This window comes from Liolophura sinensis, chromosome 5, assembly GCF_032854445.1.
Source record: "Liolophura sinensis isolate JHLJ2023 chromosome 5, CUHK_Ljap_v2, whole genome shotgun sequence".
NCBI lineage: Eukaryota > Metazoa > Mollusca > Polyplacophora > Chitonida > Chitonidae > Liolophura > Liolophura sinensis.
In genome coordinates this window covers 8,556,326-8,700,504 of record NC_088299.1, presented here as the reverse complement: position 1 = coordinate 8,700,504, position 144,179 = coordinate 8,556,326, and the positions used below count along the sequence as shown (strand labels likewise).

The 144,179-nt window shown below is 37.8% G+C and overlaps 5 protein-coding genes across 6 annotated transcripts in view; 3 read left to right on the top strand and 2 right to left on the bottom strand.

Annotated features, from left to right (window-relative positions):
- Nucleotides 1-21,764, top strand: part of LOC135465554 (katanin p80 WD40 repeat-containing subunit B1-like) — a 24,212-nt gene extending 2,448 nt beyond the window's left edge. Inside the window, 18 exon segments of the mRNA XM_064742796.1 lie at nucleotides 795-895; nucleotides 1,272-1,397; nucleotides 3,227-3,342; nucleotides 3,699-3,770; nucleotides 4,204-4,354; nucleotides 4,709-4,762; nucleotides 5,113-5,189; nucleotides 5,962-6,021; nucleotides 6,557-6,684; nucleotides 10,436-10,447; nucleotides 10,911-10,952; nucleotides 15,449-15,831; nucleotides 16,386-16,550; nucleotides 18,038-18,114; nucleotides 19,256-19,330; nucleotides 20,596-20,704; nucleotides 20,706-20,713; nucleotides 21,339-21,764. Coding sequence (XP_064598866.1) covers nucleotides 795-895; nucleotides 1,272-1,397; nucleotides 3,227-3,342; nucleotides 3,699-3,770; nucleotides 4,204-4,354; nucleotides 4,709-4,762; nucleotides 5,113-5,189; nucleotides 5,962-6,021; nucleotides 6,557-6,684; nucleotides 10,436-10,447; nucleotides 10,911-10,952; nucleotides 15,449-15,831; nucleotides 16,386-16,550; nucleotides 18,038-18,114; nucleotides 19,256-19,330; nucleotides 20,596-20,704; nucleotides 20,706-20,713; nucleotides 21,339-21,471 — 1,889 coding nt within the window. The 3' untranslated portion in view covers nucleotides 21,472-21,764.
- Nucleotides 21,765-38,193: 16,429 nt separating this feature from the next.
- On the bottom strand, nucleotides 38,194-100,959 carry LOC135465707 (core-binding factor subunit beta-like). The gene is made up of 6 exons (XM_064743022.1): nucleotides 100,812-100,959; nucleotides 100,540-100,626; nucleotides 98,543-98,662; nucleotides 79,072-79,188; nucleotides 71,288-71,407; nucleotides 38,194-38,512 (listed from the first exon to the last, which is right to left on the bottom strand). The coding sequence occupies exons 1-6, from the start codon at nucleotides 100,947-100,949 to the stop codon at nucleotides 38,456-38,458; spliced, it is 639 nt and encodes a 212-aa protein (XP_064599092.1). The 5' UTR covers nucleotides 100,950-100,959; the 3' UTR covers nucleotides 38,194-38,455.
- A 5,882-nt stretch (nucleotides 100,960-106,841) lies between these two features.
- LOC135465702 (phagosome assembly factor 1-like) lies at nucleotides 106,842-128,386 on the top strand. The gene is made up of 13 exons (XM_064743015.1): nucleotides 106,842-107,016; nucleotides 109,315-109,397; nucleotides 109,765-109,848; nucleotides 110,472-110,515; nucleotides 114,925-115,004; nucleotides 115,797-115,876; nucleotides 116,402-116,505; nucleotides 116,843-116,955; nucleotides 117,865-117,941; nucleotides 121,899-122,039; nucleotides 122,789-122,871; nucleotides 123,454-123,691; nucleotides 124,574-128,386. The coding sequence occupies exons 1-13, from the start codon at nucleotides 106,953-106,955 to the stop codon at nucleotides 124,661-124,663; spliced, it is 1,281 nt and encodes a 426-aa protein (XP_064599085.1). The 5' UTR covers nucleotides 106,842-106,952; the 3' UTR covers nucleotides 124,664-128,386.
- A 4,496-nt stretch (nucleotides 128,387-132,882) lies between these two features.
- LOC135466052 (L-proline trans-4-hydroxylase-like) lies at nucleotides 132,883-140,944 on the bottom strand. The gene is made up of 6 exons (XM_064743462.1): nucleotides 140,895-140,944; nucleotides 137,676-137,868; nucleotides 136,738-136,829; nucleotides 135,804-135,894; nucleotides 134,209-134,490; nucleotides 132,883-133,067 (listed from the first exon to the last, which is right to left on the bottom strand). The coding sequence occupies exons 1-6, from the start codon at nucleotides 140,942-140,944 to the stop codon at nucleotides 132,957-132,959; spliced, it is 819 nt and encodes a 272-aa protein (XP_064599532.1). The 3' UTR covers nucleotides 132,883-132,956.
- Nucleotides 140,945-142,117: 1,173 nt separating this feature from the next.
- LOC135465834 (L-proline trans-4-hydroxylase-like) overlaps nucleotides 142,118-144,179 on the top strand; it is a 5,849-nt gene continuing 3,787 nt past the window's right edge. The window contains exons 1-2 of one of the 2 annotated variants that reach the window (XM_064743189.1): nucleotides 142,118-142,551; nucleotides 143,576-143,768. In XM_064743189.1, coding sequence (XP_064599259.1) covers nucleotides 142,502-142,551; nucleotides 143,576-143,768 — 243 coding nt within the window. In that variant the 5' untranslated portion in view covers nucleotides 142,118-142,501. The remainder of the gene's footprint in view (nucleotides 142,552-143,575; nucleotides 143,769-144,179) is intronic. The other variant, XM_064743188.1, reaches the window with a different exon arrangement.

Sequence of the window (144,179 nt, the reverse complement as noted above, 5' to 3'; positions counted from 1 at the left end):
TTCTTCCCACCATAACGCTGACTGCCTTGTTTAAGTCAAATATTCTTGAGTATGGCATAAAACACCAATCAAATAAACAATTTACTTTAGGGTTATGAGGTATTAATGTCTCTATAAAGTTACAGTATACCTCTGTGTTTAAAAGTGTACTACAGAATGATCATTAAGCAGACAAAAATGTGTTAATTTTGTAATGTTTGTCTTTCTGTCACACAGAGATACAAGGTGCTGGTTCAGTGGCATTGCAATTTCTGGTTTCACTTCGGTCAGTGATTGTAATATGCAGTTGTCAGCTCTTAGGGTCTTTTAGGTTGCGGCCATAGGTTTCCCCCGGGCTCTGCCCTGTTCCCCCCACCATAATACTGGCTGTTGCATATATGTGAAATATTCTTGAGTACGGCGTAAAACACCATTTTGGGTTGCCTCACATGAAGTGTGTTGGAGGTCTTTTGCCCTCCATCTGATATTATGGCAAAAACTAATTAAAGAGATTCTCTAGGCATAAAATTCATCATGTATAAATATTTCTTCTGAAATTTGGGACACCTGGTCTGCTCATTTTAGCCAACATATATGTAATTCTAGCAGGAATATTAAGTTTCTTTTCTTTCACATGATAAGACCATCTAATGAACAACATACTCATACGTTTACTTTTCTAATAAGGCTGGTAAAGAAATGTAGTATTCCACTTTCAAGAATACTAAGATCTGTCCTAGATTTCAGTGGAATTAGGGTATTCTTGAGTACGACACAATTTATTAATCAGTGAATCATATTTTTGTGAATTGCAGTTATGCGTACGCTGACGGGTCACAAGTCTGGAATCCGGTGTTTAGATTTCCATCCTTACGGTGACTACACTGCATCAGGTTCTTTAGATAGCAATGTTAAGGTGAGTTGGCTGAAATGGAAACCATCGAAGACGGACCATTAACCAACAATACTCTTTAATGTCTCTTTAAATAAATGATTCAGCTAGGGCTGATTCCGCACTTTAACATTTCTGAAAGGTGCCCAATTTCAACTGCTAAATTCATTTGAAAAAAGCAATAAAATCACATTTTAGATTTTGACTTTTAATTCAAAACCTGCGTTACAATAGAACCCAGTACTTTGAGGCACTTGTGCTACTGAATGAACAATAGAAGTATAAATTACAGTTTTTAGACTTAATTTAAACTTTTGAAGAATGCTCTCTCCCTTGAATGACAACCACATCTGTGCATAACAGATTGGTGGTGATTTCGTATGTGTTTTGTACGTTTCAGTTATGGGATATCAAAAGGAAAGGCTGCATATATACGTACAAAGGCCACATGAACAGAGTGAACTGTGTTAGATTTAGCCCTGATGGTAGGTGGATTGCTTCAGCAGGTGAAGATGGTGTTGTTAAGGTGAGTACAAGCTGTAATTTTACGATAATACCTAAGATTTCATCCATCACGAAGTTGGTAATTTTCTAAGCGCTCTTTTGATCTAAGTTGTTTCCAGGGTAGGATGTTATCCTACGTGGAAAATTTATGTTTCAAGACCAAAAGTAATATTTCATGACATTTATCTGCCTCTAATAATGAACTTTTATAATTTCTCAGCTCGTACCACAACTGTAGTCACAGCACTGTATAATAGTTATCCACTCATACCACAACTATAGTCACAGCACTGTAGGATAGTTATCCACTCGTACCACAACGGTACCACAGCACTGTATAATAGTTATCCACTCTTACCACAACAGTAGTCACAGCACTGTATAATAGTTATCCACTCGTACCACAACAGTAGTCACAGCACTGTATAATAGTTCTCCACTCATACCACAACTGTAGTCACAGCACTGTGTAATAGTTATCCACTCATACCACACCAGTAGTCACAGCACTGTATAATAGTTAAGCACTTGTAGCACAACAGTAGTCACAGCACTGTATAATATTTATCCACTCATACCACAACTATAGTCACAGCACTGTATAATAGTTATCCACTCGTACCACAAGAGTAGTCACAGCACTATACTAATAGTTATCCACTCACACCACAACTATAGTCACAGCACTGTGGGATAGTTATCCACTCGTACCACAACGGTACTCACAGCACTGTATAATAGTTAAGCACTTGTAGCACAACAGTAGTCACAGCACTTTATAATATTTATCCACTCATACCACAACTATAGTCACAGCACTGTATAATAGTTATCCACTCGTACCACAACGGTAGTCACAGCACTGTATAATAGTTATCCACTCATACCACAACGGTAGTCACAGCACTGTATAATAGTTCTCCACTCGTACCACAACTGTAGTCACAGCACTGTAAGATAGTTATCCACTCGTACCACGATGGTAGTCACAGCACTGTATAATAGTTGTCCACTCGTACCACAACGGTAGTCACAGCACTGTAGGATAGTTATCCACTTGTACCACAACAGTAGTCACAGCACTGTATGATAGTTATCCACTCATACCACAACTATAGTCACAGCACTGTATGATAGTTATCCATTCGTACCACAACTGTAGTCACAGCACTGTATAATAGTTCTCCACTCGTACCACAACTGTAGTAACAGCACTGTAGGATAGTTGTCCACTTGTACCACAACAGTAGTCACAGCACTGTATAATAGTTCTCCACTCGTACCACAACAGTAGTCACAGCACTGTATAATCAGTTCTCCACTCGTACCACAGAGGGATGAACCTTTGCACCAGTGCCAGAGCAAACCTTGGACATTTGCCAATCTTATGCCATTCTGGTTAGGATTATCATACATCCAAGGACAATTTGGAGATGCGCACACACACTCATTTGGAAGAACAAGCAGAAGAAAATGGGAAGCCACAGTTTCAGCTTAGCAAAACATTTTTGCTATAGGTCAAACTTGCTAAGTTTTGTGAAACCATGCCAAGGGTGTCTATGATGTTTTAACAGCCTAACATCTTTGGCTGAATCGTCGTCATATGACAAAAAATTGTGAAGTACGATGTTAAACCCCATGCACTTACTCACTCTTTGGCTGATATTATGCTGAAGAATAGCTGGTAGTATTTATACTACATGTACTTGCAGGTGCTTATGGTAGTTCCGATATCTTCGAATAAAGACACGCACGCATGATCTTGAGGCTCAAAATCTAACATTAATTGTTTAAAATTGCACTGGGAAACCAACTTATATGCTTTATATGTAACTGTCTTGACTATTACAGCTATGGGACTTGACAGCGGGTAAAATACTGACAGATCTGAAACTTCACGAAGGCCCGGTGAACGTGGTAGAGTTTCATCCTAATGAACTCTTACTGGCTTCAGGCAGCTCTGATAGGTAAGAAACACCCAATCATTTGTCAGTGTTTATGGTTGTGTTTCAAGTTTTGGTAGGAGATTTTCAGCATTAGATTGCTTTTGTTTGTGCTTGGTGGCCTTAAGTGGCAATAAGTGGAGATTTGTGCTCTTTGGTGTAATCTTACATGGAGTTGGTATGGGACCAGTTGCCTTCCACCAATGTGACCTGTCAAATGTTGACTTGTAAAACTAAAGTTTGGTTTATACTTGGCACTTTGCTTTCTTCCACCCATAATGTACTGCAAGTGAAGAAATTCTGCAAGTATGGCTCTTGAGTAAATAAGGATCAAACAAACAAGAACAATTGATCAATTCACTGTCATGTTCTGTTTTCAGAACAATAAAGTTTTGGGATCTGGAAACATTCCAAATGGTCAGTTCAACTGATGGAGACTGTACACCCATCAGGTAAGATCTTGGCACAACAAATACCAGAGTAATGAAAGTAAGTTGTCTAGCTAACATTGTTAAGGTTCACCAGTAACGTTAAGGTTTCTTCAGATTGCTAAATAGCCTAATCATTGTACACTTCTGCATGGTTTATACCTGTAACACAATACCTCAGCTATACCAGAATTAAACTTCTTGTCAATTTTACTAGAAACACAAAGCAGTGAACATTCAACTTTGTTTTCATTTGTAATACTTAAATAGTAGATGGGGCCTCCATGGCCTAGTTGGTAGGATGCTAGCTCAGCACAGTAAATCAGGGTCCTATCAGATGTTTGCTCCAACCATAATTCTGACCACCATGGTATAAGTTTAATATTCTTAAGTACATTGTTAAACACTAATCAGATAAATAAACTGATTTGTCTGCATTTTTTTTTTTTTTTTCTAGAACTATTTATTTCCATCCAGAGGGGGTATGTTTGTACAGTGGGGCCACAAACATGTTGAAGGTTCACAGCTGGGAACCAGCCATGTGTCATGACTCTCAGGCCATGGGCTGGGGCGATGTCAGTGATATAGCCATGGCACAGGACCAAGTGGTAAGCAGTGTCTGATGAGTGTTGTGATGTCTGTAGGATATTGACACTTCTGATGACTGGGAACCAGCCATGTGTCAAGGCTCTCAGGCCATGGGCTGGGGCGATGTCAGTGATATAGCTATGGCACAGGACCAATTGGTAAGCTGTATCGTGGTGTCAACTCAGTTTCATTGAGCACCTTGAGTACTCTGGTAGAGAAAAAGGTTTTGATAAGTTATCATTGATCCAAGTAGTTTAGAAGTTTATAGTAATCAAATCTAGGTCAATCTGTATTGTGTTGTAGACACTTTACACAGAAATTGTACTTCAAAATGCCATGTTTATGTTATTGTGTTGTTGTTTTTTTCTTTGCAGATTGGAGCCTCTTTTTTTGGGTCCAACATTTCCACATATGTTGTAGATGCACAGGTAATGATTCAAAAAAAAAAAGGAGGAAAGAGTTGGCTAAAGCAGTGAGGCCTATGTGTGTTCATGTAGAGAAGGGAAAAGGAGAGAGGAGGGTTTCTATTTGCACTCCTGTTATATGTTCATGTAAACTTTCAAAAATATCAAATAAATTGTTTTATTATTTTTTGTGCAGACATGTGTTCATTGGAAGATTATAAATTTGTCCTCCATGGTGTACATAGCTGTATAACTCACATCTCTATTGTGGTATGTTAAGCACTGATCCGGTGTAAAAAATAAAAAAGAAGGCTTTGTCTAGCACAATAGATGCATCCGAAACTTTCTAACATGTAGTGATGTGTTCCTTTCAGAGGTTACAGCCACTAGGAGGGATTCCTGTTCCACAGAGAGATGCCAGTAAACCAAATGACAACCTGAGTTCTTTGAGGTAACTGAACGCCGGTAGATCTTAGGGTGATATTTTCATAAAAATTTGCTGGTAGGTCATGCTATGAGTGTAGGCTAGATGGTTAAACAATGGCCTGTGCCTGTTCCACTGCTGTGACGAGTCAATTCCAAACCGAGCTGACTAGTGTATTGTAATACGTTAGCAGTTTGTTCACAAAACATCTTCACAAAGACAAAATTGAAAAGCAAACAGTAGGCCCCAATTTCATTAGGAGGGAATGACCTCGCTATTGCTCTGCACAGTCTGCCTAGATGAGGTAATCGCTTGCCTACTGTTATGCACATTTTAGAGACGGAGAAAAAAGACTAACATGAAGTACATGTCAAATGAAAGACCATTTAACACTGTCTAGGACAATTTGATTTAATTTTTTTTTTTAAAAGAGTTTTTTCAGTTGAGTTAAATGCATTTTTCTTTCTGACCATATTGTGACCAATGTCACACCAGGTTTGCACCATTAAAGACACAGATTTGTGGACTTTTTAAAATTTATATGCACATTCAGCTACAAAAGCATTCTCCGAATGAACTTTAAAACAAGTAAACATGGTCCTTACATCACTGATGCCTGCTGGTTCTCAACAGACCACCAGAGAGTCAAGTTTGTCAAATGCATTTTGCTCAGTTGTGAAACTTTTTTTCTTGGTGTTCAACAGCATGTGTTAAATTCTATCCACTGGTAGTGTTTTTTTTAAAAAAAACTCATGAAACCAATGAAAAATCTAGTAACTTAGTATGTTTTGTTTTACAGTAGCCACAGAAGGAGTTTCCATGCCGACCGTCCACCAACTCAGTCGTCCAGACAAAGCAGGTGTGCTGTTTAATAAGATATTTCCCACTGTGTGAATCAAAATGTACATCACCAGGATTCTGCAGTAGTACTTCCCAAGACAAATGAAAATAGAACAAACTCTGTTTTGTATGATTTGTAGAACTGAACTGAGATTTGTGAAGTGTTCAACTCTTTCAGATTTGGTCGAATTCTGCATGGTCGTGGGGTTCCTTAGGACTTTGTCCGGTTTCCTCCCACCATAATGCTGGTGGCTGTCATATGTAATATTCTTAAACAGCAGAAATCTCCAATCAACAAAAGAGATAAACTCTGAAAGTTAGTACTACAGATACATGTAGCACTGTGTGAATAGGGCTAGATTGATGAAGCTTAGCCTTGTTAAGCATTCCAAATTCTTGAGATATTTGCTGGGACTGGTACTCAAGCTGACTCTTGTGGTTTCATGTTATCACCAGCAATAGGTTTCTGGTAAATGCACTTACATATATTAAGGTGATCGGTTACGGTTTTAATTGAAATCACAGTATTTATTAAAACTACACACGGTTTTCAGCATTCCCAAAGAAAATGTTGAGGAGCCTTTTCAACAACCTGACGAAGTTCCCGATGATCAACAGTCGGTAGCTGACATTAAAAACCCTGATGATTACCAAGAGCATTTTCATCAGAACTCCAGAATGGGTGAGAACCTCAGGGTTTTGTTTGGCTCAGCTTGAATGTTGTATATGTACAATGTGGTCCTCCACTCTTTGCATGATGTGGGGTTTGTAGTGTGCTTTGAGCCTGCTAGAGAATGGGAAGTGGCTAGATGTTGTGCAGGAATGAAAATTTTAAAAGTGAGTCCTTGCTTCTAGATTTAAACTGTATTTGCTTAACCTTTCAACTCTGCATTGGTGGTACTTGTGCGGACTAGCTGCATAATTGATTTAGTTATAAAGTACTTAATTTGGGAACCAAGAAGAGTCATTTTAATATTGATACAAACTGGATGTGGAAAAAAGGTTAAGAAAATAAGGTGTGGATAAGTCTTACATGTGTAGAGTATTAAAGGAAGTAAAACAGAGTCCTGTACTTCACTTTAAGTTTGGCCTGTAAAAATGCACTTTCAGAAACACATGAAGGCCTTACAGTGATACTAGATGATACCAACTCTCAAAGTTTTCTGATAAGCAATTGATCCCCCCCCCCCCCCCCGCCACAATCCTCACCTCCATAATTAGCTTTACGTCGATGAAACAGTCATAATGCTACAAAATGTGTCACTTGAAATACTTTAGGTGAAATACAGTACATGGAAAGACAGCTGTTTTGAATAACTTAACGTTATTGCTTGAAAGTGAGAACAGACAGTACATTTCTGTATGCATACTAAATATTGGAAACTTCTATACACTGAGCTTGCCATTGTTTATGCTTTGATCTGTAAACTGGTGATTGGGTGGGCAAATGTTACAGGACTCGAGGGCATGTTAGTGTATTGTAGCATTGGTATGAAGTTGCATCTCCTCTAGGTATATAATAGAAGGAAGACTGGGTAAGGTTGATGCACTGGAGTTTCAGACCCATTGCATGCTAATCCGTCATGCATGTATCTTGTTACATTGAATTTAAACCAATTCTTCAGAATGTTGTCAAAGTCCAGTAGGAAAATTTAACCAGCAATGAATTTTATGTACAGCTAAAAGTAAATAGAAACAGGTCTTATATATGTCTTTGCTCCCATATACCACAGACTAACTATTTGTATATAAATTTTATGTTAGCTGATATCAGTGTGATCTAAATCTGATGCATAAATGAGCAGTACAAGAAGTCCGTTACCAAGAAGTATGCAACTTCCCTATAGCTAGTCTTTACACTTTACTTCCATCTCTGACACATTATGTGACGTATCTGCCCAGCCATGTACTTTTTTTTTTCCTCTCTATTGTGCAGTGATCGTTTGAGAAACGGCTGATACATGGCGGGATCCAAACGCAGGTTATGTTGAAATAGGCTTCAAAAAAATTACGACTACGGAGAGTGTTTTAAAGGACAACAATGTCTTTGATAGTAATTGTTTTAGAGTTGCTTGGAAACATAAAAATAATCAATGGGTTTATAACTGCGTAGCAACAATGATTATCAAAATCGTAGTTTTTAAATACAGAGTTTCTGTTTCATAGTGTGGCCAGTCCTTGTAGAAGCCGTTTACAATTAGATTTCCCATGATTCAGTTCACAATTTTTACCCAAGAGGTTGGCATATTTCTACACTAGGTGGCCAGAGCTTCTACAGATGACAATAGAGAAGTAACATACTTCTAGGTAATGGAAATCTGGTAGTACAAATTGTTATTAGGAAAATGTTTCCCACAAGAACATTATACGGACAATCTTCGATTGAAGGGCAAGCAAACCATTTGTAAGATTTAAATTTCACATATTTCAGTCAAGTTTTCTAGTCTCAGCAAAGAGAATTTATCTCAGTGGTAGACTGTTGTATGTAGGAATATAAAATTTCCTTGTGTTAAGGTTTAGTTACACACATTAAGGTGTTTCATAGTTTCACAATTTTTTTGGTGAGGGCTGGCAAATCTCAAGTGAATACTGGGGATAAAAATTAGGTAGGACTTTGTCATGTTCATGGGCCTAACAAAATTGATTTTTTGTAACTTTACTTTGTGTTGTAAAGTGGGCTGAGTTCTAACAATGCAGTCTGAATTCATGAGGGAAGTCAAGATACATGGATCTTGTATCCATGATTGTCAGTCATGTATGTCAGACAGTTAGATGTATATAAACTAAACGGATTGCCTACACATTCAGACATAACTTTTTTTAAAATGTAAAATCTGAAGTGTTTGAAAGTTTATGAGATTGTAACCGTCTGATGAACAAAGATATCCACAGATTCCCTTAATACCAAAATTTCAGACTGTGAGAACATTGTTCCTTTTCGTATTTATCCCATATTTAGGGCTCGACAAGTCGCTCCATTATGTTACATATATCAAGTTTTAGTTAGGACTGTTGCGCATTTAGGATATATGTTTTAAGTGTTAGGCTTAGAAATGTCATTTTGGAGTCCCCGTGGCTCATTTGGTTAGTTGGATGTCATAATCAGGTACTGATTTGTGAGCATATATTTTTAAAATATTTCTGTGAGCCAAGTGGAATAATTTGAAGAATAGAAATCATTCCTTTGACTCTCCTGACAGCAGGTATCAGTTCAACCACCCAAGGCTGTTAGCAGTTAAGGCAACCAGTGTGAAGGAATTTAGGCAACCACACTGATTAACTGTGACAAAGGGATGTGTAGAATTTCTTGTAAGGTTTACTATTTTTGAATCTTTGCAATTTATTCTTGTGCATTTGGACACTAACAAAGTAAACTGCAATACACCCCCTAGATACCTGGCGTTAAGGGGAGGTAAACCCTTCCTAAGGGAAGTAACCAATGTATTACAAAAGTGTGGAATATTTATGTGTAGGTATTCACTACACTTGTGTAGATTTAAAGTTTACCTGTTGGGAAAATAAGGCAACTGTTGAATCAGAATTTACAGCTTCAAGTTACTTCACCAAATGTAAAAAGATCTTTTCAATCTCTTTTTAAATGATCATTGATGTCTTATGATTCAAAATTAGGGTGCTTGTTAAAGGTATTCCAGAACTTCTAACACTCTCCTGGGATTTGGAATACGGTTTTTGGTTTTGAATGTCATTTTTGTGTGTTGTTACATGTACAGCTACAGATATGTATGGCCTTGACTTTCCTGCGGTGTTATTATATCCAAGACCCTCAGAATCGAGAATTAATCTGCTCCATTTCTAACTTGTGGTTGTGGCTGTGATGTTATGTCAGAACTAAACGGTCTCTCTTTGCTTTACCACTATTCTCAGCTGTTTCACTCCTGGCTCTTTTTCAAGGTTGGACACAGGGTCTTGTATGCACAGCTCCAGTATCTTCCTGAATAACACTTCCTAAATATTGAATAAACCAAATTTTACACAAGAAATAGTCAAATGAAGTTTTTGCGCTTTCAAGCCAATTAAGTTAAAGAATCCCTTGAAATGTGAGGGTTACAAATTTTCAAGCTTCATTTGGCATATTTCCTTTTAAGAATACATACTTTTTTCACGTCATTTGATTAATTCGTTTTTAAAAAGTCAAACAATGGACCATACAAAATTCCCAAAATCCAGTGCTAGCTCTTGGAAAATGGTGATGTTTTCCCCTGTAAATATAATGTAAATGCCATGGGCGTCTGGGCAGAGCAGTGCTTCTTTATGTGCCGTTCTCCGTACTCTGTGGCTATTTAAATATAACTCTTGTTGCAGTTGTTGTTGAACAAGGTTAAATAGTTAGACCAAGTGTTAGAAATCTCACCTGTTAAACAATCAGTGTTTTTTAACCACTTTCTTCACATCTTTCTCTTCTTTTCTTTCAGCTCGAAAACCAGGTAAACACTGTTCAGTATCTCTGTTGTTCATACATATCAAGCAAACTTCAAATATGTTTTTTGCTGATGTCAGCTGATCTCTGGGAAGCATGATTTGTATTGAAATTCCATTGGTCTCCCCTTGAGTCTTATTTTGAAACCCAGCAACCATGTTTTAAGAAACGTTGAAACTAGATTCGTAAGGTAATATTTTGTTTTTATGTTGTTGTGTCTAGTGGTTTTTTAGTGTCAGTTTTGTGTTGCACCATGCGTAGTGAAGGGTTAATTTCTGTTTAGTTTGTAACTGACAGAGAATGGTGTAGTTTCGTCTTTATGCTAGATGGTTTTGCCTGTCTGGTCTGGCATTACATGTACATAACCTATTACATTATGATTATTTATCTGTGGTGACCGTTGGTAGATGAGAGCCTCATCTAAAGCGTGCCATTGAATCGTTGGTTTACCCTGGTATTCTTCTTTTCAGTTCGTAGGAAAACCAAAACTCGCCAGAGTTTTTCTCGCAATGGTAAAGCTAAAACCTGTGGCCTATACTTATCTACTGGCCTGATCACTTCAAGGGTGCTCGGTGTCCTCTGACCTCTCTGGTATTCATACTCTTTAGGGGCCATTCGTAAATGACAGACTGTATTCTGTAATGGATGGGTGGTCCCTTCAAATACTGTTACCATCTAGTGGAAAGAGCCTATTAAACGATATAATAATTACTAGACTTGGCTGGATAATTGTCATTAGACTTGTAAAATACCAGACAGTCTGGTGCACCTGGATGGCAGTGAAAGGCCTTGTAATGCAGTAAGTTTACTGAAATACTGTAAAACATCTGTGGGACTTGGAAACTCATTACACGATGTTTTCATTATTGTTAAAAGCATTTTGCGCAGGACTGATTTGGCAGTACATTAAAGGAGAAGAAAACATAAAAATGTAGCCAAAATTAGATGAAAGAGCGTCAAAACTTATTTGCAAATATGTTCTTTAATATTTTTTTTAATTTTATTTTCAAGAGAAAATGCTACTTGAAAATGTATTTGTATGGTCAGCATGTGTATGGTATTCAGCATGGTATTCGGGACCAACTTTTGGTATTTATCGTTGTTGCATAATAATGTTTTAAATAAGGATGTGATGTGTGTCTCATAAATTTATTTGAATGTAAATTTGTTTTTTATATCGAAACATACGCATTTAACCTAAATTATGATAATATTTATGAACATATTGAAAATATAAATATGATCCAAATTGAGGTTTAATACATTTGTTAGCTGAAAAGAACAAATTCCAGAGCAAAAATATCTATTAAACCTGTGTTACATCCTCATTTATGACATTACACAAAGACTATAAATACCAAAAGGTGGTCCCAATTACCCACCATACAAAAATTATTCTCAGGTGTCTTTTTCTCCACAAGGAAAAATTGGAAAAAATATTGAAGACCACATTTAGGATTAAGTTTTCGCATTCTTTCATCTGAATATGTCATTTTTATATTTTCTCCACCTTTGATCTAAAATCATTGGCGTTGTTGCCCTTGAATGCTGTTTGTGAAACTACATGTGTTCTGAACCATTTCCTGCTCTTTTGGACTGTATTGAACCTTAGTGAATCCGACCAAAAGCTAAACTACGTGTACCTCACTGGATACCTGGTATTTTACGATGCCTGTCTTAAAAAAAATCACATGGACATATATAATGTGTATCAAGTATACATGTACAAGGCTTGTTGTAATTAAACTGCCAGCTTTGCTCATATCTGATATAACAGTGTTATCTTCCTATGATAGGGTTATCTTTCCTTGCCAAGCTATTCTCACATGCTAGAACCGTATAGTTATGAACGAGAATGTGCAATCAGTAGTGAGTAGACAGGTGGAGACAGGTATTACACAGGTGAAGACAGTATTCAGATTCTATGTCTGGGGTCTCTGATGGATAAATAAACGACGTGATCTGGGGAAAGCTGTTGCATGACAAGGGAGTCGGGGCGTGTCTTCTGTGATTTTCAAGCTGTTGGGTCATGTCGGTAAAGGTCATTTTTGAGCAAGTTACATGGATGTGAGAAACATGAAAATAGCATGAAAGACTGCTGAGTGAGAGTTGACTTCCACTTCTGCCTGATTTGTGCATGTTTTTTTTTTGGGGGGGGGGGGGGGTGGGGAGGGAGACAACTTATACTTGTGGACATTTTGCCCACTGGAGGTGTGGACATGAGGAATTGATTGTCATAGTATTTGAGGGATGGCATTGTGACTTTCATGATATGGATTCGTGCTAAGAATGTATTCATGCATATATTTGTGCAGTTTCACATGGAGTTTATACATTTGCAGAATATGAAATACCTGAAGTGTGTTGTAATTTGAAGTTTTTTTTTTGCTCTCTGTTTTTTTTGCATGTACGTTGTCAAATTATATGAACCCTTTTGAAAAACATAGTCCTTATAGCTCAGGAGGACAAGGTGTTGGTTTTATCCTAGCCTTGGGTAGGGAGTTTTCAAAGTTCCTCCCTGTCAGTGCGGTCTTGGTGACATTTTAGGTTGTCATAAGGCTTGTTGGAGATTACCTTACTCCTATATGGCACATTTATTAAAGGCCATCAAATATCATTTTTGGTGCTGAAACATACATTTTCCCAGCAGGGTATCATAATGCCTTCCAAATGAGCGTTAAAGCACTTTTCTAGAATCATTAGTATTCTTGGAATACAGTAAATTGAGCGAGTTAGTCATGGACGAAATCTTAAGTCATTTAGGGTATGTTACATGGGTTAAAACATTACATCTTATGTACACTAACTAAAATGGCAATAAGCTTGTATAACTTGTGTGATGGCTAATCACAGCACAGCATTTCTGAATTCTTGTGTGAGGATTTATCCACCATTTCCCTGTTTCTTTATAATTTACAAAACAGAATGGTGAGGATTTTACAAAGAAAACTTTCAAAATGTGATGTTAATAGGATGTAAATTGCAGCTTTCCAACATTCACTGATACTCATGTGGTATATTATTAATATTGCTATCAATACTCTTGTACTGCTTAAAACAACAATAAAATCGAGTCATGTATTTATATTTATAAGATGGGTTTTGTGCAGAGAGTATGTTGTGGAGATGCAGTATGGACGTCTTTTAGCTGGAGTGTTAGTGTGAATGGTGACAAGTAACAAGAGGGCTATCTTCTGCTATAATTTCAGCCATGTCCCCACCCAAGCGGGTGGACCCATTCCCTGCCCCTCCTGATGATGGTAAGACTAGGTGGCTAACTCGCACTAGTGCTCGCTGGTTTGATTGTTCCCTTTTTGTTTTTCTGTGTTTGTTTTATATTGACCCCCACATTTGTCACGTGAATGTTTAAAAATGATTGTGTAGAAGCATTGATCACGTCATGTATGGCTGAAATTTGTGTGCTAATTCATCGGTTGTATGTGTAGCTTGGCTCTCAATCACAGCTTCACATTCATTGCCTGCTTATTAGCATCGCATGTGCAGTTGCATTCTGACTGGAGGTTGAATCGCATGTTTCAGTCTGTCATGTTTACGATAACAGTATTTCCGAACTCAAAATTTCATGGAAGAGAAAATCCAAATCATGTAATGCAATTCATTCAGTTTGTAAAAGTAAAGTAGCTGTTTATCTTTCAATTTACAGTTGGTTTAAAGTTGTTGATTTAAAGCTAAATTTCAGTTGGTTAGCGTGCTAGCGCAGCATAATGACCCAGGAGCCAATGCGGTCGCTGTGAGTTAAAGTCCAGCACATGCTGCCTTACTCTCCAGCGGTACATTGGAAGGTCTGCCAGCAACCTGCGGATTGTCGTGGGTTTCCCCGGGGCTCTGTTCGGTTTCCTCCCACAATAATGCTGGCTGCCGTTGTATTGGTGAAATGTTCTTGAGCACGGCGTAAAACAACAATTAAATAAATAAATAAAAGTTACAGTATCCTGAAAATGACAAAAAGTAACAGCTCTGCTGCCTTTTTTTTTTTCTCTTCTTTTGGTTGACATTGATAAATTGAAATTTCACCCCAAGCAAGCTTCTTAGGATGAGACATAATTTGACAGCTTTGACATTTTTATATTCCTGTTCTTGTAAGTATGACAGGTCTGAGTGCTGAGCTCGACATACCTGCTGGACTTGTTGTCAAGCTTTGTGTACTAGTCTAATACTGCTCTGTTTAACTATTCTCTTGCTTTCATGCTTTAGTGTCATGCTTTTAAAACTTGCCTGCGAAACTTAATACGAGTGCTGATTGAATTCACTTATTACACTATGTCATGTACACGTATGCTCATTTTCCCCCTGAGACATGGCTGGGAAATGAAGTATAGTATTTCTGTTATGTCCTGTCAGAAATTAATTGATAGTTCTGTCGTATTGTAGCTGTTAATTTGCCTTACAGTTTGTTTTGTGTTTATTTCTTTCCTGTATTTAATAGTCCTCTTTGTTTTCTGTACTTTTGGTTGTTTTGACCATATTTGACTTCTTTTTCATTTACAAAGACCTTATCTTTTTTGTTGATGCTTCATTCCCAGTTGAATGTGTAAAACCTGTATATTTCTTTTATTTTACTGAATGGTTACTTTTTCTGCAAGACTGACTGATTTCAAAGAGAATTTTTACCTCTCAATTTGTACCTCAGCTGATTAAAGCTTGTGGAAGTGTTTTTTAATTTAATGATAAATATGTAATAAGTTAAAGGTTTATTTGCATGATGCAAATTTTTTCTTAATTTTGTTCTTTTTTTGTGTTTTTTTTTTTTTTACTTTCTTATTTTGGCTTCAGCATTTTGGATTGTATATATAGTGTTATGAGTTTCTGTTTCATGGAATTTATTTGAAGTTGTTTTGAAGACATGAATACTAAGAAACCAACTTGCCTCTAATATTTCAGTTTCAGATATCACAAATAAGTGCTGATAGGTAGACGGCTCTGGACTGATTATGTACGGGTGTATTGGTTTCTTGAATCTATTATTTATGTTTTTATTTTTGGTTAGAAACAGAACCAGTGAAGCTCCGACAGGGACCTGCAAGGGTACTGGTAAAGCGCTCTCCACCTCCAACACGTAGGAACCCTCCAGTTCAACGATCGCCACCACCAGTGCGCCGCTCCCCACCCCTTGTCCGCCGCTCCCCACCTCCTGCCCGCACTTCACCTCCATCAGTGCGGAGATCCTCGCCCCCAGCTGTAACGTCTCCAACAAAGCCTAGCTATCAGCCGCCCCAAGAGGATCGAGTGCCTGTTGCTGATGTGCCCTCCCAGCCAGCGCCGAGTGAGGCCCCAGGGGGCAGGGCTGTGCAGAAAGCTTCCAGAAGCGTGACCCCATCTCGCAGAGAAGCCCAGAAATTGGACCCTGTGGCTGCGGAGGACTTCCTACCAGTAAGCTAGGGACAAGCGGGTCAATTTCCCAGGCTTCTCCCATTTATAATGATGTCTTTGAACATTATTAAAGTGATGGTTTAGTAGCATTTACAAAGTTGTGAATATCAGGTGATAATCAATATGATGGAGAGCACACAAAGGGGCTTGCCTTTCAGTCAACAAGGTGCACAGGGTGCAGGTTCAAACCCAGGACTTGAACATGGAATTTGTAGATATCCATTTTCACTGACAATAAGCAATCATTGGTGTTCCTGTGGCCTTATGCACAGTTTAACGTTTGCAGAACACCACCTAATTGTGTTCCATCGAAGGTTGGTGATTTACTTCAAACACCCCGGTTTTCTCCGCCCGTATAACTGACATACAATGTCGTAAAAATGAAAATTCTTTGTATGTCAATCAAAAAGAATCAAATGAACAAACCAACTGAGTAAAATAAGTAAAATAAAATGGGCAGTACATCCTGGCTATCTGCACATTGCATGGGATGAGACGTGTGTTGGGTGAAATCCTAAGGAATAACATGATAAAATGTTTGATTGTGATTACAGAAACAGCCTGACCTGTCAGCTGCTGGATTTGAAACCTCTGCCGTCACCGAGTCAGAACTATTGGGTACCCTCATCAAGGGCCACACAGCCATGATGACTGTCATGGCCAACCGGAGTAGGAATTTGCAGATAGTCCGTGCCATGTGGACCTCTGGCAATACAAAGGTAAGCTCTAAGGAAGGAAATGTGAAAGATGGTAAAGAATTAATCTCTACCAGACAAACCTCACACCTGCATCTGAAACAGGTAAATGCAATAAACTGTTGAATTTTTAGTTTCATGGACCGAGAAATTTCCATCCTGAATAATGACATTCAGTCAACTGTAGTGACCACTCCATGTAATCATTTCTCCACTCATACCACGGCTGTAGTCACAGCACTGTATAATCAGGTCTCCACTCATACCACAGCTGTAGTCACAGCACTGTATAATCAGTTCTCCCCTTGTACCACAACTGTAGTCATAGCAATGTATAATCGGTTCTCGCCTCATACAACAGCTGTAGTCACAGCACTGTATAATCGTTTCTCCACTCATACCACAACTGTAGTCACAGCACTGTATACTCAGTTCTCCACTCATACCACAGCTGTAGTCACAGCACTGTATAATCAGTTCTCCACTCATACAATAGCTGTAGTCACTGCACTGTATACTCAGTTCTCCACTCATACCACAACTGTAGTCACAGCACTGTATAATCAGTTTTCCACTTGTACAACAACTGTAGTCACTGCACTGTATAATCAGTTCTCCACTCGTACCACAGAGGGATGAACCTTTGCACCAGTGCCAGAGCAATCCTTGGACATTTGCCAATCTTATGCCATTCTGGTTAGGATTATCATACATCCAAGGACAGTTTTCCAAGAAATATAAAAGACACATGCACCAAAGAAACTAGCAGAACTGTCATGATATCATGCATGATAAGCATGTCTGTACCACATCGGATGACCAGTCGGACAGTGAAGCACCCTCCAGACAGGTGTCTGGCAGCTTGAACATGTTACTACACATTCCCAGGAACTTCCACTGACCAATGGCTTTTCACATATTAATTGGTTAGAATTACCTTATTTCTTCTAAAATTTGGGACACCTGATCTGCTCATTTTAGCCAATATGTATGTAATTCTACCAGGAATATTAAGTTTCTTTTCTTTCACATGATTAGACCATCTAATGAACAATATACTCATATCTTTACTTTTCCAAAAAGGCTGGTAAAGAAATGTACCATTTTACTTTCAACACTACTAATATCCGTCCCAAATTTCAGAAGAATTAGGGTAAATTGGCATGATCATTGAAATGAAGCTTCAGTCAAATCAGCCAGGGAAGGATGTTCACTGTATGGCTTGGCACAGAAAGGCTAGAGCAAGGAAACAGGACTGGTTAGCTTGGTGTCCGTGGCTGGGTCATGTCCGGTGTCTTCAGGGTGATGCTTCAGTGGTGGCATGGACTTGCCACAGCATTTTTACACTGACAAATGACGCAGAAACCCAAGCATACATAGATATATACATGTTAATGACAACTAGTATCTTCATCTGTTTGAGCTTTTGTATATGTCTAGAAAGCTCTACCTCAGTGTATGTAACTTGAAGAATTCATTGACAACTGTGCATGTTCTGTTTTCCCCTGCAGACGGCAGTAGATTCAGCCTTAAGCATGAATGACCCAGCTGTGGTGGTTGATGTGCTGAATGTGCTCAATAATAAAACGTAAGTAACTCTCGGATGGGGCGGACATTGCAGGTTCAGTGAACATGTATCTGTGTACACTGGAGCTGCTGTTTAATTTGATTTATGTTTTACACCTTACACAAGAATATTTCACTTATATGACAGAAGCCAGCGTTATGGTGGGAAGAGTTCGGGGATAGACTGAGGGGAAACCCATGATCATCCACAGGTTGCTGACAGAATTTTCCCATGTACAAATGGAGAGGAAGATTTAAATTCAAAGTGGCTGCATGGGTGAGAGGCTCCTGGGTCATTGTGCAGCAATAGCATGCTACCCACTAGACCACAGAGGCCCTGAGCTGCACTTTGAATCAGCTGTGGTTTTGAATAGTGTCAGACAGCCAGTTTAGAGGCTTGATCCTTCAAAATTTTATTCTTGAAGGAAAGTAGATACATACATGTACCTGGTGATTTTTAAGCTGCTGGTCTTAGACCATTGAGATTAAGATGGCAGAAATACACTTAATGCATTTCGAAGATCGGGAAATAAGTTGTTTTCAGTGCTACGTGTCTTGTGTGCAGTGTTGTTGTCGCACCAGTACAATCAGTTCCTCGCTGTCAGTCTTAGCAAGGAGACTTATTCCTGGTGCCAGATCATAGACTTGGACATTTGCCAATTTCCTGTTGTTGTGATGGAAATTATCATACGTCCAAGAACATGGACATCATGCTGTGTTGAACAGAATATGATCGCTTGTGATTTTCTCAGCAAAACCATCGATTTTAAATTTCACTTGTTAAGCTGTCTTTGGACTGTGTCTTAAGTTAAACGTAAACTTGGTGTCCAGACCCCTGAAATGTGGTTACATTTGCTTTGTCCACAAGAGCATTAAATTGAAATTGGTGAACAGCTAGCAGCTTTTGAAAAAATGTACAATATTTTGTAAACTCTTCGTGTTGAAATAGATTTCTTACACTTTTAGAAAAATTAAGAAACATTGTTCATGTCAAGCGGTGATCGGAGAAACTTTTTTTCACAATTCTGCGGACAGTATTTAGTTGGACGAGAGCCAATATTGACTCTGTAGCCTGAATGTTGTCACCCCTAAGTGTCTATAAAAGCAATCTTGGAAGGGACAAGACTTGTTTGACCAGTCAGATTTGTTTTATGTAATTTCAGATCATTGTGGACTTTAGATCTGTGTTCCAGTTTATTGCCTCACCTGAGTGATCTGGTGGGGAGTAAATATGACAGGTGAGTAGCAAATTATGTTTTCTAAGCCAGAAAACTATGAAAATGTCACTGCTTACCACATCCCATTTGATCTAGCGACAGTTCGAGGGAAGTATCTGTGGATGTCTTTTATAGGTGATCTTTAAACTTGTTTAGGATGATTGAGGTTTAAGTCAAATTCCAGAGTGTTTGGTGTAACGATAGAATGGTTATTAATGGAGAAACCAGTCTTGGACCAGTATACAACCAGCTGTGCACTTAATTTCCTGTCCTACATGCATACAGCCAGGGCTCACATTAGTTTTGCCTGCTAGTTTTACCAGTCATAAATTTTTAGAAGGCCAAATTGCAGGTGACTTTTTTTTAATAATTGATAGTGATGACTTTAATAGAACACCTGTAATAAAATGTTCCTCAGACATATGGGAATCTAAACTAGAAATCAGGACATATCTCGTGCTTGGCCCATAATTTTATTTGTTTATTATTATTTTTTTTTTTTTTTTTGTTTTGTTTTTTAGCATGCCAGTTTTAAGTTGGCCTGCTACACCAAATTTTCGAACTGCTTTTCACCATTTGCAGACTGCCGTTTTGAGCCCTGACAATGTGTGAACAAACTGCATCTGTAGAGCTGTTCTCTGGTTCTGTGGCACATACTGTCACACTGACTTCCTGTTACAGTCATACTGTATGTGGATGTACCTTAAGTGTAGGACTGGAAGAGTTTTGAGTTTTGTCACCCGAGTTGTTAGCTGAACACAAAATGTATGATTAGTGATGCATTTGATTGTTGATGAAGGTGATGCGTACACCAAGCATTACCTTCTCTGTCAGATGCTATAGAAAGATTTTGGGTCTTTGGCAGCGCAGGCATAATTTACAACCTGTATTGTCACTCAACCCAAAGACAAATGTGTTCCTCTGGCAGGATAAGTATGATGAAACCTTTGTGTGGTCGTCCAGTTGTGCAAAGAAAAACTGGAATAGTATGTACACCAAGTTTTAGCTTCTTCAGCTTTATGATCACTGATGTGGAGTCATACCCGTAGTATTTATTTATAGTATTTATTTGAAAGATTATAAAAGCAGGCTTTTATTCAATCATTTATCACAATTGTTTTCTCAATCACCATGATTTTGTATTTTCACTGTTGTTCCCAAGGTCACAGTTGTTTTCATCTCCACAATTTCTTTCATCATCACCATTGTTTTTCAACATCATTGTTAAAATGTTTTCAATATCACCATTGTTTTTAACTTCACCTCATTCATCACCATTGTTTTAGTTATGTGGAAACAGCCCTAACATCAGTCAAGTTGATTCTGCGTAACATGGGCCCAGTGATAAAGGCTAACATGGTCACCCCTCCCAGCATAGGGGTGGACATCTCCAGGGGAAGAGAGGTATGAATAGGTGTCACAGGAAAATTGCAACAATTTTTTTTACACAAACTTCAAAACTATCATATTTATATATCTCCATGTAAAATCTCATGATTAGAGAACTTTTTCAGTCCAAAGATTTCTTTTGGGTTCATAGGAAATCCCAGTATAATTTGTTGATAGTGCAGTAAGAAAAAGGAGCTAATTGAAACAGTAACAAACTTGTGAAGCTGAGCAGAACATTGGGAACTGGACTGCTTGGGAACTAAGGAACGCTTGTCGGGTCATCTTTATTTATTCCAAAAAAAAAAATTTGTCACTCGAGCATGTATAATAGTGAGCCAGTAAAGTTCATTGGTATGACAGTTTAGCGATTCCTAGGTGAAGATCATCATATTTCTACACATGTTTATATAGTTACCAATGTAGGTAACGAAAAGAAAATGACAAATAAAGTAACAATAATGAGAAGGAACATTGTGCCATTGGGCCCAGATCTACTTTCTGTGTTGGGAAGTAACATTAAAGTTCAAAAGTTTTTTCTAATTTCGCCTGCTGTGTCATTTTAAGAGCATTGCCAGTTATCTTCTCCTTTTAAACTTATTTCATTACACTTGTCATCCTGTTTTCTTCTATTTCCTTGCAGACATCGCAAATGTAACAGCTGTTATACCCACCTGTCGTCTGTCAGAGGAACGCTGGAGAAGAGGCCGAACTTACAGGGCAAACTGGGCAACCTGTACAGGGAAGTACAGATACTGATATCCACACTGGAGTAGTGATGCTCTTAACACAGGGGAACCCATCTGCTCTTCATTGGCCAGTGTTTTTCTGTTTGTTTCATCACGATTGCTTACAATCAAGAGAATAAAAGCCACCAAGGGAAGTAACCCAACAGGACGGTGATGGCATCCTCATTAGGAGTTAGGGGCCTTGGCAGCTTTGATGATTGTTACATTGAACTGCATTGTTCCAGGCATTGCAGTTTGCACATCATATCACGGCCCTCAGAACAGGACAGAACAGAACACCAGTTTGCAGAAGCAGATTCAGTGTTCAAAAAGAAGCTGTCCTTATCTTTATCTTGCCGTGTCTAAGGTCTACCTTTGGTTACTTCGCCATGTACGAAACGTGATCCTGCGAACAAGTTTTATTTTCTGTGTGTTGACGATTCTGCCTTCATTGAACAAGACTTGGTGATCATTCCAGTTTGAAAGGAATGATTTGTTTTAGCATTTTTCCCCCCCTCCGATGATGTTGCAGCAAGACATCAAAAAAGTTTATCACAAACAAAACAAATATTTGAAAATGTTCATGTTCCAATTTTTCTAGACCTAACTATGAGACAGTGGACCTGCTGTGTTAACATGTGATATTTCAGACATTGTACTGTAGCAACCAGACTCTGTGGACAATGTGATGAACAGTACTTTGCTGCTGTAGACTACAAGACTATTTTTCACTATGCAGTCAGTGTATATTTTGTATTCGTGTGGTGTTGGATTGCAGTGCTCTATTTATTGCCTCGGTGCTTTTGTCTGCTGCTATTTCCCCTTATACCATTGATTCAACACTGGACACCTGAAAGCGGACAAATTACCCTGCATGGAAAAGCAATTGCCAAATAATCTGTTCAGTCTGTAAATGTTTGTTTATTAGCCCAGGAATTTTTTTTTTCAATGTACTGTATAAGAGAAGCAGACCTGTTGAGAAGATAACCAGTCAAATGTTTGTTGATTTACTTATATACATGAAGTTAGTATATCACAGCCTTTAGGTGATTTAACATACCAGACTCACAAAACATGAGCTCACTCATCCCCACCCCCACAGGAAACTGGACAGTAATTTTCCCAGTGAAAAGCAAACTGTAAGCAGGGTCCAAGTAGTTTTTATACTTTTAGGGGAGAAATTATTGGACGCCTGTGTTGAAATAAGAATATTTTTCTGGCCAAATACCCCTAAATTAATTTAAGCCTTCAAATCCCTCGTTTATTTTGAACTCAAAGTCACTAAATGTATTTAAGGAGGTGTCTGCTAGAATACTATTATGGTTATTAGAAACCTGTAGGGTAAATGGCTTCTGTGACTTGCTGAAATGCTTCAGCCCCTGGGAAGTACATTGTAAGATCTTGTTGAGAGCAAACTAATGATATAATTTATGATTTCTCCTTCTTCTATGCATGTGAATATGAATTCTAAACTTGTTTTAGTTCCTAAAGACTTTTGCATTATTCAAAAATGCTTTCGTGAAACCTCTTCAGATGAGACTTTTGAACATTTTCTTACTGAAAAGTTAAATTCCTCTTGTTGGAGTTAATTGTTACTCCTACCCAGCTTGTGTGCTGACATAGCGTTGTATTTAATTTTTCTAAAACATGTAAAAAAATTTTCACTCGTATTTCAGTGAAATGGAAAGTCGTAGTGCTAAGATCTATTTTGTAAGGATAAGTTATTTCCCTATTTTCAAACAATTTGAAGTTTTCAACTGCAGAGTTGTTGTTGTTGAGATTTCCGGTGTGTCCTATACTCTTGACATGAAATAATAAGAAAAGAGCATAACCTATCATATGGTACTTGGAAAACTATATGGTAGATAATACATATATGTAGATATGTAACTGTTACATGATGGCTTATTTCGTAATATAATATAACAGCATATGTGGTAGCCCACTCACTGAATAAAACTATACAAAGGTATACCGTAGGTTGCTAATCTACTAAATGTGTACAAAATGTGTAGCATTACGTAAGTGTGATAGTTCATAATGGCAATATGCAGTGTGAAGAAGGACAAAGAGTGATGTGTTCATTAGATTTATCAAAGATTATAAACTGTACCATGGTGAACAGTCCAAAAAGTGCTCTCAAAGTTTCAAAACAGATGTAGTAGTGTGTCCCTTTCAAATGGAATTTGACTGCCAACATTTTTAAGCATTACCTTGAATGCTAGTTCATTCATTCAGATACTTCTGGTAAGAAAAGTGTGCTGTGATTATCTGTGTCTGTAGTGTACGTTGAACCCAATAAGCAAGTTATGCGCAGTTTTTTTAAAGAAAAAAAGAAGTTCAAAGCATTTGGATTTGAAACTGAAGTAAAATTTGTCATGTTACACAAATTAAATGTAATTCTGTTATACATTCCAAAGGTGATGATTTTTGGGGTGGTTTTTTTTGGCTGGGGATTTCATTATTGCTTGAAAAATGAAATTTCTGAGAGACTGACTTTATGATGCTAACCTGTCAAATTTGTCTAGTTGACCATATTTTTGAAGTGAAAAGATGGAGGAAATTTTGATCTGAAATTCATTTCATTTTAAAATGAATATCAGTAAAATCAAATATCTGAATTTTACCCTAGGGAAACTAGGATGAAAATTCAAGCAAATAAACCATATCATTGGAATGTTCTTTTGAGGATATGCCCCTCTATGAAGGGAATAAAATTTATTGCCAAAATAGGGAAAAATAGCATATAATTTGAAACCAGATTTTTGAAAATATTTAGTATTTGTATGCAGAGAAATTTCAGTATAACTGACTTTTATAAATTACTTGTTTTTACCCCACATCACGTACAGAATATATCTTCTCATTATCCATCTGATTTTGTTAGATCTTCGAGAGCAGACTTTACCCTGCGGTACAGATAAATTACAGGACGGTAGATATACAACATGCTTGTCAGTACACCCATACTGTAGTTCTTAAACCTTTTCGCATGTTTGCAAATTGTTTATACAAGCATATTCTGAGGGCATTATTCTGTGTAGACTGACAAAATTATACTTTCTGTAAAGCTCCGAAATTGGTCAATCCAACCAATGTAGTTTTGTCTCCAAAATCAAGTCAAAAATGTGCATAAATTGCTTAGAAAGTTCTTTCATGTGTGAAAAGGTTGAGGAGTTGGATAGTGCCCAAGTTCAGCTATTCATTGTTGTGAGCAGCTTGGGAGTTAGGTGAGAGGAAAATAACAGTGTTTAATGTTAATATATGTAAAATGTGTGTAATCCATCTGACTGTACAAGCATTGATGTATACCTTGCATATCTAACTGATGTAATATTTGTGTGAAGTGGTTGTTCTGTGTTTTGCATAAAGCTAGAGCTTTGAAGAAAACTGCCATTAAAGGGAGGTAACTCTAATTGTCAAGTTGATACTTTACTTCACAGCCTCATATTGGGAACGCTAAATATTTCAGCAAATTCTGTGTAGTAGTTGGACATTTGTCCTCATTGGAACAAATGAAGGTTGCAATCTTGTTTAACTCAGTAAATGTTTCACATACTAGTAGTGTAAACTCCTGATATATGGATTTTGAAATACCATGATATTCTCATTTTGTTAGACAACTGTCACTCATAATTCCATAATTCAGTGATACAGGACAAATTAAGAATTTTATGCAGGTTTTGGCAATTTCCTAACATCCTCTTACCCAGTGGTATTCTAACCAATATTACCCAGTCTTAGAGGCTTGGTATTGTTCAAAGTTTTTGATCTTTTTGACTGCATTAATTCATTTAAGGCCGATACTCTTTTCATTTATGTCCAAGACATTGCATTTTGGCATTTAATAATATCATAAACATATCAAAAACTACATGATCAGCTCATTAGTGAGTTGAAAGCGTTAGTCCATAATTATTTTTCACATCCTGATTAACGAGGCTATTTAACAGTAAATAAAACATTCTAATATATTGGTACTCCCCTGTCAATCATATCTTATCTATCTCTTTTTTTTTTTTTTGGTTTCAGTGGTCGATTGTTATTTTCCAAAGACATATTTTCTCCCCTATTTTTGTACTAGTAATAAAATGAATTAATGGTCATATGTCTTTTGTATTTGATGATAGTACGTTATTTTAAAGGCTTTTCAACCAAATTAGTTATTTCATCCGTGTTAAATGCCCTCGTCAAAAATTTTCCCGTTTTTATGAGCTAAGGAAGCCACAGAATCACGGCAAAGCTGACAAACTTCCTGACAGAAGGCAACAGCCAAACTGGCTAAAGCGGGATTAGATCATTCAATTTCAATGGGACCATTAGCAGGTGACGTGACCATCTACCCTTACTGCCATAGATTGGGGAGCGGGAAGTGGTCTGGTGATTAGGGTGCTTGCCTTTCAGTCTCTGGGACACGAGGTGTGGATTCAAGTCTGGCCTTGGATAGGAAATTGGTAGATTTTCTAGCTGTCACTGTTGGTGAGGATTGGGTGACAATAATCAGTAGACAAAGCTTGTTTATGTCAAATTTACATGAACACCAGTAAATCCTTGATTGATGACATGATCTTGTCTTTAAGTTTCAGTGACTCTTCAGCTTAGTGGGTCATGGCCCAGTGATGAAGGCACTTACCTTTCCATCACCTAGCCACACAAGATCTGTTCAAATACATTCTCCCAAAGGGAATTTTTAAGCATCGCCTGCTTCCATTGCCCTTGAATGGGCTAGATGGGAAATAGCAGTGGACGGTACTATTTTACATGAAACTCGCTGGAGACCATTTGTCTACCAAGCAGCAATATGGTATAGGTTCCACGTGGAAAAGTTGGCTGGTATAAGTTTCCGAGTTGTGGTGTCGGTATACATATATTCACTCCATATTGGTAGAAGGCAAGTGCATAGACTTTGCCAAGGTATTCTCTCCTTGACATACCATTCGAATTTATCGTAGACTATACGAGAATATACCTTGTTCAACAAGGTCCGAACAAGAAATGCAGTATTTAAGATTAAGTACGGGCGTTGCTTTTGTACTTAACTGTAACGTTCACGTATAGGCCTACTTCTAGATCCTATGAAACATGCTGGTGACATTTAAATGAAAAGTTCCGTTCAAATTTGCTTTCATTTTTAGGCTAAGTGAATTGTTTAACAGCAACTCTTTTTCGTCGGAGGTTGGTTTAGCTGCAACGAGCATGCAGCTCTTAATAAAAGTCGCTAAGTCGGTCGTTCAAATTTTAACATCCTGCCTTTTAACATAAGGGTCGCTCACTTGACGACATGGAGTTTTGCTTGACGTCTCAGCTATCGCGATTTTGAGCATTTTACTGAACCAACAGAAATTTATGGAAGCCTGAAAGATGAGAGCCACACACCTATCGTGATAAATGACTAAGGACATGGTTGAAGTATCAAACTAGTAAAACATTTGTGACCGAAATCAGGAACGCTTTAGTCGTTGTTTCACTTTTCCATTATAATGGTTACAATAAATCAAGCCGAAGTGCTTAAAAATCTGCATTTTTATGAAGCTGGAAAGAAATGAAAATCTCCAGAAGTCTTACTTCCTCAGTTAACGTCGATGTCACAAAATGTGATTCTGCGAAGACGATAAAATGGTGTGGCTATGTATCTTGTCTTGGCTTCGGTGTTTTGACACGGCTGAGACTCAAACCTGGTTTCTTGGCCTAAATCGGAACCTCCGGCTTATATATGCACGTTCCAAGAAATCTTAATCATTATTGACTGATTGGTTGGTGTTAAACGCCGTATGCCCAAACTTCTTAATTTTTCAAAATGATACAAATGCTGCCCTATATAGTTCAAAGATTTGCTAGGACATTGTCATATTGACGGGATAAACCAATACATTTACGGTATAGTTTTGTTTTCCCCACTAATACGATAACCAGTCCTCAGAAATTCACAGGGAGTGAACTTATCAGACTAATCCTTAACACCGTTACACAAAATCTGACATAATCTTGTCAGGTCGGAATCACTCGTTTGTTTGTGTGTGATTTTTTTGGGGGGGGTGGGGGGGGAGGGTGGAGGGGGCTTCATTTATCTTTGTTTTATTCATTATATTATTTGTAGGTTTTTGGGCGCATCGCTTGGAACCTGGAAATAGAACAGGTGTACCGTTTTTCACTGAGAACCCCGCATATATATAAGTATACGATAAAATCTTAGTTATTCCCGTAGTGTACACAACCACACGGAAAATCAGAATGGTGATTTAACTGTTTTCATGTACATAAGGTTTATGTATAACTAATGTTCAAGATTTACATAGTGTATAAGGTTTAGGTGTAACGGATTAATGTGGGGGTAAGAGACAGAGTGCCCGAAACATATCAACCTTTGGCAAGTTTAGACTGCTTGTCAGAAACTGTACAAAAATGAAATCTTCACAACTTAACAAAAAGCGCATGTAGACTTAGACAATTGGATACAACCATTAAAATTAACAGTTATAATGGGTGCAAACCAATTCTACATACAGGAAGACTTGCATTTAGAGGATGTGGTCCAAAAAAGAAATTTTGAAAGCAAAACGTCAGTTTTTCTCCTAGACCATTATTAACCAACAAAGGCCTATACTAAGTTAGTATAATAAAATCTGACACCTTCTGCACCCCACCCATCCTTCAATGGAGACTTGGGTCCAAGCTGTATAGACCTGAGCTATGAAATTATCAAGCTGGGCGAAATAAATAAAAACGGGGTACAACCAGAGGTCATCAATGTCATGCTGGTAGCTTCGTAACTTTTTTTAAACTAGAAAGCTCACTGACGTAACGACTAGGGTCGAACATCCAGTGAGAGTGCGACTCGAACTGGCGAACTCTGGTGAAATCGTTGTGTTCTAAAACCAGTACAGTATATAAAGCCTTTCGGTATAGATGGCGACATTTATTTATTTGATTGGTGTTTCTCAAGAATGTGTTAACTTCGTTTTGGGAATTGGCCTTGCAATTATTGACCCGGAACGTCCTTATTAAATGGGTGACGGCTGGTATACGAATGTCTGCTTCGACGCACAGATTCACTTATTCGACGACGGCCATGCGGCATTATGGTGGGAGGAAACCGGACCGCTTGCTTCAAGACCTTCCCAAATACGGCTGAAGAGGAAGCCAGCATGAGCTGGACTCACAGTTACCGCATTGGTGAAAGGCCTCTGGGTTAAGGTGGCTATATGTTTCGTTTTTTTTTTTTTTTTTTTTTTGTATAGTCTGACGTATGCATGCCCATTTATATCAGAGCACAGAAAAATGACAGCATGAAAGACATACAGCATAGAGAGTAAAACCAGATCAACGACGACTGTGTGATAGTTGGCAAATGGTCATACATACGGGTGAGATACGGTCTCTTGTCAATGTTCCTCACTCAGGTTTTTTTTTATTATAACTATTCATGTAAATGCTTAGATAACAGCAAATTCCATGGCCCCTAACATAAGGACTTAAACAGAATTAGGTACAAAAAATGCAGTGCTGTTAGTTGAAATTCATTACATGATATTGGTCAAGAATTACTCAAAATGGATTAACATGTTGCTTTCTAATATTTCCGTTTAATTAAATCATCTTCACAAAAGGTAATTTATTCCACCTATGTATTTTTTTCTCTATCCGGGTCTGGACAACTTATCCAGCAAAGTCCACCATTGTAATTAAGACTGACTGGTTATGTAATGTTCCTGATTTTTAAAGTAAATTTGACCAAAAACCTGAAATATGTCGTTCTATTGTGATGTATTTTATATGTATTCATTGTCGTCAAAATCTGTTTGTCAGGCAATCGTTGTGTATACATATATATGAATAGAATTGTTTCTTATTTCTTTCGGGCTATATAAGGCCTTTGTATTATTCATAACTTAACGCATGGTGGCTAAGTTCGGCATTAACTTCCGCCATGCAGTAAGACATTGCATCCACTGAGCATTCGAAGAACCAATTACCATATCGTTTATTAGAGCACTAATCCTCTCCATAACGTGGCCAGCCGTCGGACAAAACAAACAATGTCCTCACGAATAAATGTATACATCTATCTAGCCAATATTGGGTACAATTTTCGCAAGACTTGCTGCCTGTTTTGTATTTTACCAAAACACCGGTTAATCTTATGAAAACATTTCCATAATACAGCCCGTATTTTGAATCGCTTGGGATTTCCAGACAGAACCGGGCGGTAGTAAGGGCTATATTGTGGTCCCATCCCCTCCCGTTCCATTCTTAGCTCTGGTTTATCCGACGGAACTCTCAGAATGGAAACCAATCGGTCGGAAAGAAACGACATATATACCAGGGTATAGGGAATCTGTCACAAGGAGCGCTTCGTTTTCTGGCAGGCAAGAAAAGAAAGAAAAACGAAAAATTTCCGGGTTACTGGCTCGCTTGGGAAATTGGTTTTGTTCTAGAGACTGAAAATGTTGATATTGCATGGGTGACTTCACTCAGGGGTTTGCATCCAGAGTTCGTCTCAGAGAATTAACAATCGTCTTTGGTGTGGTGAGATCAATATCTGAGACAATCTGTGGGAGAATATTTGACAGCCTTATCAAAACTGTTATTAAACTGGGGTCGGATAATCCTTTACCTCCACTAGCCAAGGAAAATAAAACCCCGGGAATACTCTTGTTATCTGGATTTGCTATTTTTGTTGTGGCAATGAAATTATCCGATCAGCCAATATGATAAGATATAATACCTCAAACCCCCAGCACTACCCCACAACCTTCATCCCTGACCCCCCAGAAATTATTTTCCACAATTTCTGGGTGGCATCGTTTCTATATATCATCATGTTCCATGGAACATACGGACATGCTCACACAAAGCATTCTTTCCAATATCCCACCCGTATTTACTCGTCTTAAGTCGCTCCCAGAAAGTGCCGGTCTGTCTTTGGGTAAAGCAATTAATCCTACCAAAGCGGGATTAACCAAGGCTTTACCCGTGGACGAGCACAGGTAATTTAAACCGTTGTTTTAAAACACAGGCTTTAATCTTTTTAAAGTGTCTCTTATCGATCGTCTACCCAGAAACCAGCTTATTCCCCAGGAATTTTAACTGAGGAAAATTAACCTCTTTCAAGGTCGCACGAATTGTTTCCCGTCCAATTAAATGCGTCCAAACATCTGGATTTCTTTCCGTGTTGTATAATATTTCACCTGATGTAAAAAGAGCTAGAAATAAAGTCATTTTATCACAGCTTTTGTCTCATTTAGCCTAACCGTCTCATTTAGCTTAAATGATGAAGACAAACGAAGTTTTCAGCTATATAGCTAAATAAGAGTCATCTTCCACGCTTGACGTTAGCATTAATTGGATAGTGCAACGACTGTTTGATCTGTATCAGTATAAAAGCTCGGGTGGGGTAGTTTACTTGCCTTCGGTAAGTCGTCTCAGTGAAGCAGCACTATATAAAATAGCGGAGGAAATCCGTCCTGCAACAAGGAGGTATATTACACGCACATGCACTCTAAGAACTCCTTCGTTGTCATATCACTGAAAAAAAGTTCGACGTTAAACTCTGCGCGCGCTCTGTCTGTCTCTCTCTCTTTTAGAGGCCTCCGTACTTTAAATAGGCATACATTGAAAACATATGTACGGTTCATTTCAATCTTGTTAAGTTTTTGTGGAGCATACACCAGACGATGCTCTTACGATTCCATCAAATAAGAATACTTCATTAACATTTTCTTGAGTGAATATTCTTGAGTACGGCATAAAACACCAATCAAATAAATAAATAAATAAAAATTTCTTGAGTGTGGCGTTCAACATCAAGAAATCAAATAAATAAATAAAATAAATTAAGGCAACCTCAACGATGGTATCTACATGAAAGTGAAATGGCTTTGTGAGAAGAGATTTTGGACCTGTTTAAGGCAAGCTGAAAAAAAGACAACAAATAACTAAAGGGTCACTTATATTATGAAAGTTTATTTTGTCCCCTTAAGCATGGATATATGACAGTTGACAATCTTATGAATACAAGGGATGATGGACTCTTCATACGACATGTTCATTAGCATTATTAGCCAACATCGTCGGTCAGCGTGCCGGTGTAGTTACTACACTCGTACCTTTAATGTGTGAGACAACGTCCACGCACATATATTAATGATGCAGCTAGTAAATCATGGTACACCACAAAGGAATCAACATTGATGTCTTTTAATCTTTACCCAAAATCTGATTTTATTCGATACCTGTTTTTCAGTCTTACTCTTTAAGTTCTAGCCTCACGTAACGTTACGTGCACTTAACTTCCATGGCGGCCAATACTGTAGGCATTATGTCGCCAAGGTAATTACATGAGCGTAGCGCTATACGTCCGCTTTGCGAAACGAGGCCATACGAGGAAACTATCAAAAGAAACCTTGTAATACAATTTTCTAACCAGCCCCTTTAATCACAAACAACTAAATGCACAAAATGAACTAAGCAACGCACATTTTGTCGCAGAAGTAAACAATGAGCCTGTTTTCCTTGACATCTGATTATAGTTGTTGAAATCTTCGAAATAGGGAAGCTCACATGGTCAAAACGCCCGCTTCCTAAGATGACTACTTCTCCGTTAATCCTTTCTTTTTATTTTTGTTTTCTCTTTGTAAAGCAATTAATCAGTCAACAAAAAACTGCACCATAGGCGAAAAAAGGAACAAGTTTTGGAGGAGCATCGTCCAGTCCAGTTCCCATTTCAATGACATTGGCTGATTACGGGTACAAATTACAAAATAACACAAGGGCATAATGGGTTTTGTAAGCTGAACAAAAACTTCATCCCATTGCTGTTGCCATCGTCTTGTAAAGCAAAGAGCTACTCCGAATGGAGGGTACACCAATACTGCGCAATCTCTGTCGTTAAGCTTTTCTATTTGACTTTCCAATTGCCACAAGTGATAAAAGCAACTGGAAAGCATCTCATGTTATTCTGCACACATAAACAGTGAAAAGAATCTCAATGTATAAACACAGACTTCAATCTATATATACCAGTGGACAGTCAATAAAATTTTATATAGCAATATACATAATAATTTTAAAAATTATTATTATACCATTTTTGTATTCATCATCAGTGCAAGATTTCTGTTTCGCATAATTATGTAATGTTTATATTTATTAGTATATCATTTCACATACATGTTCTCAGCAGTGGATATATATATATATATTAGGATATAAGTGAAGTCATTAATGTAGAAACAAAAGTTAAAAGCCAATAAAAGGTACAGCAAATTATAACATACAAACGTAAATTTGTACTTAAACACAAGGTAAAATTAATGACTAGAAAATAATATACATGTAATCATGTAAACAGAAATGACAAAAAAATATCAATTATGAAACGAATGACAGCACTGTAACGACCAGAAATACACAAAAATGACCAAATTAAAGTACATTGATAGGCATTTTACCGCAACTAAGGCTCTTGGCCCATTTTAATATGCAAGGCCAGAAAACGCCATTATATTACTATTGGGTCGGGAATACGTGTAATTCACTTGGATTTACAAATGTTCAAACTAATTCAGACAAGCTTTCCTTTGCAAAATAATTCCCAGAACTGGGGAGTTTCGAGTTCGAACTCTTATCGTTGCAGGTAGAGAAAGTCCAAACATATCATGTGACCTGTCAAAAATGTTAGGCAACTATTTTTGATCTCATTCACTGTAAAAAGTGTCGTAAAAAAGTAATTTAGAGTAGACGAATGAAAGGGAAAATTGAAAATCTGAACGTTTTGAGAACTGGAGTTCTTAAAGGAAAGAGGTGCCATTTAAGCCTCTGAAACAAATGTGAGATCAGTGATCAGTAAATCAATTTCAACAAGTTGCCTAACATTTTTCACCATTCAGATGGCACAGTAGGACTTGTTTTACCTTTGGCCATAAAAGAGTTCTAACTCGAAACTCCCCAATTTGTCTTGCACCTGCTACAAAAGCAGAAGAGTTCTAAACCAAGATGAGATAACAACCCTTCTTAAAACGGCCAGTATGCATATAATACATATGTTTAAAAGCTAGACAGGACATCAATCGCAATCTGCACCTGAACAGGGGGCTGTTTCTCAAGGGGGTCGTAAGGTTACGCTGGCCTAATCACCATGACGTCACATACTGACGGCATACGTCGTTTTGGAATTTGCGACCGACGTAACGTTACGACACCTTTGAAAAATAGCACCAGGGCCTGTGCACTTTGTTATGTGTGACTGCGATTTATTAAATATTCTCCGCCCCCTAAAACACAGTTCAAAAGCGCATAATACCATATTCACATATAAATATGATCATTTAAAACATTATGTCAGATGAGCAGATTAATTCAACATAAAAAAGATATGTAAAGCTTTTCACATTTGTCGAAGTGCATATGAGAATAACCGGGTTTCTGCGGCCTGTTCATCTGAGCCTTCATGTAAGTTGACATGATCTTCATCTTTGCAACACAGCCATACAACCAAAGTGATTATTAACTTCTGTAGTTGTTGAGGGTCAACACAAATGAACTGTTGTTAGAAAATGGCAAAGTATATACTCTCGGTAACAAAATGGGTTTCACAATTAATTATAAAATTATACTGAATAACTGGATATTCACCCAAAAGATAGGGAAAAATCACATCAGAAAATGTAAAAAAAGAAAAAAAAAGAAAAAAAAAAAGAATATACATACATATATATATACCCACATACATGTACTTGATCCAGGAAAAATAGACCAAGGTTTGGTGTTTGCATTGAAGTGCACTGCACATTTCTATAGGCATATGGTAGCGTATCTTAACATACAAATACCTATTCCACTGCCCATTAGTATAACCAAAACCATGAAAAAAAATTCAAAGGGAATGTAGATAATGATAAAGAGTAATGAAAGGCTCATTCAACTTGAATCCATCAATTTTTACATTCCAACAACCCTATAACTTGCACATTACATAACATAATACTTTGGTCCAATTTCTGACCAAGACATTTTTTTAAAGGTTTTAGAACATGAATAAAAAAATAAATAAAAAAAATCCTACTTTTTTCATTACCACATCTATATCAATTTAAGACAAAGAATTTAACAGCAGATCACAAAAATTACCAAGACAATACACCATAAACCTTTTTATGCCATAAACGCTTTATGCACAACAAAGGCCTTTAAAAGAAATCAAAACATACATTGACTTGTGTAAGTCACTGGATATTTCTGAAATGTAATTAGCAGCTGGTTGACCTCCTTATTTAGAATATGTAGTTTGATCTAAGATGAAATTCAGCACTTTTTTGACTTGATGCAATTTTTATTTAAGTTAATTAAAGTGGTCTTGCAAGGGGTTGGGGTTAGTAGGTATGGACCGGTTTGTGGGTTGAGGGGAGAGTTGTTGAGGGAGGAGGGAGAGGTTGGGGGGTGGGGAGATGGCATATGGGTTAGGGTATGGGGGTAGGGTATGGGGGTAGGGGGAGGGGGGTTGTGTCGGGTATGGCTAGTCGGGGTATGAGTATGGGTTTTTTGGGGTTTTTTGCTGCAGAACAGTGGAATGATTTTAAAGTCTTCACATCTCTGCTTAAGGGTTTACAGCAGGCTTCAGAATTGTGGTATGAGATTCAAAACTACACTCCATGAAAACAAAAATTGAAAAAAAAAAAACAAAACCAATGGATAAAAGACATGCCTGAACCGGGTAAAGGGGAGCTATGTAAGGAGACACATGTATGGATAGAGGTATAAATGGGGAAATAGAGTGTGGGGATATGGAGGCAGATATGGAGATTTATGGAGATGATATGAAGATATGGATGGGTATATGGATACAGACATGGGGACATGGAGTGAGATATGGCTTTGGACATAGTGGGGGATAGGGAATATGGGAGGACATAAAGCTTGGGACACAGCCATAGTGGGGATATGGTATATGGAATATGGAGTGAGATATGGCTTTGGACATAGTGGGGGATAGGGAATATGGAAGGACATAAAGCTTGGGACACAGCCATAGTGGGGATATGGGATATGGAATATGGAGTGAGATATGGCTTTGGACATAGTGGGGGATAGGGAATATGGAAGGACATAAACCTTGGGACATAGCCATAGTGGGGAATATGGAATATGGATTGATATATGGCTTTGGACATAGAGATATGGAGAGGTTATGGAAGGAGATATGAATGAGGATTTGGAGACCTGGATGGGGATATGGCTGGGGACATAGAGATATGGAGGGGAATATGGGATATGGAAGGAGATATCGGGTGAGGATTTGGAGACATAGATGAGATATGGCTGAGGACATAGAGATATGGAGGGGAATATGGGATATGGAAGGAGACATGGGTGAGAATTTGGAGACATGGATGGAGATATGGCTGGGGACATTGAGATATGAAGGGGGATATGGGATATGGAAGGAGATATGGGTGAGGATTTGGCGGCATGGAAGGAGATATGGGTGAGGATTTGGCGGCATGGAAGGAGATATATGAGGGATATGGAGAATTGGAAATGCTTAGGATTATAAAAGTATATAGACAAAATTTATTCTTACAAGTGTAGAATAGTGATGCTAACTTTCTGTGGAAGCTATTTTAGAATTGTTGGCTCACTCTGTGAGAGTTATTAAGAATCGGAAACTAACTTTATGGGATTACATGTGCATGTCACAGTATCTAGAGTATTTTGTTCAGGCCATGAACTTTTGCTTTGAGAAAGTGTTATATGCTACCAGAAAATGTTCACGCAATTAAACATGCGTACTGTATGTATCATGTACTTGGGTGAAAACCATAACTGTGGCATAAGGATGCCAAATTAGTGCCTAAGATATTGCTTGCTTAACTTCTGGTCTATTCACTTTCACTTTCTCATAAAAAGTTTCTGGAATATTCACTACTGGTATTCTGTGGAGTTTAAAAACATCTGACCTCAGTGCAGAACAAGATTCAGTCTCTTTCGAAAAAAAAAATAGAATATGATATTTAACACTATCAGCGTGCTTTTGAGGAGTTATCCTAAGGAGATCTAATGTCTTGATAATGTTTCAACCAAAGACAAGTAATTTTCAGGATTTCAAGAACTAGGATGAAACGTACTAAACTACCCATTGACAATGAAACAAGTTTGAAAAGCTTTGAAGAATGAAAATATACAGTTATTTATATCGCACAAAACTGACATTTCCTGTAATTTTGTACCCATGTGCTTGCAGCATGTTTGGTCATAATCATTGCTATATGTAAGGTATTTTAACGAACATTTCTATCAAATACAAACATATAAATCCATGATGGCTGTTACTCTACTTTTGCAAATGCAACAAAAAACACTTGACAATGAAACTTTGCAACCCAACACTTCAAATGTTTGAACTGCCCATCCCTAATCTACAAATATGAACGTTAAAATCTTTATGATTGCTTATGCTCCAAACAAAACAAAAATATAGAATATGACTAATAAAAACAAATTTCTGATACTTTGCATTCCAACTGCTCACCTGAAAATTTTTATTAAACAGTGTGCTCATAAAATTCTAATACCCAGAATTTTATTTCGGATGCACCATACAATAAAAAAAAAAAATACAGCCATTAAAAAAAAAAATGAAAGAAAAACGACTAAAGAAAAACAGCTCTACTTTTCATTTGATAATTATTATAATACTTGCATGTTCCCAGTATAACTCACCATGGCTGTGCCTTTAATGATTCACTGATTCAATGATTGCTTTCTTTAATGCTTTTTTGCTCAGTTTAGGACTGTTACCACGTTTTGATTTGACTTTCACCCTCTGAACTGAATATTGTGCTTTGCAGGAATACAGATATCTGAAATAAAATTTCCAAAGCACTGATAAAGCTCTGTTATTTTACGAGCTGTTAGAGTGTAAGCTATTAAACCTTTAAACGAAGTGTTTCTTGGGCTTAATACCTTGCTTCGTAATCTTCAAAACCTCCTAATAACATAACGAGGATTTCCAAAATGGCCTCATCACTGCTGGTGTTATTTTTTCTTTTTAAAATACAAACTTTTTTAACACTCGGATAAACCTTACACTTTGAGAAAAAGGTAAGAAAGTGGGCGAATACCCTCCCCCCCCAACGCCCCCCCCCCCAAAAAACCCCGCCATTATTGTGGAATCATGGGAAATTATGATAAATGGCCTAAAATTTTTCCTCAGAAAGTGCAAATTTATGAAATGTCATCATGTATTATTACTGATGTTGAAACTTACTTTCTTCCAGTTGGATATCACCCTCATATCCAAAAAAACCAACTGATCTCAGAATTAGGAAAAAATGAGCAACTTAGTCATGGAAAAAGTTTTATGTCATTTACCGTATCTTTTAGACAAAAAAAATGTTTAAACTTGTGACAAGGTTAAGAGCATAGAACAATGTTCTAAAATCTTTTCATCCCTAATACTGGTTTACTCTACACTTTATCATTATTGAACAAATGACCAAAAGGAATTAAATCTCTTAACACTACATCTGTTAAAACATGACCGCCATCATCATTTAGACAGTATTGTAACGAGACAACACAGTGATGTGTGTAGTGATGTATATACCAACAACACATGTACGTTGTACATGTGAACAATGAGACCGATACACAAGTCAATTCTTGCAAATATACAATTACAAGTTGTCATTGATTTTTTGCTAAAAAAATTAATAACTCCCGTAAAAAAATATCCACTTTTTCTTCTATATAATTTTTTTTTTTTTTTTTTTTGGAATATTTTTTTTTCTTCATAATTCTGATACTTAACCACTGATCACGATTTGGATTGACAATCTTGACTACCTTCACGATAAATAAATAGCTACTTTCTCTCTTAATATAACACTCTCTCTATGTAATATAGGACTCGCATCTTTTCCGGCAACATAAATCTACTATGTCGTTTTAACAAAATAATTTAAGCTCCTGTGAGGAGTCTGATATTTTACATTATTTACAATTTATGATAATTCCTCTTAGTCAAGGACCGCCATCATTCACTACTTCCGCTTGTTTCACTTGGGCTCTGTTCAGTTCCTCGGCGTCTCGCCTGGAAAATACAATGAGTGAAAACAAACTTAATCTACGTCCAGAAAAAACAAGTCAAAATGACAGCAAATTCAGACATATAAGGTAAATTACCTATAATTTTGGCCAAAAAGGGACAAATAAAGGACGAGTATTACATTTGGTGAACAGCCTTATATAAACTGCATGCCACCCAGGCCCAGAGTACAGTGAAAATCCACGAATGTTTGCCTTGTACAATTTTTCAGTCATATGACGACCAAGGAATCCTTAGAGTGCATGCAATGTGCCTCCTTGTTGCAGGATGGATTTCCACTGCTCTTTTATCTAGTGCAGCTTCACTGTGATGCCCTACTGAAGGCAAGTAAGCCATACTGCCCAAGCCATTATACTGATACAGGTCAACCAGTCGATTTGCTATCCCCTTCATACTGAACGCCAAGTAAGAAGTTACAACTTCCTCTTTTAAGGTCTTAGTTGTGACTCAACCCAGGATTGACCTTGGATCTACCGCTCCCGAAGTGGACTCTCTATTTATTTATTTATTTGATTGGTGTTTTACGCTGTACTCAAGAACACTTCACTTATACGACGGCGGCCAGCATTATGGTGGGTGGAAACCGAGCAGAGCCCGGGGGAAACCCACGACCGTCCGCAGGTTGCTAGGAGACCTTCCCACTTATGATGTGGACTCTCTACCAACTGTGCTATTGGGGCTGGTGGTGAAATGAAGACACTGAGGATATTGCACAGTGAAGGTCGAATACCATGAATATTTTTGGAGTGAAGGTGGAAATGATAACCAATACGACACAAATCTATTTATTACTTATATTTTGACAATATTGTGATTTTGTCAGATTTGTGTATATAGTGTTACGTTGCACATGGTGTCTTGTATGTCTAGGAATGTTAAAGTTGACTGAGCTTGTATCATGACGTCATCCCACTGAGCAGGGATTGAAACACTATAAAACATGTTTTCTTTTTTCCACGTCATGGCGTCTGGGTGTGAAATACCCAAATGTAATAACAAAAGTGATATCTAACTGAGTGAAATATCACTTTCATCAGTGATGAAATAATAAAACCTTCTATATTTAAACCACTCATCAGCATAACCCATCGGCATTCATAGTCGACAATTCACATAAAATTCTGATTTGTTTGAAGGAATACACGTAAAACCTTCAACAGATGTATATGCGGATATACAATACATGCAGTCATTCTATTTCATCATGTGCATTTCAAATTCTTAAGAAGTTTTATATTCAGATCTTTCATGTGATAATTTCATTATGAGTGACTTGATCCTTTGAACACAGGTACGTTGGTTCACAATGTGTTTATTTATTTTTTGGGGGGCGTAAATGTTATAAATACTCAAATAATTTTCTCTGTAATAAATTATTTATTGCAAAATTATGCCGTAATTCCTGAAATGACACTATCAAACCATAAATTTTATCTTGAAAAGGGATCTCCTGAATTGCACTTACATAATGTTGAAATATGTTGTAGCTTCACATTTATATGCAGAAGGTGCACAAAATTGTCACAACACAAAGGAGTGCATGTTCACATGTGTTTGGGTTATAGTTAATTACGTGATATTGGGCAATAAAAGCTGAATTGTTTGAAGGGGTGGAATGTAACATACGCAGTATTTCACGATTCAATGAATTACTACAAATGTGGGATAGGTATATAGAGGTCATAACGTTATAAGAGATTACAATGGGAAAGATACCGTATATAACTTAAGATTTCATTTATTTGACTGGTGTTTTACGCCATGCTCAAGAACAATTCACTTTTACGATGGTGGCCAGCATTATGGTGGGAGCAAGGAACCGGGCAGATCCCAGGAGAAACCCAAATAACTTAATAAATTATACCAGTACTTCCACTGTTACACATGAAATCATGACATTTACATCCATATGACTTGACTACATGTGTCAGTTCCTCTTCAAATGATAGCTACCGATAATATAGCCAAAACAGTATTTTCATACTGAAATAGTTATTTCAATAAAAGAAGAAGATGTAAATGAAGATGCCTTGGCATACAGGTTATTATAATATGTTCTTATCTGGACAAAACTGAAATTCCTACAATTTAAAATGCCTTTTTTAACTTTCATTTTAATTGTGGCTTATGTCAAGAGGTTTATCAGGTACTTGCCAAAGGTGGTTTGCTCTGTGAACTCTGATCTCATCTATGCATAAACCTAACCACTGTCATATATAGGCAATACAAATAGCTTATATATACAGGCCCACCTCTTTGTATTATAGTTAGGCAGATTTGAATGCTAATTATGCACGCAAACTATTTCAACATAGGGGCCCTCTGTGGCCAAGAGGGATAGCAAACCAGCGCAGCGCAATGATCTACGAACCTTCCACCAATGTGGTTGCTGTGAGTTCAAGCCCAGCTGATGCTAGATTCTGCTCCTGCTGTACGCGGGAAGGTTTGCCAGCAACCTGCGGATGGTCGTGGGTTTACCCTGGGATTTGCCCGGTTTCCTCCCACCATAATGCTGGTCGCTGTCGTATAAGTGAAATATTCTTAAGTACGGCATAAAACAGCAGTGAAATAAAATAAATAAGTATTTCAACACAGCTGGAGCACAGCAGTAAACACCAATCAAACTATTTCAATATGAAGTTCAGACTATACAAGCTTGCATGTGCAACATGTACCAGTAAAGACTTTACAAGAAGTTAAAAAAATTTTAAGATTCTAGATTGAATTATGATGTTGAAATATGTCTAAATAAACACTGTAAAAGCTTGTGAAACAGTTACAGAATTACAAGGTAAGCCACTTGATGGAATTATTAGGTAGTTTATACAGTCACAGATGAGTGAGTACAGAGCAAATGTGTGGGCAGAGAGTGCTCCCTTTCTCTCTCAGCTGACTGTGACAATTCTACCCACATCCTGAAGGCACGCTCTGTAGTCTCATTGTCAGGGAATTTAGGCCATGTGGGTGAGGCTTTGCTCCCTGCAGTGAGTTAAGTCACAGGCAAGGTGCCACTTTATCCCTACAACTCTATACTTGAAATTATGATATTTGCACACAGCTGTGGGGTAAGACAAGGTGTCTCACTATCACTACAACTCTATAACTGAAATTATGATTTCTGCACCCAGCAGTGGAGTAGGTTAAGGTGCCATTTTACCCCTACAACTCTATACATGAAATTATGATATTTGCACACAGCTGTGGGGTAAGACAAGGTGTCTCACTATCACTACAACTCTATAACTGAAATTATGATATCTGCATCCAGCAGTGGAGTAGGTTAAGGTGCCATTTTACCCCTACAACTCTATACATGAAATTATGATATTTGCACACAGCTGTGGGGTAAGACAAGGTGTCTCACTATCACTACAACTCTATAACTGAAATTATGATATCTGCATCCAGCAGTGGAGTAGGTTAAGGTGCCATTTTACCCCTACAACTCTATACATGAAATTATGATATTTGCACACAGCTGTGGGGTAAGACAAGGTGTCTCACTATCACTACAACTCTATAACTGAAATTATGATTTCTGCACCCAGCAGTGGAGTAGGTTAAGGTGCCATTTTACCCCTACAACTCTATACCTGAAATTATGATATTTGCACACAGCTGTGGGGTAAGACAAGGTGTCTCACTATCACTACAACTGTATAACTAAAATTATGATATCTGCATCCAGCAGTGGAGTAGGTTAAGGTGCCATTTTACCCCTACAACTCTATACATAAAATTACGATATTTGCACGCAGATGTGGGCTAAGACAAGGTGTCTCACTATCACCACTACTCTATACCTGAAATTATGATATTTGCACCAAGCAGTGGGGTAAGACAAGGTGTCTGACTATCCATACAACTCAATAAAGCACTTAAAGCTGCTGACAGGTTTATGACCACTATGCAAAAAGATAACATAGTGATAAACAGGGCAGTCTAATTCCTCACAACCTCTACAGTTATATGTACCTGTAAAATTGTTATCTCTACAAAGTGTTCCAAACATTTTCATCATGAAATATTGTTTCATTTGACCGCGTGCATGAGTTTCTTGTAGAATTTAACTAGTAATACAAATAAAAAGAAAAATATTAAAATTTATTTGATTTGTGTTTTATGCCGTAGGCGTACTCAAGAATATTTCACTTATACGACCGCAGCCTGCATTATGGTGGGAGGAAATGACCATTCGCAGGTTGTTGGCAGACCTTCCCATGTACAGCTATAGAGGAAGTCAGCATGAGCTGGACTTGAACTCACAGCGACTGCATTGGTGAGAGGCTCTTGGGTCATTGAAAAGTATTAATAAAAAAATGTTGATTGCTAATGAGAATGCTTAAGACAGTTTATTTATATCAGCTCATGAACAGTGGAACAGATATTGCTATCAATTTCAAAGTTAATTTCCTATCTTACTGTGTTAATGTACAACATACAACTGTTCAACCTTAACACCTTAATCCACTAATCTCCTTGTGGGTGTGCCAGTATTCAGCTAGGTTGAGGGGGTGAGGCCAGACAAAACCCTGCTGGTGTGGAGCCTCTGATCAATCACAAACTACCATCTTTGTCCTAAATATTTGCATTCAAAAATGCATTTTCAGAGGCAAACAAAGGTCTTACAAAAGACTTTTTATTGCTAAAACTCATATTTCCTAGTAGAATATGATCCTACCAAACAAATTATAAAACATCTTTCTATGATGAAAAAAAAATCAGAAGGATTTGAAAAACTCCCATGATCAAAATCTTAGGTCAAATACAGTACTGCCACTCCCACTCAAACCACTCAACACACTGTTGTGGTCAGTTGTGGTCAGCTCAGATAGCATGTTAATTGTGACCACAAGTGACCATTAAATAGCCTGTCCACCCACACCTGTTACATAACATGTTACTCTAGTACAATTACTCATTCTGGCCTAACCTTGGCAAAATGGTCAGTCTGAAGTGACCTTGGCTAAAGGGGTCATTCAGTGCAAGACATCTTAACTTTAAAAACCAACCTGAAAGATTTTTTTCAAGCTGTGGTATGCAAAAAGGCAACAAGAAAAACTTAATAAAAGATTTTAATGTGACAGCATTCATTGTGATATATATATTCCTTCCCTGACTGGCTCAATATCAGCTTTCTTTTTATTGTAAACATATTTTGTTTTTCTATCTTTGCACCATTTAAAGGTTGAGCTGAGTTCTATCATTTAACCCTAAAAACACATTTCAGCATAAATGCAGAATTCAAAATAACAGATGCAGGCACTTTTCATAAAATGGCTGAATTTTTTTTAACCCAAAGAATAAATTACACATGTAAATTTATCTTAAAATGATCTTTCCCATCATTACCTACAAAGAATAAAAATTAATTTGCAGCCAGTAAAAAGCATCACGGGCCCAAAAAACCCAACAAACTTAGAATGTGTTTTATGAGGTGAGAGAAATATTAAAACCACTGTTTCACATCAATTTAACAAGTCAAGTCATATATCATTCATCCCAAATTATAAAAGGAGGCTGTAAAGTAGCAGCACCACTCCTAATGGTGATTTTTAACTTGCAGCTATTCTTTGTCAGTAGACAACATGGCGTGATTCCCCCGATGAATGCAGTGGCAAAATCAGTGAGAAATCACTTTCCTCACAACAGTTTTATCAGCCTTGCAAGCACGTTTGAAGACATGTTTATTTTATTCTTCCATAAAACCTGCTGCCCTACCCACCCTTAACTCACACCCAGGACTGTTTAATATACCTGGCGATTAAACAAAGGCTAGCTGAGCAGAGCACAGGGCTAAATACTGCTACCCCCTGGCTTCTCCTGTATGTTTGCACGCGCAGGAGCCCTCTTAGCAAAACGCCCGCATGTGCTGTCTTCACTTTATCCTGAGTGTCTATCTCTTTCATCCGTGGACTTAGCATCAATAAACTGGCTGGTCTCAACAGCTCTTCTATTCTTCCAAAAGCTGTGCCGTTTCAATGAAATGCTCTTGTATATGCTGTCAGTTACTTACATATAATTACTGTCAATGATTTCCGAGCCTGGTGCGAAAAACGATCAAGAAAGAGAAGGCGAGCTAGTTTAAGATGGGCCATATTAAAAGAATATCTTCCGACCGACTGACCGGGCGTGTGTTAAGGGCTCTTTGGCCGCACCCCGGGATTCTGTCTCGACAAATAACTGTCATTATCTGGGCCAGCATGCCCACTGGCTGCAGACAAGGGGTAATAACAGTCAGGCTGAATAGCAAGCTGGGTGTCGGTGATCCGGTACGCGCGCGCGCTGATCTGACAACTTTTCTTCTCCAACTGCCCAGTCGTCACCAAAGACAACCAGCTAAGTTTATTATCCACCTGCTAGTTAAGAGTCAGCTAAGTTGGGATGAATTTTATGGGCCAATTAAACAGAGAATGGACTGAGCATTGCTCTCACCCCTATCCTATCCTCATCTGGATCTTTTTTCTTTTCTTTTTTTCTATACAGCATTTTTCAAGAACTTGTCGACTGGACATCCCACTTCTGCCACCAATTTATTTGACTCTTATCTCAAGACACTGACAGAATCAACCCTACTCCATCCCATCCTGCCTTCCCAGTCCTGTAATTAGCAGCCCTATGCACAGCTTCTTAATTACTTCTCACATGTGAAAGTGGCAGAAAAAGAAATTGATGGACTCTCAGAAAGTTACAAATTTACGCCCCTTTCTCGACTTGAATTGGTGAAAGTGGAAACTTCCAAATTTGACAATTTTCTTAGTTAAAAATATTGATTTTAATATGTTATATCTTACTTTTGAGCATAAAATATTTTTTAACTCTAACTTTTGACAAAAAATCCTTCCTAATTGCTATATATTTTATTTTCAACTGGTGCTTTCTTTGATGCTATTTTGCTAATTACAATCTTGGTCGGTTCAAAACAATTTCAGCATATATGCCTTTACTTTTGAAATATCTTTAATCATAAAAACGGCAAATTAGGGTACATTCTCCTGAGAAAAAAAATTTATGCTTTAAATGTTCCGCTTGTGGTTTGGTCAAAATGGGAATTAAATAGCTCCAAATAAGAGTACATTTCTGACCTAACTAGACATTTCTTCAAAGAATGTTATGTTTTGATCCAACTAACATGGACAGAAATTACAGTATTTTAACAAAACAAAAGGGGTAAATCTGATATTTGACACATGACACACAATCTGTATTTTCTTTTGCATTAATTTTTGAATGCAGACCATTAAAATGTCAGCATATCATGATTAACTGCCAAATTTACAGTTCAGTTCAACAATACTTTTTTTCAGGAAGACCTTTATTATAATACTGCCAAAAACAGGCACACAAAATATTTCATAACAGTTAATGTTTCTCGTCTGCCCTTTTCAAACATCTCAATGAAAGGATTAGAGTCAACTGAATGATAAAGTGATTTATTTTCTAATTACCTAAATTAAATCCCTGACTGGGAAACAGATCTGAGTACAAGCATAACTATAGAGATCTAACCAATAGCAAAAAGATGTAGTTGGGAAAATAACATATGGGAAGAGATAGCAAAGTCATAAATTTCTGCAAATATGTGTGCTTTGTCAAAGCATTATCTCATTTCACAGATTTGTATAACAGAGTAATGGAGGTTTATGTGGCGTGGCCTCAAGGGCAGTACCCCCCCACACCCAGGGCAGTGTAGAGGTTAAGGGAACCTGAGGAGGTACCACCAGGTGCCTGGGCTTGACCAGACCATTGTCCAGTCCATTGTCCTGTTCACTCCCACCTTGCGGCCCAGTGACACAATAAAAAAAAAAATCCTACCATCTAGAGTTTTTGACTTGGAGGCTTGGAACCAAAGCTCAAAGAAAGTGGGGATGACCTCTGTTAAATGTGAAAGGTCAAAGCGCTCTGCATCCTTTTAATTGGTGCAAAGATGCCAAAGGCAGCGTCCAACTTGGTAACGAGTCAAGAAGAGGTCAGAAGAAAGTCATGCATAAATAAAATTTATGTTGTGCTGTTCAGAGAGAATGGAGAAGAGAAGAAAGGAAATTAGAATTCAATCTCTTGTCATTGTTACCAATGCACATGCAAAGACAAATCCATCCCAAACCATGCATGCATTTTCTGTTAATAATTTTGAATTGCTAAACATCCTACGGCTGACATGGGCTGCATACCATTTCATTTGTTTGTACTTCTTTTTAACAAGAAGGCAAGATATCTGAATATTTCATAATTAGTAGAATGATTTTCATATTCAATTTAATACAGATGATTTCTGAAAAGCCCTTGTGTTTACTTCAAGGGCTGGCTTTACTTGAGATATCTACATTGCTGGATAAGACAAAGCATTAGCTCTTCAAGACAGTCACTTACGTGTTTACCTGTTTAGAGGGTTTTTTTCGCTCTAGAAATAACACTAATTAAAACTAGTACCTGGTAATTTTAATCTAAATTAAACACTAAATTATACATCCTCAAAAATGAAAGAAACAGTAAATATTTGAAATCGATAATTAATCCTAAAATTTGAAATTATACACCAAATCCCTTGCCTCAAATTCTATGTCAATTAAACCAAGGTAAACATTACTGTGAAATATACTTACCATTTTGGTTTTCATCATGCAATTATGTATACCATCTACCTGTTAAGATTTCTACTGAAAAATGGTTAAACGTCATGAAGCTAACTTCTGCTTTCGAATGGTTATTTGAATTCAGTATTAAGTGCACATTAATACAAAATAAATGTCACTTTATGCTCAAAACCACCCCACTTCATGATTCAGGCTTGATAAATTCTTATCTATTGAAAACTCTTGCTAGTAGCCAATGAATTTTGTGGTTAACAAACACCCATAGAGAAGAGGCCCCACAGAAGCGAACGAATGATGCCAGGAATTTCCGGCCTCTTATATCAATTGAAACCAAAAACTACAACCCCTATCATCTCTTTTTGTATGCTGTACAACATTTAACACTCATCCTTCAAGAGCAGACAATAGTGAAGTATTTAGCCACAGCGTCAGTCTTTGAAACCTTCCAATGCAGCTGGACAACAAAGGCATGCCATACAAACAGACAGCATTGTAAGTTGTTAACTGTGTTGTATGACTGTTGAATTACCAGGCCAACAGCTTCAGTTAACTTAGTAGTCAGTCAAAGACCATGAATCTGACCTCTGACCCTAAAGTCAAATGATGGATGTTAAGTCGCCACTGATTGGTTGATGAACAACATGACCTGAAGTAAGGACATTTGTGAATAGTTGATCAAGTCACTAGCTAAAGTAAGCAGATGATACTGTAAATTCAAGTCATCTAACTAAATTTGTATTTTTTGATCGACTTAAACGTGTACCCTACCCTGATTCTTCAACCTTTTCAATTACCTCTGCAACCAATATTTCGAAACATCCTGAGAGAGTTATGGGGGTGTGGAGAACTAATTTGCACTGTTTTATGAAGCTGTCATCTTTAGTGGGACACATGAACCATTTTAGCATCATTCTGATAACAACTGTATGCGCAAATTTCACTGAGAAATAGTCGTTCAACTTAGTTGTTGAAAAAGTTGAAGATTTACAGTGTATAATGTCTTCTTTAACGTCATATTCTTTCTTTTACCATGGATGAAAAATCAAAATATTACAACATTTTGAAATAAGAAAAATTTCAGTTATATATTTAATATGTACATTCATTTTATTTCTTTGAATGTTGTTTAAATCCATAATCATGAAATTTTCACTTATGCAATGGCAGTTAGTTTCATGGTTTAATTAATGTGTAGGAAGCCAAGATAAAGTCATTCTCTCACGACAACAATGTAATTTTTTGCAAGAAAACAATAACCTATTACCGAGAATTTAAGAATACAGATTGGTTTCTTGTGAATATGTATATATCATTTATATATAGATTAAAAGTCAAGAACTCCTTCACTGATACAAGTATTATTTCACATGAAATATCACTTTTGATATTACATTTTGGTATTTCACATCCAGGTGCCATGATGTTGAAAAAGAAATATGTATAAAAACAACAAAGTATCTGGAACTTTTGTTTTCCATAATCCCGGGAGCTTAACTCTCACTGACAATGCCAAAACAACTTCACTTATATGCATTCTAGTGAATTTAGGTACACATAGGTATATTTGAAATGATTTGAAATGGATTTCAAATTTCAAGTGGAAAAGCCTACATGTATATGGTTAAATGTTATCTCCTATGAACCAGCACTTTTCAACCCTATGTCATATGTGGGCAAAAACAGAAAAAGACAAAGCTCTGCAAACAAAACCACTGAGCATGTCAAAACTTGCAAAACACAAGATTCAAATGCTCACAAATGCAAACGGAAACCTAATTTAACTTTGGATCAGGTAGAAGGTTGCAATGGACAAAGTAGCAAGATTAAACATGGATACTGATTCAACCTTTGGGACAATGAATATGAAATTCAGTGGGATTGTAACTGCAAACAGTTTTTTTCTTCACAGACTCATGGCTTTATTTGGGTGCTGACAATAAGACGTGTGCCAGTGTTGGTTGTGGTGTGTACACAGGAAGGAATGGGCACGCTTCAGCCCTGCCCCATGGGCTGGGTGCTCTAGTCTCCTGACTCTGACACTAAACTTCTCCCATTGTCCACAATGTCCGGCAGGATTAAAGTGTTCGACCTTTGAACGTCAGTATAATCACTGTTGTCATGTGGCTCCAACGAACGCTGTTCCCTTTGCCGGACACAGGCACGAATTGCCCAACGACCACTGTTTTTATTAAATTTTTTATTGTAGCTGATTGCTGGGATGGGGTGATGGGGGTCAGACCAGAAGGCAGATGGACACAAAGATTGGAGCGGGGACGTATTCTAGTTGTCTGACCACAACTTTGTCATGGGGCAGAGTTGTCCAAGCAAAGGGTTTTGTAGCCCGACAAATGCACTGTAACCCCTCTGTCCAGAGCTTCAACAGAATGGGTTTACGAGTTCACAGACAGGCGAATGGGAGGGCAGTAAGGACTGGCGTGTTGATCAACAAACCCTCAAAACAATTGCACCAAAACCCTTTACACCTGGACTCCCGCAGATTTTTTTTCTCGCCCTTCAAGAAAACAAGCTGAAAAGAAAGTGAAGACCCTTGACATCAGGGTCATCTAATGTGTCCCCCTTTAGGGCAACAGGCTCAAGAGCGCCCAAATCCCAAAAGAGTGGCACGCTTATCTGGACAGTCCTTCCTTAATCAATACATGCACAGTCAAAAATAATGGCTAATTTTAGTGAAGTGGGTACCGATTGCTCGCGTGGGGGGTTGGGGGAGGAGGGTAAGGATATGGAGGCATGGGTAAAGGTCATCTCTGGGGGTGGGGGTGCCCCTAGGGCTAGGGTGGGTAACGCACAGACCTATGCCCCCACCTCATGACTTAAATTTCTAACAAAATACTTTATGGAGACATTGGGCTTCAGAAAAGGTGGAAGTCTATGATGTGACCCCTTTACATTCTGACAACACGATTTGGTTTATGACACGTCTTAGGTTGGTGATACCACTGAACTCAGAAGCTATTTGTGGCCTTACACATGTATATTTCACACATCCCTCACAAAGCACACTACAGTCTTCAAAAAATGACCTTTCCACAAATATTTTGCACAAGTTTTGTACCATAATGCATTCATGTTATCAAGGCCAACTTTAATACAAGCTCAGTTTTCCCAGATCATGATATGCTTGTTTACTTGAAAATAACTTGATCTATTTATATACCAGTATTAGCATTTTGTTCCACTTTCAATTTCTATGGAATTAGCCATCTCAAGTTTAAAAAGAAAAAAAAAAAAAGGAAAGTGTGTAAAAAATTGAAATGAGTAAATGTATTCCAAGCACATGGTTATACACAAGGTTGTCTTTTCAAGTTGTGTAAAAATGGTCAAGTTCAGAGACATATATTACACTAGACTATGTCTTAAATATTACTTGTAGGGGGAGAGGAGCTCATGTTTCAGGAATCTGAACTGATTTGATTTGTGTCCTTACGCCGTACTCAAGAAAATTTTACTTATACGACGGCAGCCAACATTATGATGGGAGGAAATGAAACTGAGCCTTGGGAATACCCACGACCATCTGCAAGAGTTTCCTTCATATAAAATACCACTTCCTTAATTCTGACCTTCACAGAAATGGTCTAATCTCCATTCTTTTTCTGGAAAAGGACAGTGAGGGGGGAGGGGGGGGGGAGTTAGTGGGAGCTGGTCGCACAAAGGGCCACAGGCTGACGGTGAAATTTCAGCACAAACAGTGATTGAGGGTGATACATGTACATGGTTAGCTGAATGCCAGGCAGATCACATTACAACAAGCTGACATACACTCCAGGCATCTACGTGATTGGCAGAAAAGATCTATGTATTTAAGTTTACGGCATAAACATATCCAAAGAGAAACAAAATATCTGCACATTCCACATCCAATTTCTGATGACAATATGCATTAATCAAGCTAAAGTAACAAGAGACCTTATCTTTTGTTGTGAGAGGTGATAAGCCTTTCTGAGTGATATATGTTTTGTGCGACATGATATCCAATATTTGCACTGCAATGTACAAGGTATAAACATACCACATTTTAAAATACTGTTTGGAGAAACCAATTTTATTTTGTGTTTTAAGGGCAAGCTGACACTTAAAAAATCCAAAAATTGATTGATAATAAAACTGAAAATCCACCTTTTTATTTTGTCTGACCCTTTATTTTGATTTTCTGTTATTTTTTAGGCTTTTCGATCACATATTAAATATGCTTTTAACAGGATAATTTTTGGGGCAGTCAACACTTTATAAAAAATTAAGTGATTTTTCAGTTTTATTTTTATACCTTACTCTGACATTGAGAAAAAATTAATTCTGCCCGCAAAACAAAAATTTGAATTCGTTTGGCCTTCCAATGTTTAAATTTAAAGAAAAGTCGTAATGAAATCAATTCACAGCCCATCACTGAATTAAATTATTTCCTTGTGGTTTAACGCCATTCCAGTTAACTTTCAGAAATTTTCATTGGTACATTTCAAGTTTATTGCCTGTCTATCATCGAAAGAAAAAAAACACACATATACACGGTGTGTAGAAATGTTGCCAACCCTTAAGTTTTTTTGATACGAAACTAATCAAGCTTCACAAAAAACTCTTCATTGTGCATAAAAGATGAATGAATCAATCAGAATCAAGCAAAATGTGTCATTTTAAAATTACTAAACTTGAAAATACAGTATGCAAATCTTAATTCTTATTATTACTCATCATTACATATCCTATTTCTTTCAAAAATGATTATTTAAGTTTATGACTGCAAATGTAGCTCTAGAGCCTGGGCAGATAAAAATCATCGCTCAGTCCACTGGTATATACGCAGTTAACAAAGACCTGAGTTTCTGACTAGGTAGAAAAACGGGTCAAGGTTTGTAGTCTGACTGGAAGCTAGATTTATAGGCTGAGTAGACACCCGATGAGCATTGAGTCAACTCCTCCGCCTCAGAAGTACATGTAGTGGCTGACAAGCCCTATCTGAGAAACTCATTCAGCTTTTACACTACTACACTGCACTAAGTGACCTAAGTTATCTGGATCAGGGACTGTGAACTGTGGGGGTGGTACTGTAAGCGCCTTAAAAAAAACACACACACACACACACAACCTTTGAAAAGTTGTATCCTCAAAAAAAGTAAGTGAATATTCTACAGCACAAAATACAAATGAAAAAAAAAATTCTAAAACTTATTCACAGAAATAATAAAAAACACACCTTGACAAACTGGATTTAAGAAAAAAAATTACATTTCAATTAAAAAAAAATTCTCTTTCAAACTTTTCATATTAGCATTCCAAAATTGATTACATTTTGACCACAAAATACTTTTTGAAAAGTTTCAGTTTTGAGTGAAAAAAAACCCCCTGATGTTGAGGTTAAAGTTTGGAGTTTGTGGTTAGACGTGTTAGGTTACTGATAATAAAATACTTGCAGAGTTTGGTTGAAAAAACGGCAATGGATTTCTCTCCAATGACTAAACCTGGATACACAGCTGTTTTACGTAGACTTTACTGCTAAGAGTCAGTCACCGATTAGTCACACAAACCTATCTAAATGATCAAAAACATATGTGACTTATATCCTCATTCCTGAAGCTTGAATGTTAAAATGTTGAAAGACGGGAATTAAGTCGTAAGCCATAATTTAAGAACAAAAGAATTATTATTTGCGCAGGTGTCAGTATTATTTTATAGTTTGGGCTACTTGAATGTACGCCACGACATAAGAACAAAAGGTACTGTCAAGCCATTTTTGATTGATGCAAGAAAATTATTGAAAAACACAATATAATTGGAATAGTTACATAATGGTTTATGTCTTGAAGATCAATGTGCAAAACTATAAATTCAAGTATTGTCATATATGTATTTGCATTTGTAAAACTTTTACTGGATTACATGATTTTGATGAAAATATTATGGAAAATTAGTTTTGTGAAAGTGTCTCTCATTCAAAACCCCCAAAAGCAACTTTGATAAATTAAACTGCAAGACAGTGTCATAATGTGTGAAGTAGAAAATACCGGCCTCATAACAGCACATTACACAATGCATTTGTTGATCGACAGGTTTGGATTTTGCTAATTGGAGTTAAAAGCAAATTTCAAATTATCATGATAAAATGGAAAGGCAAAAGATTTAAGGTATTTACCATAAATGCAAATAATGTTATGTAGGTTAAACAAACTGCATCCATGAAGTCCGCAAAGAAATGTGGACTTAATTAGAGCACCAGGCAATTATAGAGCTTCAAAGAAGCACTTGCACTATTTCTTGGGGCTCTTTGTAATTGAATATCAGATGCACTATATGTTATAGTGTGCACTACCTAGCTGTCCCATTCATACAGTCATATTTATGCAACATCACATTTATACAGGGTCATATTTATGCAACATCACATTTATACAGGGTCATATTTATGCAGAATCACATTTACACAGTCATATTTATGCAAAATCACATTTATACACAGTCGTATTTATGCAATATCACATTTATAAGAAAATGTTAAGCACCCCACAGAGGAATCCTTTCTACCCGGCTGAAACCAAATGTGGGATGTAGATTTAAACCGTGCACTAGCTGTAAACTATATGGTTTCATTTTTTCTGAACACCCAGCCCTCCATGATGTCACACACCACTGACAGAACTGCTAGCAGAAAATGCATCTTAAAAAGCGACGTCCCCAAGTCAACACTTTTTTATCATTTTACATTTAGACATGTTACGAGTGCATTGTATCTGGTTACATCACTGTTCACTTTGTGGTCAGGGCATACCTTTTTCTTATACCGCCCATGTCAAATTTATCCTTGCTGACTCAGCAATTCTTTAACTGAACCACATACATTAAAGAGGTCAAGCTTTAAAAGCTGATTCAGAATCAGGAGAATTGGAGTGTGGTGCATCGTGTGAGACCTTCCCTGATGCATAGTAACAAGTAGCCTGCGCACAAGCACTTTTAAACAGCAAGGTTTGTAACTCAAACCGACCAACCAAAACCCAGTATAAACAGAATAGACCAACCAAAAGCTTTTGGAACCACCATAATTCAACCACCAGAAGTTCTTCCCCATAGATATCCCAGAAGAGGTTTGACAAGTCTGGTTCACTACCCAGAGGGCAGTTGGTGAAAAGGGTGACCATCCCTCTTGGTCTATGGACAGGATGTGGTTTTGAGGAATGTGATAACTGATCCATTTCAGGCATAATGAACCTCATAGGTTTATCTGTATATCAGACAGACTGACAAACAGCCTGGACACACACACAGTCTAACAGGTCATTGGCACAATCATCAAAGGTATAGAGCGCTGCTGCCGTTTGCCTCATTTGTAACTCAATAACAAAATACCCAGACTCTCTGGCATTTCCCATACAATAATGAGATGTAGTACACAGCCTAAAAATTTCAAAAAAAAAAATCTTGAAGTATATATGTATGAATTATATATGTTTATAATATATATGAGAACAACACATTTAAATAAATTTTTAAGCTTGTTATAATTCCAGGGGGCCACTTTCACAAAACTTCATGTCATTTTTCGAAACTTTTTTTGGTCAAAGGACTTGTTTTCTTGAAAGCACACAGATGCTTAACATTTTCTTCTTTTAATATAATATATACTTTTTTCATGTTCTCTTTTTTATTATTTCAGTTTATTTCATGGAGATTTTGAATGTAGAGATCTATTCATTTCTTAATACTTTCTTTCTTCAAATGAAACACGAATAACAACTTGAGCAAACTACCCAAACAGATTACTGTATTGATAAAAATGCAACTTTATGATACAGTGCCACAATGTTTGTAAATGTTACAAATAGCAGAATCTGAAATCCTGAAGAGTTCAGAAATTTTTTAATTATTTACAGTAATAAAGCCAACTGATAAATGAACCACATCAATCAGTGGCAAATGAAGCACCTGTCAAAAACCTGGGGAACGAAGATCTTTATCATTGTTCAGGTGAGCCATGCTGAATAATAAACACAATCAACATGCAGATCAAAGAACTATTGTTCAAGATTACCTCATTAGAATATCCTTTAGTACGGATCTTCTGTAGCTATAATCCCTCCTTAAGCATACAGTACATGTACAGTTACATTTTGCAATTTGATTACATTCTATATATAGTTCTACTTCTTTCAAAATACCTCGTGTTAAATGTAAAAAGTCAATTTTTTTTAAAACAAGCTGTTATTTGTGAATTTATACAATATTGCAAATATTGTTTTCAAATTAGGCACATCATCCACTCCACATAACCTGTTGTGAATTATGTCCCAAGAAATGCAAACGACCAAGAAATGCAACGACCAAGAAATGCAACGACCAAGAAATGCAAATGACCAAGAAATGCAACGACCAAGAAATGCAAACGACCAAGAAATGCAAACGACCAAGAAATGCAACGACCAAGAAATGCAAACGACCAAGAAATGCAATGAACAAGAAATGCAATGACCAAGGAATGCCACGACCAAGAAATACAACTTTGGAACATGATTGAGACATACCTACAAAAATGTTCGTTAAATGCATGGCTTTTGTTAGGAGATAAAATGTCAAAAATCTGAACCCGAAAGAATGACAAAAAAGATGAACCAATTCTAAAGTAAACGAATACTTCCATACTGTACTAAAATTACTCAAAATTTTATTCATCAAAGGTATGATAACCACGCTAGAAGCATCGATTTTGTTATAGAATGACATGATCTAGCCATATTTCACATCTACATAGGCTGGGTTAATTAGAAATGACCTTAAGCCAAATGAGTTTGGGTTTGAGTATGATTAAAGAAGCTTCTGTGAGCTGGATCAATTTTGGTTGCATCCAGCTCAGGTAATGCTATCCAAAGTTTGTTATCTCACCTGGCGGCATTCATTCAGGTGAAATATTTAACAGGTTTTTGATTAGATGAGCTAGCGGGGTGCCACTTACAGCACAGTTATGGTCAACAAAAGACAATTCTGCTGTAAAACGACCACATTCGTCACTCTGGCAGAAACAAAGTCATAAACTCAGCTGATCTGGGAAGGCATGAGAACATTTCAATTGCAGTAAATAACCAACAGTTTCATGGAATTTCTAATTGACTGATTAGTGGTTGAAAAATTCCATGAAAAATTTGAATTTTTACAGAGTTCTGTCCCAAAGGAAGAACATGTGATGAAAAGAAACAATGTAAATCTAAGATCTACAATCTACATTATTGTTTTGTGATCCTTTTGTCTGGCTCTAGGGGATGCAAATCAAAATCATAATACATAGCAGAACGACAAAACAGAGAAAAAGAGGGAGGGGACTGCATATGTTCACGCTCACTTTACAAGAATAACAATCCCAAACGAGATAGAATGCCCCCAAGAGGGAGCAAGGTCTTCATTATTGATGATACACAATTTAATTACTTTGGGACTGCTCCGTGATACAAACAAGATACTTGAGATTAAATTACCGTAGATTACCGGATGATTTGTGACCCTAACTCTGGACATTTAATTCACCATTAAAACAGATAATGCCATCTATTGAAGGCTTCGAGATAAAGTGGGCTTATTAGAGTTTCAGTTAAAAAACAGTAAATTGTGGTGGGAGTAGATTTATGAACTTGCAATACCATCTGTGCATGTGAGAATGAAAAAATAACAAAAGAGTTAAGATCTGAGTTTAAATGAAACATTTTTGATTTTCTTCCAAAAAAAAAAAAATAACATGACACTAATTAAAACTGAAAATAAATGTAGATGCATCAAAATTTTATGTGTTTCCAAAAATCAGCGACAATGTATGTTTCATAAGAGGTGCATGACATTTCACCTATCACTGATTGGTCATAACTGATGAAGTGTGTGAGTTAGGGATGCACAGGTGACTCACATTAAAGATTTAGACGTTGAATTGGAGGCTAAAGAGAATTTGGGAAACACTGATTTGACATTTTCCCACTTCTGTTCTCCAATGTGTTGATGTTACGATGTATATTTATGTGTTATATATAGTTTGATACTCAGCTACTAATGTATCAGGGAAAACCAATACACTACACAACATGTGTGATTTCACTACCTCGGTGATGTTCCTGCTGTAGCAATCATCTGAAATTTGTCACTTTGTTCCCGTAATCGAACGGCTACAATGTGGAAACCTGCAATTCTCACATGCATTTTTAATTTAACCATCCTAGAACTCCATGCCCAGAGGAAATGTATATTAGCTTTACTACACTGCACTGAATTGGGGTCAACAAGACTCGAGGAGGACCATGCATGGTTTACAAGGTTGGATATGGTTCATAAGTTCCATGATAATTTCTCCCCTTTTTCCCCCGTTAATATACCCAAGGCTACTGTTTTTTCTCCTCGATACTTGACACAGACCTTGTTATTATTTTCTTTTTCCCCATCTTGTCTGATCAACCTCATGTTTTCCCACTGGAGCTGTAAAACTTCCAATGCTCAACTTAATTGGCATAGACGCCATGAAATATTGATTAAGTTGCCACAATTAAGCAGTAATAAAATCTGGCCAATTTGATACCAATTAACGGGAATGGTTTTGCCTGTGTCGAGGACGGCTTATTGAATAATAGATCCGCAAAGCATCTAGAAACCGACACTGTGGGGCTCGTGTCAATCTCACAAACTGGATCCCAACGCTCAGAAAATCTCTCTAATCAGTGACATTCTTATTTGAGAAACTTTGACTGAGGTCACCGTGTTCATAAATATTTTTATTATTTTTTTTCACATTTTTGCCCCAATTACATTTGAGTTTGGTTAATTATCCCACTGTGCTACTTTTGAACATAGCAATAAGTATTCATTTTCACACCTGTCTTTTTCCACATTTTTTTTTTGTCAGTTAAAAAATTTAACTGCAATTATAACGCCTCTTTAGTCCTTCTTTTCCAATATTAACTTAACAAATTGTCAACATATACTTACATTTCATTTTCTTAAATACAACATGTACAACAAAAAAAGGAGTATTTTGGTCATGGCGATTTTGCTAAAGGACTGAAGAGCATTGTATCCATGAGTCCCAAGAACAGTGACGGCTGAGCTTTCGGGGCACCTGTCAAGCCAGAGATGGCCAGCGGCAACCCCTACAATGATGGATTTTCAATATAAGTCTTCACAGAACAATGCTAAATGGTAAAGGACCCTTTAAGTAAACAGATAATGGGTTATGAAGTGGAAAAGATAATATTATGAGTAAATATATACTCAGCGAGGATTGCCGCTGGCTGTGTTTGAATGGCCATCCATATGATGAGGGGTGGAGCCGGGCAGCATGTGGAAGGTTTCATATAGGCACAGGTCGCGTCAATACAAGTTTACTCAGTTATAATGGAGACAAAATGTATTACGGAACAAGGATAAGCGAGAAATAATGACACGGTTTGAACACACCCAGCAAATTCTGGGAAGGAATATAAAAGAAGCTGCGTCCTTACAAGTAGCGAAAATAAAACATATAAAGAAGGCAAGAACAACAAAAAATCTGTGTCCGAGTTCTGTCAAAGCTGTGTAAGCATAGAGGAACAAAATGACTAAGAAAGGAAATGAGTTTTATGGTCAGTTAACAGGTGAAAATTGCAGAGTTCATGGCAGGTCTCTGAATAGTGAATGGTCCTGTTAGGATTTTATGTGGACCGAGTGGTGGGGGGGGAGGGTCATGGCTATGGGCACGGCATTCTTTGCAAGGCCTATGCGTGATGCCGTGTTGTCCAAGCAGTTTTTCTCGTCTGAGAGATCTCCTGAGGGAGCGATAGTCGTGAGACTTAAGCCTATTAAACAGAGCATACAGCATAACAATGGCCAACAGCTTTTTCAATGTCCGCTTTTCTTAGTGACAACACACGAACGATAATCGAAATCTCCAATATGACACGAGCTCCACTGGGCAAACGACAAAGACCTTGGCTGAGAACATCGTAGAAGAAAAGGCACGACAGAATACATTAGCGAAAGAACCCTTCCACAGGAAATATTCAAGTATCAGTATCTATCCAATTTATGTTCCTCAATCTGTTACAGCCAGAGAAATGCACATCAATCCTTCCATTCTTATCAGCTTACAAATTTATCTTGCTTAACAATAACAGACAAGTAAATCTCTGACAATATTTTTCAATTGATTCATATGTTTGTTAAGTCCACACTCATACTGAATACAAGATTAAAATTGTTTTACATTTGATTGTTCAGCTTTTGTAAAAAGTATCATACTTTTAAATACAATTACCATCATTTGGTCACGTCAGAAAGTGAAAAACATAAAAAATGCTGACCAATAAAGAGTCTTCATAACTCAGATGTCAGCATGTAAATTTGGGAATCAAACTGCATATTAATTATGAAACTATGTTTTCATATACAGAAATGAAATCAGACATGTATGGACTCAAAGCTGCCCCCCCCCCCCCACCCACAAAAAAAAAGGATACTGTTATAATTACAAATATGGACGGGATAATCCTGGATAACCATTACCTGTTACAGTTTAACAGAATTAACATATCCTTGTGGTGCAAACGTCCAAGTATATTAAATCTATATCCGATGAAGTTATTTTGCTGTATATATCAATATGTGCCCAGGGGTGCATTGTGCTTTGACTGTTGATGTTTGAGTCAAATAAAGCCCATGCTGCTCTCTCTCGACATTGTGTTTTCCCTGTCCCCCCTGGGGCGTACACTTTGCCCAGACAAGGGGCAGGGCAGTGACTGCAGGATAAGACAGTCAGCTTCCTGGGCAGGCTGCCTTAATACCTGTAACTGGATAGCTTCGGGACATCATAACAGGAATCATATTTGAGGGGTCGTTGAATACGACCAGTTTCCGACTGAATGGCTTCACAATTGCTGCAGCACGCTCGTAAGTTAAACGCTAGGTAGGTTCCGAAAGAAAAGCTTTTCTTATCCTTAATTACAAGGGTTCACAGCTCAGTGGCTTGTACAGCCTGCACAAAGGCGGCGTTATGACTTAAGTGCCTCAAAGAATCACTTTTGTGAATACATGAGAGGAAAAAATCAATCCTCAAGATCTTTAACATGGACTTCTCATAGACTTTATACACTTCCCAGTGCTCACAAAGAACACCAACTCTCAACCAGCTAAAGACTGATAATTAAGGGATAATCACACTAGAACCCAAAACTGACAAACCAAATGAAATATATAGGACAATGTATGAAAAACTTATATGTAACCATAGGAACATATGACAGGTTTTTTTTTTTTTTGAACAGGAACATTGAGAGATTTGTTTGTTTATCACATGTACTGTGGCAGTAGAACAAAACATTAAAGGCAAAAATTACTGGATAGAAAATGCCTTAATAAAAGCTGCTCTCAAAAAGTGTTTTTTTTTAAATTTTTTATTCTTAAAATACCCACAATTTTAAAAAAAATTTAAATGGTCAACACATATGTAAATGTATAAAAAAGGACATTCCCAATTCTAAATTTATTAAAACCAAAGACTGATCATCAGAGATCATTTTTCAAAGTGAAGTTCACAAAAACCAACTGTTTGACGACAACAAAGAAGAGAAAGCAATCCTAGTCATGTGATGTGACAATAGCTAAACCATGTGTGCCTCTCCCAGACCCACAGACCTTACCCCAGCATCCCACGTCTACTTGTTTACAGCGCTTAGTACGCGATTCAAGCGCGCATTCTAATTCAGCATGGACTGTGTACAATGGTCCGTCAGGTTTTGCGAAGAATACAGTCATGGTAATAAATTCTCTGTCACACCACAAAGGAAATTAGGTGACAAAAATGAAAACAGGAGAGAATGGTTTGGCTAAGTGACAGTGACCCTGGTGAAGAGAGGGTCAGCTTAGCTGTGGAGACAGACAGACGTTCCGACCATAGGTATTGTTGGCCGCTGGAGTGGCCACGCACCATCGGCAAAGACACCCTGGACATGCTATAAATCACAATAGTTGTTGAGGGATTGGGACTAACCCTTCCATCTCTGAGGTCATCTGACCTCTGACCTTCAGGTAGCCAGGTGAGAGCGCTTACAATGCCTTGTCCATCTCACACCTCTGACAATTCTGTCGTAAAAGTCTCCATGGCAGGAGGAGAGAAGCCAGAATGAGAAAAACGCTCGCGTGAACAAAAGCCAGCGATCTGAAGAGGGTTCGAACAGCCGCATTAATGCTGTTTGTTCCTCAGCGATCCACAAAGAAAGACAGTAAAAACTGCTTGTGGCCATCATGTTCCGCTGGGGCTGCAATACTGCCTGCCTTTCTTCCACAATTAAATGCTCGCGTGCGGGTCCCAATGCTGAGTATATGAAGAAAGGCTATTTGCAGTGAACGATAAACAAGCAGGGTCTTTAAATACCCACTTCACGCGCACTAAGCTTGACTGGACACTGGCCATCGGGACAATGGCTGTTTTAGGGTAGCCCTTGGCTGTTCTCCTGCGTTCAATTGAAGTTTTATTGACTTTAGGCTCTGTCTCTGCTTAGAAGCTCCTGAAAGTGCAGCACCTGTGAGCTTGTCATGAAGTCAGCCAAGCGTGACAGACAAATAGCTAAATACCACAAGTGACAATTTTTCACCCTTTTTCCAACAAAGCTGCACTCGAAACCATCTACACCAATGCAGTTGATTACAATACAACATTCTCTCCTTTCTCTATATCAGTATAAAGTTCATTCTAACCCTTTTTATTGACCTTCAAATGTTTTGTGTGGACCTGCATGTCGCTAAAGTCACACATTTTCATCAAGGTACTTGTAAATTTTGGCGCAAATGGCATATGCAGGACCTATTCACGAAACTACAGTAATAAACTGCCTACACCAAAAAGAAAAAAGTACGTTTTCAATCAATAAAATCAGCAAATATTAAATTTGGAGCATATGTTTCAGGAAAACTGTACTTAAAAACCTGTCGTTCATTAACAGGAATTGGAAATCACACAGTATCAACAATAAGCAACAATAAAAAATCTAATATTGATGAGAGATTTCTCACGGGACAGGTTTTGAGGTGTGACATCCTGCTATTGGGCATCCACGGACCAAGTCAGGTGAGAGATTCTGAACTACCGAGGAGGACTGGAAAGAAGCCAATGATGCGGAAACAAGCCGACTGTTGGTCGTTTTTCGGCACACTTCACCACTCTACTCCAACAGTGAGATACATATAAATGTGAACTGTTCTAAGCGGTGTAAGCATGCGTAATGGGTATCAGTTATAACTGTGAAATTAGCCGCCCCCCCCCCCCCCCGCCCCCCCCCCTGAAAGGCAGATGTCTATGGATGACTGCCCAGCACAGTGACCCGCTATCCCCACATCATCTGACATATCCTTTCATGAGGGGAACGTGGCACAGTTTTGATGGAGTGATCATTTCCTGAACGCTGACAGACCGCTCCGTCAACTCATCGTAATCACAGCACTGTTTGTCCTCGGATCGGGACTGAATAAAATCTCTGCCTGCGGTCGGCTCTTTTGTAATTGTTACAGAAAACTTGCACATATGTTAATGATTCATTAAGAGGTCAGACAGTTGGTTAAGGCGTGCAATACTGTGGTGACAATAATAAAAAGCTGTGGTTAACCACAGTTTGACTCCACTTCAACAAAGCTGCATTCCGCAGACACACGGCCAGACTTTTTTTTTTTTAAATTTTTGCACGAAACTTGCATGAATTTTATCAGGTTAATTTTAACGAGTTAAAAAAAATGAACATCTCTGTCTTTCCTACATCAATTTAATAAAAAAAAGGGTAAAAATTTGAACAGCGGTATTGATATGACACAGCTGAATAACAGCATGTATGTCAATGCACACTGCGGTTGTGTAAAATTACCATGTCACATGCTTTTATTTTTTTTACTATGTGACAGTTAAACTTAGAACTAAAATAATAAAGTCAGCATCTTCTCTGATGCCCCCCCCCCCTGCCCCCCCCCCCCCAAAAAAAGAAAAGAAAATGAATCTTTCTCCAATACCAGGTTAATGTCTCTCTTACAAATTAATCATTTCCTAACCAGTACACACGCACTTAAATGGCATGTCAGGCCGACACAGATATAGAAGTGAAAATTTGTTATGTAAGCTAGAGATCACCTACGGCTATTAATATTACATACATGTACAAGTAAATGCTGCCTTTGTCCATCTACAAATATACACCTGTCAATCATAGATCTATAACATTGTTATTAATGGCATCACTTCTGATAAAGTGGAGGTGTATATGAGTGGAAACAGGTTAAGGTAAGAACAGTACAATGAATAAATTTTTTGTTTCAAATTCAGACTTTTTGTTTTTACTCCAACATTTAATAAGATGATCAAGTTCAAAAAAACTCCATCATGTCATTTCAACACAGGAGTATAAGCTTTTCAGGATGCTCAATCAGTCTCCATTATATCACCTACATGAGTTCATTACATCCTATTCACTCATTTGCGGTGAGTGTGGTTAAAAAGAAGTGCAATTATGCACTTTTTATTAGTTAATAATAACACGATGCAACCTACAGATTTAATCACTGACGTGATGCATCCTGCTAAGCTTTTTGTTTCTTTGCTACTTTGTTCATTACATGACAAAATTCAAGATTCCCGTGACTGGGCAGTTACTTGATTGGCTGAAAGCCAACAGATGGCCTTGAATCAGCTAAATGTAACAAAGTGCCTGTTCCAATACTTCCGGAGGTTTTCCCCCTGAGCCAGGGGTGTGACCCCTTCATTACAATCTCATCTCATTTCTGGTTTTGTTTTGAAACAATGAATAATTGATAAAACAATATTCATAAGATTAATTCAATCACAACAGTTCACCTCAGCACGAGCAGTGAACAATTCACTCTTGGCCAAGAAAATAAACACCACTTTAAGGAAAGAACTTATTTATCTTTTCCTAAGTAAAATGTCAAGTCGACATGATTTATTTACTCTTTTCTATTTGCTCTTTTTATTACTCCTAAACTCCTATTGGTTTTAACACTGATACAGATAAGTTTCAATTTTTCCATACATCACTAAATTATTTTACCCGGAAACGTATGTTGGCCATTCATGGTTGTTGATTTTTAAACGTCTAAGTGAAATTAATAAGGCCATACTTAGAAAATTTTGGTTGGGGATCAAAAAAATCCTATCAATTCCATCAACATATGCATGAACTTAGGAAAATTGTACCTGTACCCCTTACAAGAACTAATGTGAATCCTTGGATTAGTTTTGCATTGCACTGATCAATTACTCCTTCCCTATTCTTAATATCCCATACCTCCAATTCATGTTGAGAGGCAGTGCCAGTGTATTCATAAAGGGAAAGAGTTATTAGTACTAAATGGTTTATTTAATAATAAATAAAAACAACTAACGAATGACGGATTTACTCTTTGGGTTTAACCAGGATTTGAACTCAAGATCTACACCTGAAATCAAGCAGGCTAGCTAGCTATAGTGTATTAAAGCACAGAGAGGCTGCACCTGTTACACAAGCCTTATACATCACTTTGGAAAATTTAGCTTACTTTGTGATATCCAATGAAAAAAAAAAAAAAAAAAAAAAATTCGGCATGGCTTCGCAGCATTATAAGGTCACCATGTCAAGGTTATGAAGTTCAGATAAAAGTCCTACAACTCATACAATTTTCATACAATTACAACAATGCTATTCATACAATTAAACCTAACATCAATAGTTAAGTATAAGGTTAAACCCCACTCACTCACTCACTCACCTAACATCAGTATGGTTTTGCTTCACATTTGTGTCCATGACACCATACAGCAAGTGATCTCTGCAGAAGATCTCAAGGACATAAAGGTTATAATTATCGTACTGTATTATCACATGTACTTGTACAGGATATCTCCTCTTTATTAGGACCCATTTATAGCATGCAGATACCTAGATATATTGGTTTCCGGTGATGCTGAGTCGCAAACCCTATACATTGTATATGATAAATGATATTAAGTAGGTCTCTTTAATACTGACCTATTCTGGTTTCTCTCCACTATGCAACACAATACCTCATTTTCTCACTTTGGTCACGAGAGAAACCTTTGGATCGTCAATTTTTATAATATCTTTGTTCACAACGCACTATTTAGTCCTACACAATCTAGCAACATGCTAGTGTGTGTAGACAGACTACATGTATCATTTCAAATGGTAAAAAGAATCCTAGAAGCACATTGTTCAGTATAGAGAACAAAATTAGGGTAATTCTGCCAAATTAATTAAAGAAATGGCATCACAACAAAACAGAAAAACATTTATGGTAAGAAGTAACCCATTCCATGGTGCCCTCTGCTAGAACCTTTTATCAAGCTACAATCAGGAATCCTTTATGACAAAACAGTATGCCATAGTTTGGAACCTTTTATTGGCCACCGTATAGGAATCTTTCATCAATCTATAATATTGAAGGAAACCCTTCATCAGGCTGTAATAGGGAAGATTCCCCATAGAAAACATTTCATCAGGACACAATTGGGCGCCCTTCCTTGGGCTGAAAATAGGAAGATAACTGGGAGGCCTTCAACAGGTAACTATTGAGAGCCCTTCATCCGGCCACAACTGGGAAGCCTTCAGCAGGTAACTATTGAGAACCGTTCATCAGGCCACAACTGAGAACCCTTCTTAGTCCACAACTCGGAACCCTTTACAAGGCCACAAGTGGGAACCCTTCATAAGGTCACAACTGCAAACCCTTCATCAGTCCACTACTGGGAAGACTTCATCAGGCAACCATCGAGAACCCTTCATCAGGCCACAACTGAGAAGCCTTCATCAGGTAACTATTGAGAACCCTTCACCAGGCCACAACTGGGAACCCTTTCTTAGTCCACAACTGGGAACCCTTTACAAGGCTAACAAGTGGAAACCTTCATAAGGTCACAACTGCGAACCCTTCCTCAGTCCACTACTGGGAAGACTTCATCAGGCAACTATCGAGAACCCTTCATCAGGCCACAACTGAGAAGCCTTCATCAGGTAACTATTGAGAGCCCTTCACCAGGCCACAACTGGGAACCCTTTCTTAGTCCACAACTGGAAACCCTTTACAAGGCCACAAGTGGAAACCCTTCATAAGGTCACAACTGTGAACCCTTCCTCAGTCCACTATTGAGAAGCCTTCATCAGGTAACTATTGAGAACCCTTCATCAGGCCACAACTGGGAACTTCCATCAGGCAGCAACAGTATACCTTGCAAGGAAGCTTGATCATTTACACAATAAGGAATCTTAAAGAAACTTCATCATATTACAACTGTAACCCTCCATCAGGCCACAAAGAAATGCCTTCATGATGCTACAACTGGAAGCCTTCATCTGGCCACGAATGGAAACCCTTCATCAGGCCACAAGTGGGACACCTTCACATGATACCTTACATGGAAACCATCATCATTCACAAAGTAGTAGAGAACCTCACAGGGAACCCTTCATTAAGCAGCGAACAGGGAACCCTATAGAGAGCCTTCATCATTCACAAAGCAATAGAGAACCTTACAGGGATGACTTCATCAGGCAGTAATAGAGGTTTCCTGAAGTGAAGCCTTCATCAGGCAGCAATAGGGACTATTGAAGGGAAGCCTTCATCATGCAGCAATCGAGACCCTTAAAGGGAAGCCTTCATCAGGCAACAATAGGGACCACTGAAGGGAAGCTTTCATCAGGCAGCAATAGGGAGCTCTTCAAAATGTCACAATTATGATTGGGAGTGCTTCATCAAGTTGTCATGCTAGTACATTTTCTGTAAATGCTCTGAACTTGTTTAGTAGCATGTTATTGTGCATTTTAATACACATGTAGTGTAAATGAATTTTGGCCTGAAGTGAGACAATAATGACAATTCAATTCTGGCATTGAATGACAACTTTCAGGCTGGAAACAGAATAATATATATGTTTTTTGACCCCAGGATATGCATGACTGTGCCAACATGCAACAGAGCAAGTTTGTGCAAACATGCACTTGCACACAAATACTGAAAACAATGCCCTAACTGATTTGAAACATAAAGGCAACATTGTATACTTAAATCCATCACCATTCAGAAAGCAGTGTGTATGCTAAAGGTTTGTTTTTTCTTTCACACAACAGTAGGAATCTCCTTGATAAGCACTTGTTGATTTGATTTGAATGTCTGATTGAAAAGTTATTGAGTGAAACAAATAGCACAATAGGATCAGCGGATTACAACAAATTCCTACTGTGATGTGAATAAGCCTTTATTGTAAGCCAACACTGCCTCACATGCAAAAGTCAACCCAATACTGCCTTGCAATCTCAGTTACTCCCCCACAGTCACTTTACATAGTGGCTAAAGCCGGGCGTTGACCGACCTTGCGACTGAGCAACTGGGTTCTGAGCACATCGGAGCATGCAACTGGTGACTTGGCTGTTGCTTGGAGTAGAACACATTCTACTATTCTGCCACACGAAGCATCCAGATGCCTCCAGTAGTGTCCACCTATGCGTGCTTGTTCACAGTTTGCCCACAGTTGGTCATTGTGATGTATCACATGCAGCACGTCATGTGATTTGGTCAGACATCTAGACGTTACATGTTACAGTTTTGTTCAAACTACAGTCAGTTTAATCAGTCCCACATGACTAGAATCCATGCATCTTTAACAATGCTAATAAACACAAGATAATTCCTCAGGCATAATATCCACATGATAAACAACCCAAATTCCTCAACCTTTTCGCACATGAAAGATCAACTGCAAATTCATACACATTTTTAATTTGATTTTGGAGGCAAAGCTATATTGGTTGGATTGGCCAATTTCAGGGCTTCACAAAAAGTATAATTTATCAGTCTACACACAATTATGCCTTCGGAATATGTCTGAATAAACACCTTGTAAACAAGCGAAAAGGTTGAAGAATTAGAATACGGTCCTTATTATAACTGTAAACTGTCTGCTCAGTTCTACATATCAGCATTGATCTTAAGAATTAACTTTATATAATTATTTGAAGACATTAACAATACTTTTAACAACAGCTTAGACTAAATTTCATAGTCATGCTTCAGGACTAAATTAATCTGTTTCGTTGCGCAGATTCACTTACTGTTTTCCTTTAAACATGTTCTTTCAATTTAACAATCAATTAAGGCACTATTCAAAGAGTCACTCTTGAAGGCCCTAATGTACACGATTCATCTTAAATCTCAAGGTCTCACCCCTGAAAACATTTCAAGGTAGTTTGATGAGAATTGTTTCACTTCTTAAAATCCAAAAATATCTAATTTTTGTACGGCTTTGGATTCTTTGACAACAATTTGCATATGATATGCAGAAATCATAAACTATAGCTTCACAAGTTATATTTTTCATTCTCTGAAAATGACTTGGTACTTTGGTGAATTACTAAAATATATAAATTTCTGCAAGAATCTGACATTTGATTACTTTATTAATTAATTTTAAGTTTAAAACCAACAGATGCCAATATGTTAAGCTATACTTGATGCAAAAAGAAGAAGCAGAACTAGACTGCATGTAAACGAATACATAGAATAAAGAAGGAAAGCTTACAACATCAAAGACAAAAAAAAACAAAAATAAACACACATTTTCAAACAAAACAAAACAAGAATAGAGCTTTATTGACTGATTTCCTTTCTGCCCAATGAGACAAGTCCTCTCTTGTTATTTATTGGTATAACAATTACCTAAGCATAAGGGGAAATCACTCTCATCAAACAGCACACACAAAAAAAAAAAAAAAAAAAAAAAAATCAATGACTTCACTGAACCAAAGCAAGGCTTACAGACTTAATCACAACAAATACTTGAAGGTAGCAAAAGCCAGTAACACAGCCCAATAAATAACAACACATCAAAATACACATCAACAAAGGAAAATTGTTTCCACTTTCGCGTTATAAGCTTATATTAAATGTTCTATCTGCTTGCATCATTGCATATTAATACACTATATTTAATATCAACATTTACTTATACATGTACAAATATATATTACAAACTGGACTGCTGTTTTTAAAGCTGCATGCACTTATATGTCAGTGACAATTAAATTAAGAAATCTGCCAATGCTTTGAAATTAAAATGAAAATATAAAGAGGACTGCTTAGAACGGCATGTTAATTTTTTGCACATTTCTGTTTTCATCATAAACAATCAACAGCAATCAACTCAAAACAACATCACAACGCAAGTAATATTTCTTTTTTTCTTTGAAGGCCATTCAGCCAAATAAAATCCACACATTTTAATGCCTGGCTGACTGGCATGTTTTTTTTTTTTCAAAAAAAAAAAAAAACACACATTGTAAATGATTAAACTGAGCACACTCTTACAATATCAAGACAGCGCTTCTTAAACATAATATTGCATTGAAATGATGGCGTAAAATTTCATGTAGCACAGACTTAGCAATCAATAACTCTACAAGATTTGTCTTCGTTCACAAAACAAAACTTGCCACAAAAGTATCTCTGAGAAAACACATGTGTGAGACAAAAAGTAACTGCTGAATTGAACAGTCTGACAACTCAATAACTACGCTTTTCTTTTCTCGAGTTCAAAGAGCACTTGTTATTTTTCTTCCTTTTGGGGGGAAGCATACAACATATTTCAGGCATAACAAAATATTCATCAAAGCCAAAAGAAAAAAAACAAAACAAAAATATACAGAACGATCTGCCGGTAACAACATGCACACGAAAACTGAAGAGGACAGAAAAGTTTTAATCAAATACACCGATAAACAAACTACAATTTCGCAAAGTATCTGTACCGGTACACATAAACATACCGGAAGCATGCAACAACTACAATGTGCCAATGATAACAACAGCTTTAGTATGAAGTGTTGCAGAGCAAACCATTAATACAAAGAACATGTAAATAATGAAACTATAAAGCAAGAATGGAGATGAACATTTAGTAGAGGTGAGTGAGTGGGTGGCCTGGGTGAGTGGGTGGCCCGGGTGGGTGGCTGAATGCAAAGTAGAAATCGTATGAAGAAAGAAGTGCAGAAAACCCTATTGTGTGTGACTAGTGAAGCTTTGGTATTACCACTGAGGTACACACCTCTGTAAAGGCATATATACCCTGACTTCTTCCATTGTGGCTGGGGACAAGCAGCATAGGAAGTTGAACTCAGTCTGTTCTTGTGGGTGATGGGTGAGTGGGTGGCGGAAGGAGCGGCCTGGGGGTGGGGTGTTACCCTTTTCAAACTATGCAAAGGGTAGGGCAATCTTGCATAAACTTTGCAAGTCATATTTCATAACCTTAGAAACATACAACAAGAATAACACTAACAGAGCCATGTTACAAGAAAAAAAATTTTGAAAGGTCTTGAACAATATATCTTTCAGAATCACACACTCATTATATATATATATATATATATATATATATATATATATATAGATATATATATATATATATATATATACTACACATGTATGTAACTCTAGAGGAAAGCTGCTTATGCATCAACAAAAATGCTGCCTGGAAATTGCATTTCATGTTAAGCATTTGTCAGAAACATTTCAGGCCTATCACAGAATTGCGGCATCATATCAAGTCAATTTTTTACAGGTACATGTAGATAAAAGTCAAAGAAATAGAAGTGTCGTAAAGTTCTAACAGCATCTGTGAGGTGATAGAAAGGTTCCTAGTACACATATGAATATAACAGACATTGTGTCTTATGTCAGAAAGCTTGGCACATAATGTATAGCTTTCACTGCACCTATCCCCTGTAAGCTAGAACGAATGATCTGGGCTTCTGGCCCTGTTCAATAATGCATCAGTTAAGCATGGAATTCTATATGATAAGCATTTGCTTTGTATAAAGTAAAATGTTTGGTGCGTATCTTCTTTAAAGGGAGTACTGAAACACAGTACCTGTGCGCACATTTTGTGCTATAAGACAGTGTTGCCATTCACATGGATATGCTTAACAAGGTTCTCCACAGCAACCATTGGCCAAGTGTCATTCAGCCAGGTTTTTGACAAGACCTTTCACACTGTACCCAAAATTTGAACACCTTGACAAGCCATATTATAGCATGCACAATTTGAGGGAAAATCACATGCAAATATGTTTGCCCCTTAAGATTTTCTGTCTTCGGAGATACATAATAAAGCTTGCACTACCTCTGCTTCTGCCTCGGCCCGTCGCTCCTGTTCTTCTCTATACTGTCGTTGTCGTTCTTCAAACTCTCGTATTCTACGGTTATACCGTTCTATCTGTTCCCGTAAAAGTGCATCTTCAACCTGTTGACCAATCAAAACAAACAGTTCTTATTAAATGACTTAGTATTTGGGTAGTATAATCATAACTGTAGATCTGCCCACTAGGCAATTTGGCCTACACTGAATGCAGTCCTAGAAAAAGCAGTTTGTGGTCACTTGGACAATATCTAACAGCACTTTGAAAAATAATGTTATCCTTGGAAATAGTCAATTATCGTTACATAAGACAAATCCATCTCTAAAATGTACACACCCCCTATAAACTTTATTTCATGGGTGTTAAGCCCAAATGAAAATGGCTCAAAAACTTTTCCAAAAGTTTCGATTTTTGCTCTTGATGGAAGGTAGGCTATTGAGGGGCTTGACATTTAGCTTTAGAGAAAAACAGGGGCAATTAGTTAGCAATTGGTGACAGGGATGTTTGACAAATAATTGAGTATGTTAATTTTTTTGCCCACTCCTGTATGCAGGAAAGCCGGCTGGACTAAGGGCCATCAAGGGAAGTATTGTGGGTTAGAGGCTATGTTTGACAGAGGCAGATGACACAAGGTTGTTGCGTAAAGTTGTACCACCGCTAATCCTGAAGTGGAAGCAAAGTGTTCCTTAAAAAGTGAGAGGAAAAAAGAAAGGAGGTTTCAGCTGCCTTATCAAGGGTTATTTGACAATACAGGGTTTTAATTGCTTTTACAGTTACAGGGACTATGGAGTAACTGGGTGTTGGCAAGATATGGCCAGCCTGGAACCATTTGCTTTTGAAAATTAAAAAATTGGCAGCTAATAAAGGTAGAAGTAATAGTGGGCAGCTGATTTCCTACAAGGGTCTCTGCCTGTTATTGATTTTTTTCTTTGTCTTTTTGTTTCTATTGTCCTCTCATAGTTTAATTTTCTTGTTTTGCCAGGCTTCAACTTATGAATTTCATGAGATGGGGCCAGAAACAGTAGACCATCTGACTTTGGCTTTTGTTGATTGCCATGTGCCAAAAAGTATGGACTAGGGGTATACTCTGCCTGAAACAGCTCTGTTTTTTGTTCCTAAACTCTTTGTTTCTTTTGTCTTTCCATTTGCTAGTCTGTACCTGGCAGATGGAGGGAAGTACAGGGTGATATAGCTCATGTAATTGTGAGAAGGCTGGCCTCAAGTGTGCATTACCACAAACTTGTCCCTGTCCCTTTGGCAGGAGGGAAGGGTGTGCACCCACTGTCAGCTAGCAGCTTTGCAGAAAAGACACCCATTTCGCCCTCCATAGTCTTAGCTAACTGTTCATCAAAGCCACAACATATGGCTTAATTAAGAAATTAAGCACAGGCTGCCAAGATCTGCTTACACCAACCCATGTTCAAAACTCTGAACCTTCGAGCCCTCTTATCAGTATGCGATAACAACTTAACATGCCACTCTCCTTGCATCTGGTTTTCTCTGGCCGCAGTGCCTTTTGTCATACCGGAAGCCACAAAATTGGCAGGGAATCAGGCAGTGGGGAAATCAGCATAATTCGCACGGTTGCATCAGTTAATCATCATTTCATTAGATCACCAAAGAGCGAAAAAAGATCTGATTCAACATTGGAGTATAAGGGCACCCTCCCAAATGGCAATCACCATGCTTTGATGGCACATTTGCCCCTTGTCTCAACATTCTGTGGTTTTGTCTGACCAGCTTTCGAAAAAGACTTCTCAAGTGAGACCAATGTTGACAATTCATTCCGTGTCAATTATCAGCTATCAAAGACAGCAGATGCTTCTGTATTCTCAAGCCTGCCAACAGGCTTCCTGCATGTAACAGTTCAAATGGTGTAATCCCACATGCAAAATTAAATACTGGGAGGGGGTAATTTTCATAGAAATTCGTCATGCTTTATTCACCGGGAAATGAATAATCCAAAACAGCCTGCCATTAAGCTTAACGGCACTTAAACATAGGGTAGGGAAAATATTTCACAATAAAGCAAAGATTTTTATCTGGACTCTTTTGTTATGTTTAACATGCAAATTAGTTATCTATCTTCTTCTTTTGCAGCTGATGTTTATTCTACAATTGATTCATCGTGTTCAACAACTGATGTTCCATGCTGGTGAGTCAATAATCAAGACCAGGTCTTTATAATGGCAACCACTTGACTTTAGACAAACCACACAATATAGAAACCCTTTCCCTTTTTCATAGTAAAACTTTGGGTATAAACTTTATGTGGCATGATATTAGAAATGTAGATATATGGCAATACAAAGTCTGAAAACAAATGATAAAGTTCCTTAATAAGTGGGGAATGGCCTGTGGTGTGCATGGGACTGAGGATTGACCTAGCTCTAACAGCTCATACCCCCTCACAAAGGCCACCCACCCCCAAAGCCCTGCCACAGGAGGCAGAGGGAGCATTTCCTCTCTTTCCTCCAGCTTTTCAGCCTTCTTCTTTGTCCAAACTTCACCAGTTTCTCCTCAAATGCAAGCCCAAACACCACCTTTATCTTAGGACTGTGTGAAATTTGTTTTTTTTTTTTAACTGTGTGGTTTGGCAACCTTGAGGGAATCACCAGACCTTACACTAGGCTAGCCTCCTGCCTGCAGACAGACTTAAGTCTAAGCCACACCTCTTTAGGATTCAAATCTGCCACCTTTTCTGATACCATGGTAATGAGTGGCCAACGTAAACAATGAGATTGAAGGGCCTTTCTACCTCCACACACTGGAGAGGTTGAAACCATGCTGGTGGAGTTGTGAGAGGGCCTGAAGCTTGTCTGTCTCACAAAAACCAGGTGTACTGTATGTGTAGCTAACATTAAAAGGCTGAGCAAGAGAACAAAAACAAAAAATAATAATAATGAAAAAAAAAACATAAGCATGATGTGACTTTTGGGGCAGAAAAACAAACATATTTTAGCATTTTCTGCACAAAGAGATCATAACTTTTGACTCACACAAATTTATCCGGGATGGAGTATGTGTAAATAAAGTCAAGCTGTTGACTGAAAGTGATTAAATCCCTAGTCAAAGAAGATGATAGCCATATTCCGTATGGTTTGGTGTATATTACAACATACTACATTGTCCTCTTATAAAAAGAAAACTGGCATATATAGACTGAGACTTGCTACTGCCCACTGTATATACAACAAAAGTGTGGGTAAAATAAAAGCCATCAACAAGATCGTTTTTCCGTTTTGAAAAGATGATGAACTAGTGTGCCATGTTTGTACAAGTATCTTGTGACAAGAAAATGTTTACACCAGCAAGATGTGAATGAAGAGAAAAGAAAACTGGAAATCCAAATAAAGTTAAAATATCTGATCGGATACACAGTTTTGCCTTCATAAATGACCTGACCATATAATCTCTTATTAACAACAAAAACTTTGATTTATGGTTTTAAATTTATTAAATTTGTTGGAATAAATCCCACAGTATTTCAACAAACAGAGATTATAGAAGAAAAAAAAATTGGACAGATTGAAAAGAACATTTTATCATTTGTCAATTATTTTCACTTCAGATCAGTGAGTGAAAGCAAAAATCAGAAATTAAAAGAAAACAGGGAGAGCTGTTGGAGTGAGAAGTGCAGAACAAGAGGCTAGTCATTGTTGAAGTACTTATTGTAGTTAGCCAGACATAAAGGAAAGGTGTCAGCCATCGTGGTCAAATAAGAGTCAGACTCTGCCCTGGACAATGTCCAGTCAGACACACGACAAGCTGGCCAAACTAGCCGGACACCTGCTACCTCCAATTAATGCAAGGCCATGGGTCACTCCTATCTTTCAAAATGAGTAAGAAGGGGAGAAAAAAGGGGCAGTTTTCAAAAATAGAACAAAAGAAATGTATATACTGGTTAAAGAGAAGCAGGGATGTTGAATCCCCCTGCCTCCTGCCTATTCGCCCTGGAGGGATTAATTAATGCCCCTTACACACGTGTCTGTGTACAGTTCCTACAAAGTTTAATCTTTTGTGAAAAATTATGGACTTAAAAGATAATACTTTTTAATGAAGCATAAAGCACACTTTCTTACTCTTGTTCACACCTCCCATCTACCTCTGCTTGATGGATCTGCCACTTGAGTCAGATCTCTACGGGCACAAGCTCTGCTTCTAGGCAACACCACTGACAGTGCCGCCAGGGAAATTTATTGTCTGCAAACATGTGGCACAGTATACAAAGCCAAAACCTGGACACACTTCAACACCTCTAGCTGGGAATTGATTGACTCTAAAGGTGACTATCATTTATTAGTGGGGTTGTAAAATTCTGAGGCTGTTTTTAATAAAACTGTCAGAAATAAAACGTAAAATAAAATAAAAAAGGATTTAAGATTTATAAAGTCCAGTTAAAACTGATAAATGTAACTGATATATTCAGTGTCAGAAGTGAAACAACGAAAGAACATCATGCACACATGGACGAATTTGAATGAATGCAAAATCCGTCACAGCCATGCATGCACACATTTGTATGTTTTACTTCTTTCAAATATACCATTCAGAGGTCACTATTACGATTTTTGTGAAAAAAATTTTGCCAGTACAGTTTATCAGCATATACTGTATTTCACCTGAAGTTTAATCTGTGAAATGCATTTTCAGAATCAAACGAAGGCCTTAAAATGACACTTTTGATACAAAACACATCAGTCTTTATGATAAGAAACTTAATCAAACTTCACAAACAAACCTCATATGGAGCCCTATGAAGTGGCTGATTCAATTGGGAATTGTGCCACTTGAAAAAATTCTAAATTTTAGGTGAAATGCAGTATATATGCACACATCCACGAAAAAATGCTAAACTTTAGGTGAAATGCTGCACACAAACACACATCCACATCACTGTCAAACTGTTTTTCTGTTATTCTGACTAGCTGTGCTTTGACGCTATAGGATTTATTATCCTTTTTTTTAAAATTAACAACGTTTTGCCACTGCAGAACAGCAGAGTATTCATGAAAAGGGTTATGAAACATTTGTGATTAGCAGGTCATTATCTGTGATGACATTTAAGGCTATATATAACTGTTTGCCCCTTTTTTGTGAAAAAAGCATGTTACTGAACAGATTTTGTGCCTTTATCCTTCTTATGCTATAAGGGGACCTCCATGGCTCAGTCGGTTAGCGAGCTAGCACAGTGCAATGACCAAGGAGCTTCTCACCAATGCGGTCGCTGTGAGTTCAAGTCAAGCTCATGCTGGCTTCCTCTCCGGCCGTAAGTGGGAAGGTCTGTCAGCAACCTGCGGATGGTCGTGGGTTTCCCCTGGGCTGTTCCCGGTTTCCATCCACAATAATGCTGGCCGCCGTCGTATAAGTGAAATATTCTTGAGTATGGCGTAAAACACCAATCAAAAAAAAAAAAAAAAATCTTATGCTATAAGCTTACAGTCAAATTAATTTGTTGCCCTAAAAGCCTGATGAGGCCTACCTCTTGCACTGTGCTTTAGGCACCAGCATAAACAAAACAAGAGAACTAGTGTATCTTACACTAATTAATTTCATTTTCATTAACAATACTTTCTGCAAAGGCCATTTACTGTAATAGATTAGCTGGTAGATACTTGTATCCATTTTTTTTTTACACTAAAGTTTGATAATCTGAATATTTAAAAATAAACCAGTACTGACAGTACAGTTTTAAAAAAACTATTAATAATGCAACAAAATGAATGATTCCCCATTCACCGATGCTTGTTGAATTCCAAATCTGCTTAAACTCATCATATTTATAGTTCTGCCTCACTGAAATGTCAAGGGAAAGACACCAGACATGACACCATACACATAGCACAGCCCTGTGTAAACAGTTTATCTCTTCAACCATTTCCAAAAGCACAGAGCGTACCAAAACTGCCTCGACTGAAGTTTTTTGGCTTGATCAGATTGAACCAAGAAAGAACGTGGCATATTTTAATGCCATTTTATTTTATCTAATTCTTCCTGACATGCCCGCAATAAATCATGTTGCAAGTGTGTTTCTGCATTACCTTATATCACAGACCATTAAGACAGTTTCCCCTGGCAACATACCATCACAGTGAAACAAGTAGCTGTCCTCATTTTTGAATTTTCACCTAGTTTTCAGTCGTCAATTTTGAGTCATTATATCATTTATTCATTGTTCAATTTTGTGACTGTTAATCCTCACTTTTGAATCAAAAAATTTGTCCACGAACCAATCAATCAGTGCGTGTTTAAATGATTCCTAAGATCTACTTATGTTTATTTTATTTAACGGGTGTTTTAACGCCATACTCTGGAGGTTTCCTGGTCAATTTTGTGACTGTTAATTCTAGGTTTGCGATTGGAAATTTTCCCCTTGAACTGATCTATGATTCCTCAAACGATTCCTAAAACCTTATTTAAATGTATTTATTTTATTTGATTCATATTTTAACGTTGTACTCAAGAAGTTTCTTAAAACCAATAACGATATTTATGGCCATCAGGGATATCAATCGATCCAGCCAGTGGGTGTCCTGACATGTCATGTCAGATCTTTTCTACGATGAAATCTGTACACATACAGGTATCTATAGGTAAATGAGCTTGTGTTAGGTTACCTGCAGGTAGAGCCACCTGCTACAGACCAATTAACTCTACGTGCACATGGCTTTATAAAGTACATCCTGAACACATGTATATGCACCATAGGCTCCACAGCTTGAGAGCTTAAGATACACGTATCTGTATATATGGTCAGGAAATTCTAAATGTCCTGGATTAAAAACTGAACTAAAGCAAGCCCAAAATCCCAGCCTACACATTCCAGAGTTGTCCTTCAAGCATTTAAATGAATAGGTTTCCTGTAATATAAAAGGCTTCCATTTCAATTTAATTCATGTCAATATGTTTACCACAGACGTGACTTCACTATACTGGGGATCTGTAATGGGTTACCATGTAAACCACTATTGCATCACCACTGTCAGTCTTCCCACCCTTTCAATATATCATACAGGGTAAGGCCATCATTAAAAATATGCTAAATGGAGCGAATGAACCAAAACAAGGGCCCTACTCTTAAAGTTTTTATTGGGATATTGATGGAATTTCTTGAAAATCCCTATATTTTACATAAGCACCCCCCCCACCCCACAAAAAAACACATTAGCCTAACAACCTACAGTAATTGGCCTAAACTTCCCATGACAAAATTACACACTTTGACTCAATCTGAAAGTTCTGTTGATCTTAGAAAAGTGTTCTGAGGTTTGATTTGGAACAGAGGGAGATATTCTTCTGCGAAATGTATCAACAGCAGTAATACATCATGACATCTATTAGCCTCAAACTACACAATTCTTGTTTTTGTGTGGGGGGGTGGGGGGTGGGGGGGTGGGGGGGAGAGATTTTAGGTCAGTTATCATAATTTCCCATTCCACAATAATGATGTGTTTTTATTTTATTTATTTTTTTATTGAATTATTTATTTTTTGGGGAAAAATGTAAATTTTACCACCAAAAGCAATATTTCATGACATCTATTGGCCTCAGCAAAAATGCATCCTTTTGGGTGAAATATAAGGTTATTCACTGTTCTCTGGCTAGTTTTTCTGACAGGGTTGGGTTGCCCCCAAACAAAGAATTTTTAAAGATGGCCTGTAAAGTTAATAATTTACATTGGCAATTCTTAAAATGGTATAACAGACTGGTGGAAAAATGTTGGGCAAGACAACATCGGTGTTAAATGAACAATTAAGGTGAGACTTACCTGAGCTCTTTCTGAGTCGTAGTCTAGCGATCCCACGCCGTCTAACCGATTTAAATCCACCCATCCTCGCCAGACAACACATACGCCATTCATGATAAACTGGGACTTTAAATGAACCTAGAAAAGATCAAACCAAATACGATACACACTGCTTAGAACTACATAAAATATACATATTTATCTCCCCTAAATGGAATAAAACTTTCTTCATGACTAACTCCCTCAATTTTCTGTATTCTGAGAATTCTAATGATTCTAGAAAAGTCCTTTAAGGTAGGTTTGGAAGGTATTATGATATCTTGCTGGAAAACCATATGTTTAAGCACCTAAGATGATATTTTATGGCATTTAATAGCCTCTAAAATGAACATTTGTAGGCGAAAATTGGGATTATTTACTGTAAGGTACATTTCACATGTCCATACCTTCGGATTCCTCGAAAGAAGCAGGAGATAATAAATAAGCTGGATTTTTGACAATTCCTGAAGTTTAAAGTACTACAGGATACTATTTCAATTACTTTTCCAGGAAGAATTTCTTACCTAAAACTATATTTTTCATTATTTATGCGAAAATCCGTTGGAGGTTTTATCGCCATCCAACCAACCATTTTCATGAAATACAAGCTTACCACAGGAGAAACTGAAATGTAGATGTACTCTGTGTCAAGATTTAATTTTGAGCTACGCTGAACTATGTTTTATCGACGCCCAACCAATTTCATGGAACATAAACTGACACTAGGATATACTGAAGTGTAGATACACTCTATATCAAGATTTAATTCTAAGCTAAGTCTGGCCATAATATATAGTGCATTAACATCTGATGACAAACATGTTGTAATCTTTGGTATTAATCAAGTTACAGTAAATGCCAATGTCTATAATTTGTCTTGCCTGTTCACAGAACACAGAGGTTGGTCTTGACTGCATTGTTGTATAAGGTAAGAAGTACATGTTTCAAGAATGGTGTTCAGAATATTCAAACATTAACTTTTATAGGATCATGTATCATCGGGCTCTCTTCTACAAAACTTTGGAAATCAATTTTTCTTATGGCCTTATGGCACTGTAACCTAGACAACGTCTTTTACAAAATGATGTTACGAGAAAAATGACCTCTGAAAATTTGTGAATGTGGCCCTTGCCTATTTAAGCTGGATAGGTAGTTTGAGGAATTTTGTTCATGTAAGTAAATTATAACACACGCACTTATAATATAATTTTACCAAGAATTCCTGCTTGATTCATTTATTTATTTATTTATTTGATTGGCGTTTTATGCCGTACTCAAGAATATTTCACTTATACGACGGCGGCCAGTATTATGGTGGGAGAAAACCGGGCACAGCCCAGGGGAAACCCACGACCATCCACAGGTTGTTGGCAGACCTTCCCACGTACGGCCGGAGAGGAAGCCAGCATGAGCTGGACTTGAACTCACAGCGACCGCATCGGTGAGAGGATCCTCGGTCATTGCGCTGTGCTAGCATGCTAACCGACTAAGCCACGAAGGCCACGTTTGATTCATAAACCCCTCAATGACTATAAATTTTGTCCGTGACCAGATTTCCTGATTCTGAGAATTCTACTGATTTTAATTAAGCGTTTTGAGGTTTGCTTGGAACATGGGATGATATTCTACTGGACAGTACCAAAAACAATATTTTGTGACATTTACTTGCCTATAATAAATGCAATTTTGCGAGTTCATTTAGAGTATTTTAGGGTATGTTAAAATTAGGGTATGTTAAAATTCCTGTTAGACATTGCTGGCCCCACGTTACACATGGCTATTTGTTGATTCTCATTTAATTTTCAATATTCAGGAATTTATTCATTTATATATGATGGGAGTCAGTCTCATGGGTAGAGCAAATAGGAAATGCCCCTGGTAATTAAACCATCAACCTTTGGCAAGTTACTGACAAACTTTCCCATGTATGACATACATATTTCCTTGCCATAGGAATGGGGGAGAAGTGGTCTTCAATTAACCTTTAGGGGCCTCCGTGGCTCAGTTGGTTAGCCCGCTAGCGCAGCGTAATGACCCAGGAGCCTCTCACCAATGCGGTCGCTGTGAGTTCAAGTAAAACTCATGCTGGCTTCTTCTCCAGCCGTACGTGGGAAGGTCTGCCAGCAACCTGCGGATGGTCGTGGGTTTCCCCAGGCCCGGTCTCTTCCACCATAATGCTGGCTGCCGTCGTATAAGTGAAATATTCTTGAGTACAGCGTGAAACACCAATCAAATAAATAAATAAATAAATAAATCAGTGAACCTGAAGGATATATCTGCATGTTCCCACTTATGCCTTCCAAACTCTGTTTTGCCTTTTAACCATAGCCTGCATGTGGCACAGTGTTTTCACGTTTCCAGTTGCTCTTACCACTGTCTCGTTAAAAATTCTGTATTTACAGAGTTACCAATCATATCAGAAAGAAATGCCTGCGATCATTTTGGTCTACTGTAATTCTTCAACCTTCTCGCATGCTTGCAAGGTATTTACTCAAGCATATTCTGAAGGCATTATTCTGTGTTCACTGATAAAATTATACTTTTGTGACGCCCTGAAACTGGGCAATACAACAAATGTGGTTTTGTCTCCAAAATGAAATTAAAAATGTCCATAAATTGTGTTGAAATTTACTCTTTCATATGCGAAAGGTTGAGGAATTAGGGCATATGTATTTTCACTCCTCTTCTTAAATAGGTCAGTCATATCATTTCTTGTCCTTTCAAGATAAAGGCAGTCAAGCCCGAGACTGAACCTTCACCTCAAGTGCCTTTAATCGCTTCACGGTAAGAGTCATTTCTACACATATTATCACTAAGCCATATGTCCGTCTCTGAAGAAAGATGGTTTTAAGTGTTATGTTTTCTGCCAATGCTCTCGGTTCACCACAAGGCTTTCAAACACAATTAAACCAAACACTGTAATTTTCATTTTCCAACTCAAGAGTTTAATTTTCGCTTTTTAATTACCACATGCTATAGTTACGTAGTTTAGGTTCAAATTGATCAATGTTTTATGCCAAACACCAGTATAACACCATGGACAGCATGCCATGCATATCTACTGAATTCTGGAGCATCCATTTCACAGAGCAGCTCACTGGTAAAAAATCCATTTCTCCCCAGGGTATAGCACATTGCACATTGAAAAAAATTATCACGTGTCTTGTTTCCCACAGCAACGTACGATTCTCCATAGCACCCTAAATATAATAGTAAAATCATTTCATCCGCTTTGATATACTGTACCTCATTTAATAGTGTGGGTACATAAAAGTCATGTTCGATTTTCCACATCTCTCAGACAGGAATGGACTCTTTCATAAACATGTGTGTGAACGTGGCTAAATCTGGGGAGCTAGGGTCTTCCCACAGGCTGTTCTACAGCGATGTGTCATGGATGCTTTGTGCTGACGTCACGTCCTGCAGACGCAACTATAGAATCCCTCACATGTCATCATATTGTTCTCTTCGCCTTTTACAGTGTGTAGTCAACAATTTGCGCACATCCACATTGGCATTGTCTCAAAATAACCACAGGATCTATTTCCGATGCAACCGCAGACCTTCCCAGTAAGGCGGTTATCACCAAGTTTGGTCAGCCAGGGGAATTGATTGATAACTGGTTATGAATGGTCTGAAATTACGCTACTTGTGTCATTCAGCAGAATACAGCACAACTATCAGTTTGCGTGAGCCACATATTGCCGCGCAAAGACAGCAGGATCAGGTGCAACTGGCCACAGTCTGCAATATACCAGGGAATACACAACGGAGGTTATGCATGCCAGCATTCCACTTTATCTTGTCGGTTGGGGTGTCAACTTATCATGCTTCACTGTATTAGGAAAATGATGTTAAAAGACAATATTCAAAATGAAAACGGAAAATTTCAATTCAAATTCAAGTGACAACCAAACACATTTGAGAATAAACATTAAATAACAGGAGAGTCAAAGTTATATTTAATCTACACGCACATGTGGCTGGGTGATGTCTTGAGTGCTGCAATTTTAAAATCAATTTAATTCCCAGAAATTGCAAGAATGTTCTGAGACATCTCCAATTCATTAATTCCTAATATCATTCACTGAAACTGATTAGGGAATGGTTCATAACAATTTTCCGAAATTTAATTTTTTAAATCTCTGGATATCCTGATCTAAAGACAACAAAAAGGACAAAATTGTTTACTTCTAAAGGAGAAGTTGTTTACCAACTGTGAAGGAGCAGACTGATTCTGAGATGTTAACTTCGCAAAGTTTCCCCATGGTTTACAGTGAAACACTGGGGGATAACCATTTCTTGAAGCCAACAAATAATTCTCACCCATCCCCCGCGAAATGTTCCCCTTCCCTCATGAGGAATGAGACAGGATTAACTTGCTTTTTGAATATTATTTTGTAACTCCAGTTTACTTCCATGAAAGCCTTTGTTGATGTTAACTTGGAGAAGTGGGAGGGACAAATTACAAGCCCTCTGTATCCCTGACATCCGCCTTCGAAGCAATTTCATTGGCTGATTAATCCACCAATCCTGAAGCAGACACTCCCAAAGGCAACGACTGGTTGGTTTTAAGTCCATATATGGCACTCATCATTACTCACAAATAATAAATTGGTTAAATGTTTCTTACATAACATTATATTGCAAGAGAAAAATCAATTTTTCTAATTAGTTACACCCTCAAGAAAAAAATGGAGAACATTAAAAGCCAGCCCACAATAACAAAACCTTCCAAATCAAGCATTCTGACTGGCCACTGCAAAACTGTTGTCAGACATAAATAGCTGTATCCTGAAACTTCGCTGGCTTATTTGATGGCTTAGAAAGAAACTAAAAGACTACTACTCCTGTCAGATGAAACAAAAAATGTGATTGGCCAATCCTATAATCTCACGCCAACAGAAACCTCTGGAACAGACCAATCGACTCCAAGAACACTGCACAGGCAGTGCAACAATGAATAAACAGAACTTCATAACCTACTTTTCTTGGAAATAAGTTGGCCCTTCTCATTTTCTGATAATGAATACAAACCTCAAACACAGCGGCTTTTCTAGTTTTGAAAGCGTATTTTTGCTGGCTTTTTTTTTTCATTCTTACTTTGGATGTTTTCATTGCCATACTGACTTTGACCAAAAATTTCATCCATGACTAAATTACTCTGACCCCTGATCTTAAAAAGGTGTTTTGAGATATGTTTAGAAGGTAAGATGAGACCCTTTCGGGATATAAAATAAACTCAATGTAAGTATATATATTAAGTTTCAGCAGCAAAAGTAATATTTTATCGCCTTTATTTTTCTCTAAAATGCATTTTTTACACAAAGTTTCAGGGTCAATGCAGCCCAAGCACAAAAATTTAGATCTTTTCTGATAAGCTACTGATTGCACTGAGGTTAGACTCTTGGATGAACCTACTGACCTCATTATTTAGGGTAGTGCACCAAATGACCTTTTGCCAAGGTCAATAAAGGTGGACCAGTGACAGGCCAGTCAAACAGGGTATGTAACAAGTTATGTAACAAGTGTGATTGGACAAGTTGTTAATGGTCACTTGTGGTCATCATAGCCCCTGCTGAATGACCGAAGGAATCTCCATATATATGTACACAATCATGTCAGCTCAAACGGCAAACTGAAGTCATCAGTTGTAAGTGCTTAAAATGCCAAACTCAGAACAGGAAAGAACTAAAATTGTATTTGGTACATTGTTGAGTGGTAAAAAGAATCAGTGTGCATTTTAATTGTAGCTGTTATTACTTGACTCAAGTCCTAAGACATTATGACTTATATCGTAAGACACTTGTTAAATTACGAGCGCAGCTTATATTTCCCCTAGTTTTTTCAGGTATTCATTTCTCCTGCAATGTAATGTAGAGTTATAATTATATTGTACAGTCCTCCAGTCAAAATCACACACATTTTTTACAGCAATGTGGCTTAGCGATAAGATTCTCACATAATTAGGGCAAAAGTAAAAAACTTTTATCATTATTAGCAGCATAATGATAAAGCAAGTACTGAAATTTAAATAAATAAACTGAAAATAATCAGCAGCTAACAATCTGCCTTGGCAAATGGCTCTAAACACGCCATAGACTAAAACATGTTAAAATTACAGCTGTATTTATGATCAGTTGCTCTTTCGTTACCTTGTTAAAGCATGCAGAAAAAAAAATCACTAATAATCATAAATTACAACAGTTTTTGGTTTGTTTTATATCCATAGGTTCCAAGTGGTATCCTTGCCATTCAGCATTTTTAACAAAACCATTGACTAGTTCAAATGTTGATATCATAATTGACTTGCGGACAGTCATGACCATAGGTACTGAACTTCAAAGCCATTGTATAATACCATGAACACGTAGATGGATAATTACTCCTTCAAAAATAACACCACTGTTGGTTGACCACAACAGATCTATCTGAGCGACACATGTATCTTTAATTATTGTAGGCTAAGAAGATCAATATTGAATAGGCCATAAATCATAAGACTCACTGTCCACCCACTGGGTAAATTTCATCTATTCCCCTCCCTCATTCCCACCACCACCTCCCTCCCTCGGGACACGATGTGCAAATGTGGTCTACACGAAGAGATATCTTTTATATTGAACTAATAGGTCTGGAAGCATTTTCAGATATCAAAAGCCACAAAGAACAAAAATCCCTTCAACACCTCGAGGGACGAATCTTTTCTTGCTCATCCAGGCGGCTCAGATTGTTATATAGCACTACACTGTTAGCCAGGAGATCTCCCTGCTGGCACTGGATGGAGACTGACATCACGCAGTCACGACCACTGCCCATTTCCCAGATGGTCAACCTTCACAATCAGCATGAATAATTGAACTTAAACACACACTGTCATCAATCTTTGTCCGGTTGAAGCAATTTCTTCCTTCATATTAATACCCATCACTAATATCAAAACAAAAGAAAAGTCTACAAATAGACATCTGTAGACAGCAACTAGGTAATATTTTTATTTGTCCTGATTGTGTTTTGTTTTATCCAGCTGCCCATGGACAGGTTGCATTCACAATTGACCTTAACACAACATAATGAAGTGTCATTTGTAGACTACATGCTCTGGTAGTGCCATAATTATTCTTGTTCTGGACAGCCTCTAGATAATATCGTAACATGTTCTGGATACAATGCCATTTGCCCAAAGCTTTTTACCATTTTCCCAGGGTATCATGCCATCCTATCCTGGGTATAATGTCAGTTATCTGAGGTACAATGTAATTTGTCTGAGGTATAATGTCATTTGTCTGGGTACAATGTAATTTGTCTGAGGTATAATGTCATTTATCCTGGGTACAATATAATTTGTCTGACGTATAATATCATTCGTACTGAGTACATTGTCATTTGTCTATGTAATGTTATCCTTTGTCCTGGATGTAATGTCATTTGTCCCGAGTATAATGTAAGTTGTGCAAGGTATAATGTCATTCGTCTGAGGTATAATAACATTTGTCCTGATCATAATGTCAATTGTCTATGTAATGTTATCATTTGTCCTGGGTGTAATGTCATTTGCTCAGGGTATAATGCCATGTGTATTGGGTGTAATAGCATGTATAAATGATGTAATTTGTCCAAGGCATGCTGCCATTTGTCCTTAGTGTAATGTATATAATGTCATTTATTTAGCACACGCTATGATCTGTTCTACAAACAATGTAATTTGTCCTACATATAATGTTATATGTCCTAGGAGTAATTCCATTTGCTCTGGGAGTAATATCATTTGTCCGGGGTATGTTACCATTTGTTCATATACATGTAGCACTGCTGATCCATATTATGGCTTCACTTGTTCCTGAGTGGAATACCTTTGCCAGGTTCTTTTTTCATTTGTACCCATCTATTTGTTTTCAACTAATAATGTTTATCTGTGTCTAGAATAATCATCCAGTGTTCAGCTGGCAGACACAAACAGGACCGTAAAACCCAACCATCACAGTTCACTATCAGCATGAAATGCATTTTCAACAGGGGGAAATTTTGAAATGTTTTTTCCTATGTCCAATTAATGAGGAAATCAGTGACGCAAACAAAATTCAGATGGCGAGAAACAAATGTAAACAACTCGTCAAGATTTACCGCGTAAAATTAGGTTAAAGACGTAAACTGTAACGCACTGGGGAAACCAGGTCAATTTTACGTTGAGAAAAAAAGCAGGTCACTTCATGTAATGCTACGAAAACGAGCCCATGCAACAGCAGTTTACTGTCCATCTTAATCTTAACACAGAATGTCTTAATTATTTACCACGCTTCTTTATAAATTAAAAGAATACTGAAAAGAATACTGAATAAAACCTCGATAAGGAAAGAGACAAATCTGGAAATATAATTTTCCATACAAACATGCAACAACTGGTTGATAACTTTACCATTTTGGGTCAGATTGTATATATTTAATTCAGAACAAGTCTTTAAATACATACACTATCTATCTATATATAATATATGCAATTATCAAATAGATGACAATCACATATATCAGCCTTTCTTCTCAAGCCTGAATTTCACTAAACCATAACATGCAGTTAATAACAAACAAGAGTGTGAAGAAACGTCCATGTTGACAAACATAAATCTTCACTGAAGTATATACTACGTGGAGGGCTATTTTCATTGATCCCCATTGGATGATGTAGTGACCAATAAGGGCTATCAAGGATATGCGTTAACAGGGATGGTTCTCAGGGTGGAGTATCTTCAGTGTGAATGACCCACATCCATGACAGTTCGAACAATGAGGTTGCAATTAACGTCGGTCTATGTTGTCTGTGCGAAAATCAAAACAGCTTTAATTAGGGACTATCTGTTCAATCAATGTATTTGTAACAGTAACAGGCCTTAATATCAAAGCACAACTGCTACTAATGCAGGGAGAGTAGCGTCTCATATGTGGTCATTTTGTTTGTTGTAATTTGATCAGATACTTCCTTGTGTGGTTGTGACCTGAAAAATACTAATAATTAATATAACAAGGCTGGGCTGTTGAAAATGACCTAAAATCCGGTTCAGGACCAAGCTGTTCATTTTGCTGGATTCTGAGATCACAAATGATCCTGAAAAAAATGTTTTGAGGATCTTTTTTTCTTTTAAAAGATTGGATCATACCCTACTGGAACAACGCATGTTTTTTGAATCAAAAGTAATATTTCAACATTTATTTCTCTCAAAATGGCAGTTTTCAGGCAAAATTTGCTATTATTAACTATATTCTATTAGAATTACATTCAGTACTTATCCTACTTTCTCTCTACATTATGGGCTTACACAGTTGAAGGAATAAACTGCAGTTCGACAATGGCATTTTATAGCAGCTGCAAGAAGACATCTTATAAGGCTGAATTCTTTTCAAATGCGTCTGATGAGCATGGATGAATGAGTGATTGTGGTTTAATGCCACATTGACAGTACTACAACAAAATTGCGTAGCACAACAAAATTGCGTACCATGACTTTATAGATGCAAATGCTTATGCATGATTACCATTTGGAGTCAAGATTTTTTCAAGAGTTGTCAATTAAATGGAAGACAATAACTGGGAAGCATCAGATTTAACTTCATTCTCACCTGAATACAGGTGAAACAGATTGTTAGTGTTGCATTTACAGCCATCATGCAGTTCCACAGACAAAAATATTAACCATATATGTAAGCAAATAAATACAAAACAGGTGGTTCTGATTTTAATTTTCATAACCACAGTTTATGTTGTTGTCTTAAAGTACTTAGTTTCAATAAAGTATCTTTAAAACAAAGACCAATTCATATTTTATAAGTCTGCGTACATCAAAACAATAATGCGAAGGCGTGATTCAGATTGATAAACAATGTATCCCCAAGCTGTGGGTCTTCATTTGGATTAAAATGCGCTCTTATCGCCTCTTATTACCCCACCCCCCACCCCCATCACTAACCACCCCTGCCTCCCTCCCTCCCTCCAGGCGCTTACTCATGTCCCTTGTCTGTCTACAGGCATATATATATCTGACCACTAACACATTAGTGAAATAATCCTGCGTAAAACATAAGCCAAACACAAAATCATATGAAATTCCTGCCTGCCTTGTTACACCTCCTACACCTTAGCCAGGTAAGTTGTTGATTACAGGTAAACTGGACTTATTCCTCGAGGCTTGACGGCTGTCTTGCCTGACTCATCCCACTGGGATGCCCTCCCCCAGGGCAAACACGTGTGAAATAGACGAAGCAATATACCTCAGACCTGACCATCCTTCAGCAATGCACAGTTAAAGTAGCATATATACTGTCTCCCAGGTATTGTTTACATCACAGTAATGTGACACCACTTTACTATGACCACAAGGTATGATGGAGCACATCTGATTTCACATGTGTACACCACACTTCATGGATTTACAGCTCGTACATGTTTATAGGGATTCCTTAATGAATGCTTTAATGTACATACTCGGTATACTTTTGTTGTTCTTCAAACCCACCCAAGATTCTTTGTTCTATCAGTCTATTATGGGTCGAGGAAACTGGAGTAAAGCTGTGATGTCCTCTGGCAATTTACTGGCAAACTACTCACAGGGGCGATCCATGTCTTACTGGTGGAAGGCAAACCATCTCCAGTGAACTTCATGAAAGACTACACAAAAAAGCAATGTCCACCAATACTGCCACCAAGGCCCAGGGTAGAATGGAAGTAGGGCTATGCTGCATACGCATAAATACTTTATTTACATATGATATCATACAGATGTTTAAATTTGTGTTTTGCAATAGATTCAGGACTCTTCTTACTCGCTGTTTATTTATTTACTTGATTGGTGTTTTACGCTGTACTCAAGAATATTTCACTTATACGACGGCAGCCAGCATTATGGTGGGAGGAAACCGGGCAGAGCCCGAGGGAACTTATTCCTTGTAACATTACTGGTGGTTTCTCTTGGCTTAATTGGTAGAACTACAGAAAACGGCTTTGGAGGTATGTGAAACTTGCCAAAGGTTGGTGCTTACAACACGCACTCTATAAAACTGACTTCCATTGTATACTGAAAAATTCTTGAGCACTTACGGCATTACACCACAACCAAATAAATAAATCAATCAATCAATCAGGGTCAGAAAGGGTAACGTGCCACCAATTTCAGAATCAATTGGTATCAATTATACCGATAATACAATATATGCATATACTGCACCTAGTTCAGGTGCACCCAGGGTTACATGTTATATGTAGAGCACAAAATTAACAATGTTTCCCAGTTCCATTACCTAAACTATAAAGTAGATTATGTAACATCTCAGTTAGAAGAAAACAATCAAAAAAATTGAAATTAGATTTAGTATGCTTCAACGTGTGTCTTGACGAAGAAAACACATTCATTTTATTCTAAACTCTTAGAAAAATTCAATGTAGCTTTAATTTGCAGCTTTACGATAATAACAGTTACACTCAGTTGAGTCATAAAGGCCAGGGCTTCTGTCAGACACATACTGCGAGATGAACTACTTGTAAGTGCAGTTGCACTCATGACCATATTTCCATGCTTGATCAGACACAAATGAGACATGCACTTAGCTATGTAAACATAACAGAACTAAAACTTGCTTTACATGTGTATCAGTTATCTACTTGTGTACAGGTATAAAATTAAAAAAAAAAGCAAAATAAATGTTATAAAATATTATAATCGGGGGTTGGTATGAGACCAGGCATCAGAAGGACGCTTTTTTGATTAAATAAAACTTCTAAATTTTAAACATTACCCTAATCACTTAAAACTTGAATCAAGAATATCCAGGCTTTGGAGGCTGTGGACACTTTTTTGATTCCCATCCAGGAACTTAATCAGAATCCCAAGGTAACCCTAAGAAAGTGTCCCTTATAAATTTCTAGGCCCATCAGTCAAAGCCCCTCTTCACAGCTAAATGTAGGCCCCCTCAGTCACCTTCCCAGGTGATCAAGTTAGGACCCCCTGGGGTAGGGCCCGAGAGTAGGCCTCACAGCCACTTTCTGACTCAGTATTTGCCTCAGCCACTCCTCTCCATCCCTACTTCTCCAACTTCCATCCACGCCTATAGGAGAAGTCTGAGAGGGTTGGACAGAGTACGCATGCATCAGCACGCATGAAAGCCAGCACATACCAGCCACACCAAGTCCTACACCCAGGTCAAACCTCACGCGACTACGTTTACTATCAGCCTCCAATTGTAAACCCACTATCGTACGCTCACAGACAGCTTCTTCGCAAGTTGACTCAGCACGCATGCACCAGCCTACACAAACACGTCCACATGTAGCCCGGAGGCTGACGATGTTGCAAGATGAAGCTAACTCAATAGACATGCGAGCAGACTTGATTGTCTCCATCAACCACAATTTACTACAACCTTACTCTCAGTTATTCTCCCGTTACCCTATTTATTCTTGACCTATTCTCCCTTCATAATATTGTAGAGCAATACAATTATATACCTACTAGCATTTATATCTTTTTTAGTTTTTAAATACTTCTTGATACCACTTTATTCAGATGAATCAGGATGTTTGACCTACTCTAAGCTACAGTATAGCTTTAATGGGCGTTCCTAAGGATATATGTGCTTCATCTATCACTGGTCAGAAGACTGGTAAAAGGACATTGCGCAATACTACAGTAGGCTGGATTGAGCACCCACTGCTTTAACCTAATTGTTTTACATTCACGTATAAGTACAGCATGACAAGTCCTCTCAACCCTAATCATGAATTTCCCTCTCATATTACTGTATTACTATACTCTTTTTGCGTGTTTACATCATGTTCATTTAAGCAAGGGTACTTGTAATAAATAAATAAATATATATATATATATATATATATATATATATATATATATATATATATGTATGTATATATATATATATATGTATCCTTCTGTGCTATACAAACAAGAGTGATTAGGTTCTGTAGTTTTGAAGTGATGTCCTTTTTCCACTTTCACAAAACTTCATAAGTCACATTTCTCATAACTGTTTTCTTAAACGACAGTTGTCTAGGTTATGGTTCCACAAGGTAACGTCATTTACATGAAAAGTTATGAAAAACTGATTTACGAAGTTTTGAGAAAGTGAGCCAAGAACTTGACCAAACCAGTCATTTCATCTTGAAAAAATCATTCAAGTCAACTGATACATGTATTTCATCATATACTGGTTTTTCATTAGTTTTAGATGTATATAAATAGGTTATACGCTTAGACAAAATCAAATTAATCCATTCATTAATCAATAAAACTGTAACTATGCACTGATCCAAACAAGAAAGAAGAGTTATAATGATAGAAATAGTTAGCAGAATGTTGAAAACACAATGTAGCCTATTGGCTATATGAACAAGTCAGAACTAACTTTCACACACTTAACAAACACACGGATTAAGCAACAACTAATCAATCAATCAATCATCAATCTACAAATGCTTGACATGTCTGGCACAGGTACATGTATTCCAGTCTCCATAGCTTCCGGCAATACAGAAAAGGACTGATCAGGGCTACCCGTTTAACACGATTATAGCCCTGATTTACTGCGACCTTCAGATCATCCAGGGGTCACTGAGGGCATTGTGTTACATAACCCGTGCCTTAAACCCAGCACTAATCTTAGGAGAAGTTTAAAATCCCAAAGGCACATTGAGCCTCCCTGTCTACTGCTTACAGGACAATTCACCTTTACATGGCTTGACCTCAGTGCAGGCTAAGATGGCTCTTACCTCTGTAATAAGGTTAGCCCTAAATGTTACTCTGATCTCGACATCTCTGCAAATACACGTACAGAAAAAAAGAAATCCATTCCACAATACACATGTAGCTACAGACATGCACACTGGTGCATGTTTTCAAAAATCTATAGCTGGTGCAATGGTTTTTAAACTGAATTCTGAACAAAACTGGTATGGTAATTGTTTTCAAACTTCAACCATATGTCCAGGATACATGTACATGTAAATCTTCAATTTTTTTGACTTAAAGTAATTTTTTCAGTGAAATTTATGCATGCAATTATTCTAAAAATGACTTTAAAGATCCAAGCTTCTCGAAACCGTGCAAATTATTTCTCTATATCCGATAGTTCTCTCAGAATGTTTCAAAATACTTGTTGAAATGGCTGAAGAGTTAGAATTCATGAATTAACATGACCACTATTATTTCAATTTCAAAATTTACAGGTATCAATGGCAGCAGCAAATATAACAATATCAGTCCACTTCCTCTCCTGCATAAATATAAGAGCAACTTTGATCACATTCTCATCAACAAGGTCACAATCATGAAAATTACGCAAATGTACAAATAACCTATATGACCTAAAATGTCAACCACAAAAATGCATTTTTAGAGGTAAATTAATGTTACAAAATATTACATTTTTTAAGTAATATTATCCCAAGTTCCAAACAATCCTCAAAACACCTTTCTAAAATCAATAGAATCAGGAAAAATGGGCACGTTAGAAAAGGATGAAATTTAGGGTCACAACTCTTTAGCATCTATTATATTTATTTATTTAATAATATTCTTGTTTATCAGCATACTCAAGAATTTTTCAGTTATACGATGGTGGTCAGTTTTATTTGAGGAGACCAAACTCCTTTGTATTTATTTATTTATTTCATTGGTGTTTTACGCCATTCTAAAGAATATTTCACTTATACAACGGCGGTCAGCATTATGGTGGGACTCCTTTGTAACCGACTACTATATCGGTCCTGAATGAAATGCATTTACACCTTGGCACACCTGTGTGTCACAACATCGCAAGGCTTGTGGTATATACAACGTTGAATACAGCCCAGAAATTTGACTAATTTTTCCACAACAAATAACCATCCACTAATACATGTAAGATTAGTGTATTAGAGAGTAAGGTTAGTGTATAGAAAGATGGTTACCAGGCAGACCATGAAGCTAACTCATAAAGTACTCAGGTTTTAAGGAGAGAACTACAAAACAAGTCAACCAGGATCTGCCTGAATGCTCAGGAAAACGATAAGCCTACAAGCTTAATAACAACCTTCCTGTTTCTTAGTAAAATAGCCACTTCTTCCACATAATACAATTAAATTGCACAGTTTGATTTCACACCATCTTGCCCATGCAGCCGGTAACGTTCATACAAAAGAACATGCACAGAAGAAATGCATCTTCTAATCCTCATACATATCTGCATGTACTTGCTCATGCTAATGAATGTTCACTGAGTGCATTCATAATTTAAGAAATCTTACATAATTTTGGGGGGTTTTTTGCCTTTTTTTTGTTGCTGCATGATGAAGGACAGCAAACAAATCCTGTTTGTATATATTTAATATAGATGGCAGATTTAAATGTTTTATATCACACAGGTTAGAATCTTACTGGTTTACTTATTTATTTATTTATATGATTGGTGTTTTACACTGTAGTCAAGAATACTTCACTTATAGGACGGCGGCCAGCATTATGGTGGGAGGAAACCGGGCTCTAACCAAGGCCATCCACAGATTACTGGCAGACCTTCCCACTTACAGATTCTCACTGATGTGTCATATAATTTTGCTTGTTTGAAGAAATGGACCATCTTACACCGCAGTGCATAATGCTATTTTATAAGGGTTTGTAATTCCCTAATGCCTAGAAGCACAGGCTCAATTCTGTCTATCACTGTTTAAGAAAGCTTCTATAGGTTTCATAGGCATGTACCACGATGAATACAATTTAGAGATTTATAATAATTGATCACAGTTATACAACAAGCTTTAGCCTCAAACTTTGCAGCAAGAAAAAACGCTACTTGAGTTAGATAATGATCGAGAAATCTCCAAAATATTCATTTTCTACATTTTATCATTTTTTTAACAAAAAAAAGAAATAAATCAAAAAAAATTTCGAACAGATTGTACACTACTCACCATGTCAGCTTTGTCAATAATGTTATATTGTAATGCAGTTCAGACTGGCCAATTCACAATACTTATCAATGATCATTTATCATATATTTTTTCTATTTCATTTGTCATGTTTGTGAGATTCCTCGTACCCAGCTTGTGGTTTTTTTGTCAGGACCTGTCAGGTCTAAAGTGTGCCACTCACAGAAAAAGGCAAAGTGAAAATGTTTGACCAGATAAATGTTTTAGAAGTGTGTCACTATGGCCTGGCTGGCCATTTTTTCAAACATGCTGGTGCCCCTATCCTCTTAAACAAATTACAAGGTCCAGTGGACACTCTCTGAGGCTGGAGGTGCCTTTCAGCTGGGGAGTGGGGGTAGAAATCTAGAAATCTGTTAAAATGTGATTAATGAACTGGACAAAAAGCTTCCGCTAGAGAGAACTTCTGTCCACACATTATACATATTAAACATGTATACATACATAAAAACATCTACACTCGTCCTTATTCACAGAGCATATATCCACTCTGCTTCAATTTATTTGCCCCCCCCCACACCCAAAAAAAAAGGTCTTATTTCTACAAGAACCAGTTGCAGGCAACAATTATCGAAGACAACCTATAATTTTGAAACAGCGATTTCCATTTTCTTTTTAAAACTTATCTGCTGAGTGAGAAGAGATCAAGCTATCAATCAGAGTGCACGTGCAGGGGTCACCCGTTGTCCCTAGAGTGGACAGACCCTGCTCTATTCTTTATGTCCAGGCAAGGAACAAATAGGTGTACAGCCAATATAGTCATTACGGACAACGACGGAAAATGGCCATCAGCCGTATTGGGCCTTTCTGGTTCTTATTTTTCTTTAATTAAAATCTGAAGGACAAGATAGCATCAGTCATTAATTATATGTATGGTTCATGATTAACAGCCCCAGTTTAACCTCTCACAGTATGAGTGCTGTAGGACTATGACAGATCATACATCTGGTGTGAGGGGGGAGCTGTGATACATATAGATGGATGTCCATTGTTGTTAAAAAGGGAAAAAGGACAAATGTGTGAGGTAGGTGGAAGGGAGGGGGGAGGTGTTGTTGGTGGGGAGGGGCAAAAGAAGTAGGCAGCAAGTCATATCAGCCCTGGCTCTTTGGCCTTTCAGTGTGTGAAATCAAACACACATTTATCAGGTTATAACTAACACACAATAAATCAAAGCTTATTCCAATGGGTTTTCTGTTGACAGATCTGCATTCTGTTGATATATCTGGTACAGTTAATAACCATGTTAGCAAATAATTCAAATCTGCTTATATACCTTTTAGAGTAAAATTCAATTCGTGGGCCCATCTGTTGCTAAGTTTTATGAACACTTCTGTTGTCTTTTCATATGGCACCAACAAGAATCGCATCATATACATGCAATATACATCTTTCTGGATTGCTCTCAAATAGAATAATGCATTCTGTCTGGAAAATATGAGATAATGTTAATATTTTTACACATTATCGTTATTAATCCAGATGATTAATCAAGGAGACAGTCATTCATAACCTTCAAATCGTTCCATAAAAGATAGGAAAAAATAGAAGAAAAAAAAAACAAATTAAATGGCACTTTTTCGTACTTATGATATCATAAATGTTGAAAAACATGCAAATGTCAATTTAGAAGTGGAAGCTAAAAATCTCAACGGAGTATTCTTACATCTTACTGAACACATAACATTAAAAGATTTAGTCCTGTGACTAAAACGAGTAAGTTGTGGCAAAAATGATGCACCCAACCATTATTTTAGATTCCAGAGAGCCATTTAGAATCTTGAATAGGCCACTTTATGGATTTCTTTTTACCAAAAATGGACATATTTGGAACTGACTGGAGCGACGATAACAAATACAACAGAATCTGCCCAATACAAACATGCATGTATATCCACAAAAGTTGTGACAACTTAAGGTACTAATTACTACATGGTATTCACTCTACACTCTTTTTTTACAAGGTCTATATTTGATGAGATTGTTTTTTTATTTCTTAAAGAAGAAAAGCAGTGAGGTCAACAGAAAGATAGGCCACAGAAAACTGTATCCAAAGAACATAATGTTTAACCGGCATAGGGAAAAAGTGGTTACCACATTACAATTCAAGTTTAGCATATAAAACCCACTTTCAGAAAATATTTAAACTTTACAGGTGAAATACGGTGCTCCAAAAGAACTTGATGATAAGGCACACAACAGCGAATCTGGATAATAACAGGTACAGTGTATGTACCAGTACTCACGCTATCATGAATATCACACAAAACATTAGTAATATGGAACAGTTCCATAATGAATGCAGTAATAATCATCAATATCACACAAAGCATTAGTAATATGGAACAGTGCCATATTGCATGTAGTAATATCTTTGCTGAATCATCCTACTACAAAGTGGATAATACTCTCAATTCAGCTGAGTTAAGCAGGAAAACCTTTCATTTCCATGTGCCTATCCTGTTTTTAACCTACTTCACTCCCATCAATCCTTGTAGGTTGTTCAAGTGATAGGGGCACTGGTTGCTGTGCAGCTTGCTTAATTCGCTTTTAGCGGATACTTATATCATTTATGTAGAATCTTGTGTAACCATGAGAGAGAGTCTGGCAGCAAATGACTCGTACACTCCAACTGATCAAAAGATGCATTAAGGACAATATAAAATAAAATTAACTGAAGTTTTTCAAAGTTCAGATGCAGAACCGTTTCAATAAATTACAGTACTGTAGAAACGACATGATGGAGTGGAAAGAACAAAGTGTGTTAATATATAGACAAATCAACAGAGCCACTAAGCTCTTTTGATTCAAGAGAAAATGCTTATCTTTGAACTTCCATCAATTAATGTAACTGCGCATGGTGAAGGACAATGTCGACCAAAGACATACAGTAACAAAGAAGCTTGAAACTAATGTATCACTTCATATTCCTTTAAAATAAAACAATATATGTTATTGATTTGCTTTCTGGCAGTGAACAAATCTAAAAGCAAACGTGAGCCAAACAGTGCACACAGAAAATGGAATGGCAATGAGGGCAATGGAGATTAACAATACGTTACATCAAGCGTTTTGCCTAATAAACTTTTCACAGTTCGACTCCGCATTGTTGCTTTCAAAATGGGCTGATTGGCAGTGGGCAGGTGGAGAGTTTGGGACCACTAGCCATAACGTGTTTAAAAAGGCAGGTGGACCCATAACGGGCCTTCACAAATTCATTAAAAATCACTTTTTTGTAGTGTATTTGCAAATGAACTTTATCATTTCCAAATTAAGAGGCGATTAAACCTGTTTACATAATGATTGGTCTCTCATCCAGAGGCAAGTCTCTTTGATACGCTTGATGAATAGCATTTGAAATGCCTAGATTAACGACTTACTTGGTAATTCTGCCCGCTGGCCTTTCTTTTATCAACTGTTATGAATTGATAATTTGCTAAATCTATAACCCATTCAGAACAAAATGTCAAATAAAATGGGAAAAAGAAAGCTCACCTTCCCAGGTTCTCTGTCGAAGTCTACAAAGTCCCTGGTGGGAATTCTATCTTCTGGTTTGTCCGACCATGCATTTGCAATAAAACTTAGTTGTAAGTTTGTTCCAGTAGCAACAAATGCCTGAAATTGAAAAATTAAATATTGAGAACTGGTTTATTTGTATATGAAATAAAAAAATGTGCATATTCTGAAAAATCTCTATTTTCCTGCATTAACATCTTGGACTGTATTTTATGTATATACAAAACAAAAAGCTGTAAAATTGCCATCAAAAAACACAAAATATAGCCTATATATATAGAGACCATTTACTGATACCGGTAGGCGTACACTTGAAGCTGAAGTTCAAGCTATCATCCATCATTTCGTGAGTTGAAACGAAAAGCGGGGGACAACGTCTGTCAATCGTGTGCTTACTCAGTACGTGGTCAGCCTGACAAAATACCTTCATCCTACATCGTTCTTAAATTTAACTAACATATCACGACAAAATCGGGGAAATTTGCAGAAAAAAAGACATGTGACGGTCACTGAATGAAACATTTTCGTTGCAGTAGACCGGTGAGTGGAAGCAAGGGAGATAACTCATGGTTGATTTCCTTGTCGCAGAGCAAGCACATATCCCACTTGTTTCGTACAGGGCAACTACCAACAGTTGTGAAACAGACTGGCGTATCTTCTTTTGTCTTAATCCAGCATATATTGGCGCGCTTCCCAGAGAATTCTAATACTTTTCAAATATTTTATCACTACATTCTTCAAAATATTTTAATTATGTTCTGTTTTGAAAGAATTTTTATGCATTAGTTTTAATAACTAACAGAATAGAGGCAAAATACATAAGTTTGCTTGGCTTTAACTGAAGATGATACTCACAAGCAAGTCCATGTAGGTATTATGTTTGAAACACTTTTACACACAGACATATTAAAAATTTCAAAATCAAATTTTAAAACTGATTATTTAAGACAAATTTTGAGGTAATTATTTACCAGTCCTATGATTATTAAAAATACTGGCTACCATATTTTACATGGGATCAGATATGAAATACTGTGCCAATGTTCTAAATAAAATGTATGGATAATTTACTGCCAATTTATATTATATATCAAGTTATATATCCTTATTACACAGTTTGACACCACTGAAATTTATACAAAATGACTGTAACCAAAATATTCTAAAACTTGTTTTCAGTTTGTTTATCCTCACTTAGCGTGCTAAGCTAAGTTGTTCAAACAAGATCAAAATAAGTATAATACTTGCTTAATAAAGACAGTCTTCAATCAGGTAAATTGCTTCATATAGCATTGTTGGGCCATTATTTACCCTCTTGCAAACTAGCTCAAACAACTGTCCCGTTATAGAGTTATATGTTTGCTTTGCAGATACAAACTTGTTTGTTTGTTGTTTACTCATTTATATATAGGCAGTGTGGAAGGCTGTTGAAGCATGCTCACATCGCTGGAGGCTATATTTAGATCGGTCTGTCCAGGAAAGACGTGACAACCAGTGCATTGTTTTACACATACAAAACATGAAGAAAAAATAAAACCAGCCACAGGCATGACAGCATGGACTTACTGACGATATCTCTGAATGAAGTATCACAAAACTTAAAATTTTTTGGTTAACTTCTTTCCAAGTTGAGCAGGGTTAAGTTAATCAACTAAGCCTCTATAATGTATACAAGACGTGTATGTATATATATATATATATATATATATATATATATATATATATATATATATATATATATATGTGTGTGTGTGTGTGTGTGTGTGTGTGTGTGTGTGTGTGTGTGTAACATTAGTTTATGGCCATATAAATATGATGTAAGCACATGTAGTACCACGCCGCTCAGCTTCACTATATGAAAGCTGCTGAGCCGAAAAGTCAAGGAGTGCTGCGCTTAGCTTAGCCTGAATCCGTGTTTGTCACAAGTAGAAGTATGATGGTGTAAAAAAAGTTTTCTGAAGTTGATATATACTTACTATATCTGCGTGTCCTTCTCGACACTCGGTCTGAAATCGTATTTGTCTCTCTTCCTGGGGCCTGTCTCTAAATCCAGTGTACTTAATCTGTGAACACATAAACGAAACAAGATGATAATGTGGCAGGAACAGCTGAGAACGTGTATCGGTATTTGATCTACGCATTTAGTTCAAGCTGAACGAAATGCGGTCATGGTAGGACTTCCGGGTGATAGACAGAAAGGCAAAGTCGAATGGCTAAAAAGTTCTCGGTTTTGAAGAAAATCACTCACCTCGCTTTCTCGGCTTAGTTTCCGGAAGAGCTCATCGTTGTCAAACTTTGCTCGTTGATCCGACACTACTCTCGGCATTTTTCTATGACGGTTTTCCACTACTTCACAACACAGCGTGTTGGCTACAAATGACAGCATGCTTTCCCCTCTCCTTCATTCATTCGTATGACCACAACAATGTGAGAGAGGCCAGCGTAGACCTAAAACTTTCTGATTGGTCCCCACTTCGGAATCACGTATACGCTCCCGAACGGATTCTTCCATATATGGAATTCTCCGGGCCTTAATTCCCAGTCGGAAATGCACGTCATCCACCGAGAGATACGTGAAGATTGACACCAATCGTCATAGGCCGATAGCGACAGCCCTTCACCAAATAAGGGAAATGTTAATGAGCAAGTCATGAATATGCAGCAGATGGCCATATATGGTCACCCGTGCCCCATATAGTAAGTTTCATACCACGCCCAGGTCTACTACATCTCGCTAGCGTTATAAATAGATGTCCACAGTGATCTTCAACACAAGCGATATAAATGATTGGCGAGCGCGAGAGGCCTTACGTAGGTAGGTGCTAAAAATAGGCCGTGGCACTATTTTCTGTAGTGTCAACCTGCAGTTGGGTGCTGCAAGCGACAGGGGACGATCTCTGAAATGGGCTAAAATGAAATTTTAACCGCACTGTGAATATTCGATTGGGCGATTTGCTCCAAACCAATCCATTTCATTCCAGTTGCGGTTTGCACATTATTACATTTATCATGAATGATATCAGGAGGTAGGGCAGATGGATCAGTATCATCAGAAAACTGAGCATACGGCTTACCTTGAGTTTCGGCCGCGTATCTGACCATTTCCAGCAAATAGCAGGCCGTGGTTGTAGGCCTAATATAGTGGGCAGCATGTTGAGGGAGGCTAATACTTCGCATTCTGTCAATACTCCGATCACCCACAAAGACACAGACATTGGCCATCAACCGCGTGACGGCGTGTTTCACTGTCACACAGAGATCTATTTTGTGTACCGCTTTCACTTAATTATTACCACACCCTGCTACATTAACTTGTTTGCGACAGAGATTTTGGCTTGTGGGTCACGTAAACCGGCATGCAGTCGACTTCTTGGAGGATGTTGTTGGCTGGATGTATAATCCCCTTATATACCAGACACATGAAGAAGCACTTAAATGCGTGTTTTATTAATCGCTTAGAATTACGTCTGTATAGGCCACCGCCATGTGTGCGGTAAAGACCTAGTTCTTGCGACCAACCTTTGGAAACTAGTTGACGCGTTTGAGTTGTCTTGTAGACAAACTGATAAAAAAGGGAGTGACCAAAGAAATTGCACATGAAACACATTTCATTTAGATCATTATTTAGATATAGCCTGTAAATTACCACTGCATGGGTAGCACTCCCTTGCCTCACGTACACAGCTTTTATCCTCATTTATATAGAAGATTTCATCAATACAAGGCTGGCGACAGATACAATGGCCTGTTGTTATGGACACCTTTACCAATCCTAGCCTGTATATGATTTAAAACATCTGTTTAAAAGAATATATTCAGTCGTATATTTGTTTGTCTCTCAGTGTATATATACAGGTACTTGAAAGGAAAAAGTATGACATCGGATTTAGGGGTTCGCGTGATCTCGAGTACAACACCTCACACCACTCAGCCAGCAAAGTCTCTCCATCACTGAGGTATACAATGCATGCATGCATGGCCCGTTGCAAGTTCTAGTGATGACACGATATGAAAGTCAGAATAAACACTGAATATAAAATATATTGATCTATATACTAAACTACAAATTGAAATCGAAAAATGGACATTAAACGCACTAGCTGTAGAGTATATCTTTCATTCACGGCTACACATCCATTTAGATGGCAGAATATCGACTCGATGAAAACAAGCACCTGATTAGCGTTTTTGGCTTGATTTGGATAATATCCCACACAAACAGACACAGTTACGCATCTTCCAGCTTTCTCTACCCATAAACCCAATGCATGGCCATGCTAATGCAGATCATATACGCTATACCGTGTGTCGCATATGTGCACAACCTCAACACATTGTCGCAATATAACGGTGTAATATCCTAGCTGGGACACCGGATATTGGCATGAATGGACACCGTGGTGTTCACAAGGACACCTTGTCAAAAAGTGGACAGTATGTATGGTCAGGCGTTTGTTGGCAACAGTCAAAACAGGACTTTTCGCCGGATAGGACAGTTCCACGCATCAATGTAGAAGTAAGCCACTTGGAGTTGCAGAAAAAGAATATTTGGCAAATTCTTTTTAAATTGATTAATATGTAGGCTGGAAACACAGTTTGTAATATAATACCTGCGTACGTGCACGTTTGTAAAATCTTTAGACGTTTCTTTTGAAAGAGACATCCGTGCATTCATCATCCAAAATGGGCGTTCTGGGTTTAATAATCGCAAAACGATTTTCCAAATAACGCTCAAAACAAACCACCAAGTATTTAAAGTACGAAATTACGGTGCTCATACAAAGGGCAGTGATTACAGCGTCATTATTTACATGAAGGTATATCCACGGTAACCATTATTAAATGACGCACTATGATCGAGGACACGAAATAGTAAAAATTTGGTCCAGCGCAGATTGATGAATGTCAAGCTGTCTTTTCCCCATAGACTCATTCTCTTACCTATATTTTTAGAACTTTTCGGACTCAGTATACATGTACATACCCAGGGAAAAAAAAAGAAGAAAATATACCAAACTGTAGCATGCATGTTTTAAAAAAGTATCATGATAAGTAATCGTCTTGTTTTAAATTTTGAAAAATAAATACATCAAACCCTTCCTATAACTATACGGTGTTATCAAATTGACTAATGTTGCAGATTCGATATAAACTTCCACAGGTTGTGCGACTTTAAGTCCGGAGTCACCAGATATCTGGCGAGTTGCGGTGGACTCACATGGGCTCTGTCTGATTACCTCCGCATGCAAAAATCCTGACCGCCTTCATGCATTTATGGCGAGGGCATTGATTGCCTTGACGGAATTTTTTTTATCTGTCTCATATATACGTCATTGGTCAAGGTGATGACCTAGATTTTGCTAATATATATTTCTTGTATTTGTACGTATACAGGAATCATCCATACCATGGAATGCAAATTTGAATATTGACTGGATCGATTCTATGAAGAGATACCCGAGATATGCACGACTGATGTCTGACGGCAGTGTTTCTTGACAGTCTCGTTTTAGAAAAACATTTCTTTCTGGCATGCAATTATTTTTATCAGAACTAGCGTAGACCATTTGTTTTCGATATCTGTATTCCTTTTGACCAATCTCATATAGAATTTTTAACTTCATTCCGGTTATTTTCGATCAGAATCAAAATGTTGTTGGAATGAAATGGAACTAAATAATTCGTTATGTTAAATGACATGCAAATGTATACGTTGCCATGGTGACTCAACGGTTGACGATATGGACCACGTAACTTCCTCATCTAGCATCGCTTGATCTGAGAACGATACTGTTTTCAATATCTCTGATTCACGTATAACTCTTTTTTAGAATTTTATTTTCTATAATATATTTAATTAATATAATGGTTTTCGATCAGAATACTATCTAAGCGTAAATAATTTTATGAGTATATATACAGCAGAAGTAAATAATTCCCTTAAAGAAATGACCTACTTGTGTTGTTATATTTACGTGTTTACACGTTTTACGTATACTCATATATGCTAGGATACAAATGTGATGTGTGATCGGTATTGTAGCTTAATGATTATACATATAGGGCTGAGATGTCAGCAGAGATTATATTGACAATGGTGACTGTAAAGATACACAATTCGCATCAGATCATAAATATAGTCTTGTGCATAATACTAATGGTGGCAGTGTAATAGGGATGATTATAATGATAACCGTTATTGGAAATGATAACAAAAAGGATGGTTTCGACAATCCGATGACGACAATAACGATAATGTTGATGACAGTGATGACGGTGATGGTGATGACAATGATAGTATGATGAAGGTGATGACGACGGTGATAACAATAATCGATGACTATGACAATGACAACAACGTTGATGTAATGAAGGTAATGACGACTGGATGATGATGATGACAATAATGACGAAAGTGATAATAAGGTTGCATGTTGCAGGCCCTGCTGCAGATGCCAATAAATGGCGATCACGAGGTCTAATGATCTTGGTAGTGATGATACTTTTCCTGCTGATGGTACTGATGATCGTACATAGGAGTGACGATGATGGTGATGATAATGGCAATGGGATGATGAAAATAAGTTCACGTCATGCCATGTACAGCGTATGCAGTCTATACCTAAATACATGTATATTGTATTCCACGAGAGAGTGAGAAAGTCGATGAAAGGAAAGGATGTTTTGCTTTGGCCACTGCATGTTATGGAATCCGGACTCACCGCTCCTCGCCGCTTTGAAGTGACAAGGGTCCTGACGCATTGCCGCAGCTCACTCGTCGCATCCATCAGGCGTCGCGTTCATTGCGGGGCCTTTTTAAACGCATGCATGTGCTTGGGTTTTTACGTCGTGCTTAAAAGTTCTTCTGTCATAGGACGCCGAGAAGTCATTTGGTATATATACAACTCAGTATTCCTGAAGTCATTACAGTACTACAGGGCACTGGAACTATCGTACCTGAAAGATATAAAAATTCTGGTTACTTTTTCAGAAAGAATATCTTACCTAAAGGCTATATTTTTCAGTTTTTTTTATGCTAAAATCTTCTTCGATACCTATATCTCACCTAAGTTAAATTCTCTTCTTTTTCACCTTAGTATTCAAAGCAGCTATGACATCACTGCAAAACTATGAATAACCATAAATCTTACTCCTTAAATACGGCTCTGTTTATAAAGGTTTTTAATAAGAAAAAAAACTCATTTGTAGTCAGTCACAGTGGATTATGAATCCCACACATCAGACTCACTGACAGACTTGTGACAGCCCATGAACAAGCATATAGTATACAAGATGTTTGCACAAATGCAATTCAAAGTTGAAGAGATGGAGGTCTCCCGCCCCCCCCCCCCCCCCATCCACTTCCTTCTACCATAAATATTACCGCCATCGTTTAGGACTAAGTGCAAATTCTATATATACATACAAATATATAAGTAAATAAACTGGAGATAAAACCTCCATTTCAAAACTCTTATTATAGTCCCTCCAAATGAACAACAAAGATGGAGCAAACTGAGTAAAGATACACTTCAGCCACGTACTTGTAAAGCTAAATGAAATACTCACGGCAACTATTTATGCTCCGTTTATTCATAATTTACACCTCCGTCAAGGGAAACGAGATGATCCAGGTTTATTGTTATTATTATTATTATAGTAATCAAAGTCATTGCATATAGCTCGATGTATAGGTCTACCATCACCACCCCTCACCCCGACCCCGTTAAATCCGTCAAAAGCTAAAGACTTCTATGCCTTTTATTGTCACAAATTTTACAAATTTTGTCTCATTCCGACTTTATTAACCAAAATATTCTGGTATAAAGAGATGTTTACATTGTACCATATAGGTTTTATTACTTACACATGTAAGCCCATACACCAATTTTTTTTTTCATTCCGATCTCATGATATAAAACCCTACTGATTCAGTTACAGGTACCCAAGATTTCTTAAACTTTTCAATGTTTCATTCTATAAATCACAAACTTAGACATATTCCGATGTATATTAACCCCGCTTAACGTATGTATAGATTATACACGTTGATCAGATTCATACGATTTATCACACCCTATATTATGCATAAGTCGAATATTATCTTATTTATTCTTCATTGCTTTCATTTGTCATCGATCTTTCTCTGGTACTAGAAGGGGTTTTCATTTGGTTCCCGAACGCACTGCTGGATGGGAAACCCGAAACTGAACAACAGGAAATGACCGAAGTTGTTGCTGCGCATGTGCAACAGGAAGTTTGAAAACTGATAATGGACCACTGACGAACGAATGAAAACATAAACATTGTATAGTCAGCTCGTTAAAGCAGCAATGACGTTAGTTATTTAAATAAAAAGGGAAGAGACTAGAACCCTGCTGCCAGGAATATGCTCGATTTAGAGGTTGTCCCCGAGCGATCCCTGGGAAACGAACAATGGGAGTTCGTTTTGGGTAAGTTGTAGAAATTTTCCGTTCGTCTTGTTGGAAAGCGGAGTCCAGTGAGTTGCGTTTTTCTCCTATAAATGATGTCCTCTACGTCAGTGCTCTATTTTTATCGCTGATGTGTTTCAACATATCTCGTAACAGTATCACCGAAATTCATAGTTTATGCGAATTCGGAAGAGGCATTTTGAGGAAATGACGCTTGTTGTATAAGCTGTTGTCTTAGTATTTTGACATTTAGAAAAGACAGTTTGAGACAAAACACGACGAAGGTGAAGGTCAAGCTATCACAGTCAGCTGATTTCATGTCAGCCGACCTACTTTGTCAAGACATGCAATTTATCCTTAGAACCCTACATTGATTCAGCTCACAGTCATAGATCGTGCATCATTGTCATATTTCCTCATTTTCAAGATAGAGAGAATAAACACATAGGGCCTATGTCATTGGCCGTTTCTTCCAATTATTATTTAACATAGGCCCTACGTCATGATGACACTGAATTATGTTGTTGAACTGATCTTCCAGTGTCGACAAAGCATGTGATAATCAGGAGTCGAAAGGATACTGAAGAATTTAAATAGAGCGTCACCTCCGGGCCCTGGCCAGGTTCTTCCCATCATAATGCTGACCACTGTCATATAAGTGAAATATTCTTGAGTACGGCGTAAAACACCAATCAAATAAATAAATAAATAGAGTGTCAAGCAGTTTAGTGTTCAATATTACCCCAGATAACAGATAGATATGTCCCAGGGGGAAAGCATACATTCAAGTAGTTAATTTATGTTCCATTAACTACTTTTTATTGTAGAATTCAAAATTTTGATTGTAATATAATTGTAATAAAACCTTAACAAGATCTTACACCTTTCCATGTTGCATAATCTTGTGCAGCTGATGATGCACATAAAGCATTGTGTGATTGCTCAGTAGATCATTGTGGTTCTTGTTCCTGATGTCTACTTGCATGTATCCTATATTGATCTCAGGAGAGTCGGCTTTTTTACATGCAGTGTATAGCACCACATGTATGTAATATACAATACAACATATAACATATATCCAGGGCTTTCATTATCGCTTGATAAGGCTTCTCTGGAAAAGTTTACATCTACATGGCAGAGAATTAAATGAAGTAAAATAAGAGGCTTTAGTCAAAGTAGAGGGCTACCTGCTCAAAATTTTACTAAAGTTACACTCTGCAGGTAGCTGCCTTCTAATAAACCCCTTGGTATTCTACAGTTTACATGTAAGTACAAAGAACTGCTCAATATTATGAATTCATTAATGAACTTAAGATCACTCTGGAGTAACACACTTGTGCTAACACTATCCCATATAAATATTCTTAAATAACTGCTCTTGCCAGGATTGACTAGAACACAGGCAGACTGGGTGCAGAACTGGCTTGTGGCTGTACACAGGCTCCTTGCAGTGTCAACATATTCTCATGCTGTAGGCAACATGATTGATGGTGCTATTTGGCTTTATTCAAGATATACATGATCTATTTTAGAATCCCTCTCTTTTATCGTAATTATGAGACAGTTAGCCAAATAAAATTATGCCTGTCTTATTCTTTTACCTTTTTGCTAGACCCACAGGCATTCTGGCTGTGTGGAACGGTCTAATAATTATGAAGCAGATCCACCCATACTGGGTTGATAATCACAAATGGAATGTCACATTTCTTGTCTGGATGTCACTCTTGTTCATTTTGCAATCATGGTTTTCGTGTATAACGATCATGTTTGTCATGTCATTACATCCTAAATTTATGTCGCTGAGGAATTTTATGTCTTCATCAGGGTAATATCACATCAGGCCATCCTTAAAAAATTCTTTGTTGGACGTAATCTGACTCAGTGAGAAAACATAGGGAATTCCAGAATCCTTGTTTCATTCAGAATCCCGGTGAATGAAAATATAGAGATTTTAAAACAAGCCCTCATCCAGGGCATTTTACAACCTGTCCTGAAGATTTGGTGGTCAGGAGTTTGGCATTACAAAATAGCAAAATTTTCATATTTTTGTAGTATTTGTATGTAAAAATGGAGAAATAGGCGAGTATTACAGTTTAAAATGCTCCCAAACATAGATCAGGCCCTTAAAGAAATTATGATTAATAGGAAAATAGAAAAAAATTCCCAGTAAAAAATTCAGTGTAGGGCCTTTTTGGCAGGGTGAACATAGTTTTGATGACGACCTCAAATAATATGTCAGGTGTAAAAATTAACACCCAAAAGCACTATGATGTTGTTTGATGGCTTGTCTCATCTAATTTATGTATCTTTTTGTTTCAGGGATGCCGTTTTATCAGGCGGTTAATATATTAAAACGGCAAGATAGACTCATCAAAGCGGTACAAGTTTGGTATAGTGACCAGGTATTGTGTTTAGCGCATAATACTGTTACATGTACCATTTGAAACAATTTTAAGTGTTCTAAAAATGTAATTTTTACTGGTGATATATTAAAGTGATATCTTAAAAGAGAAAAGTCATTGGCTGTACTGACTTCCCTGTAATGGCACATGTAGTTTTGCTGGTTTTTGTTATACAGTTTAATGATAGTACGAGTTAAATTTGGCCTTTTTCATCCAAAGCGAAAAAAGCAGTGTGACAAGCAAAATTAATGTTGTTTATAATGATTTCAAGAAACTGTGTTTTAAGTGAATTGCAATTGTAAAGTCTGTAGATTTAATGATATCAGTACAGACTGTTGACGGCTGTTATATCTCTTTTTATTGACAGAACCCATTACAAATGGACTTGGTCCTGAACCTTTCTCAGGATGGAATCAAGCTCATCTTTGACCCCGTGTCACAGAGGTTAAAGGTAAAGATTCATTCCCACCTGAGGGGTGATGTGGCGGTTGGGGGATTATTAAGTTATTGGATTAATGCCTCAGTCTGTTTACTTGTCTAGACACTTTGGCTTTGTCATCTTTTGTATTGAAGATAAAATGGAAATATGTCATGTAGAAATATAATGTATTCCAGATATAACTATACTTTAAACAACAGTGTTTAAAATTAGCAAGTTTATTTGTTCAGTGTTTTAAATTTTTAATTTAAATGTGATGACAAAACAAAGTGACATCTGGTAAATTGCATTTAACACCTGTGCAAATTTTGTTTTTATCTAATTTTACTTGAAGTGCTACATCAGTGCCCAGAGAAACCAGGCGGAAATGTTAAAATGATATGAAGGATGCCCTATTGACTATCTCTAACACCACCATTTACGCTGAATAACACTATTTTGTCAGGAAATACCTGGCTTACTCCATCTGATATTCAGGGGTTTGTACCTCAGTGCTTACATAGAAAATGTGCATTTAGCTACTCTAACAAGTTATGTGCTACCTAACAAGCTTGCTACCAAAAGCTGTCTATTATTATCAGTGCATGCGTACTTCTGACATTAAACTTTTGTGCTTGTTTTTTTTTCTCTTATAGATTATAGAAGTCAATATCATGAGCAAAGTCAAATTAAAATATTGGTAAGTAAATGTATATTTTCTATTCATTGTTCACAATCCATTTTTCAGTGTGTGCACCACACCTTGGTTTTACACACAAAAAAAAGGTATTTAAGACAGCTGGGGAACTGTTTTAAGTTTTTTATCTCTTCAGTTTTATAGTCCATGTGTCTGTGCGCTATAGAAAGCCTTTTTTGGGGCTTTTGGTAGCATTTTTTGGGAGGGGGGGTGAGTTTCGCCAAATGCCTACCTTTTCCGTTAACCAGAAAAACTCTTTTCCCTACCAACATTCCTAAATTCCTCACTTGTGTCCCATGTGATAGGACAACTGTCAGTTTGATTTAAGGATTGATTTTCTCTTGAGTGCATGTGCTTTTTGAAAGTGAAAGTTATTTCACAATATTTTACATCCCAGTTATATCGCATTTCATAAAGCATTTGTCTTCATTTCTCATTAACTTTTCTTAACTGAGGTTTTTACTTTAGAGCAGCTTCATGTTTTGACCTTTCACACTGTGTCAACAAGGGAGACAACTGCAGAGAGCGTACTCCCAGAGCACATCATAGCTGTATTTAATTACCCCAGCAAGCTTGCTGCTTATGCGATACTTAATATCCACTTAACACATGGTCTGTCCATTTATGCATCTTTTGCAACCATTGACACTGACCTTTGTAGGATGTTTCCTCACTTGACACCAAGTGTACCCGATCGACCTCAATTGGAACGTCAGTCATGTTGAGAAACTGACATCATCTAAAAATATGTCACAACATTATTTGATTTTTCCAAGCTATAGAACAGCTCAGCATGCAAAAGTGGACAACAATGTTGTTTTGAAAGTTTTAGAATTTAGTAGAAAGTCTGAAATGCCAGATGCTTTGACAGCGAGTTTATGTGTGAAAACAACAGCTTGACATGAAAAATGAGATGAAAATTATCCAGAAGACCACAAAGGCACATATTTTGTTCCGCCGGCTTACTTATCGGAAGGCTCTGTTCCCATACACATAAATACATAGATGCCAAAATCTAGTTCAGTTACTTGTAAATATTTAAATATTTTTTTGATTAATGTTTAACACCAAAATTTAAGCACCTGAATACCCAATACTTTCAGTTTAACTATGTTTTTTTATTTTATTTATTTAATTCGTGTTTTACACCGTACTCTAGGTAATATTTCACTTATACGACAGTGGCAGCATTATGTTGGGAGGAAATCGGGCAGAGCCCAGAGGAAACCCACAACCATCCACAGGTTGCTGACAGACCTTCCCACGTATGGCCGAAGAGGAAACCAGCATGAGCTTGACTTGAACTCAAAGTGACTGCATTGGTGAGAGGCTCCTGGGTCATTATGCTGCGCTAGCGCGCTTAGCAATGAACCCACGGAAGGCTCCCATTATAATTATATTTCATGGCAATCAGATTAGAGTGTATAGTAAACTTGAGTTGCTCTCATCCTTTGCCAGGTACTGGACCGAACCTGACATAACCCTTAACAGTGACCCTGGGAACAGGTTTCGGACTAGTTCTTGAAGTCAATGAAAACATTTGCATTTCAGGAAAAGGATTTCAAGACTTGGCCCTTGAAAAAGAAGTTTTTTTGAGATGAATCCTTGAAAGTCCTTTCAGTGCTAAATAGCAAAACACTGTGTTCAAAATAGACTGATAAATGAGACAAGACAATAGTACCTTGACGTTGATCTTCACATGAAGGTTTGTACTTGTATTTCATGCTCCTGGAAAGGGATGGAAAAAATTTGTAAGGTATTAGGCCTTTGAAAGGTTTTTGAAAAAACACTTCATTTCATTGGTGGAAACTGAGCACTTAGTATGTATAACGATGAAACTGGCATAAAGCACTAGACAAATGAAACAGAACATATCAAGTGTTAATTATAATAATATATGTAGAATCCTGTTACATAAATGTCAAAACACTACTTAGGTAAAAAATCACTGTCAAGGTCAGTGGTTTTCCGCTTGACATTTTAATTTACAACATTCAGACTGAATACACATTGGTGGATATACATGTAGGAGAGGGAGAGCAGCTATCTACAGTCCATGATGGCTCTGTTATTGCACTGACCGGACTTGTGGATAACCTTAGCCTAAATAGAAAGAACCTGAAGAAAACAAATAAATTGTAAAATTATAGATTTTTCAGTATGAATTATTTTATCACCATTATTTGAGAGTTGTCCCATTATGAAAGACCAAATTTACCCTAAAACTTGAAAAATTGCTTGAAATTCATTTTTAGACACAAATAAAAGTCATAAAATACTGTGTGCTGAAACCCATGTGTTTTCATGATGATATCATTCTGCCCTTTTAACAAATCTTTAAAGATCTCTTTCTGGGATGAATAGAATTCTAAGAATCAGGCAAAATGAATGACTCTTCCATGGTTTATATTCAAGGTCCAAGTTTAGTGTTGGTGATGTTGTTCTAGTACAGAGATTCGGTTAATGTCAGTGATGTTTGTATCCGAGAAGCACAATTCATGTAGATTCCACGGACTTTCCGTTCACCCCACTGAACAGGGTATGGTCAGACTGTTGAGGAAGCCGTTGTGAGGCTTCCCTATTTGGAGCAGAGAGGTTTCTTGGTATTATCAGAATAACGTGAAGTGAAGCATCCCTAATAAGACATTTTTTATGTTCTTAATCTTTTGATCTTGCCTGAATTGAACGTCTTATGAAACAGGCATTTTTCTGCTTGATTACCACTTTATTCTGATGCGTCATAGCCACCAAGGGTGCAAGAGACTGGTTTACTCTGAACGGTTTGACTATTCTGTAACCCACACAAGTGTCTGTAAAATCGATAAACATTGTTTCCTAACAACATTTTTATTATTTACTTTCCCTGTTGATAAACAGAAGTATTTTGTTTTGTAGATGTAAGATGGGTATTTGATGGGACAGTGACATAAGTACAGTCATTCATTTTGATTTCTTTACTTATTTATTGATTTGATTGGTGTTTTATGACGTACTCAAGGATATTTCACTTATACAATTTGCAGCCAGCATTGTGGTGGGAGGAAACCGGGCACAGCTCGGAGGAATCCCACGACCATCCAAGTTAATCATTTTGTGACCAAGTCATACATATATATATACACTCTTCAAGAATTGTACTGGTAGCTAATGTTCTAGATGGTGTTAACATTTCTCCAGTTGCGTAAATTTGAACAAATAAAGAATATAGTTATTTTTATTCAGTATCGCGCAGGTGATTTTGTATGACATGCAGGTAAATCTGATTGTATGGATTTTGAAATTTGCATTCAAATTAAAAGGTTTGATATATTTGACTAATTACATAACTCCATTGTTTTTCTCATCAAATCCAAGCAGCAAGGTTATTATTTATATAAAGGTATAAAGGTGAAATGTCAGGATATCCTTCACTGATAAAAGTGATATTTCATTGCCTCAGTTAGATATCACTTTTATTGTTACACATCCTGACGCCATGACGTCAAAAAAACCAAAAACATTTTGTTTCATGACGTTCCAGTCTGAGCTCAGCTGAATGATGTCATGATATACAGACACTGCATGCTGTGGGATGGGACATCAGGAATTGTCAGCTCGAGAGAAGTGAAATTCAACGAGGGCGAAGCCCGAGTTGAATAAAACTTGTCGAGAGCTGACAATTCCTGATGTCCCATCTCACAGCATGCACCATATGTTTTATTATACTGAAAAAGCAATACCTTTTCGAGTTGTACTTTAAATCGCCGAATTTGTATGGCGATAATGGAGCTATAACCACTGTCAGGTTGTTTACTTTATGAGAGCCAGAGAGCTCCCAAAAGGAGATAACTGCTGTGGAATAAACGCATGTGATCTTTAGATATTAGCACAAGATCATTGAATATGGCCTCGTGAACATGGGACAATACTTTGTGAGCGAGGGATGCATTCCTTGGCGTGCGTGATCCTTGTTCATTCATTCACTCCATGTTTTGCAGAATATCATGTGATCGTATCTTGACCAATGGAATCTAAGAATTACCCTATGAGGTATAATAATACAAGTTAAGTTAACTTTAGCATTCTTGTGGCATGCAAGGAGACACAACATCAACACAACAAAATCATGATATTGTCAAAATATAAATAATAACTAGAATATGGCACAGTGAAGGGTGAATGATATTTTCCATAAATATTTTTCTCGTGAAATGTGGAAATGATAACCAGCATTTTCACCTCTCACTTGAAAAATATTTATGATATTCAACCTTCACTGTGCAATGTATATGCAGTGGGAATGATTATGGGTGGTTTTCCTTTTGTTTTGTGTTTTCATTTTTTTTTATATTTTTTACGTAAGAAAACGTTGTCAGACATAAATTCTTCCTGGTTAAGTTTTTTTACTGTTAAATCTTCGCTTCCTTTTACAGTGGTGTTCATTTTAATGCTCCCCAAATCCAACCAACGATAGAGCAGATTGACCAGTCATTTGGAGCTACACATCCTGGAGGTAGGACCTGTTACCATGGTTACAGTGCTGGTTTTTAATGTGCAAAAAATATTGACAGGCAGGCAAATTTGTCACCCATTTAATGTTTTAGTTATGTATATATAAACAATAACAGGCCCATTTACATTTACATGTATATGTACATGTAAATGGGCCTGTTATTGCAGTTTGGCATTATGATTCCGTTAAAAACTTGTGGTTCATGTACAAGTATAGTGGTGTTTTAGAAGTCATAAAGTAGAATATCAACCAATTGGTACCACTTGTATGGTCGTCATCTTTTCGTTCAGTTCTATAAATATACACACAAGTGGCAAAATGAATTCAAAAGCAGAGAAAGAGTCCCTGTTTTCATTCAGGGCTGTGGTTGTTCATATCCATAAATATACATACTACTAGCAGAATTTATTCAAAAGCAGCACATTGACACAGGAGCCTCTGACCAGTGCAATCGGTGTGAAATCAAGCCCATTTCTCTCCTCCGGCCGTATATCTGAAGGTCTGCTAGCAACCTGCAGATGGTCTAGGGCGTTTCCTCCTGGCTCAGTAATGCTGGCTGCCTTCATATAGGTGAAAGATAAACATGTTAGCACTGAAAAAAACTATACTTTTTGTTTTGCTCAGTGAAGGACAGTGAAGTCAGTGTAATTTTGTGTAAAGCAAACTATACTATGGGTGCAAAATTTGCCATTTTATATGCGAAAATGTGGAGGAATGAGGGTATTATACTTGACTGTTGTTAACACTTTCCCAGTAAGGGAGAAAATACCTTGTAACTGTTTCTCGTTTCAGTGTATAACTCAGAAAAGCAGCTCTTTGTTCTGAATTTCCGGGGTCTCTCATTTGATTTTCCAATAGAGTCTAAATTTGAGGTGAGTCTGAACTTTACCGTGTTAGAAGCAGATATGTTGTGACTCATAAGGATCATTTTGAAGGTTTTATCTATGGCCTATAATTCATGATGACGCAAGGTGACAAACCTCTAGACACAAAACAGTTTGCATGCGGTACTCCTGTGAATCGGATTAGTATCGTTAGGCTTGGTGAGATTTTCTGCAAATTTTAGACATAGACTTATTTTTCGCTTTTGAGTTGTTGGTCACAATTACACCGTTCCCTGGATTGTAGAATTCAGTTATGAAATCATTTAACATATGAAGTGACTTTTCACCAGGAGTCAGTAAATGTAGTCAAGAGGTTTGGCAAACATTGACAGGTACCTGATGAATGCAGATAGTGTCCTAAAGATTTCCTATACTCATATAACAGACAACCTCTGTATGTGTAAAAACACAAATCATGAATACAATGATAAACGCTAATCAGATATATAAACGAATGGAAATGATGATATGTAATGGCAATGTGTGCCTTTTCCCTCCTTCTTCTGCCCACAGCCCAGATACGCTCATGGTCTTGGCTCACTGCAGTTCCCCAATGGAGCCTCACCTGTGGTGTCTAGAATGTGTATATATACAGGCAACAGTCTGGCTGATACCAGGTTTGCTTTTGTTGTTAGATTTCCGTTTGAAATAAAATACTATTGGGAAAAGATGTATACGTAATTAAATACATTTCTGTTTATCAGGTAGTATTCTAAGCTTTCAGTATTTCTAATCTTTTCTTCTGTGTCTATCATGCCCCTTAAAACATCTGATTTTGAAAACATCATCATTTGAAAAGATACTTACAAGAAACTTGAACATTTTTCTTTTCAGTCAGAGAATTGATTTAGATTTTGTTTACCATATATTTATCTCAGACAGGTCTCAATGTTTTCTCTATCTTTGAGTATTTGGTGTGTTTCCAAGCACTAACTGATACAAATTTTTTTACAGGGCTCCTCCACTACCTATCACCTGTTTCCATGGCAACTGCTTTGTGGAGTGTTTAGAAGTTCTCAGAGAGCATAATGTTACAAAGGGGCTCAAATTCATTTTAGTAACTGAAGGTGAGCTCATGTGTTTGTTTAAAGATTCTGATGGTTGGTAGTTCTTCATTTTTATTGAACACTTTCTTGATGAATCACCTTATTTCTCCAAACTCGCTTAAAGAGCTGCACCAGTTTCAAAACCTCTGCACTTTAAAATTAGGATTAAATGACAGGTGTCCAGATAGTCTGAGCTACTTTGCTAGGTTCATTCTGTTAAAATGGCTACAGTACGTTTCGCAGGGCCAGACAAAGAAACAAAGGTTTTCACCTGTTGCTACTTTTGGCTGAGCGTGACATCATGTCGCAGGGTCATACGGAAACAAAAGTTTTCTCCTGTTGCTGTTTTTGGCCAGGTGAGACACCATGTTGTAGGGTCATACGGAAGCTAAACATTAGCTAATGCTGCTACTTTTGGTCGGGTGTGACATCTTATAAAGAACTCATGGCTGACATACAACCACTATCAAATCACTCTGTTGATGTCATTCATGCATAAATTCCTTTGCCTGACATAATATCTGCCTGATTCTATTGCAAAGAAGACATATCATCAGATCACATACAGCAGATTTTACAGAAACTGCGAAAGGTTTTGTTTTAGAGGGCTTGAATACCTGTAAGTCGTCTTTATAGTAAATCGTTTTGAATCATAGTTAGGTCTCTTCTGAAGGGTTTCCTTCATGTTATTTTCCACTTATTTTCTCATGGAACTGGAATGTCAATTTGAAGTTAAAGTTTGAGATACAGTTTGAGCCCATTTTTGTGTTGTTTTTTGTTTTGTAAAGTGGTGGCTTTTGATATTTCAAAGGAGATAACATTGGTGTTCAGTTGCCATTTACCATTGAATAACTAACAACTCTGCAGGTACCTTCAGCTACACTGACAGGTGTGACAAAATTTAGTCTTTTGGTACTGTCTGTTTTTCAGGAAATGGCCCAGGAAAGCTGCTTGACCCTAGAAAAAAGACTGTAGAAAGAATAGTTAGGTTTGGTGACTCATGTCAGGTAAGTTTGGAAGTCAGCTATTTGTTTACATAGATATGATGACATAGCAGCGTACACTGATCTTCATTAATGATGCAGGACTTGGTGTATTACAGCTTTAAAAGAAAAGAAAACAATTAAATCAGTATTATTCTGAATGAAAGCCCATTGCCTACAGTCCTTGTAATTAGAAATTAGAGCTGTCACGTTAGACACTTCAACGATTTTCCACACACATATAGTACACATATAGCCCTTTGCACTCAGCCCATTATTAGCTTCACAGCTGTGGCAGTTTTGTGTCACGGGACCTCCAAATATTGGGGGAAAATTGCACTTTTTCGGACTTTAATGGCAATTCGCGAAGAAACTCTGCATCATAGAAAAATAAGTCCAAGAGGCGGTCGCAATTTTCACTTGAAATTTCATTCACATTTTCTTTACACTTACATCTTTCATATGAGAGCATAAGTTATTGGTCGAAAATCAATACATAACCAAATACACAGCTTTGAAACTTTCATTGCAGCCTTGTGCTGTTTATCATTGAGGCAGTTGGCCGGTCATTTGCAGCCCCGCAAATAGATTGGCGAGCTTGAAGCTGCTGCCCTATACTCAGTGGGAAACAGCGATTCCTTCTCAGACGTAGCATGCTTTTTTTAAGAAATAAAGCAAAAAACATGGCCCGTGTAACAGCAAGTTTATACTTCCTTGTCTGAATCCACGAAGTGCCATGCACAGACTGCTGTACTAATAGCTCGGCCGTTGTCAGAAAATTAACACCTGGACCAGGCCACATGTTGATATCTGTCAATCACCAGGGCCTGGTTAGCCTGTAATAAAGAAGACAAGGTTTGCGCAAAACAAAACTAACTTTTAGAAATACATGCACAACATACACTGGGTGAGCCAATTGCAACTGCAGTGCAAACCAGATAATTAAGAGAACATACGTACAGTACATGTATAGTAATACACACTTACCTCCAAGGTCTGTGTTAAATGCACAGGCTTACATTTCTATTTCTGAAGTAGGACGGTGTTATTTAAACATTTCTAGCAAGAAAACTGTTGATTGTAGCTCAGATCGGTTGGCATATCAGGGAAAGAGCATGTCTTGGGCTACAAGTTGGTGCACGTTTCCAGCGCCCATGGTTCTCGCGTTAGAAGTCATTGAAATTACTAAACTAAACTTTAGTTTTTTGACCAAGTCTTAAAAAGTTACAAAGATAATCCAAAAAATAAAAGCAGATTTGGAATCAGTGGCTCAAAATACATCAGAATACATTAAAAAAAAATTTAAATTTCAAAACTAGTTGTGACGTCATAACTTTGACCAATGGCAAGCTTCCAAATTTTTTTACTGGAAGTCAGCGATTTTCACAAACTTGTAACTACCTACGGTCTATGTGTGTATCAAATTTCAGACCAATCTGTTCAGTGGTTCTTGAGAGGAAAATGTTTAAACGATTTCATATAAAATGCAATATGGCTGCCAAACCAAGTGACATGGAAAAAGTGGAATAAGCCATTACACAACTTCAGGTATGGGGGAATTTCACTGTAAAATATTAGGTGAATCAATCAAACGGTCTAGTCTGTAGTGCTGTCACAAAATCGGATAAATAATACCTTTAACATGGCACATGTTATTTGAATGAGACATTCCTAGCGGTGTTTTTTCCTCATTATACAAAAATAACATTTCACCTAGGAAAAAACTAAGCACATATTCAGGTTCAGCATGGAAATATGACTACACTCCTGGACCTTTTAAATCAGATTAAATTTAATGCGTGCTTATTTGAATTTTTTTTAAGATGGCCAGCAGAAATAATTTGCAAATGGATTTCAGTTTCTTTCTCAAACTTTATATTGCACTGTCTATGGGCTATATGTATCAAAATTTCAGAGTAATTTATTTTGCCCTTTTTCACTTAAAGATGTTTAAAACAATTTCACATTTTTTTCAAAATGGCCACCGTGTCATGTGACTTCTGGAAGTAAACTTCATACACAGTATATGCCATACATTTGTCTATTGTACGAAACAAAAAACAATGCTTTTAATGCTGGTGTTATCTGTGTATCCTAATTTGCATATTTAAACACACTGAAAATGCATCATTTTCAAAAAATTTTGTAAAAGATTTTCATATATGACTAATTTTGAGCTTTGCAAACTAGAATTGTAAACCAATAGACAACATTCAGTAAAAATCTGAAGCAAACTGGTTCAGCCGTTGGTCCAGAAGAAGACTTTTAAAGAAGGGTCTTTGGACAAAACCCAATATGGCCGCGATGTCACATGACTGATTGTCACCAAAAGTTACAGCCTACAGGTTTAGGCCAAGGTCTATCATGTTAAAATTTCAGCCTTCTAGTTTGTAACCAATTTTTCTGCAACTCTGCGACAAAATCGTGAGGAATAATAATAACCATTAAAATAAGTAAGAAGAAGAATGTGAACAATTACAATAGGGCTTCCAGCCAGAGCCTTGAACCCCCAATAATCGGAATGAAAATAAGAGGTGTCCTGCAGGACTACCTGTGTGGACCCCGAATAATCGGAACAAAAACAATAGGTGTCATGCAGGATAACCTCTGTGAACCCCTAAAAATCCGAAGATTAAAAAAAACCTTTCCCCCTCCTGTGTTAATTCCCCTTATACCACTGACACAAAAGTTAACCCATACATAGCGCCCTTTTGTAGCTCACGTGGAAGTGGACACGCCCTTTGGATCACAAAGCGGTGTTAGACTTAAGTCAAATTTCAAATCACATTAAAATTGTTATTTCTTACGTCAAAATATTGCTTGACAATTTAAATTCTGGTTAGGTTATTGTACAACAATTTTCAGGTAAAATAACGGAAAAAAAGATACCAAATTTAAAGACTGAAATTTAGAGTTATGTCCAAGATCGCTTCATGATCGTGGGGCATGGAGTGCTAAGTGAATACAGAAAGCATTGAAAACTATATATAACATAACCTCCACTGAAGAGCCCAGGGTTCCACAAACTGAATGTGGTGGCCTCCAAAAATCATGAATACCATTCTGAATTTTGATTTGTTTATATAGTCAGCTTCGTTTGAGAGTTTTCGAATGCTTGTCTTTGTAACGTAAAATGGATGAGGCATCGGTTCATTACCATCTCAGATTGGCAACAGTAAATGTTTATTAGCTCTTGTATGGCCATTCGTGTACTCTTACAGAAAGTTTGTTGGGTATCATTTGCCTTCCTCGTATATGGGTTAGATATTGACTTTGCTATACTTGTGAAACACCCACCTATAAAGCGGATAGCTGTCATATACATGTCGAAAATATATATTTTCGCTATGCATATGTAACTTCCCTGTTTAATGATTTACCTCCCATGACGACAGGCATCTATGAATTATTTCAGTATTAAAGCATACAGGGCTGTGGAAAATATTGCCATTTACTTTCAGTTTTTCAATGCACGGAAGGGAATTGCAATGGTTCAAAAGTGGTCAACCTTGCAAGAGGTGGTGGACTAGTCATAGTTAATTAATTTAATTTCTTAAAATTTCATCACACTGTTACTTCCAAACGCTAACAGCATTGGACAGTTGAACAGATAATTACTGTCAAGGGAACTAACCTATGTATTGCGAAAAGATGGAATAGGTGAAACAGTTTTGAATACAGCGTTAAACACCAATAAATCAAATCACATGACCAAATGTTTACATTCACTGTGTGTGCACTGTGATGAACAGTAGTGTTGGTGTTTTTTTTTTCCAGAACGTTGCAGGTGCTTCAGAATATGACGTAAAAAGATTTGATTTTGATTGGTGTTTTGCACCGTTCTCAAGAATATTTCACTTATACGACGGTGGTCAACATTATCGTGGGTGGAAAACGGGCAGAGCCCGGGGGAAACCCACGACCAGCCATAAATAGACGAGCTAAAGACAAATTTATGTTTTTTTTTTTTTACTTGTATAGGATGTTATAAGTGCCTTAGGATGCCCTAGCAAAGTGTTCTACAAAGCTGAAGACAAAATGAAAATCCATTCCCCAGACGCTCACAAGAGGGTCAAGTCACGCTGGTCAGATTTCTTCTTCAATTATTTCACCATGGGCGTGGTAAGTTGTCAAGTACTCACTACACACTCATACAAACCATGCAGTCAGTTAGTGTGCTAGCCCAGCGTAGTGACCCAGAAGCCTTTCACCAATGCGGTTGCTGTGAGTTCAAGACCAACTCATGCTGGCTTCCTCTCCGGCCATACGTGGGAAGGTCTGTCAGCAACCTGCGTATGGTCGTGGATTTCCCCCGGGCTCTGCCCGGTTTCCACCCGCCATAATGCTGGCCGCCGTCGTATAAGTGAAATATTCTTAAGTACGGCGTAAAACACCAGTTAAATAAAATAAATAAATACAAACCATGCTCCACTTTAGTAAAACTCTGCAAAAACTCACCATAAATGATTTCTAGGCTATAAGGCCATAATGTAGCATAGTTTCAAAAGAAAGTTGTGAAAAACTGACTGACAAAGTTTTTTGTGAAAGTAGATCCATGTAGCTTGTTCCAACAGTCTCTATACATTTTGTAATTTGATCCCATTAGAACATGTGAAAGCAATGACATGATGTAAGGCTAGGTTTGTGTGGTTAAAAGATATTGGGCAGTTTAGTGGAGGGGAGATAACTCTGTTATACACAATTTCAATTTATTTGTTGAAGTCACAGTTCCAAAAAGTAACATTTGCTTTCCTCATGACAACATGCACATGCAGTGACACAAGTTTTTGTGTCTGTATTTCTAGGTTAAGTGTAGACGTTCCCTTCTTTCTTGTAACATCTTTGTGTGAACTCTTCATTTTTTTCTTCAGGATATCTTGTTTGATGCAAACACCCATCAAGTGAAAAAGTTTCTCATGCATACCAACTACCCAGGCCATTATAACTTCAACATGTAAGTGTTTACCCTCTACAAGTCAAACATCCACTGCATTTATGGTTTTACATTACTGTAGTGGTGTTTGGTATGTAATCTGATACCGCTGTACTTTGTTTCGTACCCAGTCCACTGCGCAGTTTTAGAGGGATTTGATTCGGTATGAAAGAAGTTTCAGCGCTATTACATCACATAGCAAGCTCCAAAGTGAAGATATTAATCTCTATTTCATCCCCAAAAAAGGAAGAAAATGTGGAAAAAACAGTATGTTTCATGCTGCCATTATCTTTCACCTCCTCTACAGAATTTATGAATTTAGCCAGTGCAGTTGAGTTGACCTAGATCATTTAAACCCCTTCATACATAATTCATATTTAATCATGGAGCCATGTCTCAGTGTTGCATGATGTAGGAATGTAAGGTTGTTTGATAACAAAAGTGATATCTATAAACTATATGAAATTGCACCTTTCTCACTGAACACCTCCACCCCCTACCAGCTTGCTGGCAGATCTTTCCAGGTACGACCAGAGGGATATTTTATAACATTTATTTACTTCTAAAACTATCACTCTAATATGTATGTATGGATGTTCGTAGGTATTGTAGGTGTGAGTTCAAGCTGCCGGCCGTGGTGGACAGACCCAAAGGGGAACGCACTCGCCACCCGTCAGAAGATGAGCTGATCGTCACGGCCTACCACAAGTGGGAGGATGTCCAGGAGTGGCTGGTCAAGCCTCAGGAACGCCCGGTCATTCTAAACCGATCCTCGTCTACCAACACATCCAATCCGTTTGGCTCAACCTTCTGCTATGGTGTCCAGGATATGATATTTGAGGTATGGTACAGTCATTCTTCAACATTTTCACGTGTTGGTAAGATATTTTTTCAAGCATATTCTGAGGGCATTATTCTGTGTAGATTGATAAAATTAGGCATTCTATGAGCTTTGAAATTAAACAACCCAATGGTATTACTGTATCACACTCAGCCCTTTGGCTTTAACCAACAATATCAAATAGTAGTAAATAAATCACTGAATCTTCTGCCATCTACTTTTCTTTGCTGGTGATGGCTTCAGTTCGTGGATCTATGGGGGATGGGGGGGGGGGGGGGTTCATGGGTGAGGTGGTTAGCATGCCAGAGCAGGGTAATGACCGGGCAGCCTCTCACCAATGCGGTCGCTTGTGCTCAGCTTATGCTGGCTTTCTCTCCAGCCATACGTGGGTAGGTCTGCCAGCAAGCTGTGGATGATTATGGGTTTCCCCCTGGGCTCTGCCCGATTTCCTCCCACCATAATGTTGGCTGCGGTCGTATAAGTGAGTATTTTTGAGTACGGCATATAACTCCAATGAAGTAAATAAATAAATAAATAAATCATGGATGAATGTGGAAGGGGGGGGGGGGGGGGTGCTCCGTGGCTCAGTTGGTTAGCGTGCTAGTGCAGCGTAATGATCCTGGAGTCTCTCACCAGTGCGGTTGCTGTGAGTTCAAGTCCAGCTCATGCTGGCTTCCTCTCCGGCCGTAAGTGGGAAGGTCTGTCAGCAACCTGCAGATGGTTGTAAGTTTCTCTCGGGCTCTGCCGGGCTTCCACCCACTGTAATGCTGGCCGCCGACGTATGAGTGAAATATTCTTGAGTACGACGTAAAACACCAATCAAATAAATAAATAAATAAATACATGGATGAATGTGATAATTTCCTCTCTTTCTGTTCACAGGTTATGCAGAATCACCACATAGCGTCAGTTACCTTATACCAGGCCCAACCCACTACTACGACAGCTGTCAATCAACCTCTGCTATGCTAATGTAACCAGACTTTAGAGGGAACTGTGCAAGCAAACAAAAGACAATGAGAACGCCAGTGGGAGAGTTTGTGAACATTTTTACCCCAATTTTTTTTGTTTTTCTTTTTCCTCCTTTGTTTTATTTTAGTTATCGTAGAGGTGAAGGGAGGCAAACATGTCCAGTGTTAGGTGTTTTTTTTTTTTGATGAGACGCCTTGCCACTTTTATCTTGTAATCAGTATGATTTTAATTCTTGAAGATATTTATGAATGATATCATTTTTACCTCATGGACATGTAATGCATGCTCTGCTTCCCTTCTCATCAATGTGTATAAAGTTAAAATTTCAACCCTCAGAACAGCTTTTTAATTCACTTCACATTTCCCGACTTTTTCCCTGAAAACTTGGTCAGTCAATATTGAATGGTAAATTTTTGTGAAAGTGAGCGCAATGAAGTAATCCCTACCCCAGTCCATTTTTTGTCCATTACTCTGAAAGTTGTGTTGTATAAGTGACATTATTCAGGATACCACACTCATCCCAGGCAGCATGCTTTACAAGAGACATTACCAAAAAAAAAAATAAAAACCCCTTAAGACAAAATTTCTCTGAAAGATCTGCCCCTTTTATTAGATTTTACCCCATAAATTGCTGATTTTTTAAAGCAGTACATGTATGCAAATTTGCTGTGTGAAGCTAGTGTTTTATTGACTGTTTACCTGCCCTTTGCTCAAGTCCATTGGTTGATCCATCAGACCTTGTTCCAAGTCACCACCAGTTGATCTCAACTACACTCTTTAACACATTCTTTGTGAATGAGGTAAAGGTCGCAGGGGTCAGATCTCTCACACGATGACAACTCTTCATTCCTGGGTGTACATGTACTTGTTTCTTGTTATTTAAGTGGATGTAACAATACATCGCAGGGTATTTTGTGGTTTTAAAAGTTTTACCGTGTTTTAATGAAGTAGCGGCTGTTTTTTTCTTTTTTTGTTAATTGGCTTATCAGCCTTGTGTGTAAATTTGAAACTGCCTTAGCTTGTGCATTAGCAATGATGTGGCCAGTCTTGGGAGTTCAGAATAGCCCAGAACTTTTTTTAATGAAGCAGATTGTTCTTGAGTCTTTTCAGTAGTGTTTTTTATGTGTGTACAATATTTTCATCTAATATTGGATTTACTTGACAGCATAGTTAGGAAACAATATGTGTTATATTTGGTGAAAACAAAATCTCTCATGCATTCCTGAATGACAATTGCACGATATTGGGTGGTGAAATTTCAGCATCATTGAGTTTATTTATGAATTCAGCAATACAGCCTAAAAAGTCAAATATTAATAAAGATCAAACCATAGTTCCTTTTTTTTTTACAAATAACAGATTGGACTATTTTTTAATAGTCATTTGGCAGCCATTATTGTTAATCACAGCCCTGGAAATTTGACTGTTAATAAATAATTTATTAAACCAATATTAGGTCATTTTAATACTGTACCTGTGTACATGTATGTAATTGTGTGGAATGTTGACCTTTGAGAATAAGCCATGGTTTGAAGTGTTCTTTCCAAACTTGCCGCATAATGTTTTCAGAATTGTGCATGCAGTTCTGTCTGGTTCTCACAGTGAGCACAGACAATTTTGCTGTATGATTGTCTTCTCACGAGTGTAATCTGGTTCTCACAGTGAGCACAAACAATTTTACTTTATCATTGTCTTCTCACAGGTGTAGTCTGGTTCTCAGAGTGAGCACAGACAATTTTACTGCATGAAAGTCATCTCATGGGTGTCTTCTTACAGTGAAAGCAAACAGACAACTTCACTGTATGAATGTCATCTCACAGATGTCTTCTCACAGGGAGAACAGACAGAAAGTTTTACTGAACAAATCACTGTTAACTCAATGTTACATTGATTCAAACATGTTAACAAACAGACAAATGGATACAAAATTAAAGTATGATGAATCCGGAGATGGTGATGTAAGGAAGGTAAGAATTTTCTTGTGATAGAAGAACGTTATTTTTTTGCCTCTTGTTTGAAAACAGGAGATAATTGAAAGCTATTAAATATCTACATGTACACTCAGTAATTTGCAATGATGTGATAAGACATTTATTGTATGGTTGAACTTACTAATAGCAAGTCGTACTTGGTATGCATTGAATGAAATAGGTTTGCAACCCAGTGCTAAGGTTGCTGTGTGTATTTACAACGCTTAAAGGTATTGATTTCTTTCTTTTTTTCTCTTTTTTTTTTCTCCATAAAAGTCAAGTCTGCATGTTGAATATATCTTGGATATAGACAATAGATTTTGTTTGAGCGTGTTTGATGAACGAATATATTTCTGTATATTTGTCATATTTAAAATCTTAAATTGTTGACATAAATCATATAAAAATATAAAATATCCATGTAAATATTCATCTTCAGATATGTCAGTCACAATATACATGTCCATACGCCACACGCACTGTGACTGCATGAAATTTATACTTAGAAATCGGAAAATTTAATACGGGACGTGGTATGTACATACATGCACAATGTAAACTCAGCATAAAATTAATAGGAAATATGTCAAATTCAGATGTACATAATAAACCTGGTGAAATTCATGCATGGAATGCTCCTTCGTGTATTAGGACAAGTTACAATCTAAAGTATGGCAGACCTGAGTAATTACTTGTAAAAAGGTTATTTCTTTTTGTAGATTTGCAATCTTGTCTTAAGTCAGTGGCCTACGTCCATGACTTCTCCTTGAGCGCCTAGTGTTTATACAGTGTATGTTCATGAGACAGTGTTATTCATACTCGATTATCAAATGCATGTTGATGAAAATGTTGAATGCATCTGTTATGTCATACCGTTGTTTCCTAATTAGAAGGTTGAATAGATGGGGTTGATAAGTTACTGAACGGAAGCATGCAAAACGGGGATTTATTTGCTGTAATTCTTCAACCACTGCAGCACTTTTTTTTGTAATTGAGAAGTACAATTACTACCAAGAGCATGCTAAAATGATTCATGTGTGTCACTAAAGATGCAAGCTTCATAAGACTCTGAAAAATAGTTTTCTACACCCCATAGCTCTCCCAGGATGTTTCAAAATGTCGGTTGCAGAGGCAGTTGAAAAGGGTGAAGAATTAGGGTAAACGGTAATGTAACCCCTGAAATAAAAATGGACAAATAATGTTACATGCATCCCATTGCCATTTGGGATTCTAAAGTATTACCTCTTGTAGGCACTTACAAAACCTACGCGGTACATTTACTCACCTTCCATCATTACAGCAAAAAGTTGTACTCAGGCCTAGCTCTGCATTGCTCTATACCTTTGCTAACACCACAGTACATTGCTCTATACCTTTGGTAACACTACTGTACATTGCTCTATACCTTTGCTACTGATACGGTAGTGTTAGCAAAGATATAGAGCAATGTAGAGCTAACTCAGGCTATAGTGTCTTCAGACTAAAATCAGATAAAATGTGAAGAACAGTATTTGTGCACAATGATTTTTTACTCACATTTTTTGAGACTGATGACTTTTTCTAGTCAGTCTGTCCACGAAGGCAGTGTTACATATTAGCTAGTTTGCAAGTCTCTAAGGTATGGAAGCATGGCAAGGTTAAGAGATTGTAAAGAGTAAGGAATATATTGTCTCATTTGTTTCAGACGATGCTCCATTGTGTGTTTTGACGTGGATAACATAGTGAAATGCATGTACCACATTACCAAATTGTCAAAAAAAAAAAAAAAAAAAAAAGGAGGTAGGCCACGTGTGACAAATCATTATCAGTGTGCTTGAAGGAATGCATTTAATAAATCAAGCAAGTTATCAGAATTATACAGAAACACCCATTTTGGCGATGAAAATAGTATATCGGTAGTATAGCTATTTTGTTTGTCTATTACATTTTATTAGCCTATGGGTTGTCTCCCTTTTTCCCCATTAATACAGGTGGAGTTGGATTAACTAAAGGACATAACTGTGGGCCATCTTTGCTGACCTCTGGGTAACAGTGTATGAATTTGTTGACAACAGAAACATCTTTGTAAATAAAAGCCAGTGACTTGTGATGCAAAAACTCGTCCCCTGTATATAAATAAACTTGTGTAATTAATCATCTTACAATTTCTGTGCATATTATACAGTGTGGACATTATTATGATCAACATTGAGAGTAATACATCATATGATATATACAGAGCATTGTGAAGTCATTTTCATACATTAGCCTTCGAAATTATTTGTGTATTTGAACATGTATATGTAGATGTAAAGGGAAATAACTCTAGGAAGGCGATTATTCAATTTACTTGCAATATCACAGCGAGAGTAGTTTATTTTTGTTGTTAGCTTTATGACATTTGTTATGTCCAGACACACTTGTTACGGTCAGTTCTAGTTGTAGATAAATGCCAAGTTACCAGTATATGTTGAGACTTTTGGCTTAGTCCTCACAAAGAAGAGTTTTTGCAAGTAATTTATTGTGGTGTTTGTTGGTTACCTTTAGTTTTGAATTATAGGTAAGTGTAGTTAAATTTTGGTACACATTGTTTTTACTGTGGAAGTTAGATTTTCATGCCTTCACACACTAATTACCAGTGTCAAAATAAAGAAAAAACAATAATAAAAGAAAACCTATGGTATAGTGGTGTTGTTTGTGTCTAGTCTCATTAGGAGCTTCATTCCCCAAGAAGATACTTTGATCCACACTCTAAGAACTGACGAGTTAAATTTATTTCATTCGTGTTTTACTCCATACTCAGGAATATTTCACTTATACAATGGCGGCCAGCATCAAGGTTGGAGAGAACTGGGCAGTCTGAGGGAAGTCTACAACAATCCGCAGGTGGCCTGAAGACCTTCACACCTACGACCGCAGGTGGCCTGAAGACCTTCACACCTACGATCGGAGAGGAAACTAGCATGAGCTGCTGTTTAACTCACAGTAGCTGCATTGGTAACAGGCTACGGAGTCATTGTGCTACTTGACTGTTGTTAATCCAGAAACTGGCTTACTAAGCCATTTGGTGAAACTCAGTTTTTCTTATATATTAAACCCTCTTTTCTAAGAATATAAAAAGAGAGCACAAAATGACATATAGAGAGGATAAAGCAGTTATACAGTGGTTTTTCAAAAAATTTTGCTGAAAGGTTTATAGATTGACCGAAGTGCACAGTGACTAGGGGCAGTGGAACATTTTCCAAGTAGAGGGAAGTGGAGGTGTACGATTGTTAGAAGGGTTCGAATAGTGGGTTATATACTGGCCATGTTGACTGAGCTCAGTCATGGTGATGATGTCATATGCAACCCCTCTAGGAAGGCAATCATTAAATTTGCTTGCAATATCGCAGCGATAGATTTTGCCCTGTTCACATGAGCAAGTTAAGCTGGTTTAACTTGCAAAAGTGGCTTTGAGCCAGTGTGACGTCGCCCGTGTGAACGCTAAGTGGGGGCATTTAATCCGGTTTATTTGCCCCAGCTAGCGGTGTGGCTTTAAGCCAGTTTCAAGGTTCGAGCGAGTTTATCTGTGCCGTGGATTAAACTAGATTAAATGCCCCAGGTACATGGAGGTCAGGATGACGTCGTAATTACTAAACTGGCTTAAATGTGACCGTGTGGACGGGCAAATCCGTGAACTGGTTGGATTTGATCCGGTTTTAATTTTGGCCGTGTGGATGGGGTATATATAATAGTCTCATACTAGTATTAGACGAAGGCCCAGAGTCCTGCACAATAAAATGACAGCATTCTATTAACGAGTGGATATGATGGGACTCTGGCAAGCGCCACGACTACCCGCCCCTCCCAGTTCAAGGGCTTTGCGACGTGACTCACATACAGCTCTGGTTGTTCTTGGTCAGGAAGTTTGCCATTTGTCAAGTGCGAGTGGTTTAATTCCTCAACTAAAGTCCTTGTAGATAGAACACACACACACACACATATATATATATATATATATATATATATATATATATATTACAGTCCTGGAAAAAAGTTTGGAATATTGTTTTCACTGATGATATCATTTACCAGAAACATACTTTTGTGCGCCTTACATTGAATGCACACATTCTTGTTTGGGTGGAAAATGTAGTGGATTATGTCCCCTTTCAGCTCATACACACCATTATTGCTTGTGTCACCTGAGCAAAATTACAGTTGGGACAAAGCATGACCATCCATTTCTCAGTGAAAAAGTCATGTACGCAGACATGATTATAATTTAACCTTGTAACTCTTATAAAAGCTCGGTTAAGGCATGCCAGTGCTCCAGAGTGTTTCCAACAATACTGCTGTGATCATGAGACGTCAACTGAGTGCTGCAGTCTGCAACCGTATCGTTGGTATGAGCCTGGCTGGAGTAAAACAGGAGGACATTGCAGCAGCTCTTGGTGTCACTCAGGGAGCCGTCTCCAAAATCTTTAAGCGACACCGACAGACGGGTGTGCCGACGCCTAGACCGAGGTCTGGTCGGCCACGAAAGACCACCGAGAGAGAGGACCGGTATCTGGTGAGACTTTGCCGCAATGGCCGTACGAAGAGTTCCAACCAGATACGCACTGACTGGATGAGATTTACCAATACTCCTGTGTCAAGCCGCTTAGTGCGATCCAGACTGTTGACTGCTGGGTATTTGGTAAGGAGGCCTAAGAGGAAGCCTTTGTTACAGCGTCGACACCGCGAGGCACGCTTATCCTGGGCGCGGGAACACCTGAACTGGCAGGTGGGACACTGGCGACACGTGATATTCAGTGATGAGTCTCGTTTAGTCGTCTACCGGGAAGATGGCCGTGTGATGGTGCGTCGTCAGGCTCACGAGGCTCTGAACGAAGATTGCATCATGCCCAGAGTCCAAGGTGGGGGCGGTGGGGTCACCGTCTGGGGTGCTTTCCATAGCACTGGTAAATGCGACCTGCACGTCTTGGATGGACACATGAACCAGCACCAATATCAACGGATTCTGGAAACGATAATGCAACAATTCAGGGCAAACTTTGTGTATCAGGACGACAACGCCACGCCGCACCGGACCGAACTGATACGGAATTTTCTGGAACAGGAGGGTGTTGAGCACATGCAGTGGCCAGCCATTTCACCGGATATGAACCCAATTGAGAACTTGTGGGCGGAAGTTTCCCGTGGGTTGAATAACCTGGATGAAGCTCCAACGAAGGTGGCTGAACTAACTCGTGCTGTCCTCACTTGCTGGAGAGATATACCGGAAGAAACTTTAATTTCTTTAGTTGCCAGTATGCCAAGACGTGTGCGCGCATTGTACAATGCGAGGGGTGGGCACACCAAGTACTAAATTAATTTTCTGTATTGTTAGTGTTTTGCATATTTAACTTACCAAGTATTGTAGACATATTTCCAATCGAATAAAAGTTACAGCTCGTAATAAAATACATGGGTTTCACTGAATTTCTGCACTTGTTTGGGGCGCTTTCAGAATATCGTGAAAAACTCGTCTCCTATAACATTTAGAAATGTTTTGGTTTGAGGAAACTATTGATAATGCATCATAGAGACTAGTTGAAGTGAAACCAATCGACAGATTATTGACCTGAACGCAACGAACCACGCTCTTCGTGGAGAATATTCCAAACTTTTTTCCAGGATTGTATATATATATATATACGCGTAGAGTTTTGACCATACTTATAAATGCTTACGCAATACTGAAAAAAATATTTCACATATACAAAGGAGGCCAGCTAGTACAATGTGGGTGAAGGAAACAACAGTTCGAGGATTAAGAGAGCTCAACGCGCTAAAAGTGGACAGGCCGCCTAGAAAGTTAATCCCTGCAAGTAACGTAAGCAAATGAGCTGTCATTACCTTGCGGATAAATCACCGACAACATGCCGACGTGTCTCGTCTCATGTGAATACAGAACGACATGAAGCACCGATAATCCAGTGTGAATGGGCCCTGGCAAATTTAACTGGCGAATTATTCGTCCTGTGAAGTATGTGATAATTGCTGGGAGGCAAATGGAATGCCATGCATACTCAAGCAATTTTTACTTATATGATTGTGGTCAGTTTTATGGATGGTGGAAACGGTATATCGTGCGGGAGAAACCGCCAACCTTTGGCAAGTTACTGAAGAACTATCTTACGTGTGACGTGAAGATATGCACACCAGGTAGGTAGAAGCCAAGTCCAGCTTCAGTCGATCTTAAAAGTGTATGAACAACTACTTTGATAATAGTATTTTATTGGTGTTAAAGCATTTATCTTGTGAATAACTCTACATAAAATATTTCATATTTCTGAAGAGTCTTCTTCGTGTTATGTTGTTTATATTTCGGGTTTTTGATCCAATCCGACAACAGTATCTCTCCCTGTCCAAAACTTTAGATTCTTCTCAGACAGAGTCAATGGACTCGTCATAATAGCGCTGTCTTGCAGCTGTAACATCAGAGATATACGGTCAGAATAAAATTATTGAGTTGTTTGAATGGTGTTTTAATCCGTATTCAAGAATATTTCACTTTCACATGGGCGCGTCTGCCAGTAATCTGCGAGTGGTCGTAAGTTTCTCCCGGGCTCTGCCTGGTTTCTTCCCACCATAATGCTTGCTTGCCATATTTTTGGGTACGGCGTAAAACACCAATCAAATAAATAAATAAATCCCTTTTTCGACAGCAACCAGCATTAAGGTGGAAGGAAACCGGAAGGAGCCTGCAGGAAATCCCACCACCATCCACAGAGGTTAGAATATATTTATTTATTTGTTTGATTGGTGTTTTACGCCGTACTCAAGAATATGGCAAGCATGCATTATGGTGGAAGGAAACCGGACAGAGCCTGGAGGAAATCCCACCAACATCCACAGAGGTTAGAATATATGTATGTATGTATAAATGTATGTATGTATATGTATGCATGGGGTTTAACGTCGTATTTAACAATTTTTCAGTCATATGACGACGAGAAGTCATTAGATGTGAGCACATTGTGTCTCCTTGTTGCATGGCGAGTCCATGCCGCTAAAGTCGCCACTGAAGTATCATGCCGAAGACACCAGACATATTGACACACTAACCTGCTGACCCGACCAGGGTTTAATCCCGACTTCGAGGCGGACGCTCTAACTATTAGAACAGTGTTCAATGCTCTGATTTGACATATTCTTCAGGTTAATTCAAACTCAGGTTTAGGCAAACATGCACGTTAGTAATGGATGAAAGTTTAGGTTATTTACCCTACGTTAGACAAGGGAAACAAATGAATGCAATTTTAATATTAGTATCACTCCACAGTCGTTTTTACAAGGAACCAAGCCACATTTTAATCGTATGTGCAACGCGGTTGAAGTGTATTTAGAATCCCATATATGAAGATAATGAGGGTTCTTTTCCTGCGCTGTGGCGACTTGGGCTCAAGCTGAGCTGAGAGCAGTGTTTCCTTGCATTTAAGGTCTACAGGTAACCACTTTGCCACAAAACTTCATCAAAATGGCAAGACTGCACAGCTTGGACCTGATGTACTTTATAGACAGCAAAAGTTCCGCTTGCATTTCACCATGAATCGTCGACAAAGAACTCACCTTTTTGATTGGCTCATACTCGGCGTGGGGATGGTCCCCAAAGGGAAGGTTGTTGGATCTGTTGTAAGCGATCAAATAAGCCCAGCGTCTTTTTCCGCTGGTGTTCTGATCACTCATGTGTAACAGGTTAGAGTGGAAAAACACGGCGTCACCGGCATCAAGCTCGACGTAGCGTAACGGCAGACGTTTCTTGAGAAACTCCACTCGCTCTGGGTCCGCTACTATTTGGTCCCCTTGTCTACCTGTGTCAACTCGGCCCACTAGATGGGAGCCTTCAAGAATCTGTGAAATTTTTTAAACACGTTTTCAATGAGATTTTTCAAAGATTTTCTCTTGAACGCGGTCTTTTTATCAAAATATTAAGGATGATTATTGTTGTCTAGACTTTAAAAGGGCCAAAACTCAATACTTTAATGGTGGTTCTGAAAATTTACAGGCGCGAATTAATATATTCTGACAATCTGCCATTTGCACTTTTCATAACGCCTAAACTAAAGATTACGACAGCTAATTAAACGCATGTTTTAATCCATTCTTCTGGTGTCTCGATTGTACATTGCCTGTTCTCATCTATATACATTCTGCTTTGGGAATTTATGGGGAAGAAATTCCTACGCGCAGATTTCGGCGCACGATATTTCGCCCAATGAATGTGCTGTATGACATTAACATGCAAAACTGAGTATGTTGGAAACACAGGCGCTCGAAACCAGCCCGTAAACTTTATATATGACATATATAAGCCACATATATATATATACTTCTTATATATATGTAGGTGGCTGGTATATGGCATATATAGGGTTTACGGGCTGGTGACATCGTTATTGATACATATACTTTCACATTCCTTTCTGAGGTGAATGGGTTTCGCTGCCTTTAAAACTTAAGTCACATTTTTTGCGCGACGATGGAACGGGACGGGGATGGTACGATGACGGCTTTAACCGGCTTCCATAAGTGGTATGATTTACTGATTACAGCTGTTATCAATAATCCATATTAAAACATTTATCCAGCCATTGAAACTTTTGATTCGAGCTAGTGAAACCGAAGTTCGCCATGTTTTGAATTCTCGCCTCACAGATGGCACGCTGCGAACTGGATTTATGAAAGAGAGACTATTGACAAAGAAATCTTAAGACCAGAATGCCCTTATATTTGAAGGCATAGAAAAACACATTCTCAACCAAAAGAAAGTTTCCAACCTCCAGCGTGAACCTTGCCCGATGTTCGAGTATGAAGCATGGTGGGCGTTGGTTTGACATCTGAATTCAAAGTTTCAGCGGCTGGACTATTGATGGGGTGGGAAAACGGGTCCATTACCGGCTGTGACATCTTTGAGAACAAGATGACTTTGAGATTCAGTGTCTACCAAACATTAGAACTGTAGGAGATGTAAAGGTACATATTAAATAAAATTTCCTCGTGGAGTTGAATATGACAAGCGCCGAGACATACATATAGTTTAGTCCGGCTCGTCTGGGCTAACCAACTCGGGGCTGTGCTCACAGAAACCGTTAGGATACTGGGACTGGGCTACAGTGTATATCAAATGGAAGAGAGGATAATTGTGCTTTTGTTCTAGTTATCACCTGAAGACAGGAGTTGGTTTTGTCTGTGGGATCCACGGCTATCCACAGAGTGCCCATTGCAGGTGAAAGACACTTGTACTCATACCAATACCTGCAAACAAAGTTATAACTGTCATCCAGTTATATGAGAACTTCATTTCCGAAATGGCACTACATGTATTAATATTTGATCACATGTAACTTGCCATTTAAGTTTGTAATACCTTTGCTATTCTTCAGATTTGAACAAAAACACGTTAATTTATTTATTTATTTATTTGATTGATGTTTTACTCCCTACTCAAGAATATTTCATTTATACGACGGCGGCCAGCATTATGGTGCGAGGAAACCGGGCAAAAACCGGGGGAAACTCACAAACTGCTGACAGACCTTCCCACATACGGCCGGAAAGGAAGCCAGCATGACCTGGACTTGAGCTCACAGCGACCGCATTGGTGAGAGGCTCCTGGGTCATTGCGCCGCGTTTGCATGCAAAACACGTTAAAGGAAATCACAGTAATGTAAGTCGCTTTTCTGTCTATTAGGTGAAAGTTAGGATGCAGGACTATACACCATGTTCCAAAATTCCTTTGGAACATTTCGGCGCACAGTTTTACGCAGAAAGATTCGTCATGCTGCATTTGCATTTACACACATATATAATATGATCTCTTTAATCCGTGGACTATGTAATTGTGTCGATTTATTTGAAAGTGAACGTTGTCCTATGGAGGATTGCACCTGTTGGAATGATTTCGTAACCTTTGGCACATGGTTTGAACACCAAAACGATATCATGCACTATTTCACAATCTTATCACTCACCACCCCAATCCAGGGATGTGTATCTTTTCCAAGTGACAGACATTATATATTTTTCAGGCACTTTGCTTCACTAGCGTATATTCATGCAATCAGGCTGAAAAAGCGGTTGCTAAACAGATTCTTTTACCCGTAATCCTGGTGCCAGAGAAAGGCGCCCCCGGAGTGAGCGTCCTTCATAATTAGTTTCGAGTGGTAATGGTAGATGTCACCTTCCAGTAACTGAAATGGTAAACATATATACAAGTAACATGAACTCTCGTGAACGGAACTTAAATATATACACAAGTAATGTGAACCCTCGTGAACAGAAGGTAAGCATATATACAAGTAATATGAACCCTCGTGAACGGAAGGTAAGAATATACATAAGTACTACGAACCCTTGTGAACAGAAGGTAGACATATATACAAGTAATGTGAACCCTCGTGAACAAAAAATAAGCATATATACAAGTAATGTGAACTCTCGTGAACGGAAGGTAAGCATCTACATAAGTAATGTGAGCCCTTGTGAACAGAAGGTAAGCATACACACAAGTAATTTGAGCCCTTGGGGACAGAAGGTAAACATATAAACAAGTAATGTGAACTCTCGTGAATTGAAGGTAAACATATACATATGAAATGCGAACCCTCGTGAACAGAAGATAAACATATACACAAGTAATGCGAACCCTTGTGAACAGAAGGGCTATTTCAAAAAGCGACGAAATGCTATGACGAGTCAACTATGTCCGCCAAAAATCATAAATTGAATATGAACTGAAATTGGATAACCCACGACCATTCGCAGATTGCTGACAGTCTTTCCTGCGTACGACTGGAGAGGAAGAAATTAAGGAAACTTGAACTCACAGCGACCACATTGGTGAAAGACCCCTAAGTCATTGTGAAACCACAGGCCACGGAGGTCCCCTCTACGTTTTAGTCCAGTCGACCAAACAGGTTTTTTGTCCATAATCATTTATTCAAACAATCATTCGAGATTCATACTAATTCTGAGTAAATACCAAGAAAAACAAGCTAAACTAAAAAAATGTATTTTTTTAAAGATCGCTTTTGTACCTCCTCCACAGTGTCCACAACTTTTTCTGCTCTTGCGATCGCTCCAGCCACGTTGTTAGGAATGCTGTTCCACAAGCATACTCGGGTTCGCATCCCGCGGGCGTCACTTCTGCCGTACTCATTCTCTCGTAATATTTGGTCTTTCTCCATCGCATCCTTCAGTCTTGCTAACTCCTGTGGCGTCAACAGACCCCTGGAAGATAATGTATACATTTATACTTAAGCGTCGAATCCAAAATTTGTATGTCACTTGTAAACCATGAAAGCGACGTTCCTAGTCGATAACAGCAAGACCCATTAGCAAAATAAACCGTATGAACACCAGGGCCTGTATTTATCAGGTAACTCAAAATTTAAGTCATAAATTGCAAGTCCTTAAAAAACGCCAAAGTCAAAACAAGAAATAACTCAAATTGCGGATGATACATATTGTTCTGCAGTGCAGAATCAGTGTACAAATTTAAGCTCCCCAGAACAAAACTTTTTGACTTTTTTTGACTTTTTGACTTAAGTCTTAGGACGTTTGATAAATATGGCCCCAGTTCCCAGTTGCATAGGACTATTCTGCAAAACAACCATAGTCATGCTATTAGATTGGTGCTACCGGTAACTATTTAAAAACTTTTACTTTGTCATATTTCGTTGTTTTTCTGTTTAGTATTTTTAGTTGCAATCTTTTTCTCCTTGATATTTGACCTAAATCCATATTTCTAGCTTACTTGGGTGTTGCAAAAAGAAATGCTTTATGTTTATAAATGAAATTGTATTCTGTAGTAATTGTGCTAAAAGCGCTCTTATCCGTGCTGTTGTCTTGTTTTGAATGGAATGCCAAAAATCTTTAACCTGTCTCTCTATCCGTGTCTGTTAGTTCCATCAGGAATGTATAAGTGACTGAGCAAGTGCTAGGTGTTTAACGTCGTACTTAACTATTTTTCAGTCATATGACGATGAAGGAATCCTTAGAGTGCATGTAATGTGCCTCCGTGTTGCAGGGCGGATTTCCACCGCCCTTTTATCCGGTGCTGCTTCACTGAGACGCCTTACCGAAGGCAAGTAAGCCAGCCCGTCCGAGCCATTATACTGATACGGGTCAACAAATCGTAGCACTATCCCCTTCATGCTGAACGCCAAGCAAGGAAGTTACAACTTCCTCTTTTTAAGGTCTTATGTGTGACTCGACCCAGAATTGATCCTGGATCTACCGCTCTCGAAGCAGATAAGGAATATGTAAGAATTACAAGTAAAGCTAATTTCACACAGTTGCTTTTTACGTTGCTGTCGTTTCCATGCTCAAGGTCGTTTCACTTATACCATAGATGCCACGCAGGGGTATGCTTGGAGGAGTGCCTTGGAGGAGAACCACTAACATATGGCGAGTTACGTGTAAACTCTCCTACATGTGACACATGTGTAACATTGGTGGAAGGTAAATGGCCTTCAGCAAATTCATGCCAGGCAAGAGCTTGCTATATGTCACCAAGGAACTGAGAATACTGGAAAAATGGGAAATCCAGAAAATGCCCTCTCCGAGAATGCCATTTTGTTCCTGCCTATATACAGCGAGAGCTGCAAATCGATCGTAAGACTTCCCATTTCTAAGCTCAGCTGAAACCATGCCATGCACATACTGTACTATAGGGATATACATAGAAATCATCTGCTTGCTTGGTGATTAACGGTAATGGATAGAGTCCGCAGGTTTCCGTGTACCTAAGCGGAGCCGGATATTTCAATAAATGATATCGATTTCTTTGTAATAACACACTATCTGTAGTATATAGTATACATAGTCATTTGCACTTGCAGGGTGTCAGTGAAAGCTTCGCCGCGCCCAAGGGCGTTTTGAAGAACACAGAACGAATTCCAATGAATAACAAGACATGCAATTCCACAATTGATATTTCCACTTTGACATTAACCTCAGAGAATTGCTAGCAAAACCCTGATATTTTTCAGCATTACATCTTTTTTCTGTAAAGTACTGCACGGAACGAATTACACTCTGAGCGATACGCACAAATTTGCAATACCGGGATTTCAGTATTCAAAGCAAGGCTCTTGGCGAGAGTTAATCTAAGACAGTTTCAAACCAGGCTGTATCAAGCACCATCGTCTTTAATGCTGGCGGTCACTTTGTAAAGTAGGGCATATTTTCTAAACATCTGAAAGAGGTCAGATACGTGAATAGATGCAGGTAAGTCTACATATTAAGGGATATGTTCTTAAATGACAGAAAAAATATGCTTAATTTAGTTGAAATGAAAAGCGTGTGGCATGTCCATGAATATCCATGTGATCTGTGACGTGTGAAAAGAACCAAACGTATGCTACAATACATGCAAAACTCATACATACAGGGCAATTATAACCAATACGAATTTTTCAGTAAATTATTTCATAGAACAAAATTCCTGCTCAGTAATGGCAAAAGATGATGGCAAAAAATCTCTTAATTCATCATTTATATTTATTCAGTCAATAATGTGTATATAAATAACGAATACCTTACTGCATTTATTTATTTATTTATTTGATTGGTGTGTTACGCCGTACTCAAGAATATTTGACTTTTACGACGCCGGCCAGCATTATACTGGGAAGAAACCGGGCAGACCCCGGGGGAAACCCACAACCATTCGCAGGTTGCGGGTAGACTATCCCACGTACGACCGGAGATGCCACCAGCATGTCCATTGAGTTTACCTGCGACCCTTAATTACATCGTGGTATGTTCAAGCTTTTCTCCTGTCCTGTATACACTCACAAAACTAGACACAAAACACCACTTTATTTGATTGTTGTTTTACGCCGTACTCAAGAATATTTCACTTATACGACGGTAGCCAGCATTATGGTGGGAGGAAACCGGGCAAAGCTCAAGGGAAACCCACGACCATCCGCAGGTTGTTAACAGATCTTCCAACGTACGACCGGAGGGGAAGCCAGTATGAGCCGGACTTGAACTCATAGCGACCGCATTGGTGAGAGGCCAAAACTAAGCTATGATTATGCTTCTGTAACATATATCATCATGACATGGACAACACGATGTCCCGTTATACCAAGATAAATAGTCTGTTGGAACAGCAAGCCGAAGTCGGTTCTATATACATAGCAAGGTTGTCGCACTAGCATATAATCCATTCTGCCATTACTTATTAAACATATTGCATTCTGTCAATTTAACAGACTGAGGTTTAGAGTGTATATTTGACTTACCTGAGAATCACATAGCCTTTCTCCTTGAAAGCTTTCAGCCTGTCCGACATTGTAAATGTGCTCACAGCGTGTCGGTGTGGTATTAAAAGAAGGCCTGGACAAAAATGAAGTCTGGAAACCCGGCTGAGAACTACCAAATTCCAGGGCGCATGATCAGTGTACTGGATTAAAGATAAACTAGAGCATTTATAAGAGAACATCATGCCAAATTTCCCTAATTATTGGAACGTACACAATTCAACTTTGCTAGTACGTCTATATCAAGAATTAACTGTTGTGACACCAAAGAACAATTATTAACTTATAAAAAATTCATTTTCTTTTAACGTGAAATTTAATAAATACTTATATGATATTTATTTTCGAAAATCACAAACTATAACATTTAGGATATCTACTACCTGTGTATATGTGTGCGCACACAATGTAATGTGCTCTCCTTGTGCGAACAGCGGCCTTTATCGTGAGCAATAAACATAATACAGATAAGCATATGTAACTGTCTCAAGGTATTTCTGAGACACAGTGACATTACCGCACCCTGTGGACAAAAACATCTCAAAATTTGTTTATTAAAGCGACGGAGCATTGACTGTGGCTCACAGCTCACAGTGCACGAGAGCGCAAACACAGGTGAGTTATTTTCTACTGAACACATACCATGGCTGCTTCAGTGAAAGGCTTTACGTATTTGTTCATAATTGCTTTTGGTATTCCCTTTGCATATAGTTTTAAAAGGCAATTGCCCGGCTGATCTTATACAGGAATAAGACGAACGGAGGCTGACTCGATTAGCTCGTTCGGGAATTGAAGAAAACCTTCCAGAAGGTCTTGCGCCTCTTCCAACTATGTTTCAGGAGAAGAATGCGAATGGAGTGGACAGCTGCAGATGCGCAAAAAGAAGCATGGTCTCACAAGACCTTGACCAATGCGGCCGAGGACGCTAATCCAGTTATAGCTGGCTGCAAAGAGTTAACATAAATACAGCAATGTACTGGACTTGTTTTGAATGGCAAGGTCAAACCAAGGCCACAACTACCATTATGACAATTTGCTAATACATGAAAAGCATCCGACTGGAAAATCCAACGCAAGTCTTTCCGTCTTTCTGACGTTATAATTCATACATAAGGAAGCTACAAGTACAGAGACGTAATAGTCAATATGGCAAAACACAAATTAAAAAACAACACATATAATAAACATAATTATAAAAGCACTGCGCATGTCTTTTTAAATTCATGTCGTGTGCATAAGACAAATGATGAAGAAAAATGCATGATAATCTCATGTGCATAACTTACTGATAACAAAACCACGAGTCTTTAATACTGAAGACTTTGAGAGTGCCACTTCATGAATCTTTCGTGCGAATCTTTCGTGACTTAATTATGCATTTCGATATTGATCATTTATCTCGTGTGCACATTTCTCTCTTATTCTTTAACGGATCAGTACATGTCATAGAACATAACAGTGTTCGCACAATATACATATAAAAACAATGAAACTATAATTAGGCTATAGGTATATATGATATGTTTTGAATATATTTTACATATTATAGTTCACGAGCATACCGCTTGAACAGAACATCTGCTTCCAAAATGTCGGAGGATTTGAAACAATTTAAGGAGAAAGGATATGTCGTCTTCAGGTAAGATTTGTTTATTCATTTATTTGATTGGTGTTTTAGGCCATACTCAAGACTATTTCACATATAGGACGACGGCCAGCATTATGGTGGGAAGAAACTGAGCAAAGCCCGGGGGAAACCCAATGTCCTTTATTCATTGTTGCTAAATGTCACCTCAAGTTTTTTCCACTTATATGGTGGCAAGTAACTGACGAACATGAGTATGGACGGGTGACGTCCCTTCAGGTGTTCACACCATATGGGTAGGAGGCAGGAGATCTTCAACGAACGTTAGATTGTGCAAACGGCCATTTTTTGTCAACAACACGCCATGAGCAGCGACAACTTCATCTAGCCATAAAACTTACCATAAGAAAAATACCATACAATCAAATAAATAAATAAATAAATAAATACAAATAATTGCTAGAAAAGTATTGTAGCTATATATGAAGTTTTTGCGTTGGTGAAGATTTATACATGCAATTTTTGTCTGAGAATTGATATATTACCACTGTTGTTGTGTGAAAGGAAATGTTGAAGAGATTTAAAAAGAAAACCATTTCACGGATTATAAACATTTATATACTGTCATGAAGTTGAAGGATGAACCTTTAGTGAAACACTGGAAGCCTCACAGGCCATTTTAGAGCTGAACTGAACAATAAAGCTAAGACAAATTAGCATATGAAATAATGGAGTATAAGCTATGTTAAGTGTTGAAACGATACAACATGTTAAATGCCGTAAAATATGTCTGAGGGTGGGTAGTGACCGTTTGTAGGTGGTAACATAATGATGTAGATTACAAGATTTGTAACATTTATAATGCGAAATAGCACACTTACAAGTGTTTATTTTGCCTATGATAGTGTTAAGTTGTGCAACGTTCTAGTAATTTTGTCGTTTGTGCGTTAAATTCATAACAACAGCGTTGGACTGGAACAATAAATGCTTTCCATCCTCAACCACAAGCAAAATGTTGGAGGTAACATTATAATATTTGTATATAACATTTAAATTTTAAAAGATTTTCTTTCTCCAGAGGTCTCCTAACGAAAGAAGAAGTAAATCGACTGCGTGAATCCATGGAAAAGGATCAGACGTTGCAGGAAAACGAGCATAGTCGAGGAGACGCCATGGGGAAGAGGATCCGGGTCTCTCTCTGGACAACTGTGCCGAAGAGCATCACGGGAACAATCGTCCGCGCGGAGAAAGTAGTGTCAAAAGTCGAAAAGGTAGGTCATACTGCTTACAGCATTTGTGTCGCTCTTTACCTTTCACTTTACATCACTGCCACCACTAGTAAGTTTTGTATAGAAATCTTGAACAACGCCACTTTACATCACTGCCACCACTAGTAAATTTTGTATAGAAATCTTGAACAACGCCAAGGTCACTGGGGTCACGATGATGAGACAGGAAGTGATGTCAGAAAATACAAACAAAGCGTCTCAACTCTTGTCTCTAACAATACTTTGTACACTTGCATTCTCTTTGTCTAGATTATGTACAACATGGTTCTAAACAAAACCAAAAACAATTTTATTGATATATGCGGATTAAATAGTTCTGCGGGAGGACTCATGTGATGAGGCTAAGCCTAAACAAGCCAGTACGTGCGTCTCACACGCTCCAAAGGTCAAGCT

Coding starts and splice junctions, on each gene's coding strand:
- LOC135465707 (XM_064743022.1), bottom strand. CDS start 100,949: ATGCTGTCATTTGTAGCCAACACGCTGTGTTGTGAAGTAGTGGAAAAC. Junction 71,408..79,071: donor ACGACTCAGAAAGAGCTCAG/GTAAGTCTCACC, acceptor ATTGGTCAACAG/GTTGAAGATGCACTTTTACG. Junction 38,513..71,287: donor GGGCCGAGGCAGAAGCAGAG/GTAGTGCAAGCT, acceptor TGTATTTTCCAG/GCGAGACGCCGAGGAACTGA.
- LOC135465702 (XM_064743015.1), top strand. CDS start 106,953: ATGCTCGATTTAGAGGTTGTCCCCGAGCGATCCCTGGGAAACGAACAA. Junction 110,516..114,924: donor AAAGTCAAATTAAAATATTG/GTAAGTAAATGT, acceptor TTCCTTTTACAG/TGGTGTTCATTTTAATGCTC. Junction 117,942..121,898: donor GGTTTGGTGACTCATGTCAG/GTAAGTTTGGAA, acceptor TTACTTGTATAG/GATGTTATAAGTGCCTTAGG.
- LOC135466052 (XM_064743462.1), bottom strand. CDS start 140,944: ATGTCGGACAGGCTGAAAGCTTTCAAGGAGAAAGGCTATGTGATTCTC. Junction 135,895..136,737: donor CTCTGGCACCAGGATTACGG/GTAAAAGAATCT, acceptor CTTTGTTTGCAG/GTATTGGTATGAGTACAAGT. Junction 133,068..134,208: donor AGTATGAGCCAATCAAAAAG/GTGAGTTCTTTG, acceptor CTGATGTTACAG/CTGCAAGACAGCGCTATTAT.